The 139,924-nt window shown below is 50.3% G+C and overlaps 10 protein-coding genes and 1 long non-coding RNA gene across 46 annotated transcripts; 5 read left to right on the top strand and 6 right to left on the bottom strand.

The window, feature by feature from the left end:
• Window positions 1-1,785: 1,785 nt before the first annotated feature.
• Window positions 1,786-11,740, bottom strand: LOC122372604 (ceramide transfer protein-like; the record flags this gene model as incomplete). The annotated part of the gene is made up of 9 exons (XM_043350001.1): window positions 11,681-11,740; window positions 6,083-6,230; window positions 5,790-5,872; window positions 5,295-5,414; window positions 4,797-4,899; window positions 4,306-4,440; window positions 3,961-4,023; window positions 3,090-3,169; window positions 1,786-2,028 (listed from the first exon to the last, which is right to left on the bottom strand). Coding segments are annotated over exons 2-9 (969 nt in total), but the record flags the coding sequence as incomplete, so codon positions are not given.
• Window positions 11,741-12,040: 300 nt separating this feature from the next.
• LOC122372615 lies at window positions 12,041-25,901 on the top strand. Its single transcript, XM_043350051.1, has 2 exons — window positions 12,041-12,230; window positions 19,831-25,901. The coding sequence occupies exon 2, from the start codon at window positions 19,834-19,836 to the stop codon at window positions 24,841-24,843; it is 5,010 nt and encodes a 1,669-aa protein (XP_043205986.1). The 5' UTR covers window positions 12,041-12,230; window positions 19,831-19,833; the 3' UTR covers window positions 24,844-25,901.
• Window positions 25,902-27,582: 1,681 nt separating this feature from the next.
• On the top strand, window positions 27,583-33,037 carry LOC122372611 (leucine-rich repeat-containing protein 49-like; the record flags this gene model as incomplete). The annotated part of the gene is made up of 9 exons (XM_043350046.1): window positions 27,583-27,761; window positions 27,988-28,188; window positions 28,455-28,727; window positions 29,089-29,227; window positions 29,997-30,056; window positions 30,291-30,508; window positions 31,370-31,812; window positions 32,151-32,266; window positions 32,499-33,037. Coding segments are annotated over 9 exons (1,830 nt in total), but the record flags the coding sequence as incomplete, so codon positions are not given.
• Window positions 33,038-33,106: 69 nt separating this feature from the next.
• LOC122372605 (GPN-loop GTPase 2-like) lies at window positions 33,107-49,564 on the bottom strand. 23 transcript variants are annotated; one of them, XM_043350011.1, is made up of 10 exons: window positions 49,521-49,564; window positions 39,092-39,207; window positions 38,505-38,703; window positions 37,872-38,016; window positions 37,397-37,507; window positions 36,737-36,915; window positions 35,833-36,171; window positions 35,418-35,532; window positions 34,264-34,400; window positions 33,107-33,950 (listed from the first exon to the last, which is right to left on the bottom strand). In XM_043350011.1, exons 7-10 carry the CDS (start codon window positions 36,169-36,171, stop codon window positions 33,627-33,629), a joined length of 915 nt encoding a protein of 304 aa, XP_043205946.1. In that variant the 5' UTR covers window positions 36,737-36,915; window positions 37,397-37,507; window positions 37,872-38,016; window positions 38,505-38,703; window positions 39,092-39,207; window positions 49,521-49,564; the 3' UTR covers window positions 33,107-33,626. The 23 variants fall into 23 exon arrangements, with proteins under 23 accessions (XP_043205946.1, XP_043205938.1, XP_043205951.1 ...); XM_043350003.1 differs by lacking the exon at window positions 49,521-49,564 and adding an exon at window positions 49,120-49,237; XM_043350016.1 differs by lacking the exon at window positions 49,521-49,564 and adding an exon at window positions 44,665-44,685.
• LOC122372607 (methyltransferase-like 26) lies at window positions 42,399-51,879 on the top strand. 12 transcript variants are annotated; one of them, XM_043350029.1, is made up of 3 exons: window positions 47,841-47,881; window positions 48,131-48,215; window positions 50,587-51,879. In XM_043350029.1, the coding sequence occupies exon 3, from the start codon at window positions 50,602-50,604 to the stop codon at window positions 51,208-51,210; it is 609 nt and encodes a 202-aa protein (XP_043205964.1). In that variant the 5' UTR covers window positions 47,841-47,881; window positions 48,131-48,215; window positions 50,587-50,601; the 3' UTR covers window positions 51,211-51,879. The 12 variants fall into 12 exon arrangements, with proteins under 12 accessions (XP_043205974.1, XP_043205972.1, XP_043205962.1 ...); XM_043350028.1 differs by having other exon boundaries at window positions 47,850-47,879; window positions 48,132-48,211; XM_043350030.1 differs by lacking the exon at window positions 47,841-47,881 and adding an exon at window positions 48,912-49,106 and having other exon boundaries at window positions 48,156-48,215.
• A 1,368-nt stretch (window positions 51,880-53,247) lies between these two features.
• Window positions 53,248-60,277, top strand: LOC122372612 (8-oxo-dGDP phosphatase NUDT18-like). Its single transcript, XM_043350047.1, has 7 exons — window positions 53,248-53,386; window positions 53,711-53,848; window positions 56,289-56,418; window positions 56,780-56,961; window positions 57,636-57,867; window positions 58,074-58,173; window positions 58,539-60,277. The coding sequence occupies exons 2-7, from the start codon at window positions 53,752-53,754 to the stop codon at window positions 58,779-58,781; spliced, it is 984 nt and encodes a 327-aa protein (XP_043205982.1). The 5' UTR covers window positions 53,248-53,386; window positions 53,711-53,751; the 3' UTR covers window positions 58,782-60,277.
• A 78-nt stretch (window positions 60,278-60,355) lies between these two features.
• Window positions 60,356-69,436, bottom strand: LOC122372608 (proteasomal ATPase-associated factor 1-like). Of its 3 annotated transcripts, none has more exons than XM_043350040.1 (8): window positions 69,239-69,436; window positions 65,822-65,891; window positions 63,271-63,308; window positions 62,746-62,939; window positions 62,298-62,393; window positions 61,850-62,056; window positions 61,520-61,659; window positions 60,356-61,078 (listed from the first exon to the last, which is right to left on the bottom strand). In XM_043350040.1, exons 5-8 carry the CDS (start codon window positions 62,384-62,386, stop codon window positions 60,615-60,617), a joined length of 900 nt encoding a protein of 299 aa, XP_043205975.1. In that variant the 5' UTR covers window positions 62,387-62,393; window positions 62,746-62,939; window positions 63,271-63,308; window positions 65,822-65,891; window positions 69,239-69,436; the 3' UTR covers window positions 60,356-60,614. The 3 variants fall into 3 exon arrangements, with proteins under 3 accessions (XP_043205975.1, XP_043205976.1, XP_043205978.1); XM_043350041.1 differs by having other exon boundaries at window positions 69,354-69,370; XM_043350043.1 differs by lacking the exon at window positions 65,822-65,891 and having other exon boundaries at window positions 69,354-69,400.
• Window positions 69,437-69,740: 304 nt separating this feature from the next.
• Window positions 69,741-79,885, top strand: LOC122372609 (serine/arginine repetitive matrix protein 1-like). The gene is made up of 7 exons (XM_043350044.1): window positions 69,741-70,112; window positions 70,581-70,721; window positions 73,191-73,355; window positions 76,152-78,115; window positions 78,477-78,666; window positions 78,881-79,229; window positions 79,582-79,885. Exons 4-7 carry the CDS (start codon window positions 77,049-77,051, stop codon window positions 79,629-79,631), a joined length of 1,656 nt encoding a protein of 551 aa, XP_043205979.1. The 5' UTR covers window positions 69,741-70,112; window positions 70,581-70,721; window positions 73,191-73,355; window positions 76,152-77,048; the 3' UTR covers window positions 79,632-79,885.
• LOC122372610 (leucine-rich repeat-containing protein 74B-like) lies at window positions 73,398-75,358 on the bottom strand. The gene has a single exon (XM_043350045.1). It carries the CDS (start codon window positions 75,209-75,211, stop codon window positions 73,688-73,690), a length of 1,524 nt encoding a protein of 507 aa, XP_043205980.1. The 5' UTR covers window positions 75,212-75,358; the 3' UTR covers window positions 73,398-73,687.
• Window positions 79,886-92,251: 12,366 nt separating the features above from the next.
• On the bottom strand, window positions 92,252-105,207 carry LOC122372614 (nuclear receptor subfamily 2 group E member 1-like). The gene is made up of 7 exons (XM_043350049.1): window positions 105,128-105,207; window positions 96,523-96,623; window positions 95,275-95,410; window positions 94,125-94,393; window positions 93,799-93,936; window positions 93,240-93,483; window positions 92,252-93,047 (listed from the first exon to the last, which is right to left on the bottom strand). The coding sequence occupies exons 1-7, from the start codon at window positions 105,168-105,170 to the stop codon at window positions 92,779-92,781; spliced, it is 1,200 nt and encodes a 399-aa protein (XP_043205984.1). The 5' UTR covers window positions 105,171-105,207; the 3' UTR covers window positions 92,252-92,778.
• A 22,585-nt stretch (window positions 105,208-127,792) lies between these two features.
• On the bottom strand, window positions 127,793-135,651 carry LOC122372618. The gene is made up of 3 exons (XR_006254898.1): window positions 135,495-135,651; window positions 129,604-129,770; window positions 127,793-128,040 (listed from the first exon to the last, which is right to left on the bottom strand). It is a non-coding gene; the product is annotated as an uncharacterized LOC122372618 (long non-coding RNA).
• Window positions 135,652-139,924: the final 4,273 nt, after the last annotated feature.

Raw genomic sequence — 139,924 nt, forward strand, 5'->3', positions numbered from 1 at the left:
GAGCTCGATGCTGCTGGCAGCCTGGCACTGCCTGGGTACTGCGGGCAGAAGACCCGACCCGACCCGAAGAAGACCCGACAGTTTCACGTGCGCACCCTCTCTCGGCCCTCGAGACTCGAGAGAGCGGAATAGTCGCGGCCAGCCCCACACAATCGCTGCAGGTTTTTATAGGACCGCCAGCCAGCCAACGGTACTGCTAACAAATCGAACGGCGCAAGCAAACTCGCCACACCACTCGACAATGACGACACAAACAGCTTTTTGCTGCCGCCCCGAGTAACTTGAGGGACCGAAAGCGCCACGCCTGGCCAAACCAAGACACGAGCAAATACTAGACATGAAACGTAAAATAGATACGCGTTGCACCCGGAACAAGTTTTATCACGGGTATCTAATCGGAGAGATTTTGCTACTCAATTTGAACCAAAGCTGTTCTTCTGTGGACCGTGTCGAGAAATTAGGCCCCAGCTGACTGCTGCTAACTGAGCGACAGTTGGGAATTAGGCCCCAGCTGACTGCTGCTAACTGAGCGACAGTTGGGAATTAGGCCCCAGCTGACTGCTACTAACTGAGCGACAGTTGGGAATTAGGCCCCAGCTGACTGCTGCTAACTGAGCGACAGTTGGGAATCAGGCCCCAGCTGACTGCTGCTAACTGAGCGACAGTTGGGAATTAGGCCCCAGCTGACTGTTGCTAACTGAGCGACAGTTGGGAATTAGGCCCCAGCTGACTGCTGCTAACTGAGCGACAGTTGGGAATTAGGCCCCAGCTGACTGCTGCTAACTGAGCGACAGTTGGGAATTAGGCCCCAGCTGACTGTTGCTAACTGAGCGACAGTTGGGAATTAGGCCCCAGCTGACTGTTGCTAACTGAGCGACAGTTGGGAATTAGGCTCCGGCGACAGCTGACTAAGCGGACTGTGCGCGTAACTTTGGTCAGGTGACCGTGAGAGAGACACAGCTGATCGGCGCGCCGAGCGGGAACGAGACACAGCTGATCGGCGCGCCGAGCGGGAACGAGACACAGCTGATCGGCGCGCCGACCGCGACAGAGACACAGCTGATCGGCGCGCCGAGCGGGAGCGCACACTGAGCGCCGAACAAAGCCGTCCTCCGACACAGAGAGGATGACTGGGTCGTCCGGCCGCCCCTCAGCGTGCACCGCGGTGGACCGGGGTCACCTGCACCCGGCCGATGACTGGCCAAGGCACACCACGCACGTGCAGAGCGCATCCGCACAAGGAACAGGGCCGACTGAGTCAGAGGGAGGGGAGGGGTAGAGAGGGGAGCAGAGGGAGAACGGCGGTAGCAGATAGAGCGGAGCGCTGGAGCATCCCGTACAGACAGGATGTGTAGCTGGAGGACCAGTGTGCTGACTGGTGACTGGTGAGTCATAAAAACTGCTGACTACGCACAGTTCACAATGACCAGTTCGACCTACTGCCCCAAAATCACGGGCCAGTACAGAGTGAATAAAGAACACCAGTGTCCTTTATTCACTCTCGTCTTTTGGACACTTACTGACCCCAGAGTCCAGTGCCCAGCCCAGGCAAGTTCGACCCACTGTCCCAGGTGCAACATCGTCCAATGTCCCGCCCGGACCAATTCAACTAGCCGACCCCATATCCAGTCACCCAGTGTACTGCGCGACCCACTGATCACCAGGGTCCAGTTTCCAGACGTCCCGTGAAGTCCCACCCAGTGGCCCTGTACCTCAGTGTCCAGTCCGGTGCACTCATCCTGTCCCCAGTGTCCAGCACCGTCCAGTCCGCCCCGTCCCACTGACCTGGTAGTCGGGTCCGCCGAACATGATGTGCCGCTGCTTGGAGCCGGCGCTGGCCGGGCTGCTGGGCGGCGGCGTGCCGGCGCCGGCGGCCAGCGCGGCCGCCTCCTGCTGGCGCGCCAGCAGCTCCTCCAGCTGGCGGCGCCGCTCGAGCTCGCGCTCCATGCGCCGGCGCCAGGCGTCCTCACGCTGCGCCATCAGCTCGGCGCAGTGCTGCAGCGTGGACAGCACGCCCGACGTGGTCGCCTGTCGACAGACAGTCAGGACAATCAGACTCCGACCACTAGACAGGGAAGCCTGCCGACACAACGGGCGATCTGCCCTGTCCACTAGATCGGACAGCTAACCGATATATAGCAGTCATTCCGTCCACTAGACCGGACATCGGGGTACTCCCGACTCGGAAAGGCGACTAACTCCGGATAAGGAGAAAATATTAGGAGGGAACGATATCTTCTTTGAGAAACATTGGCCTGATGAAATATTCACTATTCAGAGTTCGATTCGATTAACTGGAATGAGTACATTTTCCCCTCTGAGGAATTTGAGCGGCGTAAATGCCTACATAAGAACAGCAGCCCACCGGCCACTATTATAACCATTTTCTTCGTCCAAATACCAACATTCAATGGTGACATGAAAAAAAAAACGATAGGAACGGAAATGTTTGATATTGCCTTTTAGGACAAAGTTCCATTTCGATTCAAGCCCTTGAGTAACCTATCACGAGTTTTGCACCGGCATTAGCGCAACTATGCCCTAACCTTGCCGGTGTTAACCGTATCCAAATAAGAGAACACCGACATGCTACCGGCTTTTTTACCCTTAGTCACGTAGCGTTCACGTCATGAGATTTGTCAAAATACCGACATGCACATAGCACAATCCCCATCCTTTACATATTGCGCAGGTGGTGGTAAAAATCAGGGTGTAAAAATCACCGGTAGTCGGCCGTACTTGGATGTCGGTGACGCGACAGAAACATCTTAACAGCAGCTAATTGATTGATAATGAGTGGAAAGCGGACGCATTTCTACACAGGCGTTATCAATGTATGTAGATTTTGCTATATCGACAATATGTACGTATCCGATGTAGCAATATGGACATCGACAAAATGAATTGATTATTACCGTGCAATAAAGATGAGATTCACTCGAGTCGCAGATCTCCTCAGCAAGCAAAAGGCACGCTAATTTCAAAACCTATGACGACATAGCTACTTCAGAGTACATCGAACGTCCGCTTCGAGTACCGATCGTAGTCTTGTTTCGACTTTCGTCGCTGTTCGAACACGTTCTATTCACCTTAAACGTGATGGCCTCTCCTTTGAAGTCGATCGGATCCAGCCCCTGCGCCTGGAACGCCTCTCGCGATGGAGTCGGTGCTGAAACCGGTCGCAAAACAGCGGCGTAAGCGGCACGCTACTTCCAAAGTTGGGGCGAAGAAAGAGCGCTTGGACACATAAATACACATAAATACCACGTTATGCTAAGCTGTCACACCATACGTTATCATGCAGCCAACCCTTTCGTTAGATAAGTAATCAAAATGAACATTACAGCTGGAAGCTGATTCGATGAAGTCAATGATAACATGGATTGTCGTTTTTATGACATTTTATGAACTAGTACGTCATCGTAGTCCGACATCAACAAATAGCTTCGAAGCATTTAGATCATTCATCATATTAAAGCATTACCTAGAAGAAAAAACTCACAGCGACATATGCGTGAGCCAAGCGTTTAAAACAAGCCAGCGCTGGGATTCAAGATTCCTTGCGATCTGGTTGTCATTGCCGTCTCGAACAGCTTATTATTTATGGTCACCACCTTGATAAACTGGCCTCAGAATCCGGCCACGAACATTTGATTGGGCACTATCGTCATTTCCTGCCACCAACCGGCACACGGGTAAATCTATGAATCATGCACATGTGCTATCGCCTCACGCCTGCCAACGGACGGATGTCGGTTCCACCCGACCCCACCGCAAACGCCGGCTACAGACAACCCCACCCTGGTGCCCCACATATTCCGAACCACGGATTCCGACCGTGCGGGTCCATGGTCGGACAGCAAACCTACACCCGTGCACCTGAGCCTCGACTTGCATCCCACATCGGCCGGGCTCACTGCCAAACAGCACACCCATCCCGGTGTCCCGAGCGCCACTTACGGGCTTTGGCGGCGTCACCTCGCGTCTCCGTCGGCAGGGCATCGTCGTCGCTATCACTCCAGGCTGCGACGCACAGCACAGTGCAGCGTGAGCGCGAGCAGCGCACCCAACGGGCATGGGCAGTAGTTCACCGAAACTTAAATGTCGTTCCACATTGAGCCAACCCAAACTAATGCGTACTCAAAATGAACGAATGCTGTCGTGCTTCCCCGTTCCCATATGAGTTGCACTACTAAACCACATGCATACCCTCGTGCTGAGTCAGTCACCGGTGTCCCCTCCCCTCCCGTCCAGCCGTTCGTCATTGTACGAGCGTCATACGCCCACACCCCAGAAACAGCTCACCTGGGTGTCCCACGCCGTGGCCGCGGCCGGCGTCCGTGACCGAGATGCAGGCGTCGAAGTAGTTCTGCATCGTGTCCACCTGGCGCGTCAGGATGTCGCGGAACGTCTCCAGTTCCTCGACCTTCTCCCGCAGACCTGGCGGAGCGAGAGCAGAGCCGCTGACACCCGACGCCGCGACGACAGCGGGGCGAGGGAGCGCAGAAATCGCATGTATTCAGAAAAGTTCCGTGATTTATCAGTTTTTGCTCATTCACGTAATTTTTACAAAACACTGTGACATACGCACTCGCACAGCGACACTGCGTACAAGCGCATGTGTAAACATTGCCTCGCACACTCCGCTTCTGTGGCTTAGTGTTTTAGCATATCACTTGACATCTGCGCTAAGCGTCCCAGACACCCTGGGTGCTCTGTGACAGCGGCGGATACAGACTAGTAGGTGGGGGTGGCGACCGGCACAGACGCCATCGTTTCGCCGCAGACGGCCGTACCTTTGCACCATTTGACGCCGGAGCCGGACAGCGTATTGGATGTGAGCGAGAGCGCCGAGCCGTGCCGCTTCAGACTGTTGGCGCTGCCATACGCCGAGTCCGCCTGTGACAGAGTAGCGATAAGTCAGCACAAATTCTCACATTTCCAGCGATTCAACGACCACTATCTGATAATTTACTAATAGTCCCGTCCATTTATCAGGGCTATATGATATCTCTGGTAATCGCAATGACAAGACGCGCGCATGTGTAGATTATCCCTATCTTTGCCTCTCACAGCATGCATAAACAAAAACTGTCACGGCAGGAGAGGGGTGGTCCAAACACGGTCATATTATCGTATCATAACGGAAAAGATGAGAATACCGCCAACTATGATCAAATAATACATACACATAACAGACAAATAGGTAGAACAATTGTCACATCTCATGACCAGACCACTGTTGGTGGACGACACAGGGGCGGTATCAGCAGTCGGGCGGGGTGGCCACTCACGCATTTGGCGCGCTCGATGGCCTCCATCCAGCGGTTGCGGTCGTCGAGCGCGTTGGAGCGCAGGTACCACACCGAGTCGCCCACGCAGACGTCGAACCGACACTCATCGAACTCGTGAGGCTGCCGGAGACAGCGCGGCGGTCAGGGGCGGCTTACACAGACGGAAAATGATCGGGACGGGCCGAGACAAATCTGGTCTACAGAACCACACACAGGAAAGCGACCTAAACCAACAAAGGTCGTTAAATTGTTGAGATTCACTGGATAAATCACATGATTCTGTTGATAGTTGGTGACCTCAGACCTGAAGTCAAAAAGTTTTTGCATCATGAACCAAACCAAGGCAAGGAAAGTTGCGCTGGGACACTAATTGTGGAGGAGGCTGCTAGGCTGTCATGACTGGCTGCCACGGGAGGCTGTAGGGCTGCCCCCAGTGCCCAGTCTCCGAAGCAAGCACCGCCGCCGAGCAGCGTTCCCGACCACCAGCATCCCCACCTTGATGACAGCTTTGAAGACGCTGATGGCACCGCGACAGCCGACGCCCTGCTCGTGCTCAGACTTGTAGTAAGAGAGTGTCCCTGTCAGGAGACACAAACAGGGCATCAGGGCACCCGAAAATTTACAAGCTATACAAATACATAAAGACTGCTTAGTTAACCTTAGATATATGTATATTACTGTCTAAGAAGCACACTGCACAACAACTTACGATTGAAGAAAAATATTGATGGGTAAGAAACTAGTTTTTTTTACAACACACACCACAAGAAATGACAAATGACACATACCATTTGATAGAACCATCCAGCGACTTTGCCAGCCATGAATGTAATTTGTCCATTTACTCAGAGACCCTTCATAGGCAAGAGGTGCATTCTGCTGTTCCATTTCTTCATCTTCATCACTCAAGTTAATAGTGGGGTCGTCCATGGTTGCCTAAAACAAAACAAGAGTTTGCCATATTAGCAAACTTTTGAGGCTGAAGCTGAAACATGGCCTTCTAAATGGTACATCACACTGCACAAAAAGGTAGTGCATTTAAATGAACTTTTGGATATGGGCAGTCACAGGTCCTTGCACTGTCATGTCAAGAATTGGTTTTCAAACAGCACATTCTAAAAAAATCACACTTCACTACAAAGTCAGAGCATGGGTCAAAGCTCATCTTGGCCTCAGCTATGGATGCACACCAGTCTAAAAAGTAACTACCTACTTATCTACCTAAGGCAATTTCAAGAGCATGTTAGTGTGAGTACTGATATTGCTGGGTACCTATGCCACTATAGACTTACTACAATATAGTGGAGAAATTCAACATGCATAAATTTGAAATTATGAGTGGAATGCTGCATTGCTGCTAAGCCTGCTGTAGTATTTCTACCACTCTTCCCTGGCCCAAAACAATAAAACATTGGGGATATGGTGGTCAGAACAGGAACCTTTGCATTTTTCATGAATGCAGATTTCTGAAAGCAGTGGTGCCAATTTTGGATTGATCTTCAGAATCCAGCCTAGTTGGTGTGAATTATTACAGACCATCATCTCTACCCCTGGCTCATGGCTGCAGGTTCATTATGATTGATTTTCCTTGCTGCCAAGTGCCAGTATTTGCTGTTTACTGCAAATAACAGCATGTTATGGTGCCGCCTATTAGACTTATAAGAGGCACCATGCCAGGTACCTATGTAAAAGAGGTCAGTAGATAATTTATGACTATAGCACACCAGCCCCTCACTGCTGATTAAATGCGCTTGCCTCACATGATAGTAAAAGGCATGCTAGCTTAATATCAGCATTGTGCAAAAAAATACTCAAAAGTTAGGAGGGTATCTAAACACATAAAAAATACAAAACACCTATCTACCTACTTAGGTAGGCATTAACTACATATATATATATATATATATATATATATATATATATATATATATATATATATATATATATATATATATATATATATTATATATTATATATATATATATATATATATATATATATATATATATATATATATATATATATATATATATATATATATATATATATATATATATATATATATATAGTTAATGCCTTCCTAAAACCACCTGCTGTTAACTACCGTTCTATTGTCCACGAGGAGCTGAAAGAAATGAAGGAGCGAGACAAACGCAAACAATCTGTGATTATCAAAGGGCTAAAGGCAACCTCTGGTAGTGACCTTGCTGTAAAGTTTGAACAACTGACAGAGCAGCAGATGGGCAGAAAGGTCAGTCTCTGACATTTCTGCCATCTCAGGTCACACCGGTATCTACCGAGCAAAAATCACTGATGATGAACTCCGCAGGACTGTGCTGGAGAAGGCAAAAACCTTACGGAACACAGAGTACAATGACGTTTATACTCCAGAGATCTCACATATGCCCAAAGGGCAGAACTTTTTGCCCGTCGGAAGGCCAGGCGGGAGGAGCTTGCACAGACCCAGGATCCAGCCGGGGATGGTCCCCAGAATAGAACTGGCCCCCGGCCCTCTGCTTCTGGGGGAGCTCCCCCACAAGATGCTCAGGGAAACTAGTGCCCATCCCAGACTGTACTGGCAACCTTCAAAATACTAGTGTTATGAAGTTTATGTTGACAAACATCAATGGGTTGCCATCAAAATTCAACTTGCTTAGGGAAAATACCACAAAGCATAGTTGGGACATTATTTGTGTTACAGAGACCCATCTGCTTCCTCATCTTCTCAGTTCCATTGTTGAACTTCCTGAGTACTCACTCATTCGTCATGATACAAGTGGGCATGTATATAAGCATGGGGTATGCTGCTATATTCATAATAAACATACCTTTGACACAGTGTCTCATCCCCTTGCAAATGTTCTTTCCTTTCGTATTACTTTACTGAATATCTATGTACTAATTGTGTACAGAGCCCCATCAAATTCGATGGAATCAAACCAAGTGCTAAATGAGTACATTCTTAACTTCTGTAGCGGCAAAGAGGTCATCTTGTTAGGCGATTTTAACTTACCTGCAGTTGATTGGTCCAGCCTGTCTCTCCACTGTCCCCCCCTCGAACAAATGTTCCTCAACACTTGTCTCTCCCTTGGCCTCCACCAGTGGGTTACCGAAGCAACCTATCCCAGGTCGGGCAATATCCTCGACTTAGTCCTCACCACTGAGCCTGATCGGATTGGATCCATCAGTGTGATGGCTCCTCTACCAGGCTGTGATCATTGCCCAGTGTCCTTTGACTACATATTTGACAGCGCTGCCTTAGCTGATACGATGCCACAAACTCAGTTGCCTAACCAGAGAGATTGGCACAAAGGAAAGTTTAGATTAGCCAACCAACTGTTGAGCGAAGTCAACTGGGACTTCGAACTGGCTTACTGTGATGTTGATGCATCCTACAATAAATTTTCCATGATCCTCAAGCAGGTGACAACTGAATGTGTCCCTCTTAAATCCCCAAGAACCTGTACGCCACCTTGGTCTACCAGACCTCCTACTAGCCTTATTAACCGGAGACATCTTGCTTGGTCTAAGTATAAGTCGGCTAGGAAGCAGCTTGGCCGCCACTCTGGACTGGCCCGTAGTAGCTATGCCACTTTTGCCAATCTTAACCAGCAGTGCAAAACATATGCAGTCAAAGCCCAAGCTCAGTATGAAGAAAGTCTTATCCTGAGATCCCAGGATCACCCGAAGCTCCTTCACTCCTACCTTCGAAAGAAAAAGACAGGCCGACCCACTGTGGGCCCACTCACCTTGCAATCGGGCCAACTCATTGACGACCCTAAATCCATGGCAGACCAATTTGCAGACTGTTTCTCCTCTGTGTATAGTAGGTCCGTCCCAAGGCATCCACATCCTCACCAGCAATCAGATGGATTGCTTGAAAACATCACCTTGACTCAGGACCAAGTTCTTCAAGGTCTTCTCCACCTTGATGGCAGTTCATCCATGGGGCCCGATGAAATCCACCCCCTTCTCCTGAAGAACTGTGCCACTCACCTAGCATACCCTCTGACTCTCATACTCAACCGATCCCTCCAGAATGGGTCCTTGCCATCTGCCTGGAAAACCTCTCTGGTTGTACCTATATTTAAGAAAGGGGCGAGATACAACCCTCTCAACTACCGCCCTATAAGCCTTACGTCTGTTCCATCCAAGCTAATGGAGAGGATAGTTTGTAAAGAATTAATGTCCTACCTCGAATCCCAAGAACTTCTGAACCCTCACCAGTTTGGCTTTAGATCAGGTAGATCTACTGTTGATCAGCTTCTCCTGGTTTATGACATGGTGTCAAGACAGACTGATTTAGGTGCAGTTAATGATGTGATTCTATTTGATTTTAGCAAAGCGTTTGATGTGGTGGTGCACGACCTTATTATCGATAAGCTGTTCAGCCTTGGGATTCGCAGTAGATTACTAGAGTGGATAACCTCCTTTCTTAAAGATCGAGTTATGAAAGTGTGTATCAAGGGCCAATCAAGTCAGCCTAAAGCAGTGCTGAGTGGTGTCCCACAGGGATCTGTTCTTGGACCCATCCTTTTTCTTATTTATATTAACAGCATTGCATCCCAGCTAAAGAGCAACTACAAACTGTTTGCCGACGATTTAAAAATCTATTCTTGTACAGACTCCAATGGTCGATCAGATGTAAATGTTCTTGCATGCCAAGACGTACAGGAAGACATTAACATTCTTCATGCAACAGCCTTGTCTTGGGGTCTTAACTTTAATGCAGATAAGTGTGTAGCACTCCGTTTTGCTAGATCTTCTCCAGGACTGGACCAACCCTCATACTTTCTAGACGGAAAACGGATACCAGTAGAAGTCAAGGCAAAGGACTTGGGTGTTCTTGTCGATGTCAAGCTTAAATTTCACGATCATATACAGGCTACCGTCCATAAGGCAGGGGGGATGGCTGAAAGTCTTTTAAAATCCACAGTTTGTCGATCCGCTAACTTTATGCTTTTTCTATTTTTGTCTCATATCCGACCGATTCTTGAATATGCGTCATGCTTGTGGAACACTGGGTATGTGCAAGATCTTCGTGCGCTTGAAGGAGTCCAACGAAGGTGGACAAAACATATTGACGGCATGGCGGGCCTTGACTATGGAACACGCCTAAAAAAGTTGGAACTATATTCAGTGTATGGTAGGCTTCTGCGGGCTGACCTGATCCTGTATTGGAAAATATTTAATGCTCAGTCCTGCATCCACCCCAATGACTTATTTCACACACCTCCATGCTCTAGAACCAGGGGCCATCGTCATAAGATACATATTCCCTCCACTGTCACTGATACCCGGAAGCGATTTTTCTCTGTCCGATGTATTCCGCTATGGAACTCTTTACCGCCGGATGCCGTTTGCGCACCCAATCTCAGAGCGTTCAAGCGTGCAATAAACACTCATTTGCAAAATGAACTATATAAGTTCATAGAATAGGTATGCACTGTATTATCCGTGTATTATCTCACAGCGCTCAAACGTGCAGTAGACTTTCACAGAATGAACTCTATGAGCATGGAAACAGGTGTACACTGTATTATCTTATATATACTTATCGGAAATTCTTATCGATTCTAGCAAAACTTGTTAGCACTGTGTAACCTGTTAGGCGCATGATTCCAGTCAAGTCTTGCACGACATTACCATATGACTGGCTTAATTTTTGGCTGGCGCGTCTTATATGTGTAGGGTTCTGTCTATCCTCTAGCCTATCCTTCCCTGCCTATTTACAGACTTGATGGAACCCAATGAGGTAAGAGCATGAGGTAAGAGCACACTCTTGACATTGGCAAATGGCAGGGCTGGCAAAGGGTCAAGTCACATGTGTTTTAGTGAAAGAGACAACTGTGAAAGAAGCTATGCATGCGAAAACATCTTGCTTTAAAAATAATTTATTTAGGTACTGACATAACAGGATGCCACTTCGAGGTTTTACAAGTGATCGAAAGTGATGTTAACATTTCATTTGTCAGATGAAGATAAAAGAATGTGTGGATGCAGGATGGGTGGTGTTTCACCAGTGATAGCAGCACTCTGCTATTCCATTTCGCGAGCTGACGACACACCTGTGGTAGTGACTAGTGTTGGAGCAATGGGCTTGTTGACATCTCCATGGAAACCCAATTTCACATGTGTAATAGCAGCGTGCTGCTTTCATCAATGAAACACCACCATGGAATGTGGATACGCAACACCGAAGATCTAAAAGGTAAAATACTTAAATCAAAGAGGGATCGAGACAGGTGTAGGACACCTCAAAGCAGGCAGCTTCTATTACTATTAGCAAGTTAGGTAACTCCTGGATGACAATCAAACAAAAATTATAGAGCCCCTCAAAAAGAATGCACACAAACACCCATGCACCAAATATCGCCCAGTCTTGCCTAAGAGCAAAGAACAACGCCCTAAACCCACGAAGGAAACCACACAAACAACACGCATTGGGTGATAAACCAAAGTCAAGGATCCAAATAAAGATGTGTAAAGTTTTTGAGGAGCTCAGGAATTTGGACCAAGCGTTTTACTGCAAATGACGTAATTATTTATAACCTTACTTTTATTGCATCGATTTCTTTGAGTTGTACCACAACACCCCAATAATTATAATAAATAATAAATTATAAATGAAAAACTATCCATATTTAGTATATAAAACAAACAAAATTAAATTGACACAATTTTTGAAAATGTCCAATCGTCTGAAACTATGCGGAGGCAATCGCGACTTATTTGGGTTATTGATCACTACAAACAAAATTCGAATTTCATTTCAATTTGATTTTGGTTTGGATTCCAATTCGGTTTGAATTTCGAGCGCGTGTTTCTCGTGGTAGTTTTGCAGTTTTGTGCATTTTCTTATGTGCAATTAGTGCCCTGATGTGCAAGATGGTGGATAAATGGAACAATGAAGTGAATGTAATTCAAATTGCTTAGGTGGGTATGTTGTATGCTTGCACTTTGCACCATTTCAATTTGTTAACTGCTGGCAAAGAAATAAAAACAACTCAAAATAAGCAAGAAATGGAGCGGACTCATAGCTAAATTGGACCCATCTTATTTATCCCTGTGAAATGCTAATATGTGTCAAGATTGTGTTTGATCATTAATCGTTAGTCTTAAAGCAGGTGTCACACTTCAACTTGTTTTTTGCAACCAAGGAGAGGTGCTATAGGTACACAGAGATGCTTTCTTATCAAACCAACCCAAACCTAACCAAGCCTGATGGTTTATCTAGCCTTGACTTGACCTAACCTTACCTACAACCTACAAAACCTGCCACCTAGGTATCACCTAAAACTTAAACCTACCAGCCAAAATCTAAAATCTACAATCCAACCTAAAGTGCCTCTCCTTGGTTGCAAAAGCAAGTGTGATGCCTGTTTAACTTATACCCATTAATCAATATAATTCAGTAGGTACATTCTTACTAATGACAATTACTGATGTCTGGCAATGTAGTGAGGTAGGTACCTACCTACCCAGGCAACTACCTATTTAAACTACCTAACTACCTACCTATTTTAATCTCTTGGAAGTTGAGCTTTTGGGCACAATCATTCAAGAGCAGCTGATTCTAAGAACTCACTTGCTGGCTCTTGTCTCTTGATGTTTACCTTGGTTAAATATTGCACAAATAACCTTTTTCATAATTTGATCAAGTATTAATTTGCCCTTCATCAATAAACTAATTTCTTGATTATTGCTGTTCTGTCCGAACAAAGTCCATATTAGAACGATGGCGCGAGACAAAAGGCGCATGAAAAATGAAATGTGTTACACTGATGAAAAATGTGAAGAAATGATAACTGGGGAAAAAGGAATTTGAAATTTGGCTCAAAACTTGGTTCATTGTGGTATTGTTATTGCTTTGGCTCGACGAATGAATGAAATGTTTGCTTGCGTTTCCGTTTTTTCTTGATTGGAAAGATCCGGCACTTTTGTTTAATGTTGCAGACACAACATTATGGTCCTCCGGGCCGGATCCAGAATTAACGTAACGCACTTAAGCATTTGAACTCAGAACTTGCATCAGTATTTAGATTTTGAAACATATGCGCATAACGCTGTAACGAACTATCGTAACCAATGCAGAACTATTATTTTAAGGTTTGAGGACTTTTAACGAGTTTCATATTTTCGTAACGTAAAAATGAGCGGAGATACGAGTACGTCGGAGGCCAGCCTGAAGACGAGGAGTGAGGCTGGAACCAGCACCTCAACAGCCAGTGCCAAGCGCAGGAAGGCTCAGGTGTCCCAGTTAAAGGCGCTGCAGGCCAGACGAGCGGCTGATGAAGCTGAACGAGCGCTGGAGTCACGAAGACGGGCGGCCACCGCTGCCGCCGCCGCTGCTGAGGCTGAGGCCCAACTCGTGATACAGGAGGCCCGGGCAGAGGCTCAGAGGGCTGCTGACGCCGCCGAAATCGATGCTTTAGAATTGCGGCTCATGGAAGACGACGATTTGAAGTCCCAGTCCCCGAACGATTTGGTATTTGAAGATAGAGACAGAGAGGGAAATGGAGCGCCGGCAGACCCTAGGCCGCCCTCCGGTGTCATATCAAGACACGGTCAGATGCAGCAGTTAACCGATGTGAATCAGATACGATCTCAGTCCGCTGCAGGGCCCCAGCGAGCTCACCTGCCTGAACAAAATGCAAATGCTGACGCCCGGGAACGCACGGAGCGCTGGCTGAGTGAGCTGCCGTGCGGTGACGGCCAGCGCCGGACCTCATCACTGCCCAAGATAACGCTGGACGAGTTTGATGGCTCTCCACTCGAATGGCCACGGTGGAGCGGACTTTTCCGGGCTCTGGTGCATGATAACGGCGCTCTCTCAGACACCGAACGTTTGACCTACCTGCAGTCTTGTCTGACAGGCGAAGCGAGAGAAGCAGTGCGTGGGCTCTTATGTGACGGCAACATGTATGAAGAGGCACTGAAAGAGCTGGATATGCAATTTGGGGACCCTCGCGCGGTTGTAACAGCTACCCTTGATGGTGTCCTCAAGCATCACTCCATAAAGGAAAATGATGTCGAGAGCCTGATGCGGTTCTCTCGCGCCCTCCACGCCGCCGTCAGTGTTCTGTCCGCCAGAGGTTTCGAAGCTGACCTCGCTGCAGTAACAAACCTGGACCAGGTCCTAGAAAAGCTGCCAAGGTCACTGGCTTGGCAGTGGGGCCAGGTGGAGCTGAAGATGGCACCACGTCGTCCCACGCTGGGAGACGTTGACCAGTGGCTGAGACCGCTGGTGCTGGCTGGTCGCCGCGCGCTCAGTGTCTCTAGACAGCGGGAGGTGATGATGCCCAGAACGCAGCGGGTGGCTCCGGCAGAGCCAGCCGGTCGACGGAGAGGCAGCAGCCAGCGCACCACTCTGGCTACAGCGACGGCAACAGAGCCCGCTCCATGTCCGGCCTGCGATGGAGAGGCGCACAATCTGGATTGCTGTCCAGTTTTCAAAGCCATGGCGCCAGTCGACCGCCTGCAGCTCGCGCGTGACAACAGACGCTGTTATCGCTGTCTCGGCGAGTCACACTGGGCCAGCCGGTGTCGAAAGAAGTTGATCTGTGGAGAGAACGGCTGTCGTGGGAAGCATCACCCACTGCTGCATGTGCCCGATCACTCGAGTCGGCGCTCAGAGGAGCAGGATGCTCCAGCACTAGCTGCTGACCAGCCGAGAAGTGTGATGGCGACAGCCTTGGATGCAACGAGCGGGCCACGTAAAGCACTGCTGCAAGTGGTTCCCGTGAGAGTACTCGGCCCAGCTGGGAAGTTCGTCGACACGCACGCGCTGCTCGACTCGGGAGCGGACACATCATTATGCATTGAGAGCGTGCTTCGGGATCTGTTGGTGACTGGGTCGACGGAGAAGCTCACGCTCGGTAACGTTGAGGGTACCGGCATGACCCGGGCTACAATGAAGGTGTCACTGCAGGTGGCTCCGCTGTCGGCAGACGGGCAATGTGAGCCTGTAAAGGTGCCCGAAGTCTTCTCCGTTCCCCAGCTCAATATCCGGCCGCAGAGAGTCGATTGGTCAAAAAGGGCTCAGTGGAAACACCTGGAAGGCATCTCGATTCCAGACACCAACGGACGGAAGATTGAATTACTCTTAGGTGCTAATGTGCTGGAGGCGATTCTCCAGCGGGAGGCCCGAGTAGGTGGGCCAGGCCAGCCGGCAGCCATCCGGACGTATTTTGGGTGGTGTCTGACGGGCAGCGTGGCACAGCTTCTACCGGTCGGCTCCCGAGAAGTGCTGCATGTGGCCCACCGCTGTGAAGGCGAAGAGAAGCTGCAAGCTCTAGTGAGAGACTTCTGGTCTACTGAGGCTTTTGGAACAAGGTACAATATGAAGCAGCCTCGCTCTCATGAAGATCGACTGGCGGAAGAGATGATGGAGTCCACCACCAAGTGGAGAGGTGACAGGTATGAAACCGGCCTTCTGTGGAAACCTGATTGCGCCCCCCTGCCCAATGACCGTAGCATGGCCCTGCGCCGCCTCGAATCTACGGAGAAGGCGCTCCGACGAGCACCAGAAAAGGCTGCAGCTTACCGCGGCACTATGAGAGAGTATCTGGATAAAGGCTACGCCCGTCTGCTGACCGAAGAGGAACTACAGAAGCATCATCAGAGGTGCTGGTATTTGCCGCACCACGCGGTAACCAGCGCGAGCAAACCTGGTAAATTCCGGGTGGTGTTTGACGCAGCGGCGAAGTTTGCAGGCACATCTCTCAACGAGAATTTGCTAACGGGCCCAGACCTGCTGAAACAAATCCCAGGAGTGCTGCTTCGCTTCCGCCAGCAGCCAGTGGCTCTTATCGCCGATATTGAGCAGATGTTCCTGCAGGTGGCGGTCCGAGAAGAGGATCAGCCGGCACTCCGGTTCCTGTGGCGGGATCTAGAGACAGACAGACCCCCGAGCACCTATCAAATGGACCGGGTCATCTTCGGAGCTCGCTCGTCACCCGCCTCAGCGAGTTTCGTATTGAAGAAGACCGCAGAAGAGAGGGCTGAAGACACTCCCTAGGGTCGTAAAGCAGCAGCCATCGTGGTAGAAGACTTCTACATGGACGACATGGTAACTTCAGTCAACAGCCCCGCCCAGGCGAAAACTATCGTAATCGAGGTGACAAAGCTGATTTCAAGAGGCGGGTTCCAGCTGCGAAAATGGCTCAGCAATGATAAGTCTGTCCTCGCCGGAATTCCTGTGCAGGAGCGGGCTCCCAGTACAGCTGACTTAGAGAAGACACTGCCAACTGAGAAGGTGTTGGGTGTCACCTGGGATGCCGAGCAGGATGAGCTTAGCAGCACGGCGCCCAGTGAGCTGGCTAATGTGCGGCAGCCGGCAACGAAGCGAGAAATACTGCGCGTCGTGGCGTCTATTTTTGACCCACTCAGATTCACCTCGCCGTTTGTGCTTCTAGCCAAACTGCAGCTGCAAGCACTCTGGTCTTGCCAGCAGGGCTGGGATGACCCACTCACCACAGAGGAATCTGATCGATGGGCGGCATGGATGGAGGAGCTGCCCCGGCTGAGTGACACCAAGCTGCCAAGATGGTATGGCGTTCAGGAAGAAGCCCCTCTGAGAAGAGATCTCCACGTCTTCTGTGACGGATCTGAAAAGGCTTTTGGAGCCGTGGCGTACCTGCGTCACGAGTACTCAGACGGAACCATTCACTGTGCGTTTGTCATGGGCAAGTGCAGAGTCGCACCGCTCAAGAAACTATCTATCGTACGCCTGGAAACTCAGGCAGCCGTGCTGGCTGTGCGTCTGGCAGCGTCGGTTGTCCAAGAGCTCACTGAAGAGGTGCACCGAGTGGATGATTTGGAGGCGATTACGCCGAACCATCTTCTGCTCGGCCGACGGGTGACTTGTCTGCCACCTGGCGTCTTCGACAACGGCGAGTCTGCGAGCAGGAGGATCTGGCGACAAACACAAGCTCTGACAGACCAGTTCTGGACCAGATGGCTGAAGGAATATGTTCCCAGCCTGACCTGTCGCCGCAAGTGGACAAGAGACATGCGGAACTTGGCGCCCGGCGACCTGGTTTTGATCGCAGAAGATAACGTGCCGCGGGGTCAGTGGCCCCTCGGCAGAGTGATCGAAGTGATGCCCGGCCCTGACGGCCGGGTGAGGTCAGCTCGTCTGCGCGCTCGTGGTGGTACAGTGCACCGACCGGCCACCAAGATATGCCTTCTCGAGGAGGCGAGATAACTGCTGACGGTGTCCAGTGATACCGGCGTCTCACGCGCGCATGCGCGTGGAGGGGGGAGGATGTTCTGTCCGAACAAAGTCCATATTAGAACGATGGCGCGAGACAAAAGGCGCATGAAAAATGAAATGTGTTACACTGATGAAAAATGTGAAGAAATGATAACTGGGGAAAAAGGAATTTGAAATTTGGCTCAAAACTTGGTTCATTGTGGTATTGTTATTGCTTTGGCTCGACGAATGAATGAAATGTTTGCTTGCGTTTCCGTTTTTTCTTGATTGGAAAGATCCGGCACTTTTGTTTAATGTTGCAGACACAACAATTGCATTTAAATTTTAAGTGATAATCCTTAACAATGGTAGACAAGAGAATTTACATTACAACATAGGTACTTTCTCATCCTGCATCTTATCTAAGAGGAATTAGTTCAATCTGGCTTCCCAATAAGGACAGTGAAGTCGGTAATTTTAGGCAGCAAACTCACTCTTTATTCACAATAGTATGGTGTAGGAAGCCCTCTGGTCTACTGAATATTTAGATTCTGAATTGAAATATTAAGTATTCTAGTTTATATATTGCATGATTAAATTTGAATTCCTTGAACTGTGTCCCCAGTAAACATGCCGACGTCGGCCCGACGTCGGCCGACGTCGGGGTGACGTCGGCATCTCGGCATCGGCATGCCGACGTCGGCCCAATGTCGGTCCAACCTCGGCACGACGTCGGCTGGATGTCGGGTATGCCCGCATGTTCCGACGTCCAGCCGAGGTCCAGCCGACGTCGGGCCGACGTCGGACCGAGATCAATTGCTGAGGTCCAGCCGACGTCGGGGCGACGTCGGACCGACATCGGCCGCTGTTTTGACCGTTAAAATAATATAAAATGCATGTTTCACGTTTCATAAAGAGCTTCTGTATCCAAAATATCCTCAAGAAACTCAAATCTTCCTCTACGCCGCAACCCCCTGATCCGGACTGGACGGGAAACTTCATGCCATTTGGGATTGCCCGTAAGCCGAGCTCGCCCGTAGCGGGGTGCGATGAGTGCTTGGGGGCTGCTCGGCCTATCCTTTGGTCAGGCTCAGCCCCGGCAACTCACCAGGGTCGGGCCCCCGGCCCAGTTCATATAGAAAGGCCAGTCGGCAAGTGTCACTTTGCCAAAGTGCCACTTATCAAAGGGACACTTTGGGAAACGTTGGTGCAGGTGTGTAAGGGTGGCTATATGAATCCATTTGTGGGGTCGCCCTTTCCAATAAGTGTCACGTAACAGCAATGGGACTCTATATGAACTGGACCCAGGGTGCTCGCCAAGAAGACCAATGTCTCTATCCGATCATCCTTCCGGCTCTGAAATGGTCTTGTCAGACCGAAAGGGCATAACCCAACAAAACAAACTAAGTCCACTATCTGGCTGTGGATGTAGTGGTTAGCGCACTAACCTCGCGTTCAAATGACACGGGGTTCGAATCCCATCGCCAGCTGATGATTTTGGCGCGTTGTCCCAGTAAACATGCCGACGTCGGCCCCGTCGGTCCAACGACAAACGATCTCGTCAACCTCGGCAGACGACCTCGGCCCGACGCCCCGACGTCGGCTCGACGTCGGCTGGACGTCGGTACATGCGGGCGTACCCGACGTCCAGCCGATGTCGGGCCGAGGTTGAACCGACTTCGGGCCGACATCGGCATGTTTACTGGGTCCTTTATCATGCATAATATAAATGAAATAACTGAAAAATGTCACATTTATTAAAGTCACTGTCAGTGCTTTCCATTGTTTTTTAACTGAAATTTTTTCATGAATCATGATGAGGTATCACTTGTCAGACATGTTTAAGTATTGAAAATGACCTTGGTAGCCCACTGCCAAGCCAAGTGGACCTTTTTTGTCTTATGCTTTTTATCTTTTTATGTAGAAGGGCCCAAGTAAAAGCATTAAAAGCAGTTCCTGCCATTTTGTGTTAGACATGGATTACTGCTAGGTATGGTGCCATTTGAGAAGGCAAAACTAAAAAGTGGACAGAATTAGATCAAGAACTGTCTTGAAATCGAAAATTGATTTCCCTCAACCAATATATACACTAAACAAATATATTTTCAACTCAGAAGTCTATTGTATTTAATTTTTACCTCTGTGGTGTGTGCCAAAAAATGTTTTATCAATGTATTGTTATCACCCCATACCATACTAACCAAATTACTGACCTGAAGTTCCCAAAAAGACATAGGAAAAGGCATTGGGGTTCTTTAGGTTGTGGGATGAACTGGCGGATGTTTTGAAAGGGAAATGGTTTAGTTACACTCTACTCCAATGTCCTGTTCATGTTGGCAGGTGATGGACGGCACGGACGGCGGGCCGCCTGCCGCTCCGTCTCCCGGAGACGGGCTGTCCAAGGCGGCCGAGCTGACCGCAGATGTCAACCAGAACGTGGTGGGCGAGCTGCGGCGGCTCCAGCTGGCGTTCTGCCGCCTGGCGCCGCGGCCCGGCGTGGAGGCCTTCTACCGGGACGGACTGGGCTGCGACTTCTGGGCAGCGGAGCCGGCTCCGCCAGTTCCCGCCGACTCGAGTCCGTCTGCTCCGCCAGTTCCCGCCGACTCGAGTCCGTCTGCTCCGCTAGTTCCCGCCGACTCGAGTCCGTCTGCTCCGCCAGTTCCCGCCGACTCGAGTCCGTCTGCTCCGCTAGTTCCCGCCGACTCGAGTCCGTCTGCTCCGCCAGTTCCCGCCGACTCGAGTCCGTCTGCTCCGCCAGTTCCCGCCGACTCGAGTCCGTCTGTTCCGTCAGCTGCAGACGTCTCGAGTCCGTCTGCCCTGCCAGTTGCAGACGTCTCGGGTCCGGCTGTCCCGCCAGCTGACTCCGCCGACCCGGGTGAGCCGGCGCCGCGACAGCTGCCAGGCCAGAGCCGTCCCCCGGGCAGCTCCAGTCCCGCCCGAGACACCGCCCGGCAGCCGGGCGATGGCTCGGGTGGGACGGCGGCGGCGCCGGACGCCGCTGACCTCACCGGGGACTGGCCGGCGGCACCGGCCGGTCCCAGTGAGGTGGTGGCCTCCGCCTCCGCGGGGCGTGCTGCGGCTGTCAGCAGCGGCGCCGCGGCGGCTGTGGCTGAAGCCGACACTCAGGGCGAGCCGTGCTGGGGACGACATTACCGTCTGATCGCCGTGGAGCGCTGCGACCGGACGACGGACGACGACGATGATGACATAGAGGTGCTGTACGTGCGCAGCCCGCGCGAGCCGCTGCGGACTCCGAAGCCGGAGCCGGGCCTGTGGCCGGCGGTGGGCGCCATGGCGCCGCCGGACGCCGAGGGACGACGGCCGGGCGAGCTGACGCCGGAGCCAGGTTCGAGGCGCGCCGTGGGCTGGGCCGGCGACAGCGACGGAGAGGTGCTCGACCTGAGTCCCGGCTCCTCGATCGACCGACTGAGCCTGCCGGAGCTCCGCACACCGGGCAGCCATCTACAGCTCAAAGGCGACCCAGAGACCAAAGAAGCCGCTGCGAGTGTGGCTGACTCAGGACAGGAAACACGATCTCAACCGGCCACTTCTACCGCAGGCGAGTGGCATGATGGCCAGATCTCACAATCGGAAGATGGAGTGGCCACCATTCATATCTGTGATCCGTTACCTCAGGAGGTCACCTTTAACCCCCTAAGCCTGAGGGTCGATGGCCAATTTCCTATTGAGGAGGGAGAAATCACTGACATCGCCTCCGATGGTGACTGCAGAACCACCGAGCCCACTTCCTCAGTCGGCAAGAAGCCCGCCGTGAAGACCATGGACGGAGACGACAGCAGTCAAGAGTCCATTCTGACAGGCGGGGCTTTGTCTTCTATCGACGAGCATGCCTTTGAGTATCTGCTCGGCAGTCAGGATTCGGACTCAAGCAGCCAAATGGCGTGCGCTAGCCAGTTGGATTTGTTGAAGGAGAGCTCCCAGTCAGGCAATGACTCGTCTGCGGGATCGGCGGTCTGTGGCGCCGCCGTATCCGACTCTGCCTCGTCCTACCGCAGGGGCAGGGGCCGCGGCCGCGGTCGGGGCCGCAACAAGGGTATGCGGGGCCGCGGCGGCGCTGGCCGCGGCGGCGCCAGTCGCGTTCCGCCCTCTCCTCTGGCCTCCTCCGACCAGTCGAGCCCCGGCTGCCGCAGAGGCCGACCCAGGAAGGCGGCCGCCACGGCCCCTGTCGAGAGGGTGATCAGTGGCGACCAGGAGGCGCCCGTGGTGCCGACCATCGCTGAGCGGCTGTTCCTGCGTAAGCGCACGCAGAAGGAGCGTCGCTCTCCGTCTCAGGGGCTGCCGGCGGGCCCGGCGGGGCGGTCGGCCAGTCCGGCGGGGCGGTCGGCCAGTCCGGGGGGGCGGCCGGCCAGTCCGGCACCGTCCGCGGCCGTGACGCCGTGCCGGGTGAAGGTCGAGATGCTCACACGAGACTCGGCCAAAAAGCTGTGTCGCCGACATGGTCTCAAGGTTGGTAAGTCCGTAAAAAGGTGCCTAAAGCTACGCAAGATGATAAGTCGTGCTAAAGACCGTGTAAAGTCGCTGATGACGTCGAAGTTGACCCACTCGGAGCCCGGTGTCGCGGCAGATGGAGGGGAGCCTCCTGGTGAGAAAGCAGGTACATCCGAGAGCAAGACAAAGGTACCGGAAAACAAGACAAATGATTCCGAGCCAACAGTCAAGACACCTGAAGGAAAAGCCAAGGCGTTGAAAGATGAACTATTGCTGAAAGGTGAAAAACTGTTGGCCGAAATTAAGGTGACACCTGACGACGAGACTGACGCGTTGGAAGGAAAGACAAAGACGACAAAAGAGAAAAAGATTATTAGAGATACGAGAAAAACGTCAGATGGAAAAATAATATCGACTAAGAAGTTCGAGACGGAACAGAACATCTCTGTCCACAATGGCGATGGCGACGCCAAAATGAAGCCGCCAGGAGTCACTTCAACCCAAAAAGGTGACAAGGGCAAGGGGCAGAGCTCTGCTGCTGCCAAAGTGGAGCGTTCTTCATCATCCACCGCACTGAAACCTTCGTTCGGTGAGCAGCTTGCAGCGGCTGATCAGAGCGCAGATTCACGATCGAACAAAGCCACTAGAAAACGGATCGAGGCTCCGTCCCCTGAGGCCTCTGCGGCCTCCAAGCGGACCAAAGCAACGTCGCCAAAACTCCTCTCGAAGTCATCAAAATCTTCCAAACTGACGGATCATCTGAAGATCAGACCGCTGGACAAGAAGGATGGTGTACGGAATCTGAGGATCTCAACGTCGCGGTCGGGCAGGGACGGTCGGCAGGTGAAGCTGGCGGGAGGACGCGGCGGCAGCTCCAGGGAGCTGTCCGAGCTCTGTGACGACGAGCTGAGCGACGCCTCCACCACCGGAACCCCCAGCGCCGACGAGGCCGACAAGTCCACCGACATGATGTCCATCCTCAAACGGCTGACGGCGCGCACACTGCGCGGCGACTTCAAAATCCCCAAACGCCGTCTGGCGGACAAGCCCGCGGAGCCGGAACGACCGGCGTTTGAAAACTTCACCATCACTGTACCGGACAGCGGCGGCGGCGCCAGCTCTGAGGATTCGGCGGCGGCCGATCAACGTCCGCGCCAGCCGAGTCCGGCTCCGGCGGCGACCTCTGACGGGCCGGAGACCGACAGTCAGCCTCTGCTGCCTCCGCCGCCGCCTCCCCCAGCCATACCGGAGCTGCCGCCGTCGTTACCGGAGCTGCCGGAGCTGCCGCCGCCTCCGCCTGAGCTGCCGGACTTGCCTCCTCCGCCGCCACCGGAAGAGCCAATTCCGCCGCCGCCTCCACCACCGGAAATGCCACTTCCGCCGCCGCCGCCGCCTCTGATGCTGCCGCTGCCGCCACCGGTATTGCTGCATGAGTTGCCGCTGCGGCGACCGGTCGGAGAGGGCTGCAGCGACACGACAGTGCCCGTTTGGGAGCCGTGGCAAGACCCGCCCCCAGACCCGTGGCCAGTGACCGGGGCCGAGGCGTGTGTGTCGAGCACACGGTATCCTTCATCGACAGCCACGTCAGTGGGGTACTCAGGGACGTCAGCGCCGTACCCCGCGGCGTCAGCCACGTCAGTGGGTTACTCTGGGTCGTCAGCCACGTCAGTAGGGTACTCAGGGACGTCAGCGCCGTACCCCGCGGCGTCAGCCACGTCAGTGGGTTACTCTGGGGCGTCAGCCACGTCAATGGGGTACTCTGCGACTTCAGTCACCTCTATGAGACCGCCGGCGGCCGCCGCTCCTGCCAGCGACCGTCCGAATGCGACCATGGCGAGCCGTCTGGGACACCCGGCTGGGCCACCCAGCGGTCGACTCGACCACGGGTCACGCGCCGGCACACCGGCAGTCTGGCTCCGAGAGCCGCAGGAGGCGGCGGCGGCCGCGTCCGGTCCCGAGAACGGCGCGCCGTCCACGAGCTCCCACGGCTCCGAGGAGCAGGACGAGCTCGTGGTGCTGGATGATGACGTGGAGGGCATTCCTGCAGAGCTGGAGGTGCTCAACTGCAGCGGCCTCGGCGAGGTGGTGCTCATCCCCGAGGACGTGGAGCCGCCCCCGCCGGCCGAGCGGCCCGCCTACGAGTTCCGCGAGTTTGTCAGCGACGACCCGGCCGAAAATGCCGACAACGGCGCCGCCGAGTGGGAGGTGATGCGCCGACTCTGCACGGACAGCGACCGGTACAAGTTCGTCCGGCAGCGCTGGCGCAACACCGAGATCCCCGACCCGCACCGGTGCCTGACGTACCACGGCTACCGGCGCCTGCTGGTGCGAGCCAACCTGCTGCGCATGGGTCTGGCGGGCGGCCGGTCCCGGGACCCGAGCCAGGCGCACCGTGGCCGCGGCCTGAAGCGCACCCTCTCCTCGACCAGCATGGACAGTCGGCCGGCCGGGAAGCGGCAGCGGCTGGCAGCCGGCTGCGCGTTCGTAGCCGACTGGCTGCTGGAGCAGGGCCGCACGCTGCGCACGGCCGGCCGCGTGGTGCCCTCCCTGCAGGTGGCGCGCCGGCGCATGGAGCAGGAGGCGCTCCGGTTCTGCCGACAGCTGGCCTTCAACATGCAGCTGACGCCGTCACAGCGCCAGTGGGAGATGGACATGCTGCACGAGCGGCAGCGGCGCGAGCTGCAGCTCGAGTTCGGGCCGCGCACGCGCCGCGCCGCCCACCGGCTCAACGCCGCCAAGGCCGAGACAGAGACGTTCTTCCGGTTCTACACGGGCCTGAACAACACGGACGCGGAGAACGCCTCGTGGCTGACGGAGCCGCAGCGCCGCGAGGTGCAGGAGTTCGAGGAGTTTCTCGTCGGCCAGGACCGCGTGTACGGCGAGTGTCTCGACGAGGACTTTTGATATCGAGTCCGCTACTTTGTGTTCATATACTCGGCAGCTCTAGTGCCTGTGCTAATGAGGACAACATTCGTACTAGTCTTGCGAAAATGACAGGGAAAGTGGCCTTAAAACAAAGGAATGCGAGCTTGGTAAAGAATTGCTCACTTCTGTTGCAGCATGAATTGCAGTACGTTCGGTATTTTTTTCTCAGGTTAAGTGTAATGTACCAAACTAGGAGTGTACGAGTATGTGTACTGTAAGACAATTGACAAGCCAGTTCATCTATCATATGTATTTGAAATGCAGTTGCATTGCAGAGTGATTGCGCTGCTCAGTTGGCATTTGCCTCTGTATCCACATCCAGCGGAGCCTCTCACCACTCTCCCCGTAAACATCCGCGGATTGCCAGGACGATACTCACGGTTTATGACTCGGCCGAAGTGCCTGTGTTTGGAGTGTTTACTGGCCTATGTGATTCATGTTTCTATGCGTAACTGACGTCGCCCGATGGTGGAGCGACTGGTGTATGCCATGTTGCGGCGGTGTGCAGCGCTAAAAATGCGGTCGGACGCCAGCCTGACATCGGGGACACAGTGGAACGTGCCTTCTGATCTGCCGCGGGCTGTGTATACTCGTATAGTGTACCTGTCTACTGAATCATCTAGTGTACCAGTCTACCGAGTCGTCTAGCGTACCTGTAACCAAGTGCAAAGAAGCCGGAACCGAGAACGGAGCCGGGCTATTCGAGAGCTTACCGCTGTGATGGGTTAACCACCCGGCTGTGACTGCCGCGCCCCGAGCGGCGGCTGTGTGCGGGACGAGAGGTGCCGCCAGGGAGGGGCGGCGGCGATAGGCCCGCCCTGCCGCGGGGAGTTATGTTACGCGCGGGCGCTCAGCGTCACCGGCTGTCCGACCGCGGAGCTGTGCGATGTGCACCGATCTGAAAAATGCCCGTCGTATTGAAACCGTGAGTTCCTACTGTACTTATGGCATTCCTAGTGTTGTGAAAAGCCGCAGTGGCCTGACGTCTGCGCGTTTGTGAGCCTTTATTATCCCAGCAATACATACATGTTTTCGAAGGCCGTTTTTCCGATAACTAGAGCGCGTTGGTTCGGTGTTCCGTAGAAACGAATCCAAAACAAAACTGCGGGTCATAAGATTATCGTTCCGTTGTCTGTATTTGTCACGGTGTCACGTATTACGCGATAAATAGCATTCAGTCCCACATGTCAGCATTTACAAACACCTTGCATCTAGTGTTGCGGTGGGACAAAGACGCCGATAGTCTGCCCGGCCCGGGTCAGTCGCCGGTCTGGTCTGACGCCGCTGGTGACACAGGACGCTGAGCTGCGGCCGGTAGGGTCGGCGGTTTTCTCGTTTGGTCTGGGACGGATGTGAAGGTTTGGCTGGTTGGAACCTGTGTGAAGATACGATTGTTCTGTCGTGTAGGGCAGGTGCAGTTGTCCGGCCTTGGGACATTTGACATGGGACTGATTACTGATGGCGTGGATCACTGATGGTAGGTATCACCCGGCCTACTCTGGGGCCAGTGAGGTTCCCATTCGTCTAGTTCGTCTAAGATTTGTACCGGCTGGTCTAGTTTTGGTCTGGTCTGGAAACGAAGGGATAGTCGGACAAAGTCTGGGACCAGCGGGGTAACGATCGCCTTATCTGGGACTAGCGGCCGGTGGGGGTACGACTAATGACCGTCAGATCTGGTGTGAGGCCTGTAGGATTAGACGTTTGAGTTGCCGGGGTCTGGGACTGGTGAGCTAACCCTGGTGCCGGCGGCGGGTTTCTTATAGTCTGGGATAGAAAGGGTTACGAGTCGGTTGGTCTGGGATGGGATCGGTAGGAGTGCGAGTCGTTTGGTCTGGGACTGGTGGGGTTACGACTCCGACTCGTTTGATCCGGAATCGGTAGGGCTACGAGTCCTCTGGTCTGGGATTCGTGGATTCTGGTTGGTCTTGGATCGGTGAGGTTACGAGTCGTCTGGTCTGTAATCGGTAGGGTTACGAGTCGTTTGATCTGCAATCGCGGCCTGACGGTGGAGGCCGGCGTTAATCGACCAAACTGTGGTCGGCCGACCTCCATGCGGGCTCCGACTGTACGAGAGCCGGCACGGCCGGCCGCCGGCGGGCCTGTTAAATCGATGTGCCGCGCTGTCCGGAAGTGGCTCAGCGCCGCCGGCCGGCCGACCGACCCAGTCAGACGGGCCATGGTGACGGCCGGGACAGGAATGCGGCGGACGGCACCCAGGTCAGTCAGTGGGACAGGAGCGAGTGTGGACGGGTCAGTCGGCGTGACAAGAGCGTGTGTTGACGGGTCAGTCAGCGTGTCAGGAGCGTGTGTGAACGGCACCCAGGTCAGTCATTGGGACAGGAGTGTGTGTGGACGGGTGACAAATCACAGTTCAGTGCAGTTCAGTGCATGACGGGTATGTCGTGACACAGGAGTGTCGGAAGGTCAGCCGTTGTGACAAGTGAGGACTGGTCAGCTGAGTCATGTAAGTGGGGCCAAAATTAACGGGCGACGAGCTATCTTCATCATACACATTTGTCTTACGACAGGTCAGCGCTGCCCAGAACTCTATTGAGTATCGGGTCCTCACATAGAAACGTTCTTGTAGAGTCACTAACGAACACATTGTACCATCACACAGAGTCACATATGTACCACGTGGCACAGGCACATGCGTGTATGGCATATGCATGAAAGTAGTGTTTGCTCCCGTATTAACCCGGACACTGGTGCACTGTGTGGTCGGGCAGGCGGGGCAGCGGCGCCCGCGGCCGGCCCATCGCTCTGGTGGGCGCCGTGGACTCCAGCGAGGCAGGCTCCTCGTCAGACGCCGCCGGTCAGCGGGGACCCGCTGACCAGCCCGACCCCGCCGCTGTCGCTGCCGAGAAACAGAAACGGATCAAAATCTCCTTCGATGGGTACGTCTTCAATAGCAGCTGAGGGAACCTGAGGGGAGGGATAGGGGAGAGAGGGAGGGAGGAGAGAGAGAGGGAGAGAGAGAGAGAGAGAGAGAGAGAGAGAGAGAGAGAGAGAGAGAGAGAGAGAGAGAGAGAGAGAGAGAGAGAGAGAGGGGGAGAGAGAAAGCACGCTCACTTATCACTCACTCCCGCTCCTCGGCCGTCCATTTCCCTCTGCGCCGCTCAGCCAGGGCCTGTTCGCCTGGCCGGAGTCGGTGGACAAGGCGGTCAACCTGCTCACGCTGCAGAGCAACTTCATCAGCCGGCTGCCGGACGGTCTCTACCTGCCGGCACTGGTGCTGCTCGACCTCTACGATAACCAGTTGGAGAGGCTCGGCGGCCTCCGGCACCTCGAGACACTCCGCGTTCTCGTCGTCGCCAGAAATAGGTGAGTTACGGGCGCACCAGGGAGAGGGGTAGAGGGAACAACAGCATGCAACATCGTGCGGTATCAGCATACTGCACCGGGCGACACCACACATAGCATTGGGCGAGCCTACAATCTGGTAATGCCTACAATATGGTAACTGAGAGCAAACAATGGCAATGAAACGACATTTTGCTTTGATTTTGGCCAATTTGTTTGCCAAATTTGAACTAGGATTATAATGACCGTAGTTTGCAACCCCTCAACGTCTGTTCTGTGGCCGGCAGGCTGCGCAAGATCGAGGGTCTGGAGCAGCTGGTGCACCTGGAGATCCTGGACCTGCATAGTAACTACATCACGCGCACCACCGGCCTGGAGACGCTCAGTCGTCTGCGCGTGCTGAACCTGGCCAATAACTGCGTGCGCACAGTGGGCGGCCTGGCCGGCCTGGGCAGCCTGCAGCAGCTGAACCTGCGCGGCAACTCGCTGCGCCGGCTGGTCGGCCTCGAGCAGCTGCCGCGACTCGTCAAACTCAACCTGGCGCACAACGACATACGCAGGTCGGTGAAAGGGCGGGCCGCCTCGGCACCGCGGGCTTGGGATAAACGTCTGACATGGGCACTGACGCTAACCCGCGATACAGTACACCGGACCAGGGATACAAACAAACACGGGAGTACGGGAGCGTAACGGGTTACTAGCGCAGGATACACACAGCGGAAACAGGAAGTAAGAGACACCGGACACTGAATGCAGACAAGGACCGGGTACAGACAGATATCCTACACGGGATACGCGACAATGGCAGACACTGGGCACATGACGGAGCAGACAGCGGCAATGGACGTAAATAGGTACGTAATGCTTATCAGCACCTGTCTATCACACTGCTTGCCACCCGTCTAATGCTCTATTGGTCAGGCCGGAGGACGTCGAGTGCCTGGTGAACTGCCACCAGCTGGAGGAGCTCTCGCTGAACGGCGCACCAGTAGCCGCCCACCCCGGCTACCACCCGCTCCTCTACCGACTGAAGCGGCTCAAACTGCTCGACGGGATGCACGTGAGTGGTGGGATACGGTATACGCCAAGTTGTGCCCCCCTGCTCTGATACCAGGCTGCCAACATTGGAGCTCCGCATGTCTGCTGACTTTCTATTCCCATACTGATCATTGCAATTTCAAGATGAGCGATACCAAAAACCTGTGGCTCTTCCTACCGCTGCCATTTAGCGGCCCGCTGCCGTGCGGTACAGTCTGGCCACCAGGCGCATACTACTCGTGCCATCTAGCGACCGTAACTGTAACTCGATGTCTTGCGGTACAGTCTAGAGCTTCAGGCGCCTATTACTAACGCCATCTAGCGACCGTGGCTGCAACTCGGTGTTTTGCGGTACAGTCTAACTTCAGGCGTCTATTACTAGTGCCACCTACATAGCTGCGATTTGGTGTTTTGCGGTACAGTCTAACCTCAGGCGCTTCATTAGTGCCATGTAGCGGCCGCAGCGGCAGCCCTGTGCCTTGCGTTGCAGCCTAATTTCCGGCGCCTTCTCTTGGAGTCATCTAGCGAAAGCAGTTGTAGCTGTGCTCAGCGGAACTCGGGCGCACAATAAATGCACAGACAGGTGTTGCGGTAAAGCTGCGTAAGTATGCAGCGCGGGATGCACTGTGCACTGCACTGACAGTACATACAGGTAATATTGCATCTGGAAACAATTGGTGAAGCGCCGAGCAGTGAGCACAACGGCATTAGCCATCAGGAGCAGGACTCGGCGAGGGAATGGCAGTTGTGAATGTTGCAATGACCGGGATGTCCCATCTCTAACCAAACAGGTGGAGCGGGGCCCTGAGGAGCCGGCAGTCGGGCCGGCCGGGGCATCCGAGCCGGCGCCGCCACTGGCCCGGACCGCCGCCGCTCCGGCCGGCCTGCAGCGGAGCAGCACGGAGGGCTCGCTGAGGGGCGGCCGGCGGCCGGCGCGGCCCCGCTCGCTGGACCGGCCGGCCGGCGGTGCGGCGCCGATTGTGGCGCGCGGCCGCTCCCTGTCCGCGGTCCGTCCGAGCACCGAGCGGCCGGCGGCGGTCCGGCGCCCGGCGCGCGCCCGCCGCCCCTCCAGCCGCGCCGCCCAGCCGGCCCGGCTGCCGGACCTGGTGCCGGCCTGTGAGAGGTCCGTGAGCGCCAGCGCCAGCTCCGTCAGCTCGCTGAGCGAGGAGGCGGCAGCCGCGGCACCGGGCTGCCGCTGCGGCCGGCCAGCGCCGCTCGACTCGGCCGACACGCTGCGCACCGGCGAGACAGAGCTGGAGATCAAAGACGGCTGTCTGATCGTCTCCGGAGACCGGGCACTCAGGTGAGAGAGATGCACGAAATATGCCAAATTGGGCATAATTGGCAACAAGAGTTGGGAGTTTCTCGGTCTCTAATTCACCTATGGTTGGTAACTATTGACGGGTTTCAGACCTCAGTTATGCCTAGAGTAGTGCCCACTGTCTAATCCCAAATAACACCAGTATATCGCCTTTTGGGGCGACTAACGGAGCGAGCGAGAGGGTGGGCCTTGCACGTCCGAACTTTCGAGGGGGTACCTCCAACTGACCTGTGCACGGCACCTTACTAACTGGTCTCTAGCGATGTGCCAAATTTGAGCACAATCGGCCCAGCCGTTCTCGAGAACTGGAAGCGGCACGCTGCACGTGCGCACGTGCAAAATGGGTCCCAACTGACTTGTGCACGGCACCCTACTAACTGGTCCCTAACCGTGTACCAAATTTGAGCGCCATCGGTCCAGCCGTTCTCGAGATCTGGAAACGACCCCTGCACGTGCGCACGTGCAGCAGCACCCCAACTCTGGCACATGGATATGCAGTGCCTAGTGGGTGCCTACCTACATGCCAACTTTCAGCGCAATCGGCCCAGTAGTTACCGAGATATTGCAACAATTACAAAACTGACACCTCTTCGTTTTGCACGTGGCACGTGCATAAGGGGTCACCCACATGCATCGGGAATAGTCCAATACTTGGTAGAAGGAATGAAGCTACCCTACAAAAATTACCGCGTGTAAATTGGTCAAGTGGTTGCTGAGATATAAGCCTCGCAAAAGCGTCCGCACGGCCGGCCGGCCGCTCATACTCAGAAATTTCCGTTAATCTAAGGAAAGACTACGCTCGCTTCGCTCGCTCCGTAACCAGCGGTTTGCCTCCCTTTTCAGGCTGCTGGCCACCTGGGAGCCGCGGGACGCCGGTCAGGTGCGCTGTCTGGCCTTCAGCCGGCTCGAGTTTGACCAGCTGGCGCCGCTGTTGGCCGCGCTGCGGGACCGGTTCCCGCAGGCGGCCGCGCTGCGTCTGGGCGCGGTGCGTCTCAGCACGCTGTCGCAGCTGAACGCCGTCAGCCGGCTGGGCGAGCTGCGTCAGCTGACGGTGGAGCCGGCCGGGAACCCGGTGACGCAGCAGCGCCTGTGGCGGCCGTACGCCGTCTACCGACTCCACCACCGCGGCCTGAGGCGGATCAACGACACGGCCGTCAGCGGCGAGGAGGCGGCCGCCGCCGCCGCTCAGTTCGGACCGCTCGGCCGACTCGCCTTCTGCTGCCTGCCAGAGAGCCGGCTGGTCGAGATCGCCGAGCGGCTCTGGTTCAGCGACGTCAGAACCAAAAGTGAGCAGGGGCAACCACCGGTCTAAACAGCACTGGCCACTGATAGCGTTGCTGATTCAGACCTCGTGTCCAAGTGCTTTTTCAAATAATGGTGCATACTGCATAGCCTCTTCAATTTGCTCCACACTTCCAGCCTAGCACTCAAATTTGGAGGAAACCCAACTGAGGACTGTTCTGCTCAACTTGCTCTGCGTAATCCAAGATGTGTCCCCACAGTTCACGCCGCACGCCCTCATAGCCGGAGTTCGTACAGCCTCCGCTGTGCATATCTCCACTGCTCACAATCCCCTACAGCCACCCGCGGCCCGCCGGTGACCATTGAACCGCTCTGTTGGCAGACGGTGACACCAGACCGACCGTGGAGCAGGTCCGCCGCCGGCTGGCCGACCCCCGACTCCAGGGTGTCATGGAGCGTGAAGCGCTGCTCTACAGTCCGCGGCGCACCGCCGGCCCGGTACGTTATGACGACCGGCCGGCGGTTCAGTCAGTTCTCGTGACAAGCTAGCCAGAAGAGCGCAATGAACAAGGTCCCGATATGTTGTCCCCGTGGAACTGATTCATTGGAGCGCCCATAAAGCGGCTTCCAAGTCCTGTGTGGCGGTGGGTCTCCGGTTTAACTCCTGGCCCACAATATGCTACACTGTATCACTATGACTTCCCGCCCCACCCTCCCTATTCGCCGGCAGTGTCCGTCGCTGGAGGCCCCTCTGCGGGAGGCGCAGCGCTCGGTGGCGGCGCTGCGCACCTTCCACGGCCTGCTGCCCAGCCTGCTGCGGGAGCTGAGCGGCTCCGCGCACCAGCGGCGAGCCGGCTCGGCCACGGCCGGCCACGAGACGCGCGCCCTGCTGGACCAGCTGGCCGCCTCCATCGACGGTCCCAGCTCGTGACGCTGAGCCGCGCGGCCCCGCCGTCCCAGCCCTGCCCTCAAACGGAGCGGGCGTTGCGTGCTCCAGCGATAACAGGCCAGCGCCCCGTCCCCTTAGGTGGCTCACGAGACCCGTCGCCGACCCACGCCGTGCTCCACGCCACACGCGCGGGGCTGAGGTGATTGGAAACCAACTGGGTCACCGCGACCGCCCCCTGATGTCATCGAGCGGGAGAGCTGCCGACTCCGCCCGCCGCCAGGCAGAGTTTGGGGTGAGGGGAGAGAGCGAGGGAGGGAAGGACGCCATAGACTGCCATCCAAACCAACTGTGATCATCCTCGCAAATCTATGTCAAGGAATACATGTATTTTACTTATAAATGAGTTGTGTTTGAAGCTGTTCGACACTCGTGACCAAAATTCCAGAAAATGGCGAAATGATCAATGTATTTTGAGCACACCTGAACATGGCATAACATGACTGAGGAGGACCGCGTAGTGAGATGGCATGCGTGTTATAACGCTGACCGGCGGAGATACGTACACAGTACAAGAGCAAAAGACGAAAAAATAACAATCTGCGTCGATCATTTTTTCACAAGGCGACTTTCGACATGTTTAAAGAGCAGACAAAACGGCGTCTAAGAAGCACATTATCACCAATCCTTCATCACCGTCATCACAACAGCCCGTAATCGCGTCGCTTTTGACAGAAAAGGCAACACCGTAGCCAAGGCACACAGCCTCCGTTCCGATATAGCCCCAGCTGACTGTTCGCCTGACCGATCTGACCTCAGTTATCACAACCGGACCGACCTGAGTCTCTGCTACGATCAGTCTGCCAGCGGCCGGAGGACGCGGTCTGCCAGCGTCTGCCGTTACGCTGCCTTCATGTATCTGTTCTCCGGCTGCCGTCACTCTGCCTCCATGTATCTGTTCCCCGGCTGCCGTCACTCTGCCTCCATGTCCCCACCGGCCGGCACGTACTGCTCGGCGGCCGCTCCCACCACGTCATCCTGAAACTCGGCGCCCACCGCGCACGCCAGCAGCGTCTGTATGGAGCGCTCCTCACCGGCACCGAACACGTAGCCGTTGGCCTTGTCGACAGAGCGCAGCACACGCGCCATGGTCGCCTTGTCGGACACGTTGAGCGGCACGAACGACACGAGCCCGTAGTCCTCGACCAGACCGGTCAGCTTGGCCGTCAGCCGGCGGTAGCGGCGTGTGAACGGGTCGTCGTCGAGCAGCTCGGCCAGCCGCTCCAGGTCCATCACCTGACGACCACGCCGACACGCGCCGCGTCAGGGACCGTCGGAGGAGCACAGGGACGCGTCGCTGAACATCTCTCAAGAGCAGCACGGGGGAAATAATAGCCTACTTGAGGTCGCCACGGGGAACATAGAGCCAAACGGTTCTAATGGGCCATCGATCAATAGGTCGAACGGACACTCTGGTAAAAAAAAAACTAGGAGGGAAGCTTGCACCGCTTTCAACCAACTACACCTACACAGCGAGAAAAATGTTTCAATTCATCACGCCTTTAGCATTAATTATAGCGGGAACAAGAAGTGCAGACGATTGGCTTACCTCGGTATAAAAATCCAAGCCAAAGTGCAGCTTTCCGAATTTCTCAGCCAGATCGATTTTCGACAGTACGTTGATGTGTGGCAGGGCCAGATGAAGCATCATGGCCAGGGTCGAAAGGAGCACCGAGACAAACTTTCCTGCACAGAGCCGCATACGCCGTCATCAGAGCACTGGCAGAGCTGCCAAACATACCGACTGGGCTGGACCGAGCCTGGCCCGCCAGGGCATAGTGATATAACACATTCGGCGTCGCCTGCCTGGCCTTCATTAGGCGGTAGATCGCCGCAGCCCGTCCGATGGGTTACCGATATGGATAGCCCCCTGGTCGTGTATCCCACTGCCCTGGGTCGCCGGTGTGTCCCGGGCTTGTGAGGCTGCGTCACATTGCAGCCGACGGTAGGTCACAGTCGGTCGGTCAGGATCGACTGATTACAGGCACTTCGAGCCGCCTGCCTCAGACGGTACGACGGTGAGACGGAGGGACGAGAGGCTATTATGCTACCGTCCCATGTCATGCGACAATTAAGGTTTGGCCATATCGTTATAGTTTTATGCGTTAAGTTTGTCATGTTCCCTTCACTCCATTTATCGATTTCTCGACGAACTTTAGCAATAAATTGATGGAATACACATAACAAAAAACAGCGTCAGATAGTATCAGTAGGTAAGCATTATCTAGCGACACACAGGCTGCCGTTAGAATACGCACTTACGTCTTATACGGCCTAAGTAACACTTTCACATAAGACAGCATAGATGTGTCTAGGAAAATAACATCAAAATGCTCTAAGACGGTGCATTATAATCAGATCCCTAGAATTTCGTAACTAATATACAGGCAGTTACCTCTAAATTCGAGTAAGTTATCTAAGTCAGCCCTCAAATTGTCTCTTTACCTATCTTACATGCCTGGCAGAGTTATTCTTCTCGCATTGACTGTCGAAATGTCGTTCGAAATGTTGGCGCCGCAATGTCGTTCATTGACTTCTGTAACCAAATATGCGCTCCCTTTGATATCACCACCGACCGACCTGGATCGCTGCAGTAGTGCGAGTACAACCCATGACCCCCGGGGCCAGCAGCCAGCCAACCGACCTGGGTCGCTGCAGTAGTGCGAGTCCACCCCCACCCTTCAACGATCCCCCTCGACCGACCTGGGTCGCTGCAGTAGTGCGAGTCCACCAGGTTGACGGCCGTCAGACGGAAGTTGGCCTTCTCCAGCCGGCGGAGGATGCGCGGCACGGCCGCGTTGTGGGTGTACAGCTCCACCTGGTGGGCCAGGGGGAAGCTCAATGCAGACGGCCGGTAGCCTAGCGTTGCCATAGACCGAAGCCTTCAAGCATGGTTCTGACTGATGCCCAACGTTCGCATCAGACGCCCAAGTATTGCAATACGCGTCCTGCCTTGACACTACAGTCGGCGCTACTGCCAGGATCACCGCTATTACGTAATGCTCATAACATAAACCTTCCCCTTACCGGCCCCCAGTACATGGACAGACTCCTGAAGAGCCAATTGGATTCTACAGACAACCCGCGACCCGCGCCCTGTAGCGCAGCTCCTACCCACCTGTCCGGGGAAGTCGAACAGGATGTACTTGTCTCCTAGGGCGGCGAGCCGCTGCAGCAACCAGTCCATGTTCTTCTCCAGGTACTCGAGGCAGTAGAGCAGGGCGCCGTTGGGGCCGAGGCGCAGCTCGCGCATCACATCCTCCACGGTAACCAGCTCGGCCAGGTCGAGGTCGGCCGTGAACGGCAGCGTCTCGTTGGCCGGGTCCAGGTTGACGAGCGCCACGGTCCGACCGGTGCCGCGCAGCAGCTCGGCCATGCCGGCGCAGTAGGTGGTTTTCCCGGAGCCGGGCGGGCCGACCACCACCTGACCGAACCGCACCGGCGACACGGCCGCCATCTGACGAGGACGCGCGGGTCAGGGAGGCTGACACCGAGGCTACATGACAGGTATTGGGCCTCACACGGCCGCATCTGCCGGGGACGCGGGGGTCAGGGCACTGAGGGGCTCAGCTGGCTGCTGAGGCACCTGATACACCGTAGATTGACACAGACATCAGGGAACCGACACACTGTCTGAGGGACCAACAGCTAGGAGTCTAAGGGATGCACAACAGGCTGCCAGAGGTGCTGACGGCTGAGGAGCATAGCATACACCGTTTGCCGCATAAGCCAGACACGTCATAGTCCGATATAATTTAAAGCAAAAATTACGATACATTATAATGTTTTGTTCTTGTGTTCTTTTACCATCTAGTTACCATTCCAGCATCCGTTACTTTTTGAAAAATTGACTGCAACGGTCACACCGAAGAAAGATTAGGTAAAATTATATGTTCTTTTTTAACTCCCCGGCGAAAAGGAGGCGTTAAAAGTAAACTATCAACCATAACCTAAATACGTTGAAGTTCCCTTCTTGGCTCTTCACTACACAAATGCGCGCTGGCGTCGTTCCCGGACCGTACCTTTCTACCGACCGGTCTCCTGACTGTTTTCCTTCACCACGGGAACAATCTTCTTCAGCAGCGCCGGCGTGAGCTGCCGCAGCGCCAGCGTCACGATCAGCTGTTTGCGCGTGGCCAGCTGTTCGGCGAGAAAGCGGGCGGCGGCTCGGACCGACTCCGAGTCCTCCCCGAGTAGCACCCTGGGGAGCGAGGGTGGGAGTCAGAGGACACCAGTCACGTCCTCCACAGCGTCGGCGTCAGGGGAGCAGACAGATTCAGCTACACGAGTCCACAGCGTCATCAGTCACTGGGACCGGTATTTGGGGTAGCTGCGGCCTCAGACAGTCGTAAATCAAGGAGCGTTAGTGCTGTCAGAGGCTTATGCCATACGACAAACCACACCAATCTAATACTGAGCGGTCACTCACCATTCACAGTGGTAATAGGCCGGAACAGAAATGCGAATCACACGGCACAAAACATTTGATAATAATCGCCAGCTGATAAAATGACGGTGGCCTCCAGTTGGTTTGTCAAACATCAGATCAAGAGGAAAGAAAAACAGTCTGAAACGTTTAAAAACACTCAAGTTTCACAGTTGTACAGCGCTGACATGCATACGACTTGGAGCAATGGTATGCTTTCAAATAAAAGAAGCACTTATTTTGCGTGAATAATTACCGTGTGTTGTAAATCTTGTTGGGGCCTTCCACGACCTTCGATGACTCGATCTCCACCTGAACGATAGTGCCCAGTTTCTGGTACTCGGTGATGCACAGAAAGTCCGTCTCGCTGGAAATTCGTTACAACCGTTGAAATAGACGACATTGACTGTACAACGCATACTACGTTACGTATGCGTTGCACTATACGTAACTAGCAGTGCACCTTATAAGCAAAACATGTCTAATTCAGGCTCTATCGAGGGCAAACACTACCGTAACGGGTGCTTTTTGCAATGAAGCCGAACTATTATTACGATAAACGCACAATCAAGACCATTTACCATACAAAGACTGTCTCAGACAGACATTCGCTGTTTCAAGCCTTCATGACAATCTCATTTTACCAAGGAGATTGTGCAATGTACATTGCACATATCGTTGTCAGCGGTGCTATCCCCCGTGCACCCGGCGGTGCCCCGCACCACACTCACCCAAACACAGCGGCGGCGAAGTCGATGTGCTGGCCGTCAACGAGCGCGGCGAACACCTTAGACGAGCACGGAGCGGATACGACAGGAGCGGATCGCACTGCGTCCCGATCCTCCAGCAGGGACATGGCGCGTTGGCACGCCGGACCTGGGGGCGGCGGCAGAGCACGTGACGTCAGTGTCACACGGGGCGGGCTCCAGGGCACTTCACAACACCCGCAGCGCTGTAAAACAGCGTTTTCTTTAGCGTTACCTTCCTAATCCACCTACCCCGGCGCTGTCAGACCTCAGTCAACATTAGCTGACTCGTCATACCGTCAGCTGGACTCTCTGAGACGAGACCTGGCCATCCCGTCTCACAGCCCAGGAACCTGGCTCAGAGCTGGCCACCCGCCTCACAGCCCACTGACCTATTAGTGCGTCTCGCAGCCCAGTGACCACTGACCTGACCTGATCGTCTAATACCCCATTGAAATATCCGTCCGTCCCACAGCCCACTGACCTATTAGTCCGTCCCACAGCCCACTGACCTATTAGTCCGTCTCACAGCCCACTGACCTGGCTCAGAGCTGACCGCTCATCTCACAGCCCACTGACCTGGCTCAGAGCTGACCGCTCATCTCACAGCCCACTGACCTGGCTCAGAGCTGACTGTCGCCGGCCGGCAGCCGGACTCGCATGCTGATCACGTCGCTGGTACGCAGCGTGGCGTGCTCGTGGTGTGCCAGCGGCGTGCGCAGCTCGGCCACGTGCAGGTGCAGTCCGTCTCGGTCGCAGGCCGCCAGACGACCATGCACCACGCCGCCCTCCTGCAGTCCGAACTCTGCCTCACGGCCTGCCCACAGCCACAGCAGCGCCGGGCGCCAGTGACGGTGGTGAGCCCGGACACACACAAAACACCCACAAAACCAACGAGGGCGATCAGCTTAGACACAAAACTGCCCATGAACTTTATTATAGCTGCTTTACCGCTGCTATAAGCTGCTACATGGTTACAATAAACACATTTCCTTAAACACTTACTGTAGCACTCCAACACTGACACGCTGTGAATTTAAATAAAAATGATAAAAATAAGCTATAAGATGAATCTGCTTTGTAATGACTGCAATATTGTATGACCTCAAACAGGTGAAGAGCTCATAGTCACAAAGGTATCGCTTCTTAAGATTTGAAAAATATTTGTCTTGCACAGAAACATCCTGATCCCACAAAATACTAACCTTTCAGAGAAGATATGACCTCTAGGAATGATAGGCGAAGCTTAGCCCTTGCTTCTTGAACCAATGATTCACAATATGTGCTGTCTTGAGTCTTGTTCATCAGAAAAACAACAGACCTGTGATAAATGAGAATGCTGTAAGTATTAAGTGACATCACATGTTCAGTCCAGGAATGCAAACAGTGGGTGATAACCTAACCCTCACTTTTATGAGGGGAAGCAGATGCCTGATACAGTGTTCACTGTTCTAACATTGGATTTTGGTGAAGTGTTAATGAAGAAATCTGAAAGATATGACAGATATGACAGGAAGATATGACAGGATCTGAAAGAACAGGCTGTGAATGCATCAAATATCAAGTAATACGAAGCCGAATAAGTTGTGTAACCTGGCTGTTTGAATGCATGTACCATCTTTTTGAAGAAGACGATTTACCTGGCTGCGTCGAGAGCACATACAAGCTCTTCGCTGATCATGCGTAACGAAGGTGTATGTCGGAGCCGGCACCGAGATTGGCCGCAGGAAGCTCCAGCAGCATTTGGACGCCCTGGCGGCCTGGTCTCGCAGGTGGAATCTTCCATTCAATCCATCCAAGTGTACAGTGCTTCACCTGAGCAGCCAAAACGTGCGGGCGGAGTACACAATCGAGGGCGCTGCATTGACGACTGTTGACATAGAAAGAGACCTGGGAGTCCAGATGGACAGACTACTTAAATTCAGGGAGCAGGCGGCGACCGCCGTTGGCAAGGCCAACAGAATCCTTGGCCTAATCAAGCACAGCTTCGTCCACATCGAATCCAGGACACTTCCCCTGCTGTACCAGACGATAATTCGCCCGCACCTCGAGTACTGCAACCAAGTCTCGGGCCCGTTCAACGCGGCCGACGTGAGGCTAGTGGAGCGGGTCCAACGATGGGCTACGCGCTTTGTCCCTGAACGTCGGCAGCTGCCCTACGAGAAACGGCTGAAGAGCCTGAAACTTCCCTCCCTCCAGCACCGCCGTCGACGTGGAGACATGATAACCATGTTCAACATCATGCACGGACGCTCCGGCCTGGACAAGGACGACTTTGTCTCGCCCGCCCCGAGTACACGCACCCGCGGCCACCGACTGAAGGTCGCCAAGAAGCCAGCGGTCAGCCGCGTCCGGCGCAACCATTTTGCCACCCGGGTTGTGTCGGACTGGAACGCCCTACCAGAAGAAATTGTCTGCTCGCCATCGACAAATGTTTTTAAGAACCGGCTGGACAAGCACTGGACAAACTATGCCTTCATCGCTCCACAATAGAGAAGACTGCTGATGCTACCCAAGCTCTCTATGACGGATCCACCAGGCAATCCTAGTGCCTTCAATGACCCCCAAATATCAGGCATCAGGCATGAAATAAGGCCACTTTTCTGATTTTAGGGATGAATTTTTTGTATCCATATACAAAAGGTCTGATCACCTAGATAACTGATTATAAAAAGCAAATCAGATGTTAGATTTTGACCTCCAGATTTCATATATGAAAGTAGTTCATGCCATGCTGCAATCAAGTATCCTGTAATTCCTGTATCAAAGCACCTGCACTCCATATGCCATTAGCCATAGGTATTGAATGGACAAACTCCAAAATTAAATGAAAACGCATTACAGATGTTATTCCATTGTGTTATGAATGTGAGGTCACAAGAATAAACAGGAAAACACATTATATACACATATATGATACACATAATAATACACATGATACAAATAATAAATGACAAATCACATCAGACATACTAATGCGAACTGTATGGCAATGTAATGCCCCATGGCCCATGCCTGAAAAAGTACATAGCAATAAGCATTGCAATATCCTAGGAGAGATTTCAGATTAACCCACGCCCTGATGGGGTCTGCCGAGCAACGCGGTCTGATGGGGGGGATTTTGCCCCCCCCCTAAGATCTCGAGAACCACGCAACATAGCGACAAGCGGCAAACGGCGTTGGATAGCCCCAACAGGGAACTACCTTGTGACCCAATTTCATTGACCTCGGTCTAACCGATGACGTCACAGGTCAGGTCAAAGGTCGAATTTTCACCGTTTATAGGCATTTCAAGAAATGCGTTGTAAAATCGAGTAAAATGCATTTCATTGAAAATCTTCGGTGGGAAAATGTTCGTCAAACACACATTTTGCTATTTGAGGTCACTGATACCAGGTCAGGTCACAACGGTCAGGTCAATGAGGGTCACAATATATAAAGATCATGTGATGCATGTTTTATGGTCCATTTTATCTGCCCAATGAGATTATGTGGGACAGGCAGCCTTTGGAGTTTGGGGTCAGTTGAGATTATGTTTTGGTGAAGGTCAGGTCAAGGTCAGGTCAAGGTTAGGTCAAATTAGGTCAAATTTCAAAGTTGATATTTTTGCATAAAATGGGTATCGATTCCATGCACCTCGTCACGGGGAGTTCAATGGTGGTCTTTGTTTTGCGCTACCGTAGTTTCGTGCAACTCTGACCACCAAGGGCAACTTTGGCCCACTCCTGGAAAACTAATTTGTTTTGCTGTAGCGTTTTACACTTAGGGAAAGTGGGGCAAGACGATCAGGGTGGGCATCCCTGACCGTTTAGCTCCAATTTCCCCTAAGCATAAAATGTTACAGCAAAATAAATTAGTTCTCCAGGCGTGGGCCAAAGTAGCCCTTGTTGGTCAAAGTTGCACGAAACTACGGTACGTGGTCTAGAATTGCTAAAAATTAAGTTAAAAAATTGCAGTCATCAATTTTGAAGCTTTTTTCACTATAGCTTGGCAAAAAAATATCTATCTAAAATTTGTTATGTATATCAAAGAGCGCAGGGACTACCACATGTATTCCTTTTTTTATTCGAAAAAATGGAAATTCTGTGAGTTTTTCTTTAAAAAATCGTTTTTTATTTTTGGGGGTGAAAGAGATAGCAGTTTTGTAGTGTTGTCTTTTCTCTACCAACGACAAAAAGAACTTTAAAATTGCTTGTTAATTGTAGATTTGGTGAGCGTTTCAAGATGTCATGTTTTTTGCTTATTTTTACTCAACATGACCTCAGTTTGATGTCAATAACTCCTGACCCAAGGTGACCTGTGGCTCAAAATTTTGTGTGAAGGTGTCAAATTGATGCCCGAGAAGGTATTGAAAATTTGAAAATGGTACTGAAAACGGCGGCACTGCACGCCACCGTTTTCTTGCTATTTAAGAAAATCCACAGGGAAGGCAAAATGGCCCCCCATCAGGGCACGGGTTAAGACCACTTAACCTAAAATATTTGATTGGCTGTTGCCTGCAATGTACTCCTTAAAGTGACTATTTTGTTATCCCCAGTAAGTAAACAGTGAACACCAGGTTAGCTTGGGTTAGATCAAGTTAGGTAATAGGTTAGGCTCTAACTTCTAGCTTTCTACTTCTTAAGTCAGTCCTATTCAGACTAGATGGTATGTCTAACCTGAACCATTCCTCTTGTTTTTTGCAAAAATTTAGGTAATGATTCATATTTCTTTTAAATGTCAAAATAATAAAATTCAGTGATTTTCACTTTTCAAATAGGCCTTAAGCCCAAACAGAACTTGCACAAGATTATTTTTTATCACTGGAAATGTCAGGAAGTGGGTATGTTTCCTCAATATGGCAATTGGCAGTGCTGCGAGTAATGTTTTTCTAGTGTCATATTCTGATTCACTCATCCATCACTGCAGAGTGCAGTGTGCTGTGACCAACCAAGCACCAAGGGATTATAGCTTGGTGTTTTCATTTTTTCAAACATTTCCGCCACATGTTAGTATCATAATTGGATTCAGGATGTCAAATAGTGTAAGAATATGCAAAATTTTTGTTTGAGAATGGATCACGCTCTTTATAAGCATTGCCGCTAAATCCTCACACTTGAAAGAATACCATAAAATTCATACATCAATCGAAAGAGGATTTCATTACAAACATCTGACAATTATCGGGGTTACATGAGCACAGTAAATACGTATTTAGCCGCTAATTCGAATTAGGAACGCATTACCGACTCATGTAGCCACCTGCTAGTACGAATCGGCGATCCGATCCGCGGTTACATGAGCAAAGCAAATACGTATCACGATCGGATTCACCGCTAATGCGAATCAGGAGCGTACTACCGACTCATGTATCCACCTGCTAATACGAATCGGCGGTCCGAACAAAATCCGCTGGGAAAGAGGCTTAGTAGCGAATAGGACCAAGATACGTATTACAGGAACTATTTCTTCGCAAAAAGAAACATTAAAATGCAAAATAATAGGTAATTTTTTTCATTTTCTTCTTTTGAAATAATATTTAAAAAATATGTCGGTATTTTGATAAGTTTTCAACAATAAATATAGTGAAAACCAAATAGTAAATATCCACATAGTTTCAGTTGAAACATTTTTCTGACAGCACTACAGACGAATCAAGAGAGGCAATTGCCCAATGAGTCAAAGCAAGACAACTTTTTGTTCAACTTTTTTTTGTTAAGTTAATTGAGAATGTTTTGAGCAGATTAAATGCAAAAAAGACATAAGATAATAAATTTTTAATTTAGTCACCTCTATTGCTACGGAAGTGCGCCACATTTGTATGCTATTCCGTTTGTAATGCGCATCGGGCCGAGAGCCAAACTAGATCCGTTTGACGTCACTGATACGAATTTGCTCATGTAGTCGGTGCACTGAATGCGTTCTTGGGGAGCTGATGCGAATTAGCGTAGTGCGTATTTGGAACGGATCGCTCATGTAACCGAAACGTCCGAGGCACACGATTCGGGCCGTATTTCACAAGAACTATTTTTTGCTGACTGGAAGCGTCAAAATGCAAAATACTAAGCATTTTTTTTTATTGGCTGCCTCGTAGAAAATAGCAAAAAAATGTTGGTATTTTGGTTTAGTCTTTGCATGTGAAATAAAATGAATGAAATATTTTGATAGATAATTTTTTCTGACCACCCTGCTGTCGCTGCATGGCGAATCAGTGCCAACTGACTTAAAACAAGAAAACTTTGTTTTCATTTTTTGATTTCATGTTAATTTTAAATGGTTTTGAGCCTATCAAATGATATAAGTATTTAAAATTTAGCTCAGTCGTCCCGGTAAATGCCGCAACTGCGCCATGACTGTACGCTAATCCTATTCCGTTTGTGATGCGAATTACCGGCCGTCGAGGAGTCAGCCCGGGTGAGCCAAACAAGATCCGTTTGACGTAGATAAAACGAATTAGTCTCATGTAACCGGTGCCGTAGATACGTTTGTGGGGAGCTGATGCGCATTAGCGTAGTGCGTATTTGGAACGGATCGCTCATGTAACCCCGGTAAATGGCACAAAAGCAAGTTAATTGAACAAAACTCGCCAAAAATCCTTAAGAGTAGGTACCGACACCGACACTCTTTTTTTTTTTTTTTTGCTCGGTCGGCCTAGTGCCATACCCGAGCAGGGGGCAGTTACTCCGGCAATTTTCGCCGGGCAGCAAGTCTTACGTTAAACCGGTTTATGTGAACCCGGTAGCAAAAACAACGTGGGATCCTATCTTAATGTGGAATCAAAGCTAAGGGAGGTACTTACGTGTATAGCCAAAGAGCCGAGATGTCTGGAGTCGCAAACACAACAGTGAGAATGACTTTTATTAACAATACATAATAGACATGAACACTTGTGAGCTGGTGTCAATGTAATGGAGCCGGGAAGCTTTCATCGCACTGACAGAAGGTATAAGACCTTCTAGGCTCCAGCCCCCCGGCGGGGCCTTGTTGTGGGGTGTAATGGTCGGGAGAAAAAGTCCTAAATAATAAAAAAACCCGACGCCTAACGCAAAGGGCAAAAACCTCGCACCTAAGCCAAAACGGCGCGAGGGAAAAAGCCCTGTAACCGCGATTAATTAATGTGTAAGTTTGGGGGTGAGCCGGGAGACGAGGGCTCTGATTAGCGTTTTAGGGGCGGCAGCCGCGGCCCTAACACGCTAAAGGCTCTTGATGATCCGAGCGTCGGCGAGAAAGACGAACAGAAGGTCGTGGATATCCGGATGAGTGTCGCCCAGGAGAGTCGGAAGGTCGAGAGAGAGTCCATGTGTGTTAATGTATTGTACTAGATGTCTGCGGTGTTGGTGTAGGTGTGGGCAGTGGAGGAGGAAGTGTGAGATGGTGTAGCGTGGGTGGTCGCGGCAGTGGTGACATATGGGTGGAGGTGCTCTGTCCAGGATGTAGTTGTGGGTGAGTTGTGTGTGGCCGAGCCGGAGCCTGGCTAGGACTCTCTCTTTGATCCTTGTGTTTTGATGGGAAGAGTAGAAATGGCAAAGTTTCGGTTTAATGGAGAAGAGATGTGGTGTATGATCATCTATCCAGCATTTTTGGCGGTATCTCTGGAAGGCACGGAAGAGCGAAGACAGAAAATCCGGAAGGGGGAGAGCGAGATGATTTCGAGATGGGAGATGAAGACCTTCTTTGGCTAGCTTGTCCGCTTTTTCATTCCCCTGTATTCCAACGTGGGACGGAATCCACAGGAGAATGACGTGTTTGTTTTCATCGGTAAAACCAATAATCATCTTTTTTATTTTATAAACGATTTCGTTTTTTTTTCCATTTTTCTGTGAGCTATTGCCTTTACCGATGAAGCTGAGTCTGTGCAGATCACAGCCTTTTCTATGTTTTTCGATGAGACATATTTGAGTGCTGAGTGAATGGCTATCAACTCAGCACTAAATATGCTATGGTCGTCGTGTAGCCTACTTGTTTTGTTATGATGGTCAGATGTGACAGCGGCTGCCGTCCTCCCGTCACAAACTGAACCATCTGTATATATGTATGCATAGTCTTTATGTTCTTCTTTATGCTCATAGAAAAGTTGAATGCTTTCTTCTTTTGTGACTTTTGAGTTTGCCTCTGCGTACAGGAATGCAATATTCTCTATGGCTGGCAGAAAGAAAGAAGAGATGGGTGGCCGATGAAAAATAGATGGAAAATCCAACTGGAAATCACTGAGTGTCCTTTCTATGCGATAGGCGATTATCGGGTATTTGAGTTGGGCCGTTGTGGGAGGGTCGTCCGTATATCGATTGGAGACAATGCGGTGCGAAGGCGAATAAGGGGACAAGAAAGTGCGCGCATAGAAGCGAAGGAGTTGGAGTTTACGGCGGTGAGAGAGAAGAGGAATATTACATTCTGCGTGGAGAGCCTTGATATTTGTGGTGCATTGGGCTCCTGTAACTATACGCAGGGCCTTATTTTGTATAACTTGAAGTGATTCGATCTGATTAGAAGCTATATCATCAAATAGAAAACTGTTGTAATCCAGGATAGGACGGATTAGGGAAGTGTATAGGTTAAGGAGGGTGCTGCGATCAGCACCCCAATCCTTTCCTGCTATACACTTAAGTATGTTGAGGCGCCTAGTGCAACGCATTTTAACGTCTTCAAAGTGATGTTTAAAGGAGAGTCTACTATCTAGTGTGATGCCGAGGTATTTGAACGTTTTAACGTATTTGATAGTTTGGTTCTTTACTTTAAGTTCGGTATCAAATTTAAAACGGGACTTATGAGAGAATATAAGTGCTACTGTTTTGCTGGGCGACAAGACTAGGCCCCATTTATCGCACCAGCTATGAATATCCTCCATTGCGTTTTGAACGGAGGCAAAAGCCGAGTCAATGTTTCTTCGCGTTACCCAAATGGCCACATCATCGGCAAAAATAGAATGCTTAAGGCTACTAGGTGGGTTTTGAAAAAGGTCGTTAATCATAATAAGGAAGAGGGTTGGGGAGAGGACACTGCCCTGAGGGAGGCCGTGATCCTGATTAAGATTGGGAGAAAATGTGTTACTGTATGCCTGGCCTATTCAAATACATTAGCCAGAGGGGTGTGGTAATAACTGGTGTAAGCAAATTGACCACGGTCAAAAATGCATTACCAGAATGCACTTAAGCGAACATTTTGGGATGGTCTCGTTCCTAAGTCGGCTTAGAGCTTCGGTCCAGAAAATAAATTTATCGTTGGCATACAGTAAAATACATACCAAACTCGGCCGGTGATAAATTTTCAAGACCTCAGTCCTTACTGATTTTTGAACTCGGCCTTCGGCCTCGTTCAAAAATCCAGTAAGGACCTCGGTCTTGAAAATTTATTTACACCGGCCTCGTTCAGTATTATATATTACCGCATCGTACGTTAAATGTTCTATCTTTGAGGAAATTAGAGATATAATGGGCCATGTGGCCGCGAATACCTGTCTTATGAAGTTTGATCAGAAGGGCTTGTTTATTTACTTTATCAAAGGCGTTTTGAAAATCAATGAAAACTGCAAATGTATACATGTCATTTTGGAAGCCCTTCTGGATGTCATCAATGAGGTGGACTATATTGTCTGCCGTGGAGCGGCCGGACCTAAATCCTGTTTGATGTGGAGAGAGGAGGTAGTTACCTTCTAGATATGCCCTAATCCGTCCATTGACCATATGTTCTGTCAATTTAGCAGCGCAACTGGTTAGGGATATAGGTCTATAACTAGAGGGGGAGGAGGGTGGTTTGTTAGTATTAGGCCAAGTGAGATAGGTTTGGCTAGAAAATCAGAACATTCGTTCGTCTTTTTGCGGTTCTTTAATAACGTCAGTTTGTGAGTATCAAAAATATATATTCTATACTAGGTTTCTTTTGCTCACTGTTTATTTTATTAGCAATCTACTGATTTTGCCATATATGGAAACTGAGTGCCCACATATATCGGCATCTCATTGGTGGCGAGCCTAGACTTCGGAAGTTCCACCAATGAGAAGCCGAAAAACTGCAGCATGCAGAGGGCTGTTCACGGACCCTGTGTGCGGTCGGACCGCACACAGCCTCCAAGCTCCGCCCACTGCGCCCCTACGTCAGCCTTGCGTCACCGCACACAGCGACCGCTGTGGCCGGTCGGGACTGGCCACAGCGGACCGTCCACCGCACGCAGCCGTGACGTCAGAACCGCCTACCCATCCCCTACCCCCACGCCTGCTGGACGTACCGCACACACCGCACGCAGCAGTGTGCGGTGCCCGTGAACACCCCTGATGAAAGAAAATTGCAAGCGAACAGCGTTCGGTGAATTATTTACAGCGCGGCATAATTCAATTTCAGTTTTTACAGAGTTAGGTGGGTGAAGTCCATCGGTATTTTATGAATAAACGATGGTTCTTGTGGTGTTTGAACTTCTGAATCAGTGTGCAATGTTTCTGCTGTAATTTGGTCGTATGAGCCCTTCTTGAAGCATCTTGAATCTTGGTATTAGGTACCCAAGATTCTTACCAGTTCTCTATATCAGTCGGGGAAACTATGGCAAAATCTGCTATTTTTAGCAGTCTGCTATTTTTGACAGAAATCTGCCAAAAATGGGTACGCATGTGACGTCATCGTACCCAAATAAAGCAGATTTGGGTACGGCCCCATACAAAAGCAGATCTACACCCTAATTGAAGCAAATGCGCATCAAATGCCTGGCAGATTCATGATGAGAATAGTGCTGAGAGTGATCTCTGCTACTTTTGCTCAGATCCGACTATTTTCAAATTCATTATTTGAAAATAGTCGGATCTGAACAAAAATATCAGAGGACATTCTCAGGCCTCAGCACTATTCTAATCATGAATCTGCCAGGCATTTGATGCGCATTTGCTTCAGTTAGGGTGCAGATCTGCTTTTGTATGGGGCTGTACCCAAATCTGCTATATTTGGGTACGATGATGTCACATGCGTACCCATTTTTAGCAGATTTCTGTTAAAAATAGCAGACTGCTAAAAATAGCAGATTTTACCATAGTTTCCCCGACTGATATACCGTGATTCTTACAGATATCAATATTACCTGGTTTTACCTGGGTATTACACCAGTGTACCTGGTACAAGATTAGCCATAGTTTTGAGCACGAGTTGTTGCATGTTTCAAATCCTATAAGGAGTCGTAATCATAATAACGCTTGTACGTCATGTCCGATCTGGGTTTTCAGGGTTCTGATTTCGATTTTTGGGGAGCGTTCTGGTCTAGGGGTAAGTTACTTACCTCAAGATTCATTGATTCAGGTTCAATTCCCGGGCAATGCATGTGGCATTGCTGCTGCTTGGCTGCTTGGAACAGTATGGGAGCTTCAGTTAGCACCTTGTCCACTGGTGCTTAACCCAAATCAACTAACCAACCATTTCATTTTTTATATCAATATTTGTTTTTATTAAAGATGATTTATTTATGCATTTGGGGCAGTGCAGGTCAGGTCAATCAGAAAGCATCCTGCCAGCTATCCTTTGTAGGTGTAAACAGTTACTGACATCTTCATATCATGTTTGCACCAAGACTCAAAATGTTCAAATATTTTACAAGCATGAAGCGTTAAAATGTCACCTGAGGGCTGAGGTCACCAAAGGTCAGTGACCTTGACCTCTTTTTCAAGTGACCTTGTCACCTACCATGGTGCAGGGAGCAAACATAATTTCCCATGTTAGCACATTTTTAATCACAGAAGTCTTGAAACATGCAGATATATTTTATATTATTACCTACAGCAAGGTAAGGCAAGGTTATTATGAGCACTGACATAAATGGCGATTCTGGCCTGCCATGGTCTTGGGAAGCAGGTCACAGGACAAAGGTCATTTGGGTGAGGTTATTGAAATTTTTAGGGCATGTGTAAAATTGATTAGGTCGAGTAATGGAAGCTTTGTCGCTATCCACAGCATTTCTTCTTGATTCATTCGCGAAAAAGCGCAGGGGCAGTCCATCCGCCACCGCCCCCGCCCCCGCCCCCGCCCCCTATAAGTGTGAGGGTTAATAATTCCGCCCGCTGTCGGGCCGATCCATGGCTAAAGGGAAGAGGGCTAATGTTCGCGTTCTCTGCCTAGTTCGACGTCTGACAGAACAAACATTCAGTAGACGCTGAACTGAAGCCGAGATGCCGACACGTTTCATGCCGGCGCGATATCGCCTATCAGCTAATGTTTCTTGGGGAGTGCATTCTTAGCTTCTTGGGGGTTGGTGGGGGGGGGGGGGTCTGCTCAAGGCAGTCGGCATTAGGGCGGTGGGAGCGGTCCACCGGTATTTTTCCTGGCGATAATTGATACGGGCGCCGGGCGTGGTTGGTAGGAGGTTTGAGGAATGAGGAGCTTACTTGGTCCTGGTGTGGTGGGTTGAACGGACGTTATTTATGACGAAGAAAGACTTGCGCAGATGTAGCTTATCTTATACAGAAATTTGCTTACGAAGATTCGGTGACGAACTTTGCGCAGGGGAAGATTTGACGATAGATATTTGACGATACAGTGGATGACGCAATTTGTGTCCTATTCGATCCTAGGGACAAATCAATTTTAAGGACCAAGAAATACTGAGGCTAAGGTGCGAGAATGTAAATAAAGGCGGACAAAGCTTTGCGCGAAGAAGACATGTGAGACGTGGATCGGTTACGAGATTGTGGATGTCTGTGTTGTTGTGTGGGAGAATGTTTGACAATAACATATGGATGATGGTTTTCTCCAGGCTCATCTTACCATCATGCTGAACTATCCAGCTGCACAAAGGAACACGGCACCGATCCTGGAGGCTCTGCTCCAGCATGTGTCCCGCACGGCCACCGGTGTGGCGCTTGAGGTGAGCTCTGGCTCTGGGCAGCACGTGGCGGCGCTGGCACGCCAGTACCCTTCTCTGCAGTGGCAGCCTACTGAGCTGGAATCCCGCCTGCTTGACAGCATTGGCCAGCACACAGCCGGACTGCCGAATGTGCGGCCGGCACGTCTGCTGGACGCTGCCGGCGACTGGGCCACCCAGCTGCCCGACATGGAGGCCCACTCTCTGTCGCTTGTTGTCAACATCAACATGGTGCACATCGCGCCGTGGCGGTGCGCGCTGGGTCTGATGGCGGGTGCCGGTCGGCTGCTGCGGTCCGGGGCATTGCTGATCACCTACGGACCGTACGCCAAGGACGGTTTGCTCACGCCTCAAAGCAACGTTGAATTTGACGCTCACCTTCGGGCCAAGAACGCCGAGTTCGGTGTTCGCGACATCCGGGAGCTAGAGAAGGCTGCGGCGCCGCACGGCCTTCGTCTGCACGCGGAGATCGATATGCCCGCCAACAATAAGACGCTTGTTTGGAAAAAGGACTAGTTGGCAGCTCACAGCCGCCGCATCGGTCTTCAGCTAGAGGAGCGTTTGTCAGTGGAAATGTTGACGCATGTAAAGCACGTCCAGTTTGGGAATGCTGTAGAACTGTTGTACCAGGGACCAGTGAGGGGAGCAACGGTTTTAACGCATATTTTTAGCCCAGCCTGTGGTTGTTTCGTGTTTGGAGTTAATTTTGATATCAGATATGCCTCGATTAGTGATTTTATTGTTAACTTTCAGGGAGTATTTTATATGTAGGTATGCTGTAATGAATGAAAACCTCTGAACTATGCGCGCTCGTAATTGTGTGCTAACCAGGTTGTGTCAAGTACCTACCAATGCCCACTAATGTCTGATCAGCTGTAACCGCACGCTCGCAACCTACCCCATGTAAGCTCAAATAACGAATGTCCGTTCCTTTTTTCTGTTTGGTCACTGAAACAGGTCTGTTGCATCGAAACGGTTGACCTTTTGCCAAACGGCATGCCCCACTCCATAGTCCAACATCCAACTTTTGCTTCTTCTGGATAATGGTCAAGCGGTGGGTGCGTGGTAGGAAATGGCTTCCGCCGCGGATGTCCGCCAAACTCACGTACCTATGCTGTTTCTTGTAGGTGGAGGAAGTGTGCCTTTGAACTCGCCCAATACAGTTTACTCACTTTACTGGTCACAGCTCGTCTTTGACGGGGTCGGCAGGGCGGAATCGCCGACGACGTACCACGACGCAGGGCGTGATGCAAGACCGTATAAGCCTGATTGAGGCATAGATGGATCCAGAAAGGTAGTATATTGGCGCTCCGATGCCAGTGTTTCCTTGACGCGGCTGGTTGAAAGGCCCTGTTTCACGACATGCCGCTGCATTGCGCGACCAGGTATTGGCACTCAGTTTCCATGAAAGCGTAAGCAGTATCGCCAATTTTTGCTTACATTTTCATAGGAACCGAGCGCCAATACCTGGTAGCATCAGGCATCGTCATACGCTGAAACGGCAATTAGGGCTCCATAGGTATGCGAAATTCGGCTGATAAAATACTTAACAACAGATATAATAGTTGCGTTTTAGTCTCGATTGGTCCGGTAGTTGCCAAGCTATATTAAAGCTGCAATAGACGAAAACGAAGTTGACCTCTTGATGTCAGTGGCGGAAGAAATCGCAGTAAGCGAATCCAATGGTGGCGATTCGTTTCGATCGGCCCCTTGGATGACGAGTTGGAAGAGGGAACGATTCATTGACCTCTCAATTTCACCGAGGGTACCTGAAATAACCATATTCGAAATGAACCATAAAATCGCGTATGGTGTGATTCAAGTCATCATTAGACGCGTTTACATAGGGTTTGTTCATTGTTGCAAGCTTGAAGCTTGTATCTCCGTCCGTGATGTTGCAAAAGATGCTAATGGTGCTTAACAATTTACAAAATGATCCCCTCCAAATATTTGAAGACCATCTGCATCGAAATTATCGCCAAACTAACGAGCTAGAGCCTCGTCAAACATGCTATGTAAACCGGGTTATTGTTTCCGTCGGAGTTATAGCCCCAACGCTATTAGGGATATTAGACGAGGGCTGTTCGGCTGCGCAGCCAAAATGAAATATGCTGCAGCACGCATGCGCAGTGAGGACTTCGTCGCCCGTTAGTCCCGCCCACACTCCGACGTCACCGCCTGTGTGACGTCACCTACTGAAGCATGCTTCGTTTTCCTGCAGCACGAAATTCGGTGCTGCAGGAGGCGAAAGTGGCGCGGATTAAAGTTTACCGTCCGATATTTCTTATTGTAAGCGGTTTGTATGTTGTTTTTTGGGTATCATTATCACTCTTTTCGGTAGCACTTTGCTATTAACCACATTTGAACGCAATTTAAACGTTATTTGAGCGACAATCACCAGTCCAACCGCGCAACGGTTCGCCGCGTTTGAAATAGGCTGCAGCGACGCTCGGCCGCGGCGTGCCGGCGGAGAGTGGGCGGAGCCAGGCGGTTGACGTCACCCGAGTATGACGCACGCAGCACAGATCTATGCTGCAGGGACCCGAACAGCCCTGCTCATGCCCCTGTGAGTCAGACAATAACACATACCTTGAAACTTTCTGAAACGTAATCGTACGTGGATACGTAAATGAATTTACGCAGGATTATATATTGACTTGTTGTAGCTCCACGTGTTAACGACCAATTCCTGGTAAGAGCGATTTGAATAAAATATTTGAAAAGTTTGTGGAAAGCGTGCTAATGACTTCTTTCTCTGCGTTTCAAATGCCACAACCGCGTCATACGGCTTGCCTACCGCGCCTAACCAAACTAAGTGATTTATTCAACTACCTAAAGCTTGTTAGTGATTGATATTTACTGTAGATTGTTTTGCAGGATGGATTAGTGATAACAAAGACAAATTAGACAATAGGGATGCTTCATCTTGAGTCTTATAACAAAATATGGTCGTTTGCGATTTGGTGTCGTATTGTCCCCATGTTTTCACGCTCTGGCCTCCACCCACCTTTTGCAGATATCAAGGCTGTATAAGAGGTTAACCACCGTCTGTCAGCTATGGCTGAAGAAATGGTGCAGAAACTGCTGGATGGGCAAGCACTAGATACAGAAGAGTTTTGTGATTTTTCCCTTGAAGACCAAAATGAAGCAACAGGTAGGTACTTTCAGGGTGTGTCTGTTTGCCAGGTTTATGCTCCTCAGTATACCTCACCTGTTCAACAGCTTCATCTTCCTTGACCTTATCTAATCCTGCTTTCTTTGTCCTGAAACATGATTAAAGGGACCCTCCCACCTTCAAAAAAGTCAATGAATTGGCATGATAGTGATGTCGCTCGGTTCAGAAAGAGCGAAAACCAATATCTACCAAATTTCATCGAAAAATATTCACCGGTTTTCAAGATATTAGACTTTTACTTTTGTTTACTTTTTGGGATCTCCGCTGTTTCTAGCGACTTTATTTTAGAAGTGCGGCGTTTGCGGCAGATGTTGTGCGCAAATAGCATATACCACCGCGTGCTACAAAACGTTTTAGTCAAACATTTAAAAATCGTTAGATATTTGAGCTGACGTCACACATTCAGAGGGGTATTCCTAAGCATTAGCCCCTCTGAATCAAAATGCTGCAATTTTGAAATTCAATATTTCCGATTTAAGGCATTTCTCGATGTTGTGAGTGCCGAAACCGGTAATTGTGAGCCAGGGACCCCATTTTGGCTATCTCAACTCAATCTAATGTTAAGGTGGGAGGGTCCCTTTAATCGAGTCTGTTGTTGATCTACAAATGTACCCTCCCTGAACATTCATGAATAAATTACATGACAGGGAGAGATTGCAACAGCATTTATAATACCCTGCAGTCAATCAATTTCACATCTTCTCTGGAAATGTCATGACCCTGACCCAAATGCCCTTTGACTAATGACCTTTTGCTTGAGTCTGTTAAATGTTGGCACACATTGCCTGTGTGCTTCCTGGCTTTTCTCATTTTTTGCCAACATCTCATTTTTTGACATATGAAATGTTCTTTGTCTTGTAGATTATAGTGGGTTTTATGGTACATAAAGCTCAGGTTTATTACAATGACCTAGGTCAAAGTCCTTTACCTTATATCACTTTGGTTGACTTCTTTTAAGCTTTATGAGTTATTGGTATTTTATTTTTAGTTGACTTCAAATTAAGCACCTATTTGAACATAGTTTGGTGCCTATGCAACATGTGAGACTCAGTGTCGATTTACACCCACTGATAATGGCTGGAAGGATGCCCATGGGCTGATCTTACGTCCTAACCTGACCCATCTTAATGACCCATTTGGGTCATTGACTTGACCTGGAAGGTAAATTAATGACCTAGAACCTTTATGTAGATACTAGATTGGCTATCACTACCTTCCTTTTGTCATGGGCAGCCCATGCGTCATTGTTGTGATGCTCTAGCCCAATCAGGGGCTAGGGGCAGGGCCAGCCTAGGCATCTCTCCCCCTGTGCGTTAGGTGCAGTGCTGGAAATGAGGCCGCTTTCTGGTCCAGGCGTTTTATTCTCCTGGTGGGTCAGCCCCATCTAGCGCTTAGCCTTTCGGGACCCTCTCAGAGCCGCGGTTGTTTTCGCCGCTCGGCCCATTCGAGATGCAAAGTTGATAGTCACACGAAGTTTATTTGGGGCATCTGAATATACGACTTCGAAATTAATCGATTCAGCAAAACCCTTTTCTTTCATCTATATGCATACATTTAACAGTTACTCCAGACTAGGTTGGTTTGGCTGACCCTAAATAAGCTTCGTTTGACTATCAACTTTGCATCTCGACTGGGCCGAGCGGCGAAAACAACCGCGACCTTGAGTGGGTCCCGAAAGGCTAAGCGCTGGACGGGATTAACCCGCCCGGAGAATAAAACGCCGGGACCAGAAAGCGGCCTCATTTCCAGCACTGGTTAGGTGTTGCTAAAAGGCCAATACAATACAGTCGACTATTGGGGGTAAAACATGCCATGAGATCAGATTCATTCATCAATAAATCCAGGCTAGATTGAGTTAGCAAGTCAAGGCAGGCTGGGAACAATGTCCTGACCTGAATATACATCTGTTTAACATTAGGTCAGGAGGTGATGTCAAGAGACCTCACGCAAATAAATATAAGTTTTTGAACTTTGCTCATTAATGCTAGGTGGGGTGGTGAGGAACTGAGGTATAGGGGACACAGCGCAGTTTGCCACTATGTGGTTGACAAGGGCCACTGCCTTGATTTTCCATAATAACCATTGACTTTGTTTTACTTGATTTATTGTTTCAGGCTACAGCTGATTATAGTAAATTTTCATTTGATTCTCTCCACAATGCTGATTTTTTGCTGCTGATTATTGTTAAAGCAAGTGATATTCTTAACAGAGAAGCAATTTTTAGGTCTCTGAGAATAGTTTGTGTTAAAAAAAAAAATAGAGAGAATCTTGTTTGTTCTTATTTTAACCATTCAGCACTCAGCAGGTCTAATAAATGTAAATGCCCGTCATTTTTATTTGTTTGCGAGACAAAATGTCATTTGTGCATTGGACATGCTGGAATATGTTCACAATTTAACTCATTGTTTCCTTCTTACAGCCGCAAAGGGCGTCGCTCCATCATCACCCTCTACATTTACCCCTGAATTAAAGAAGAACATCTGCTATGTCGTAGCTGCGGCCATTGTCAACGATAAAGGAGAGGTGCTGATGATTCAGGAAGCCAAAAGGTAAGCATACTTTTGCTCGAGCTTATTTTGCTAAAAGAAAATCAACTGGGCAATCTCATTTTTTCAGATCAGTGAAAGTGAGAATGCGTCCTGACTCCTGAATATAATCTGATACACCAGTATCGTGGCTAACGTCTCGAAGCGTAATGAAAGTGTGCCGTGTAACGAGCCACGTGGCTCTGTACCGTATACCACAGCTCGTGCGCCGGTCAGAGGTACCTGCCGTGTAGTAACTCTGTACCGTATACAGCTCGTGCGCCGGTCAGAGGTACCTGCCGCGTAGTAACTCTGTACCGCGTACCACAGCTCGTACTGTGGTACGCGTACCTGCCGTGTAGTAACTCTGTACCGTATACCACAGCTCGTGCGCCGGCCAGTGGTACCTGCCGGCCGGCCGGATGGAGGCCGGAGAGACGATCGCCGAGGCGGCGCGTCGCGAGGTGCTCGAGGAGACGGGTCTGGAGCTGGAGCCGACCACCCTGCTGATGGTGGAGACGGCCGGCGGCGCCTGGTACCGCTTCGTCGTCACCGGCACCGTCACAGGCGAGTCGTGGGCTAAACAGCACAGGCTAGACTCACGGGTTAAACGGTACAGGCGAGTTGTGGGTTCAACGGCACGGGCTAAGTCACGGGTTTAACGGTACAGGCTAGTCAGGGGTTTAACGGTACAGGCTAGTCACGGGTCAAACGGTACAGGCTAGTCACGGGTTTAACGGTACAGGCTAGTCACGGGTTTAACGGTGCGGTCTAGTCACGGGTTAAACGGTACAGGTTAGTCACGGCTTAAACGGTGCGGTCTAGTCACGGGTTAAACGGTACAGGCTAGTCATTAGTCATGGAGATTAAGCATCACGGTCTGTCACAGAGGCCAGTCACAGTTCGGGTCACTGGTCAAACGTCACGGGCCAGTCGCAGGCTAAATGTTACAGGTTACTGGTCAGGTCAGTTACAGGTCAGTGATCATGTGACCGATCAGCTGTTGTCACGGGTTGTTGTTGGTCCAGTGTTGTTTAGTGTTCTGTCTGAAGTGCTGTGTTCTATGTAACGGTCAGTTATCTCATATCTGATTCGGTGAGAGGTTCAGCCGTACCATTCAGTTATCTGATGCTTTATGGTCCAGTACCAATCTGTTATAATCTGTCTCGCTGCACGGTATGACTGTGCTGTGTGTCGCTGGCGGCAGTGCCGTAGTGTGACCGCCGCCTCCTTACCCACAGGCGGTCGGCTGAAGACGCCGGCCGACGCCGACCCGGAGTCGCTGCAGGCCCAGTGGGTGGCCGACCTGAGCGCCTACGAACTGCGCGCCAGGGACATCGAGCCGCTGGTGGAGCTGGCGCGCGCGTACCATGCGCGCGGCGCGGCCGCCTGGCACCCGGAGCGGCTGCCGGCGGCGCGAGCCCACCGCCGCCTCCTGCTCCGGCTGGTCGTCTGCGTCCGAAAACGCGCCAAGTGAGGACGGGGGCGGGAGCGAATCGGGTACTGCTTGTACAGCTTCTTACACAGCGTGATATTGCTGATTACCTGATTTTACATAGTTTGTTGTTCCATGAATTGGAATGGACGTTCTTTTTTATATAGCTTGAGTTTTCTGATTGACACAATTACCTTGGTGACGTCTGAATGGCTTTGTTCACCGAGCGTTCCGTCTGTTTCAGTAACCGGGTCAGTGTTCTGATGTCGGAGAAGACGTCTCTACACCTGCCCACATGCGAAATATCGCCGCCCCGCAGCATCCACTCAACGCTCAAAAGTATATGACGGTAAGTTGACGCCGCTTTACAGACCGTGGCCTGTGCCGTGTGTCGCGAGGTCTTCTGGCTTGTACCGCGTGCTATCAGAGCTGACATGTGTCCCTTGTGCTGCAGTTTGTTGATTTGTTACCAACCTCGACCGTGTCAAATAGGTGTGATGGCATGTGCAGTGTGCCGTGAGTTTTAATGTTGTAGCATTGCACTGTGAGGTCTTATCTTTATTATGTGCTGTGGCCGTGAGGTTTGACCTTTGCTGTGACTGTTGTGTGTCATAAGATATTCTGGCTGTCGTGTACTTTTCCGCACGACTTATTATTCAATTTCCTTACATCCCACCCTGAAGTCTGACACACGCCTCTCCCTCCGTAGGAGATGTTCGGAGCCGACCTGCCGCCGCACCGGCCGGCCGGCGTGCTCTCGGTCGAGTACAGCCACCAGCCCGACCAGCCGGCCGGCCTCTGCCTCACGCTGCTCGTGCCCGTCCGAAAACCGCTGGAGGAGGTGCACCTGATCGACAAGTACCAGTGGTGCGAGCTGAACCGCGAGCTGGGTCACGCGCTGCTCGACCGGCTCGGCAAAAATCAGCTGGTGTCGCTGAACGTCATCAGGTAAGGCGCGGCGGCCGGACGGCGGCGGTGGCGGCCGACCACCCGCACTGCCGGCCGGTGTCGGGCACCTGCACGGCCGAATGCACCGACTGGTGCGTGACAGCCGCCGCTTCAACGGAGACTGCCGGACGTCGGGGATTGAGAGATGCATGCTGCTGTGGTGGTTGTCTTCCAGCCTGGAGCACAGAGCACCGCTGCCGGCCCGGGGTCGGAGGTGGCGACGCCCCCGGCCCCGCGGCCAATCACCGGGCGCCCGCCGGTGGCTCAGGCCAGCCACCGATCGGCGGGCAGTGCAACAGACTGGTGGTAGCTCTGGCAAACACGGGCCGACGCAATGGTATTCCCAGGTGTACAACGACTTGCGAGCTTGCTTTGGCTTTATTTACGAAGGGACGAGGTTTGAGATACTGAAGTAGGGAATTTAAGGATATTCCGACCAGGCATACCTAGTTAAATTATTTGTTTTAGCAAATGAAATAGAACATTTTGAAGCTGTATATTTTAAAAATGTCAACGTTGCCAGTAACGTTAATCGTTTACGTGTATGTGAACCGTGACCAATTTGTGCGTTCCCTGCGGGCCAAATGGCATGACTGATGGAAACTGGCTTTAGGTGGTAGCTGCTACTCTTCTTTATCAGACATAAGAAAAGATATATTCGTGTGTTACAGTTACCACATACATATATCTATTTGGTGGATGATTATTTGCACTGCTGCTGGCATCAGCTCGCTTCGTCTTTGTATATTCGTTAGCCGACGGGTTTCAGTGGTAGCCGACCCCGTCTGTCTGCCTTACATGCCAGTAGGTTTTAGTGTCTGGATTGTCTGCCTGCTCAGTCGCTATGCACTCCGATGGGGGTTCATGCCCCCCCAAGTGGCGGCCTGCACAGTGCCCACTTGTGTTGTGTCCTGCCAGTAGAGTACTGTGTCGTCGGCAGACTGTCCCGTCCGTGTATATTTGTTTGTCTGGCGGTGATGTTAGTTTCCGAGTCTAGGCCGTCTGTTCGGTCCCTATTCGCACCATGTCTGCCGATGGGTTTCAGCGCCAGGGCCAGCGAGTCGATGGCGTGATGCTGGATCGGTCTCCAGCTCCGCGGTCGCCGTTCGTTCGTGGCCGGTATGGGATTCTGCCGCCGCTGCTCTCAGTGTACTCCCAGCACCGCTCACCAGTGGTGACGGCTGTACTGTCCACCCCCGCTGCCCGCGAGTGTCCTGCTACCCCCGCGCCGCTGCGGTTATGTTGTTACGTTTCCGTCCATCTGCTGTGCTGCGCCCTTCGGCCTTATGTATATGACTGTAAAGTGTGTATTTCTGTGTGTACGGACCCGTGCCTTCTGCAGCGTGCGCTGGACGCTGGCCCGTCGCGTGGCGCCCGCAGCGCCAGACGGTCCGTCGCCGCTCGCTCTTTGGTGGTAGGTGTCGCTACTAATTGGATGGCGAGCCGGTGGTCGGCCGACTTCGCCTCGCTCAAGTCGCTAATATATTTTTACTTTCTATATGGCTTTTCTTTTGATTGTGGAAATGGTGCATCCGCCCATGGTCCGGATGTTGGGTCACTGTCACTGAAAGACAAAAACAAAGTAAGTTAATTCATTTATCACAAATTAATGACGAGCACAATGCGAGCAGGGTTAAACCCCCGAATCGGTCGGGGATAGTGACCGGCTCAGACGACCTGGAGGATGGGCACTGAGCGCACAACTGTGGGAGGCGGCAGTGGCACATTACGGCAATGCAGCGGAGGCGTGACCCCCATGCCCTGCGGACTTGCCTCTCTTCCCCCGACCGGTCACACGCACAGTTGACGGAGACGTAGATTACGTTCCGTGGGCAGGTCACAGAGGCAGTTTGTAGCGGCGCACGCAGCAGTCCCGGCCGGCCGTGAACAGCTGCCGTCCGTTGTCGCTCAGACCGTACACGGGCTCACAGTCGGGTCCGCAGAGTACCACGGTGTGCGGAGGGTCCGCCCGGTCACCGTCCGGTGGCTCCTCCGTGTGCACGGTGCCGTCAGCGCGCGCCACCAGCAGCCGGCCGGAGACGGGCCGCAGCGCCAGCACGGGCGAGCACGAGCGACGGCCGGCACCCAGCTGTCGGCCGGAGCGCACCTCCAGCCAGCAGACGGAGCCGTCCCGGCAGCCGGCTGCCAGTCGGCCCGGCGTCGGGCAGCTGAGCGCCGTGACGGCGGCCGGCAGCTGCCAGCTGGTCAGCTGCCGCCGGCTGTGCGCGGCCACCAGCCGGACGCAGCCGTCCTCCGAGCCGACGGCCACCAGCCGGCCCTCCGTGCCCACCTCCCGCTCATCTGCCGAGGGACAGGGACAGTTGTCAGCTCACGGTGGGACACAGTCACCTCCAGGAGGGACGGTAGGACGCTGTTAGCTCACCGCGGAGGGACGGAAAAACAGCCAATGCACGGTAGGACGCAGTAAAAACCACGAACCGGCAGCAAGACACCGCCGACCTGGCCTGAGAGGGAACAGTAAAGTCACGGAGACACCGCCACATCACAAAGGGAGGGGAGGAACACCGTCGACTCTCATCGGAAGCCTGATCTGGAAGATCATATAAAGCAAAAAAAAAAAAAATGATTACGCCGAAGTGCTCCGTGATTGAGGCATCCGCACATCAACGTTAATTTTGTTACAGTTTGGCAGCTATCGACAAGTCCTACCTTGGCCTGGTTACCCCACTTCGGGCCCTCCCGTTCGGCGGCCCTCCACCTCCACACAGCCGAGGTACTCACTGGGCGGTTCGTCACGCGATCCGGGGTCCAGGCCGTCGGGCAGGTCCGTCAGCAGCACGCAGTTGATCACAGAGTCGATCTCACACAAATCGGCCAGACACCGCTGCTCGCCGACGTCCCAGAGCTTACAGTGGCCGTCCCTGTCGGACCAGACCGCATGTCATACGCCAGAGGACCAGGCTCGCTTCACACGCAGAGAGCAACACGGGGCGAGATCAGCACACACTTGAGGCTCGAATAAGAAGAGATACTGAGACCGCTGACTAGACTATCTCACACAGGTCGAGGCGAGGGACACCAAGGTTCATTGACCAGGGTTCACTGACTGACCTGCCTGCCGAGATGATGTTCCTGCCGCGATCGACGATGGCCGTGGCCAGCACCGCGCCCGTATGCCCGCGCAGAGTGGCCGCGCACTGGCCCGTCTCGGCCGACCAGATCTTGAGCTGCATGTCCGCGCCGCCGCTGAGTATCACGACTCCGGAGGGAAAGAACCGGCAGGTGTAGACCTCGCCCAGGTGTCCGGACAGCTCCCCGCTGCCGGCGGGTACGGGGGTCAGAGGTCAACGAAATCACCGACGGGAGGGGAGGAAACAGACCAGGAGATAACGGAAAGGTCAGGTGAGGTATCACGAGACACCGGGGATGCCAGAAGACAGACCATGAAATACCGGGAACAAGTCGAAGTAAGTTGCACAATTGCACAGCAGTCACGGATTGACCGTCAGTGATCAGTTTGTGATCAATGCAGTCCTCTAACGGTTACTGGTTCACGTACCCGAACCTCTCCAGTGGCCGACTCCCACACACGCAGGGTCTCGTCTGCGGAGCAGGAGACGCCCAGACCGCTGGCCGACACATCCACATCGGTCACCTGAGGGTGTCAAATCCACATCGGTCACCTGAGGATCCCACATCCACACCCGTCACTGAGGGTATCAAATCCACTCTCGTCGCCTAAGGGCATCATATACACCGGTCACCTGAGGTATCATCCAGTCCACACAGGTCACCTAATGGTTTCGCATATCAGGCGACACGGGACACTGTATGTTGGCTGTCAGAGGGAGAAGCCAAATCGGCCGCCAGAGGACACCCTACGTCAGTAGATAGAGGTCACGGCATGTCGACTGTACGTCGACTAACAGAGTCATAATACATCGGCAGCCGGTGATCTTTTGATGACATGAACATCACTGAACGGCCCTGACCCGTGCCCGACTCACGGCCTTGAAGTGCAGGGCGCGCAGCTCGGCGGCCGGCAGCAGGTGCCGGTAGACGGCCGGGCTCGACTGGTGGCCCACCTCGAGCGCGTCGGCGCCGCAGCGGCGCGCCCAGAACCCGTCCGAGCCGTGCACGGCCGGCTCCTGGTCGGGCCCCGGCGGCGCCGCCTGCAGCCGGCCGTGCACGCTGGACTCGCCTGCAAACGGCACACGCACTGTCAGCAGTTGACAGCTGCTATTCCACAGAATGCAATGGCAATGCAACAACTGCTGTGAACCCAATAGTGCAGCAAATTTTGCTGGTATTCCCTGAGTGGCATCCTGACTTAAAATGCTGGTTTCTTGTTTCACAATACCATTGCCAAAATAGCCTTAGTCTTGATATTGTTGGTAGGTAGCATTTTCTACCATCCAGGCTCCACAATACCTTCATAGCAGTTCATGGTAAAATTGAAACTCCTTAGAACAGAGGTAATAGATACTGAAAAAAGCAAATCATATCCTCCTTAACATTAACACATGACTTACCAGGCTGCTTCAGAGTAACCCAAGCTGTTTCACCATTTCTGAAAAACAAGTTGCTGGTCAGCTCAGCCTGCTGAGAAAAGGAGCAGGGTAATATGAGCATGTCAGGTTGGATTTACACAGCAAGCTCAGCTTTGCATGCTGAAGACTAAAACTGCGCACAAACAAAGCAACAACTAGTCTATTCACAAAAAATAAATAACAGGGAGCAGTATTGTAATTCAAGCTTTGACCTATCAGCAGCAGCTGTTCTTTGCAATTGAATGAAATGCAGGGAAGCTATTTCTACCAATTTGTGATGTTTTAACTTGTGTACATATTAATATAAAAAGCCTTCCACATACAGTGTGGTAATAGCAGCTTGCCAAATGACCTAAGCTGGTATCAAGTAGGAAAGCAGGCATCTTTGGCAACCAATGAGAGGCACTATACCCAGAGATGCTTCTGTAGGCAGTAGGTTTGTAGGTTATAGCCTGTAGGTGCTAGGTTATGGGCTATAGGTTAGGTTAGGTCAAGTTAGCATTAGCGTCGCCACGGGGGGCAAGCGGGGCAGCTTGCCCCCCCAACCTCGGACCGGGCACCCCTGAGATCGATACAGATCCGATGAGATTTTGGAGTCGGGAAAAAATGGGGGTACCTTTCTGAGAATGCCTGGGAGGTCAGACTCGGTTGGAGCGGGCAGTTCAAACCAGAGTCTGACTCGCAGTCGCCAAAATCTTCAAGACTCCAAGTCCAGACTCGGAAATGTCAATGATGTGATTCATTACATGTTCCTAGTTCGTTCTTTATTACATTTTACAGCTGATTTTCATAAGTTTTGGAGTGCTGACACAATTTTCGTTCAAAGCGTGAAACGAAATCTTCGGGGCCTTTCTCAACTCTCGTCAAATGTCTGCGACAGGCTCAAGTACCGTACAAGTGTCGCAGGGCTCATGAGCTTGCTTTAAACAAAGGCTCCTAAGGAGCTTCACTGAGCCCTAAAGAAGCTTTTAGAGGGCCCAAACCGGCCTCTGAAAGCCCCACTGGTGTCCATGTTCTTTGAGGGCCCATACAGGGATCTTTGAGCCTTCGAACATTTCTGAGAACCTTAACTGGCCTCTGATAGTTCAGCCAAATTTTTGAGGCGACAGACTTTGCCAACCCCAAGCCGGCAGCTGCGGGGTCACAGCTCACGTGTCCCTCTGAGGTCCGCAACACATGTTTATTATGTCCCTACGTAGGGTCCTTAGGGATTCGACATAGACCCCGAGGGTTCACACTGCTATCCGAGGGCTCCAGGCTCACCCTGGGCCTAGTCTTTAGCGCCCGCCGCCCACACTGGCTTCTGAGGACCCCACCTTGGGCTCGGAAAGCCCTAAAGCACCACGTACGCGTAAATATTTGAGGTGACCCACGTCGATCTCCGGGATCCTAAGCAGGCTTCTGAGAGTCAGCACTGACCCTGAGTGGCCTGAAATGGCTTGGAAGTCACAAACCTATCTCTAAGGGATCCCTTGCCGCTATGCCGTGCGTAACTTTTGGTTCTGTTTAACAGTTTTTTTCACGTTTGCAGCGCTTCCCTTCACACGAAAAACGAGAAACTTTTGTTCACACTCGAGTGAACAAAACACTCCTCTCACTGGAGCAAAGATGAATTACTTCCGATTCACACTTCACACATTCACTCTCCGCCGAATGCCCAACTTAGCTACGATCGGCGGCTGGGATAAGTCCTATGCATTTCACGTAAAACCTCTGCATGCATGCGTGAATGGAGGTTTTAGCAGGGTGATCCGATCAAATGGAGCGTTTTTCACCTCTAAATCGGTAGGTAATGATCATGAGCGTCGAGCGTCTGCACAGGGGCCCTCTGCAGTGCGTCTGCAATCGCAGCCACTATAATTCTATCAGTCGTTTTATGAAATTTCAAAATTTCGAATTTTTCTTTAAAAAATTACATGTCATAGCTAGAAGGAAACCTTTGTCACCATGGGATTCCTCGCACCATTGCGCGTCGAATGATATGTAAAACGAGTGATTTAAGACTGGGGAAAGGCAAGTTTTGACACAAAAGTTGATTTTGCCCCCCCAACCAAAAATCTCTGGCGACGCCTATGCAAGTTAGTTTGTTTTGGTTTTTGGTGGTAGGAGGAAGCACTTCAGGTATAGCACCTCTCCTTGATTGCAAAAACAAGTATGATTCCTGCTTTACTACTACCCCTAAAACTGAAACTTTGCCAGTAGCAAAGGACGAGTCACAAACTGCAAACACCCAACCATAAAACCACATGATCAACATGTTTAATAGCATGACGTGCTTGTGTGCTAGTCTTGAAGGTTACTGGCTGTTGAAAAATGTTGAGACAATCTCAATTTACTCTGAAATACATTTCAGAGTCCTTTATCTATACATGACAATGCCCACATATAAAAAGTCAATTAAGAATAAAAGGGACTATAAAACTTTGGCACTCAATAGTTACTGCCCAAATTTCACAATTTAATTTCATATTTATTGCATAGACCTGAGATCAAATTCACTGTCCCAGCATTGTCATCTTTCTTAGGCACTGACCTGAAAGCATCATTCCAATTCTCCTGGAGCAGTATCATTTCAACCCAATTCGTTTCAGATAAGCGCAATGCTTGTAATGAAAAACGGTACTCTCTTAGCAGACGTCACCCCAATTGCCGATCTAATGGCCAGTTGAAAAATCTAGAGACTTTTGAAAAGTCTCTAAATGGGTAGGAAAATCACCCCAGGGGTCAATTAGGGGGCGGGGAACACGAATATGACACTTATTTGGTCTAACTCCCCTCCTTCATCCCTTAATCCTCCCTTAACCCGCGCACCGACGGGGGTCTGCGCCAACTTAGTACCGACGGGGGGGGGGGCGGATGACCGCCCCCCCCGAGATCTCGAGAACGAAGCAAGATAGCGACAAGCGGTAAACGGCATCGGATACGCACGGACAAGGTCTACAATTTTTACTAAGGTCATTTTCAGGTCAGGTCAAAGATGACGTCACAGGGGTCGAAAAAGTCAAAATGGCGGCGCTAGATATGGAGAGGATTTTTCTCGAATAACTTTCGAAGTAGTCAAGATAGGAACAAACTAAGGGCATCATCGTGATCCTCTCGTCAATCCGCATCGAATGATATATATGTTGACCTCGAAAGGTCAAGGTCAAAGGTTGACCTCAGGTCACGTGACCTCGAGGTCATCATGTATACATTCGATGCGTCTTGACGAGCTGAACACAATGAGACCATCCGCGCGGCTGTATCTTGTTCCTGTAAGGAGTTATTGGCAAAAAACCTTTGGTGACCTTTGATGACGTCACATGACCTTACAGCTGCCCAACAGCAAAACAGACCTCAAGGTAGTGAAGGTTGATCGTATGTGAAGTCATGTATGGTATATGGGGCCATTCCGACCCGTTTTAGTGGTAAAAACAGGGAGTTGATTTTTCCCCCATTGACTTACAATGGGGAGGTCGCGAAATTGACCTGACCTTAGGTCACCGACATCAAAATTCCGAGATATACAAATTGTAGCTACTAATGACCTAATAACATCCTGCGACTTTCAAAGGCCTCCGACATCTACTGTAGCTCTGGCACGGTGACAAAGTTGCAAAAAAGTGACTTGAGGTTGGGTCATTCAAAGTGACCTGGTGACCTGACCTTAAAAGTTAGGAGGTTCAAACTTGCACACCATGTGTAAAATTGATGAGAGAATAGTCATACCAAATTTCGCGGCGCTACGCGCCGCGGTTTTCCCGCTATCCGCGAAAAACCTCAGGGGGGGGCGGATATCCGCCCCCCCCCCCGTCGGTGCGCGGGTTAAAGGACGGGGCGCGTCAAAAGTGCCTCAAGGATTCGTCTGATCGCCAAAATAAGGGTCGCAATCGATTCCTCGCGTCAATATGTGGCCGCAGCCTCACGTTGCAGATGTGTGCAGCGTATCCCTTATCCCTTAATCGTCCCTTAAAGGACGGGGCGCGTTAAAAGTGCCTCAAGGGTTCGTCTGATCGCCAAAATAAGGGTCGCAATCGATTCCTCAGGTCAATATCTAGCCGTGGCTTCGGCTTCCAGATGTGTGCTGCGTATCCCTTATCCCTTAATCGTCCCTTAAAGGACGGGGCGCGTTAAAAGTGCCTGAAGGGTTCGTCTGATCGCCAAAATAAGGATAGCAATCGATTCCTCAGGTCAATATCTAGCCGTGGCCTCACGTTCGAGATGTGTGCAGACTGCAGCGTATCCCTTATTCCTTAATCGTCCCTTAAAGGAAATAGTTCACTTTTTAACATGGGTTTTGAACTGGAATAGCAGTTCCGTAGCCTGGGCTAGACGAGCATAAATCAGGAGCTTTTACAGCCCAACGATCACCCTAGGCAAAGATATTCTATTTCTCGTCCCGAAAAAGGTGTCTTGCGTTGAGGATGTGTGCCTTGCATATATTCGCATCCAGTATGAAAAGAGCATGGGTACCGAAAATTCTTCAGAAACTAGAGAAATTATCTACGAGTACTCTAGAGAAATTCTCGTACTGATCAATACCTAAGGACATTCAGCAGCAGCAGATCGCCCAAATGCCGGTGGCCGCGATCATTTCTCTAGTTTCTGAAGAATTTTCGGGACCCATGCTCTTTTCATACTGGATCGCCTGTGCCTTACAGAAACTGAAAAGTTCTTCTTATTATCAAAATATAGAAATAATCTTTTGTTATAAATAGGTTTTATTTTCTTTGCTGATCATTTTGAACATAAAAAATCATAAATCCATTGCAAAAAAATAATTTCGTGAAAGTGAACTATTTCCTTTAAAGTACGGGGCGCGTTAAAAGTGCCTGAAGGGTTCGTCTGATCGCCCCCCTCCCTACGGGGCGCGATTTAAGGGGCATTTAAGGGGTAAGGGACCGGTGCCACACACCTGGATCCCGAGGCTGCGGCTAGATATCGACCCGAGGAATCGATTGCGACCATTATTTTGGCGATCAGACGACACCTTGAGGCACTTTTGACGCGCCCCTTCCTTTAAGGGGCGATTAAGGGGCCAGGGACCGGTGTCACACACACTGGATCCCGAGGCTGCGGCTAGATATTGACCCGAGGAATCGATTGCGATCATTATTTTGGCGATCAGACGAAGACTTGAGGCACTTTTGACGCGCCCCTTCCTTTTAGGGGCGATTAAGGGGTAAGGGACCGGTGCCACACATCTGGAACCCAACGCTGCGGCTAGATATCGACCCGAGGAATCGATCGCGACCATTATTTTGGCGATCAGACGAGGCCTTGAGGCACTTTGGCGATCAGACGAACCCTTCAGGCACTTTTAACGCGCCCCGTCCTTTAAGGGACGATTAAGGAATAAGGGATACGCTGCAGTCTGCACACATCTGGAAGCCGAAGCCACGGCTAGATATTGACCTGAGGAATCGATTGCGACCCTTATTTTGGCCGGATCAGACGAACCCTAGAAGCACTTTTAACGCGCCCCGTCCTTCAAGGGACGATTAAGGAATAAGGGATACGCTGCATTCTGCACACATCTCGAACGTGAGGCCACGGCTAGATATTGACCTGAGGAATCGATTGCTATCCATGTTTTGGAGATCAGACGAACCCTTCAGGCACTTTAAACGCGCCCCGTCCTTTAAGGGACGATTAAGGGATAAGGGATACGCTGCACACATCAGGAACGTGAGGCTGCGGCTAGATATCGACCCGAGGAATCGATTGCGACCCTTATTTTGGCGATCAGACGAGCCCTTGAGGCACTTTTGACGCGCCCCGTCCTTGAAGGGACGATTTAGGGATGAAGGAGGGGAGTTAGGCCAAAATAAGTGTCAAATTCGTGTTCCCCGCCCCCTAATTGACCCCTGGGGTGATTTTCCTGCCCATTTAGAGACTTTTCAAAAAGTCTCTAGATTTTTCAACTGGCCATTAGATCTGGCAATTGGGGTGACGTCTGCTAAGAGAGTACCTGAAAAACTAAAAGGGTGAACGAACTTGATGTATTGTCGATTTTAGCAGTATTTACTTGCTAAATAGCCAGGGGCTTGCAAGAGAATCGCTCGAACAATTTCATCACTCAGCACCTTGTTCTTGTTCTTGTTGGATTAGGGCGCGTATCTGCCAGGGGACTCAGCACCGTACTCTGCAAATTCATCGTGCGTGCGCCATGCTTGCCATATTTTGTAGCGGATGCGTCAGATATGTGTGTTTCTTACTGGCATTTTTTGGCAAATTGCTGCCATATTAAAACATTTTCGAGGAAAGAGGAACTGAGAGGAGATTAACTTTCTAATGATGCCTGTATTTATTTTTTTTCTTTACTTTGTCTATCTTTTTGCCTTATTTTTGTGGTATGAGTAAGGAACTCCATTTTATTTAGAAACAAAGAATGAAGGAAAACTTCATGTCTGCTTGTATCAAGGGATTTGGTAGCCTAAATCTACTACCCAGCATACTTGCTTGCTTATGTTGCCATGGAGACAGGCCTACAACCGTAAACAAATGTGAGTCGATTGAAGGAACGATTCAGATTTTGGTGCCGGTTCGGGTTGGAAAGCTGTGTGTAGTGCCCGTAAAATTAATTAACATGCCACGAGTTGACCGTAGCTGTTGGCGTTGAATACTCCGTGGCTGGTAAGGAGGCGTGCAGCTGCTGATCAATTGACCGGTTGACTTGTTCACGTAACCTGTAGAACCGTTTCCATGGATGCCACCGTGGACCCGGACCTTAGCCGGAATTTAATCGATTTATCCATCAACTAAAGCGACGCAGAATCAAGGAAATTGTCGTTCCATGCAAGCTTCTACAGGCGCTCTCTGCCTGTGCGTCTGGATACAATGAGGTAGGTTAATCGGCATCAAAACAGAGTAGTTTGTATCTATTTCGTAAGTAGTTTCAGTTGTTCCAGTAGTTCAGTAGTTTCGTAAGTATTACAGTTGGGGCGATTGGGGCTTGCTTGGTCAGGATATGAGTGGACAGTCGCACATTGTGATTCTTTGCGACTTGCAATGAATACCCGGTTTTCGCAATTCGTAACCTGAACTTCTTTTGATAATTATCGCACGATATTCAATATTTTATCACTAAAACCTCCATTTCGTAATGCTTAGGTTAGTGTGCGCTATTCATCTATCGGTTTCTTCCCCCAACATCATCCCCGCGACATTGCAGCGAATCGAGCGAACTGTTGCAAGAAGGACAACGTATACCGAAAGCCCATGCCGAAATTATGTCGATGTTTGCATTTCTTGGCGGCTGATTCGGTAGAAATGAACGTCTGTCGAACGCATTTTTTGCTCTGATCCGACAGGCTAGCCGGGCATGGCCAATGACGACGATTACGACTTCTCCGGCGTGTCACAGCCTGGCCCCTTCGACATCGAATCTGCCGTGCTCTCACAATGGAGGGCACAAAACGACGACGAAGAGGACGACGATTATTCCTATTTTTGAGCATTTTGTTACATCATATTGCTAAGCAGTTGCACCAAAATCCTCTGGTACCAATCCTTTGATTCTCTTACACCTCTCACACCCTTAAAGACTACCGTGACAGTTTCCCGATACATTCTACCGGGCTTCTGTAGGATTACGTTATGAACTGGTGCAAAAGAATTTACCAGCGTAGTTTAGTTAATTGTGATTTTAGTCGATTCTTCCTACTCAACCAGAGGCCTCGCGCACCAAAATACTAGGAAGTTCCTAGTATTTTGGTGCGCGAGGCCTCTGCTTGAGTTTCTCTTATGCCTACAGCTGCTTCCACCCCTGCTTTCACGTGCCTTTACACGGTCTTTGGAAATCGAATCGAGTAACGAAGACCATCTGCATTGATTTTCATACTACTTGTATGAACTCAAGGTAGCTTGTTGCTAATAAATCATTAAAATGAAGGACAGGAAAGAATGAAAATATTGACAGCGATGTGACATTTTTTATTACGGAGCGAGCGAAGCGAGCGAAGTCTTACGTAGAATAACGGAAATTTCTGAGTATGAGCGGCCGGCCGGCCGGCCGGCCGTGCGGACGCTTTTGCGAGGCTTATATCTCAGCAACACACTTGACCGATTTACAACGCGGTAATTTTGTAGGGAGCTTCATTCTCTTCTACCAAGTATTGGACTATTCCCGATGCATTGGGTGACCCTTATGCACGTGCCACGTGCAAAACGAAGAGGTGTCAGTTTTGTAATTGTTGCAATATCTCGGTAACTTGGCCGATTGCGCTGAAAGTTGGCATGTAGGTAGGCACCCCTAGGCACTGCATATCCATGTGCCAGAGTTGGGGTGCTGCTGCACGTGCGCACGTGCAGGGGTCGTTTCCAGATCTCGAGAACGGCTGGACCGATGGCCCTCAAATTTGGTACACGGTTAGGGACCATTAGTAGGGTGCCGTGCACAAGTCAGTTGGGACCCATTTTGCACGTGCGCACGTGCAGGGTGCCGCTCTCAGATCTCGAGAACGGCTGGGCCGATTGTGCTCAAATTTGGCACATCGCTAGAAACCGGTCAGTAGGGTGCCGTGCACAAGTCAGTTGGAGGTACCCCCTCAAAATTTCGCACGTGCAAGAGTAACCCCCCGCTCGCTCCGTTAGTCGCCCCAAAAGGCGCTATACTGGTTATAGGTGAATGGAAGTAAAGGAATGAAACGAAACTACGCTGTTTATGACGGATGTCATTTTTACACCAAAACATCGAGTTTTAGGGATAGGTTTTTATTGAAAACTGAATCGGAAAATTGCGCATTTGACCATTCAGAATACCTTTGAGGTCATGAATAGCTCACTACCAGTTCTTTTTAATGCGCTCTGAAGCTCCTTCAGCTGCCTAACTAGTAACATTAAATGATGAAATGCTACTGAAGGAGATGACATCATGTTATGCCGCTAGCACCTATACGGCTAGTGATACTCATTACTCAATAAAAGCCGGGGGGATCAGAATCGTGAGGCTCTTTACTGATCAGTGATCACTCTCCTGGTCTCTCCGTTCACCCTAGTCGACTCAAATAGTGCCTCGGTGCAGTTCAGGCAGTGGAGCGGGTCGACCAGCTGGATGGTCGTGGGATTTTCAAACCGAGACAGCAACGATTAGCAGTCTGGTCAACCACTTCATTGAACAAGGGCCTGAGTCTGCATGTCTGTCTAAGTCTTACTGGGTCAACCACTTTCGAATAAATACTCGCCAATATTCGTAGTGTATTCGGTAACATCGGTAGAAAGCATGCTTTGAATGCTGGTTTCATAATAGCCGTTTTTACTACGGGTTATCTGGCGAGTGGCAAATGCACCAAACTTGACCAAAATCGCACAAAACCTCTTTTTCAACTAACATCTTCATATTAGGAGTTTTTTCCAATGTGTTAACCGAAATAATGTCTGATAATTTGAAAAATCAGATTTCCCCCATCCGATCCCCGATCGAAAAATCTCGGTTTTCCCGACTTTTGGGTCATTGACCTAACCTCAGAGGTCACCATTTGACCTATGATCTTGAAACCGGGTACCGTTGGCTTCGCCTCGTGACTATCTACACGATGTTTTTTCCTCGAGGCTCTAGCTCAATTAGGGGCCAAACGCGAGGGGGGAGGGTCGCACCCCCACCCCCACCCCTTGTGCCGTCGAAGGACGCAAAATGGCCTGTGCCGGCGAGGGTTAAACTTACGCAGTTTCAATGGTAAACATGATTATTAGATATTTTAAATTCAAAACGCCGTTTTATTTGATTAATTCGTATTTTGAGAAGATGCACCATGTAAAAAGCTGTAACGGTGAGGTAACTGTGTGTGATAAATCTTAAAAAGTACGTCCGTACTCGAGAGACACTCTTAATTTTTTACATGAATTGACTGATTCTTCTTATGGTCAAGACTCAGACGTGGTCTGTTTCTGAATTACATAATTTGATCAATATGCTTCTTCAGGGCCGGACCAGCTCCCATATGACATCGAGGAAAAGCTGCGCGAAATCAACAAGGTTCACCAAGAAGACGAGACCCCCATAGAAAGCGACCGACCACGAAAGATAACGTTCAACTCACGTGTGCAGATGCGGGCGATTTCAATGCGACGCATCCCGCCGCCAGCCGGTGAGCCCAGTATTTAGTGCGCACAGTGCGCTATGCAGCCAGCCGTGGTGTTCGTAGGAACTAGGAAGTGCAGTTCAAAAAAGTGTTCAGGTCGTTTATATCGGGAAAAAAACCAACTTTTAATTTTTGATCTTTTTTATAAGTTGATAAGTTTTTTATAGTTAGAAAGATAAAGACATTGAACAAGTTATCTCACTTACTCGTACACGGGATAAAACGTGCCTGCATGCCTCGGTATTGAAAACAGCATTTTGTTCTAAATATCCATTGAACTGGCCTCTTATTTCATAACAGCTTTATCTCCCTTTCATACTTATTCATTGTTCCATTTACTATGAAACTGTGTAACTTCCATGTAAGTCAGCATCTTTCTCAGCCTCGCTTCTTTTTCGGCGTGGGTACAATGAGCACCATGTTTGTTTACCGTACCGTGTATCACAGTAATCGCCTCTGGGTTCAGCTTGTTTCAGTTTGACGAAGTCGCTGCTGACCTCGATCTCGGACAAGTCCACCAGGTTGACGCTGGCCTTGGGCAAGGCCCTGATCAGCGCCAGGGCGCCGACCGGCGTCACGGGGTTGTGTCCGATCCAGAGCTTCTCCAGTGTCTGGTTCTTGGTCAGGCCGAGGCCGATCGGCTTCATGTTATTGTCGCTCAGCCGGTTGTGCGACACGTCCAGCTCGATGATGGCCGAGTTCTTCTTGAGCAGGTCGCGCAGGGCGACGGCCGTGTCGGGTCCGAGACTGTTCCAGGCCAGCTCCAGGCGGCGCAGTCGGGTGTTTTTGCGCAGCCCGAGCAGCAGCTCCTTGGCCGACTTGGAGCGGAAGGTGTTCCATGAGAGGTCGAGCGCCTCCAGGCCCTCGCTGTCGGCCAGCACGCCGCCCAGCAGCTTGCCGCACTCGGAGAGCTCGTTGTGCGCCAGGCTGAGCGAGCGCAGGTTCAGGCTGATCTCGATAACGGCGGCCAGCGCCGGCGCGTCCGAGTCGAGCAGCCGGCAGTGCGACAGGTTCAGAGAGGTCAGCGTGTAGTTGTTGCTGAGCATCACCTGCAGGCTCTTCAGGCCCGGCCCGGTCAGGTTGTTGCGGCTGAGGTCGATGCTGCCGATGAAGCTGTTGTCGTTCATCATGGCCTGGATGTTGGGCAGCACGTTCTCCAGCAGTCGGTTCTGACTGAGGTTCAGGCTGGTTGCCGTCGTGTTGTACGCCAGGGAGTGACACAGAGGCAGCATGTCCAGTCGCGCCAGCCCGTAACTCTGCATCCGCAAATCTTCCGCGTTAGTTTCCAGCGACCGCAAATACTGACTGATGGGCACAACGCCCAGCTGTTTGCATGCCAGCTCGTACGTTACTTTGGGATTCGATATTGCTGGTCGAGGAAACAGCTTCTCTCTGTCGGATAGATCGCTGTAGTCTGGCTCCGGAATGGGTTCCAGCAATAGAGACCTGAGTGGCACCTGTCCTAAGGCGTCAGCGATTTCCTGCGACTCTATTTCGACAGTTGGGTCGTCGGTGTCCTGGAGAGCCTGCGTCGTATGGGTATCGATTGTCTCATTTTCACTGTGTTTTGTCTCAAGTTCAGTGTGAGTTGTTTCAATTTCAGTGTGTGAACCGACCTCCGACTCAGAAACTTCACTAAGCTCTGTGTCGGCCTGGGATCCGCCATCGTTCCTCCCGTCAAATGAGATTCTTCGGGCGGCTGGGTCGGTCTCCGCCATTTTACCAGAATCGCCATTTTCGTTCTTAATCGAAGCGTCTTGAACACTTTTAACTTTTGTGTTGCTCTGGGTAGGTTTTTGTTTGAGATCCGGGTTCGTCACTTGAATGTTTGGTAATTCCGATTCCTCGTGCACCGTTTCCATCGTTAGACTTTGCGGTCATGTGTTTATATTTATCTGTCACTGTTTTTTTTAACATTTATGACCTGCTACATGAAGCGTTTAGTATAAGTTTATTTGAATATTGACTTCAACTTTATCATTGTGGATCAGTTACGCCACATTTGTATTCATTGCATTGGTGCAATGCTCGCTCAGAAACCGAAAAAGCGCAGACACGTGTGCTGGGTCACTGAAGAACCTCTGTTTTCGTTAGATCGGATCTAGGGACCATCAATGCTCAGTCACTCATCATATTCGATTTTCTTCATAGGTTCTCGGAAAGGCTTGGATGGTTCTCACTCGGTAAAATAGGCGTTTTGGGTATTTCCCTTTGAGTATGATGAACACTGGGCCCAGTAGACAGGTTGCCTAACGGGCGTTAATTCGGGTGACCGGTATAAGCCATGAGAGACGCCGTGCGTAATACGTATTAAAACGAAAACGCCTTGATTAGATTTCATTAATGTCGTAGCTGGCATATGTATGTACATACTTGCTATATATAGACCTTATCAGCTTATAAACCAAACTGATCGGCATGTGTCGACTTAGGTCTGCCGCGTGCGAAAATTTAGACCGTGTATTATTTGTACATATTTCAAACGATAGATGGTGTTCTTAAAAAACGTACTCGAGTATTCAGTAATGAACTATGTTGGCTTTATCTGACGCTACCTGTCCTGATGAGCAAACTCGTTAATGCAGCAAATGTCCTTTTTGCTTTTTTCTTGCTCTGTTCCTGTCGGCATGCCAATGTAAAACTTTGATTTAAAACGACAAGTGATCGAGAGACGAGACGAGGGTGCATTTCCTTTTAAATGGTGCCAGCTTTTAAATACATCCCTGTCCGACTTAAATGTAACTGCTTTGTTTTTACATTTGCAAATACCTGTGTTTACCCCATGACGTGTGCCCTTTTCAGAAAACGCTAGTGACGAGCCGTTTGATTTGAGCAAGTACGATACCGACGAAAGTGTCGATGATGTGGAGACGTCGATCACGACGCCTCGCGAGTCGGCCAAGGCGGCCGTGACGGTGCCGCAGAGCCCGGCGCGACCGCTGCCGGTGCCGACGCCGTCCTCCTCGCGCGGCCCGGCCGCCGCCGCCGCCGCCGGACCGGCCGCCCAGCAGCGGCAGCGCTTCGCCAACAAGACGGCTGTGTCGCGAGTCGGCCAGGGTCCGCCCAAGTCGGCCGGCGGCCTGGCCACCAGCGGTTTCACTGCCAAGGGAGGGTCCGGGTCGGCCGGCCCGGCCAGGCGGGGTTTTTAGCGAGTCACAAAATTTCCAGTTGTCTGACGGCCTGGCCTCCGATAGGCTGTCCGTTCTGTCACTGACGGACGATGATGATGACTGCGTGGTCGGTGTGGTGAGCTCGGATACGGGATACAGTAGCGGTGGGACGCCAGCCGGGGACGCTCCGCCGCAGCGGCCAGAGTCCGCGGCAGGGCGGCAGCAGGCGCCGCCGGCCGCAACGAGCTGCGTAAAGGCAGCAACGAGCCTAGCACTGCCCAGCGTAACGGCCGGAGGTGCAGCAACCAAATCAGTGTCTGCATCAGCGCCCCAGCCAGTATCTCCACCGGCCGCAACGCCAACAACATGCACGGCGGCATCTGTGTCGGCACCGGTCTCCCGGCCAGCATCCCTCGCCGTCACTAGGCCGGCAGCGGCAGTGACCACAGCGTCCAAGTCGGCTACCACGTCCGTGTCTTCTTATAAGGTGGCGGCTTCTGTGTCACCTCCCAGCACGGCATCGGTGGCGACGACGACATCCCGGTCGGCGCCGTGTCTGGTGTCACCGTCTCAGCCTTCAGTGGCCACGATGACTGCCTCGGTGTCTAACCGTGTGCCGAACACGGAGCCAAATCCTGGGCCGGCGCCAGTCCGTGTATCGCCGGCGCCGGTCCGTGAATCGCCGCCGCCGGTCCACACGTCGCCGGCGCCGGTCCGTGTATCGCCGGCGCTGGCCCATGAATCGCCGGCTCCGGTCCGTGTAACGCTGCCGCCGTCCCGCTCTGCGACTCAGAGCCGCGAGCCCTCTGCTGAACAGCCCTCGCGACCGGCTGAGGAACCCGCGGATGACGACCTGCCCGAGACCATCAGGAAGATCTGGCCTCAGGTGGCCACCCCAACGGAAGCGTATCGGCCGTCTTGGAACGAACCCGCAAAGAAATCGCAAGCCAACGGCAAAACTCCTACTATGCATACCTCCAGCAGTCAAACCTCTAACCTAAACGAAAGTCCTAGCAGGAAATCGAGTGATGCTGCTAAAGTAAATGGCTGTGAGGATGATGAATCGAAGAAAACAACGAAAGCATGTGTGTGCAAGGCTCGGAATGATATGCTATGTCACTGTAAGGGCGATCCGTCTGCTCCCAGCTGTGGGACCTGTGGTGGTGTGAGGACGGCGCTGTCGAATGGCGGTAGATCCGAGGACAGCGCCGTGGACTCGATGACTGAGCCGACCAGCTCTAGCACGGACGGCTCGGTGGGCGGCGCCGCCGAGCCGGCCCGGCCGGCACCGGAGCAGTCGTACGCCGCCATACACCTGCCGGCGCAGGTGGACAGGCGCGCCGCCCAGCCGCCACAGCCACCTCAGCCGCCGCCGCTGCGCAGGCACGACTTCACCATAACCAGGAGCCCCCAGTCTGCAGTGGGACGGTCGCGCCTGTCGCGCTCGTCGAGTGCTGGCCGCCCGGCCAGCAGTGCCGGCTGCCCGCCGCGGCCGCGCGCCTCCGTCAGCGCTGACCGTCCGGCGACCAGCGGCGCTCACCAGCGGCCGGCCGGCGGCTCACCGGACCGGGCCGCCGCTGCCCGACCCTGCTCCGCCCCAGTCCGAGGCACCGTGTCGGCACCGACCCTGCCGCGGCGCCAACCGGCGGCACAGAGGTCAGTGCATTCCGTTAGCCCTTTCATAGCGTTTTTATGTTGAATTACGAGATGCGAGGAAAGGTGCAGTTTTTTTGGCTTTCCATGGTATGATGATGCACATCCGCATATAAACCACTATTCGTAAATGTCTAATAATGATTGACAATCTTAAACATATTTTCGGAACGTTTTCCGATAGGAACATTGGACGTTCCATATCTCCTCTGTGTATTTCGAATGGAATAATCTTCCAAGCATTCTAGGAAAATGCTGGCGTTTTTCTGTATCACCGAAGACAGATCCGTGTGACCAGTGGGCTGGGGTGGCGCCGCATGCCCTCTGGAGCGGGCGTGACCGGCGGACCGCTGCGTGTCCACAGGACGGGCCGACAGACGGCAGTACCGCCGGCCGGCACCAGCCCTCCGCCGCGCCGCCGCCGAGCCCGCTCCCAGGATCCGACGCTCACCTTCCAAGAGTGGCTGCAGCAGCACGAGCGAGAGCGGGCCAAGGCCATCCAGGACAGGAAGAACAACGCCAGAAAACGCAAACAGGAGGCCAACATCAAACAGGTGCTTGTCTCCGTCAACTCATTCTACGTAGGCCCTCGGCCCTCGTGCTTGGCACTCGGACCTCCGTCAGTTTTGAAAAAAGCGCATTAGAATATTTTCTTCGCCAGTAATAAACGCCTTTATAGTATGCCATTCATGCGTATTTCCATATACGCGAACTTTATTTGCCAGTGTCTGCTATAATTGTGATGCCTTGCTGGGTTTGTGTGTACAGGAGAAGGCGCCTCAGGCGTTCCGGGTATGGCTGCGTAAGAAGCGCCAGCAGCAGCTGATGGAGCAGCGCGTGCAGCAGCTGCGCCAGCACGAGATGCTGGCGGCGGCCGCCGCGGCGCCTCCCGGCCGCCACCAGCAGGACGCGTTCCGACAGTGGCTGGCTCGCAAACAGCGCGAGCGGCTGGCGGCGGGTCTGGGCCCGTCGCAGGCCACTCTACGCTCCCTGTCGGCTCTGTACCGGGTGGGCCGTCCGCGTCCGCCCAGCGGCGCCCGGCCACCGACCGCCCCCGCTGCCGCCGCCGGCGACCGAGCCACGCTGCACACTCACCTACAGCACATCTACGGGCCGAGTGAGTGAGCCGGCGGCTACCTGCGGCCTGTCGGCGGCGTTGTAATTGCACCACGGCGCGCCACCCATCCCCAAACGTAAAAGAACGTCCCGAACTCTCAGACGAATCTCATTAGATGGTGCCCTATCCCGTTGTCACCTTTTCCAACACTCACTAGCTCGATTCACTTATGTCGCGTATGTCTTGAACGTGCGTTTATTTGAAAACGGTCGTAACTGACGTCCTCTGAGCGGAGTGTGACTAGGCTTTTCCCAATGGCAGGTTGTTGAGTTGGGTGGTGGTGGTGCGTCTTGAGTGGTGGAGGCCGATGTCGGTGCCGTTCTCTGACCGCACTGGGTCCGATTTTCGGCAGACGTCGGGCGCGGCCACCGGTGCCGGCCGGCCTGTCTGCCCGGTACCTGAGGGCCGGCTGTGCTGCCGGCTGTGATCCTACTACCACGCGGCACCGCGCCTCTCTGGCTGCCTGTGCTGCCCCCGACCGTGACCCATCTCTCGAACCCGGAGCACCCGCCGTCCAACGGTAAACCTCTCCGGCCGCGGCGGGACGAACCTGGCCGTGCCCACTGCCCACCGCCGACCGGTGCGCTGGGGAACAGACACAGCGGCTCTGTGTGACCACACGAATCGTGCAATCAAATACACCGGAGTGAACAATGCCCGAGAAAGCTTTACAGAAACCGACTGAAATGCAGAATTAATGGATTGCTTTTGCTAATGAACAATAATCTACACTTTTTAGGCGCAATTTCAAAAAGTTCAAGACCAAATTCAAAACGTTCACGTGCATTTCGAACGAAAAATTTTTGAATTTGGCCTTTAACTTTCTGAACTTTCGCCTAAAAAGGTGCAGATTGGGTCTATTTTATCAATTATGCCGTTTTGAATGGACGGATTGACGAAGCGCACACTAAATAGAGACAACTACGGGGAATTTGGCCTCAACGTCCGATATGGAAATTCAATAGAATCCAAAGTCAAGATTGTTTACCTAAGCCGGACACGCTCAGCTGACCCACTGCGGCTTTTCTAGAAACCGCAAACCCGAATTCGCACCAATTTATCTGGGGGTTTGATGATTTGCCAACTGAACAACGAAATGGACTCATGAAATATATGCGTCATTTTCACATGCTTATTATCTAAGTACTTAAGTGCTAGTGTTAAACGGGAAACATGAGAGCAAAATTGACCGGCATGATCCGTGTATTATGCGTTTCCAAGACGTTGCGGCTTAGCTGAAAAACAATGTCTTATTTATTTATTTATTTATTTATTCAAGTGATCACCAACAGGGCGGACCCCCACTGACAGACGAAGTCAAACTAACACTATACATGATAAACAATGACATACGGGCAAATAATGCAGAGTAAACAGTGGGTAAATATTACGATAAATATAGCTAAAAATATAATGCACAAGAAATATGTGAGTTAAGATGAATCTAAAGAAGAAGAAAAAAAAAACGGTGCTTGTAAAAAAGGCTCTATGACTTTAAAAAGACGATATATGCTTCAAAACATGATATTTAAAAGTCCCAGTGGCATCGGTAAAAAATCTGCCCCTGGAACACTGCATAAAAACGAATTGACTATGTAGACATGGTACCCTGTTGAATAAACCCCGCTTCACGGTGTTGACGCGTGCACGGGCTCATAAAACGGTTTCTGTGTGCGGGTCGACCGAGTGGGTATGTGCAGTGCAAAGCTGTTTAACCCGCGACCTGGTGGGGGGGCTATTTTTTGCCCCCCCCCCCTTCCAGACTTTTCGATATATCTCCAGAACCGCTGCGCCGATCGTCACCAAACTTTCAGTACCCTCCCGGACATCAATTTCACACATTGTGACCAAAAATTTTTCTAAAGGCTATGATAGGTTGGCCGGAAATGACGTCACAGTGACGTCATGTTCTGCTGTTTTCGACCCAAAAAAGGGTTTCGCGGGAAGAGCTGTCAGGCCTATAGCTTTGCAAATACAGAAAAATGATAAAGACATAAAAGGTGTAGAATCAACAGGGCTACAAAACTGCTATCTCGGATTTTTGAAATTTTTGGATTTTGACCCCCAAAAATCAAAAAATATTTTTTTTTGGATATGATAATCGAAAAATCCAAAAAGTTTTTTGAATTTCGCAAAAACCGGAATATATGTGATAGTCCTTACCGCCTCCCATCCACATACCAAATTTGAGATTGATACCTCTTTTTTGGCGAAGTTATAGCGAAAAAAAGAACTGTTCAAAATTGATGACGTCAAATTTTCAAACTCAATTTTTAGCAATTCTAGACCCCGTAGCGCAAAACAAAGACCACCATTAGACTCCCCGTGACGAGCTGCATCGAATCAATACCCATTTTATGCAAAACTATCAACTTTTAAAATTTGACCTTTTTTGGCCTGACCTTGACCTGAAATTCACCAGAAGGTGACCTAAGCCGTACCTGATAGTCTTATAACCAACACCATTGAGTTGGAAATGAAAAATTGGCCATAAAACATGCATCAAACAACCTTAGTAAAGTTGGGCTCATGTGACCTGACCTGTGACCCTTGGTGACCTGACCTGTGACCTGACCTGGTATTGTCAGTGACCTCTAATAGCAACATATCTACTAGGCAACTGACGCCCTATCGCTGATTCTCGACAAAATGCGTTTTCCTCGGTGTTATAGCGCATTCCCTAGAAGACCCGTGAACCAGGGATGCGGAGCCGTGGAAATTTCAGACGGCTCCGGCTCCGGCTCCGGCTCCGGAGAAAAAAATCGGCTCCGGCTCCGGCTCCGGCTCCGGGTGAAATGTTATGGCGGCTCCGGCTCCGGCTCCGGCTCCGAGTAAAATGGTCCGGCTCCGGCGGCTCCGGCTCCGGCGGCTCCGGCTCCGACTCAGTACATCCCCTACGCAATCAATTAAATACGGGTGGAAGAAAAATTGGATTGGTTATACGCGTTACTCTTTGCCATGACCGGCTCACCGCGTCCCCGCGCAAACGCACCTCGGAGAGAACTGGCAGAACAAAGGGCTAGGAAGCGATGGCATTGGAAACGCAGTCGCCGCGAATCGGAGTTCAGTGAACCATCGTAAGCTGACACCCGTCTCGGCTGCATTGGGGGGTGAGGGGTGGGGGGGGGTGTGGGATGAGACGGTGCTGGGAGTCGCAGTCCACTGCACTGGTTTGAAAACAATGGCCGTCACCTGATGACTGGTCCTCATGTTCTGGGGATGCAGTAGACGTGGGGGGGGGGGGGGGGAGAGCAAACAGGAAGTTGTTTGCGTACTGTGGGATACTGGGGATATTCGGATTTTTTCATTCACTTGATGGCCCATGACGTAAGTACCATATGTTTTACTGCCTTGTAGTTGTCAAACCGAACTAGGTCAATTATTTTTTTTTCCTCTTCAAAAAATAAAAAGGAGCCGGAGTCGCCCCTTTTTTTGGCGGCTCCGGCTCCGGCTCCGGCTCCGGGCTATATTGTTTCACGGCTCCGGCTCCGGCTCCGGCTCCGGGCAAAATATGCCGGCTCCGGCGGCTCCGGCTCCGACTCCGGCTCCGGCTCCGCATCCCTGCCGTGAACGGTGAAACATTTCATCTTTGACCTGACCTGTGACGTCATCGGTGACCCCGAGGTCAATGAAATTTGGTTTCCGTCGACAAATTTGACAGGCCTTTCGAACGCCGTTTGAATTTTGCGGATCCGTCCAGTAGTTTCGGAGATACGAGGGGGGCAAAAAATAGCCCCCCCCACCAGGTCGCGTTATAAGCAGACCCCATCAGGGCGCGGGTTAATATGTGGCAGCAGTCGTGTCTCCCATGAAACACGTTTCTGATGAAAATCAGATCATGCTGAATTCGACGTGAAGCCAATGAATGTATCCGGAAGTGATTAAGTAAAGCACTGTAATCCAGAGAAATGGAATGTCCGGAGTGCGTGTTTGATAAAAGCCATATTAGAAATTTGTGTTGCACTCGGTCGACCCGCACTGTGTGGGTGTCAGCCGCACCCGCCCATATCACACTGCCATATTCTAAAATCGAGCGTACACTGGAGAAGAAAGCACACAAAAGTGCCTTGCGATGAAATTTGCTTCCCTTCTCACCTGTTTGAAAGGATCGAAACAGCAGGCCCAGGCTTCGGTTTGCTCTGCTAACAATGCTGTTCACATGAGCAGCAAATGTAAGCTTGGTGTCGAAAATGATACCCAGGTCACGTATCTCTCCAACATGCTCGAGTTTAGTGGCGTTGATAAAATGCTCTGTCCGGACGGGTGCGCGCCTGAGGGTGATCGTGAACGATTTGCATTTGTTGGGGTTTAGGGTGAGTCCCCATCTGACGGACCAGGCCGCCAGACGACCAAGGTCCTGCTGGAGCAGTCATGTCATGTCATGTCATGTCGCCATCTGTCATGAACTAGATGGCGACAATCATATTTTTAGGGAACCTAAAGCGGTGTGGACAATGTGTGTTGACAGTGGCCGTCGTTCGGCCTGTCGTTGGCTGAACAAGGGTCCGGGTAAATAGCTGAGACCCCCGCTGACAGAGCTGCTGCTGAGCGGCTCCCGTTCAGACCGCACTGGTACGGCCTCGGTGTCCCGCTGAGATCCACTGATACACCTGCATACGTCTCACAATGGATACTGGCCCACCAGACGACTCCCACTCCCCACCCGCGGATCGGGGCCCGCCCGGCTCAGTTCATTGGGATGGGAGGGAGCATCCTCTTACAGTGGAAAGACTCGAACAAAAGCAAAACGCTGAATGTTCAGAGACAATGGCCTAAATGAAACCAATTGACCTAGTAAATCATATCCCTGTAGTTTTTACTACCCTATGTCCATCCCGTAACACACGGTGGAGGACGTGGGCTAGGAGTTACGCCCGTATCTCTGTTGAGCCGGGCTCACTTCGGCTTTCCGGCCCGGAAAAAAATCCGTCTCCCGGGCCGGTTTCAAAATGTTAAAATTGTCGCTAGAAGTTGAAAAAGTCGCTAAAAGCGACTGTTATGCCAAGTATCGACGAGCGAATAAGTGGCATTCAGACTTGTGATCAGCTCAGTTGAGCCGGCTCAAAAATCAGCTCAGCTCATGAGCCGGCTCAACATTTTGCCAAATTGTTGAGCTGTGAGCTGAGCCGGCTCTGTAATGCATTGAGCTGAGCTGCTGTCTGAGCTGAGCTGAATGAGCTTGAGCTGAGCTGAGCTGAATGAGCTTGAGCTGAGCTGAGCTGAGCTGAGCTGAGCGAGCTGAGCTGAGCTGATTGAGCTGAGCGAGCTGAGCTGAGCTGAGCTGAGCTGAGCTGAGCTGATTGAGCTGAGCTGAGCTGATTGAGCTGAGCTGAGCTGATTGAGCTGAGCTGAGCTGAGCTGAGCTGAGCTGAGCTGAGCTGAGCTGAGCTGATTGAGCTGAGCTGATTTAGCTGAGCTGAGCTGATCCAGTTCTAATTCTTTTCAGTTCATGCTTGGAAATTAACTCAGGATTTGATGCTTCAGCTATGAGCTAGCTATGGAGTGAGCAATTACACTGCCTTCGTGATCGCACTTAAAAATATCAAAACTCTAAAGAAATCAATATTAATCACTAATCAAGCTTAATTTATTTCATCCATGTTGCATGGAAATTGGAAGACCAGGGTCTTGGCCAATTTACAGGCTAATACAGCCAGTCTCAAGTTTCAAGTCTGACTGCAAGATGAATACCTACTGTCAGGCTTTGATGCTTCGCCTTGACACTCTGCTCCGCAATGTACAATTCAGCATTCTTCACTTTGTTATTTAAGCAGTTATTTAAATTGATTTTATCGATAAGGGTTCTTACCTCTGCATAAAATATTTACAATTAGGAATTAGCAAATGTTCCTCTTCGTTGGTTGAATGTGGGCTAAGCAACCATATCCTATTGAAAGTGGGGTGGGGCAGAGGCGCTAACTGGAACTCTCACCTTCTGATGTCCATAATATGGGAAAAGCTCCCTTATTCACACGCCGACTATGAATTCTAATTGTGTTGACATTGCCTTGGTTGAGATCAGGGTGGTGTTTGGTTTCACTCAAGGTTTCACTGATAACAGCACGCTGCTATCACACGTGTCAAATGGGGTTTCCATGGAGATATAAACAAACTCTTATCTCCCAGTTCCAACACTACCCCAAAATGTAACGTCAGCTCCTGGCAGGGTGCCAAGAGCGGATGGCGGCGTGGGCGTGCTGCTCTCGGCCGTGAAACACCGCCTAGTTGAGATGATTCCATGGCGTTTTTTTCGTCTAGCAGATTTTCGTCCGACTTTTCTTCGTCTGGCATTTTTTCGTCTGTACATTTTTTCGTCTGTAAACTTTTTCGTCCAGACTTTTTTCGTTCGTATATTTTGAACTTATATGTTATGTTAACATCGCGGGTGCACACTCTGATAACATGTGATAACACTGCCAAGAACAGTCCATTTCATGTAACTATAGTCTGAGTCCAAGTAGACGCACGACTCGCAAAGTCTCAAGGTCTTAATGAGCTTATCTCTTTTGCCCATTGTGTAAGTTGCCTCGCTCCTTGTTAGAGGAGACTTACTTATGCGCCAAGAGTTGGTCTGTTTTTTAACCCTCGCCCGTATTGGTGTTTTTCCAGCCGCGAACGTATAAGGGGGCGGGGGTCCGTTGGACCCCCCCTTGCCGTTTCGTCCCTGATCGAGCTAGAGCTTCGCGGAAAAAACGAGCGTGCTGCCCGCGACGAGAGGAAGCCGATGATACCCAATTTTAAGGTCCTAGGTTATCGGTTGACCTTCCAGGTCAGGTCAATGACCCAAAAGTCGGGAAAATCGGGACCTGTTAGAACGTCGTAAAACGTGGCTGCTATGGGGTTTTTCGGGGTGCTGATCACGAATATCATGTTAGTTATGATCACTGATGATGTCTTTATGCATTGAGGCCAGGTCGGGTCAGGTCAGGTCAACCAGTAAGGATTTTGCCGGGTATTCGTAGTAGCCTCTGACAGCTTCGTAACATGTTACGAAGGCACCAAAACTGCTTCGTAAATGTTCAAATGGTTGCTAAATTCGAATTCAGCTCCAAAAACTAGCCTAGAAACATGTAAAACTCGAAAAAGTGAACCGAGGTCATCAAAGGTCAATGACCTGACCTGACCTTTCGGTGACCTTGACACCCACCCTAATGCATGGGAGCAACATCATATGCCATGTTTGAACACTTGAAACCACAAAAAGACTGCTAACGCGCGGCTAATGCGAGCCGACATACGCCGAATCGCGATTCCGGCCAAACATTCCGGAAACGATTCCGGAAAAGTAGGTCACAGGTCAAAGGTCATTAGGGTCAGGGTCATGAAATTTTCAGGATAGGTGTAAAATTGATTATCGCGAGGGTACTGAAAGTTTCGTCGCGATCGGCCGCTTTTTACGCGAGTTATTCGCGAAAAACAGAGGGGGGTCCGTTCGACCCCCCCCCTATACGGGCGAGGGTTAAGCATGTCCGATTTAAAAAGAACGACTGAGCGATCTAAGCGTGAATTTAACTGAGCGGAAACTGAGCTAAGCTGAATTGAGCGGAAACTGAGCTGAGCGGAAACTGAGCTGAGCTGAGCTGAGCGGAAACTGAGCTGAGCTGAGCTGAGCGGAAGCTGAGCTGAGCTGAGCTGAGCGGAAACTGAGCTGAGCTGAGCTGAGCGGAAACTGAGCTGAGCTGAGCTGAGCGGAAACTGAGCTGAGCTGAGCTGAGCGTGAGCGGAGCACAGCCGGTTTGAGCGGAGCGTGAGCTGAGCTGAGCCGTGTTAAACTGAGCGGGAGCTGAGCGGGAGCGGATAAAACGGAGTTGAGCTGAGCGAGCTCACTTTTTTCTTGAGCTGTCACAAGTCTGGTGGCATTCGACATATCTTTAAGATGCTGGCAACAGTTCTTCTGTCTTGGGCATTCCACGTTCCTTGATATTTAAATATTTCATTCAAGAATGAAATATTTTAGATATAAATAGACGCTTTCTTTCTAAGAATGGGTCGGAAGAAATGTCACTGGTTTTCCTTTAGTCAGACCGTTTAAAGTTAAGAAAGTATATTGTTCCTAGTTCTACCAACTTTGCTTATCATAGCATCATAACATTTAGAAAGCAGAGAGGAGCCGTCCTTTCCTTTTTATTGTTGCGTACTAATACTGTTCTTGCGTGGGTGTTAGACATGTGTTTGGTTTGTGCGAACTTAAAATGGATATATACATTCTTAACCATGCTTGTTTGACTACATACACGTCCAAGCCCGCGACGCACGGTCAAATGAAACCGGATGCAGTCAAAAGTACTTGCTCAAAACATCATTCGCACAAAACCATTGCAACCTGGCCTTGGCTATCCCTGGTCTCGAGAAACTGCAGTTTTGAAACGATAGTGCCATCGTATTTTGCTATTGTAATGGACTCAGCGCTTGCTCTTTCTTCCTAACCTTTCGAGTCAGCTAGAACCTTACCTACCCCTCCCGCTCTGGTGCTTCTATTTTGTACTGTTTGTATAAGCATATGTTCCGCTGAGTGTGGCTGGCCGGACTCGCCCCTGCGCGCCGCGCCGCGCTCTGCCGGAGGGGCCGCCGGCCGACCGGACGCAGTGAGCGGCACATCCGTCTGCCGCGGCTGACCGGGCCGCCGGCTCTATGCTGTCGACAATGGGCCGCACCGCCCGGCTATCTGCGCCGCTTTGGTGGTGAACTCAGGCCGGCATAATGTGCGCCCGGCCATGAATGGAGCCAGCCGTCCGTCCGTCCGTCATACAGCGCTTCCTCGCGACAAATCAGCGGCAAACAAACAAAGATGTTGCGAGCCCAATTAGCCGTGAAATGGTGCGTGATGGCTCGGCGCGGCCGACGGGACGGGCCGGACGGCTCGGCCGAGCGGCGGCGGCCAGCCAGCCTGGCTCCCCGCTCCTCCACCGGCCGGCCCGTGGGAACGACATGGCTAATTTGTCACAGGCATGTCACGGCCGGCTGACCCGGAATAACCTTAAACCCACGAGACCGGCCGGAGAAACACGCCGATAACATCAGCCGACAGCGCTTTAGCGTACCGCGGCTTCACTAGCTAAAGATCAGTATGCTAAAAAAGATACCAATTTTGCTTACCACTATTAGATGTTGAAAACCATATCCATATACATTATCGATGATGACCCTGAAAGTGCAAACTAGAGGTGGCAAAAGATGAAAATTTTGGGAACCAGACTCGAACCAGACCCGGCTGGACATTTCTGGAACCAGTCGGACCCGGTCTTGGTTGGAATCGGAACCAGTTGGACCCGTTCCTCAAAAGTCAATTAATGCAAACTACTTGTAGGTATCATTAGTTGCATAATGTAAAACAGCCTATTTCCCACTAGTAATACTCATGAGCTACTGTGTGTAAAGAAACATTCGCTCCATTCACTTCATATTTTGCAATAATGTGTAGTGTGCAAGATGTATAGTTTATGGTAGGACCCGGTTGGACCCATCAGATAATTTCCAGGAACCGGTCTAGACCCAGATGGGTCCAGACTGGGTCTTTTGACCGGGTCCTCGGGTCCACATTTTGCCACCTCTAGTGCAAACCCTTGGTTTTATTTTTATGTTTTCAGCACGGCCGATAAATGTGAAAACAATTTCAACTTAATGTCATTTGTTATGTTCCGAAGGAACTAATATTGTCCATTATGTTACCTATTTAGAGCCCCATTCGCACTTTTATTTTTTCTTTGTTTAGTAAATGAGCATGAGGTAGATACCCAGATTGCTTTCTTTCTATCCTTTTCTTTTGTGCTTCTTGTAATTTCATGTGGGATCCAAGTCGTAGGTAAGCCATATCAACTCTTGCCCTGGCTAATGTCATATGCATTTTTTTAACATCAATATTTTGTAAAACATTGTTACGATTTGCTGACAATTTGTTCACTGATGCGCACTGTGAATAACGCTACCAAATTTGCTGTCGAGTCGCGGCCGGGCGGTTGGACGAGGCGGCATAAGCCGCGCTCGGCGGCGGCGGCGTCAGCGTCACAGCACCAATGGTGCCGCCATCATCAGCCGCCGCCTTGCCGCTATTTGCCACCTTACCCCGCCAAACACACAGCTTTATTCCGGCCGGCTATTAGCAGCCTGAATGGGCCTCATTTCATGGGTATCGGACGCGCCGAGCCGCTCAGCGTAATCCGCCGGCGGCCCGCCTGCGATTCCCTATCGCCGCAAACGCGCTCTCGGCCGCCGCCTATTTGTCGGCCTGATCCCGGTAAGAATGTCCGACTTTTGTCGCCGCTAATCCCCATTGTCGGGAAGTCCATTGGGCCTTTGTGGCCGGTTCATATTCGGCCGGTTTCAATGGGTGGCGCGGTGTCGGCGCTCCCCGCGGCGGGCGGACGGCGCCGAGAGGGGAGGGGAGGCGGCCCGCGACCCGCCGACTCGTCTGTCACCGGCCGGCGGCCAAATGGCTGCCTGCAGCTGGGCCCGTCTGCTGCCGGTGACGGCGCCGCAGCTGCTCACCGAGCCATCCAGCCGCCGCGCACGGCCCCCAACGTCAGCCGGCAATGACAGACAACGCGCCGAGCAGCGAGCGCAGCCCATAGATCCGGCTAAAAACGTACACTCACTTGGTGGAGACAAATTGATGAAAATCGTCTTCCGATCAGCGTAATGTTGTAACACCCTACGCTCACCCCATGTGTTCATTTGCTAAATGATAGATCAAATATTTTGCTTTTGTAACTGATCTTTGAGAAATAACTCGGTCAAACCGAGTTGCATGCTACATCAATTCAAGACTTAGAAATCATAGTACGTTCACCAAATATTTCCGAGACATTCAGTCACTTCCAAAATAGGTATCGAATTGATACTAAATTTGAAAGTGAATTATGAAGTCCGACTGCACAGCGCCCCCCCCCCCCCCCCCCCAGTTCGATGGCATTTACGCCCAGAGGCATGTGTCTACTTTCTGAATTGACATTTACATGCGTACCAGTACCTGTTAAATTTTTGTTGATTTACTGATTCTAGTTTTATTTATTGACTTGTTAACCTACTTTTGACTTGACCCTCGCCAGGATGGTCAGTGAGTGCCGAGTGGCCTGATATAAAAGGTAGGTACATCGAGTAGGGGGGAGTAGGAGCGATATTTGTGCTCCCTTTAATTCACCTCCTGGGGCATGCGTAGCGATTCCTTAGTGATAAACGACGTTCGAAAGGGCATACAAATTATGAAATTGATAGGTGCTTTGACCATTTCTATGGTCAGGTCGAAGTTCAGGTCACCAAAGGCTAGGTCATCGAATGTCGTTAGTTTCTCGATTTTGACGTCCTTCGACAAAATGACTCAACTCGTGAACGTAATTGCCAGTGGCGCGGGAACTTCTTCCAGACTGGGGGGGGGGGGGGGGGTGAACCATAATAGAGATCAACCTAGGGTAGATACCCCCAAATCTAGTTTTCTCACCGGTTTTAGGCCACTTCTTTTTCAGACCTTGGCCTTTTCAACGAAAAAAAAAAAACGAAAATATTTGCAAATAAAGTGAGGTATCCCGTCTCAGTTGAGTGAAGAAACTACCGATTTGGCAACCTGGAATACCTTAAGGTTTTAATCTGTCAAATGAGTTGCCGAGGCAGTGAAAGAGGTGGATTTTTCACTTACATGCTTTCTTCCGTTATATTGTGACCCACGACCCCTAATTTGGGGAGGACAAGCTGCCCAACGGTTCCTGGCCTCATAAAAAGGTTGTGGGGCACCGCCCCCACGGCCGTAGAGTTGTCGGGGCAAACTTCCCCCACTTCCCCATCCCCCGGTTCCCGCGCCTATGTATATGAATCTATGAAATTATGTTGGTAGATACTAGATTTCCGATTTCGATTCCTCCAGCTGGGGGGCTCAAATACATTACGAGCCCCCCAGCCGAAAAGCTGGAGGGGCTCAGCCCCCGCTAGCCCCCCCCCCGGCTCCCGCGCCACTGGCAATTGCATTCAAAATCATTAAAAGCATCCTATAGCTTTTTGAAGTCCTTTCACCATCCTGTCATTAGATATTGCCTAACTATGCTTGTACCTTATATGTAGTCAACGTTTGTCTCTCAGAGGAGAAAAACGGTAAAAGTTGACGCATTTGATGAAATTGTTTTTCTCTAATAATTTTTGACAATACCACTCGTCATTAATTTCATCAATTTTATTTTACCAGTAATTTAATTCTACCAGCGTCATCAATTTTAACAAGATCCTGTTTCTCTCGTCTATTTATATTGAAGTTTTATATTGAAAGGTCAACTTGACAGTAAACTCAAACCTTAGGTCACCGATATAGAAAATTGGAGATGTGTTTCATACAACTTGTCATCCTTATCAACGTGTCGATCCTTTGGCGTTGCAAAGGCAATCGTTCAGTCCGTGTAGTTGAGGAGGCATTGAGATGCGGTCACTTGAGGTGACCGGATGGCGAATCCAGAAAGGCGGTCTTGGACGCTGCCGTGGGTGCATACTCCCAAAACAGTTTCTTTAAATTCCAAAACTCGTCAGATTTTGATTTCTTGCGCACTTCTGTGCAGTTTATAACAAACTTTCCCTGATAAAGGTTGTGAAGTTTTCGTTTTATTCTAGAAAAAAATCGATTTCGGGCGCTGTGGGGGAGGGTTTTGCCCCAAATGCAATGAAGCAATGCCCCCTGGATCCTCTTACAGGCATAGTAAACGTCTATGCAATGTGCAGATGTGCTTCTGTGAAGTTTACGTTTATATATGACCTGCTAACACAATACGCATTCACTGTTATATTTGTTTAAAAATTGGTACGTTGAAATGCATGATGCATATAGTACCGTATGCATTCATATTGTTATTATTACGTTCATGTTTTGACCGATATTGTGCTTTGATATTCATTCATTCCAAGCATTGGAACCTCCTGTTCGTACGAAATCAATCGGCTATACAAAAGTATGACTTATAGGTCGTACCATTTATGTGGCGACCGATAGGCAACTTTTTAGACGGACACATTTCGCACTGTGTGGTCTCTGATTACACGGAAACTCAAAGTACTTTTAAAGCATGTATTTTCTGCCGATTCTGCGCCCCAGTATGTTTGTGAAAGAGGTAAGTAGGTATTTACTCGTACATGGTAACAGGTTTCAGTGCACACAAAGACAAACTGTTCAGAGACGCTCTGCACTATGAGTAGGTACATACATACTGACGCCGGTTTAGCTGACCTCCGCTGGGCCAAAACAGAAAGTGCGTAAACGCAAATACAACAGTTACAGTGGGGCACTACAACCCGAGTGGTGTCCTTTGCCAAGGATGCCCACGACTGTTCGAACTACAAATTAAACACGTTGCAAACACGCTACATATGCAAGCCGTCCTTAACAATTGTCCAGGTGATTATTAAAAATCAGCCGAGAACACGCACACGCATACGGCACACCACATACGCAATACAAAAACATAACGCACACCGACGCACATGCACATATATATCCGGACAAGAATACCAATAAAATAGTCTACAATATATTCCAAACAACCACCTATTTTTACCATCAGTCCTTTCACCGTTTCTAATTTCAGAGTTCATTCTTTTTGAACATGTCGGTGATGAGCCTCTCGATGGGGATGTCTCGGATGGTTTTCTTGAAGAAGAGCTGCTCGATGAGCGCGGCGGGCACATCCCGTAGTGTGGCGGTGACGAGCAGCAGCTTGGCCAGCCGGGTGGGCTGCGTGGGGTAGGCGGCCCCGCTGTAGCGGGTCAGCGTGAGCTGCGCCTGGTCCTGCAGCACGCTGACCGCCGCCGCCTGCTGCAGCTCCCGCAGCGGAGAGCCGCCGCGCGGGAACTCTGCAGAAACGCACAGAGACATCGTCAGAGAACTGCGTCTGGGGGCCTGCCGACTGCCTCAGCTGGTATGAGCAACCGTCGTCAGAATCCAGAGTTATCTTGATTCAATCGGTCACCGCATTCTCAAGATGGAAAGCAAAACACCAGGATGTAAGTAGCAGACTGCAAGGTATTCCGCTGGTGGTCACTGACCTGTTTTGAAGAGGACGATCCACTTGAGGCACATGTACTCGGTGGGGTCGACACGGAGGGCGCGCAGGCGGGCCACCACCTCTCTGAGCTGGCCGACCTCCTTGAGCAGGGGCAGCACGTGCTCGGCGGACTGGTGGACGGCGGCTCCGGCGAGCGCCAGCAGCGGCTCCACCTCCACGGGCAGCACGGTCTGCGCCAGGCTGAGCACAAACAGCTCCCGCCAGCTCTCCTGCAGCAGCACCACCTGCAGATACAGGGGACATGGGTCACCAGCTGCAGATAGGAGACACGGGTCACCAGCTGCACACAGGGTGACAAGGATCAGCACCTGCAGACGGGGGGGGGGGGGGGGGACAAGGGGCACTAACTATACAGACAGGGGACACGGGCCACTTGCTGTACCGGCCGACGGGGGACACAGGTCACTGTCTGTAGGCACACTTTCATTCAACGACAAGCCAGCCATCACCCTTACGGATCGGGTCACAGGCTGTATGAGCAGCGCACACAGGACGACCTATCATCCTCTAGGAGCGAGATCCGAGACTAGCCAACTAACCTGGTCCCGGTAGGGCAGCGCGGTGAAGGCCGGCAGGTGTTTGGACCAGTCCACGTTTCCGAACAGGATACGCGCGGCTGACTCGCAGAGCGTCTCCGGCGAGCTGACCAGCGGCAGCAGGAACTCGCTGCGACCGTACTGCAACAATAAAGGACACCACCGTGGTCAGACAGATAGGCGGATATCAAGTCGGTCAGAGCGCTGGATGGACGCGCTGAGAAAACACGACGTGATTGGACTCAATTGAAATGTGCCTATTGAAGCATTCATAACAAGCTCAACATTTGCTTCACCATTGTGTACCCTGAGCGGTGTGCCCTGCTCACCTTTGGTATGGGCAGGTAGGGGAGCGCGGCGCTGGTGGGCGGCGCCGGCAGCGGCAGCGGCGGCTCGCCGGCCGGCTGGGGGCTGCTGGAGTCGGCCCGGCCGGCCAGCTCCCCGGCCCGCTCCGCCGCTGGACGGCTCAGCTCAGCCGCCGCTGACGAGGGCGGGGGCGGGGGCGGCGAGCAGTCCGGCGAGCGGCCGCCATCGCCGTACAGCAGCGACATCTGGCGGCGCAGTGTCGAGTTGCGCGGGCCCCGCTCGTGCTGAACCGCTGTGAAGGTACAGGGGATCGGCAAGGTCAGGAACACTCTCCTGTCATGCTCTTCCACTTCGATAACCCACCGCCTAACAAACTGGAACACAGTGCGTGCTTCCCTATGAATAAGCAGTTTCTAGTTTTCTAGACGGATTTCGAGATTTTAGACGGCGACAATTTCAAATCACGACTTTCTCCGACTGTCTCGCAATGAAGCGCTGTGCGGCCCGGGGCGATGAAGTCCCGTTTCATGGCCCATTTGCACCGGTGGCCGCGCGATCGGACCGTGCCCCGGTGCGGCGCGGGCCGCGGATCACTCACGGTGACCGGCCCCGCTGTGCGCCCGTGCTGTCACATCCGCTTATCGCAATCGTCCATCTGGGGCGGCCGGCACAGGCTCGCTCGCCAGGTGAAAACACAGTGCGCTATTACAGGCGGCTAATCGGACGGCCCAGTCGCAGCACATCCGGCCGACCGAGCCGCTGACGGCGCTCCGTGCTCCGTCCTAGTCAGAGGTGACCTGTCGTCGACCGAGCCGGCAACAAAAACCTCGCCACAGAGGAGCGCGGAGGCAGCCGGCCTCGAAACTGGAGCCGCGTGCCTGCCGCCTGACTGGGCGCCGAGCTCCGAGCGACGGACGGAGCGCCGTCTGTGCCGGCACGACCGAGACCCCGAGCCGTGTCAGCGGCCCGTGCAGTGATTACTCAACGCGGCCGGAGACACGGGCCGCACCAAACACGTATGTCGTGTAAACCAACGGCGGAGAGGAGAAAGAGAGAGAGAGAGAGAGAGAGAGAGAGAGAGAGAGAGAGAGAGAGAGAGAGAGAGAGAGAGAGAGAGAGAGAGAGAGAGAGGCGCGGCGCTCGGCCCGTCCCAAACACCCACTCGGCACTCACCGTCTCGGTTCATGCCGGCCTGGATGCAGCGGCTGAGTCGGCAGGCGCGGCACTGGTTCCGGTGCGTCTTGTCCACCAGGCAGCCACCGGCATCCTTGGCCTTGCACACGTACTGCCGGTTCCGGCGGATCGAGCGCTGAAAATGGCCACAGCTCGTCAGCATACAGATTAAAAACTCTTTCGTGGTCTTTCCCAAAATACGCGCATCAATGAGCGGTCCGGTTTAGCTCATTTTTTTTTGCATCGAAAGCCATATAAAAAGTAGTAAAATTATGGCCGGTGCAAGCTACGCGAAGGCCCGCGTGATACCTAAGTCACCAGCTGCCATAACATGGGGACGCCACTGCGATGTGCCGAGGACACATGTTCTGGGCACCCCTGTCTTGCCCTCTCTGGTAATTTGTACCGCCACCCTGCGCTCTCCAGTGCGATGTTTCGCCGCCCTGCCCTCTCCGGACGCACCCCTGCCCTCTCTGCCGGTGCAGTGTACCGGAGTCGGAATTAGCTCACGTTCCTGGACGCTCGTCGGAGCGATGTCCGGGCCATTAGCATGATAAAAGGCGCCGCGCCGGCCGTCGTATCAGGCACCAGCCGCATGGGGCAGCCTCCCGTCGCACCGGCAACGGGCCGACCCGACGCCATCACCACTAAATCCCACGGAGTCTAACTATAAACGTTCAGTTTATGAAATGCTGTGAGATGATGTGACAGAAACCACGTTGAAATATAAATTGAAAACAAGGCACCGATTCTACCTAAAGCGGCAACTATTTTAGGTATATCTTTCAGCTAGATGAGGAGGTTTGTGAAGAAGATATTATATTCCCAAAGCATGGAATAGGAATGAATAATAAAACGTCGACTTTTTAACCTTAACCTTTAGGTAGTAGGTACTTCATCAACCAGCAACAAGAGAGGAAAAGGCTGAGGCAGCCTCTGATTTCATTTGGGTCCAGGGGCTTCTCCGAATTCGTTTCCCCTGGCTGTTCACTCATGCAGTCATTTTCATCAACAAACGCAACTCCACGCTGTGAATTTCCAACGCATGACAGCATCCTGCATCATGTGATCCGCGCCACTCGAGTCGGTTCAGTCAGTGGTCGTAATTTGATAGTGCGGCGCCGGCCGCCGTCGGCCGGCGGCCGGTGACTTCAGCTCGGCAGAGGACGGGAACACCAGCCGGGATCACTGACCCAGCCAGCGCCGCGCGAGCTCGCTGGGACGCACTGCAGCGTCACTGCTTCTTACCTTGAAGAAGCCGGCGCAGCCGTCGCAGGCGAAGATGCCGTAGTGCTTGCCGGACGAGTGGTCCTGGCACACCTTACACGGGATGTCGTATAGTATGCGACCTGAAAAGGATCAGAGAAAGCCGTCAGTGAATTGCAGTGAATCCGTCAAGATGTATTTATGGATACTTTATATTTACCCTGATTTCGTCAGCGTGGATCTTTTGTTCGTTTCTAGTTTGCATGGCGCCATGGCGCATGTCATGTATGACACTCCAGTCTGCTGCATGAGACATTCAGATTGTGTCCTCCATTTTGTGACTGCCTGAGCCAGTTTCGACTGTCTCTCGGCCTACGCGCCTCCTCTCCAGGTCCAGGCCCGGCACCACCCGTTCAGTCCCGGCGCCGTGACCTGCGTGGGTGGCCGGCCCGATCGGCGGCCCGGTCGACGGCGGCGACGCTGCCTCGGGCGCCGCTAACGCGCTCAGAAGGGTGGAAAATGGCCGCCGCGCCGCCGACACGTATGCAGATGCGGCCCGTCGGCGGGGCGGGCGATTTTCCGGTCGGCCGATGTTTGAATCAGCGATCGATTGGCAGCCAGCCGCTCAGCCGCTCGGCCGGCGAGCAGGGCCCACCAACAAAAACGCCCGCGCGCCGCCGCTTGGAGCGGCTCCAGTGACGCCGCTGCGGTCGGCGGCCCGAGCCCGAGCTGCGCTGCGGTCACACGCCGCGGTCACACGGCTGGGACGGCACTGACTGCGGGGACCGACCGCGGCTGGGACGACACTGACTGCGGGCGACTGGGACGGCACTGACTGCAGGCGGCTGGGACGGCACTGACTGCCGACGGCTGGGACGGCACTGACTGCCGACGGCTGGGACGGCACTGACTGCGGGGACCGACCGCGGCTGGGACGACACTGACTGCGGGCGACAGGGACGGCACTGACTGCAGGCGGCTGGGACGGCACTGACTGCGGGCGGCTGGGGTACAGTGACTGCAGGCGGCTGGGACGGCACTGACTGCGGGGACCGACCGCGGCTGGGACGGCACTGACTGCGGGGGCAGCCACGGCACTCAGTAGTTGCCGTATCGAGTCCTGCACATTCAGCTACGCTACGTAGATTCACTGACGGCATGTAATATCCGCGAATTAACACCTATGCTGCAAACTGTCATGTCATATTGTCAGGAAATGCATGTCATATTAGCCGTTTTCACGACGGCCATCTGGTACACATTTGGTTCACATCTGGTGCAGAGTAGGTGCAGATTTGGTCAAATTTGGTTCAGTGTGTCTCTTAGTAGCTATCAGCTAGGGTTGCACTATTTGCTTATATGCCTGCTTTGTCATATTATCAGAGAGTATCATCGATTAAAACACCGAAATAAATTCATAAAATGAAGATATTTGCTGTAAAAGAGATTAGGTGTAGATTTGGTCAAATTAGGTGCATTCGCCGGATAGCCGTCGTGAAAACGGCTATTGTCATGCATTTCCAACAATTAGTGTTTCGATTTACACCAACCTCAACAACCGAACTTTTTCCTCATGAATGTTTTCAAACATTTATGACACACAGATAACGTATTGGTGTTTTGAGACATTTCATCAATGCCTCTACCTACCTACCTATACCTAAACCCAGAAATATCACGCACAGATCGGGACCGCTAAACATTTCAAACCACCGCCATTGTGTACGAGGCATCCGTTATCCGCGTGATGAGCGTGTTAACACCGGCTCCCCTGTTTGTTGCCAAATAGGGTGACAGCGCCCACCAGGCCCCGCGCCGGGCCGGCCGATCGATATTCACAAATAATGGAGTGCCCGGTTTCCATTAGCTCCGCTTAGCTCAATCATCTAATAGCAGTAATCAGCGCGGCTGGCATTCATCCAGTCCGTATAACGACTTCCTGATGTCGACGAGATGTGATTTGACGAGCTGCGGCGCACCTGCGGCCTGTGCGCTGGTGGGGCGGCCGGGACAGGCTCGGCTCTCCGGCGTTCTGTCGGGGCGGCCGGGCTCGGCTCCAGCCCCGGCAGTGTCGCCGGCCCGGCCGACAGCCCCGCGGCGCGGCGTCCGTCCGGCCGTCAGCCGGGGACAATGTGTGTCGGATGCTCCCCTCCCGGTCCCCCGGCGCGGCCGGCGGCTCCCGCCTCAGCCATCGGACGTTCATCGTGTCACCTCCGGCCGACACCCGAGGCGGAGGGGAGGGGAGGGCGACTGCTACTCGGGAGGGAGGGCAAGCCAATGGAGAGTTGTGCATGACATACCTATACCATAAACAAACCTGAACATGGGAGGCAGAAAGATTCGGACAGGGGAGTACAGTGCTGTAGCTGCTTGTAGTTTGAAATAGAATATCAAATTTTTGTAACTCTAGATGAATAATTAAGAGGATTTTAGGTGTGATAATTTAAGAGTTCTCTTCAAGCCGTCAACAGTTTCCGGCTTCAACTTTTTTCTTTTAAAGATAATAAAACCAAATGTAAAGCGTTCGCGTGTTCAGCACCTAAATGCTTATCTAATGATATTCTTCATTCCTTGGCTTACTGCTTTATTTCGCCGGCTGCCATTAGGCCCCCAGCTGGGAAATTTGAGCCGGGGCAGGCTCTCCACCCATGACCTTGTCTCTTGAGGTAGATGTAAGTTAAAATGGATAGTAAAACGCAAAAACGTTTAAATAGACCGGATACCTCCAATTCTTTCAGAAACCGTATTTGGAAAAATTCCCATCTGGTTTAGCATTGCGCGATAATTGATACCTATAGCATTAGCAAACCTTTACGTAGACGACCTAAAGTCAATGGCATTGAAATAATGGAATAGATTGGTAGGTATTGATGATATATCCCATAAACCACTTAATTTCGCCGGCTGCCATTTGGCCCCCAGCTGGGAAATTTGACGTAGCACGCCAGTACGCGGTATTGTGTGTTGGTGCTTCAGTAAGTCCATTTAAACGAAGTAACCAATTAAATGTTCGGCATATGTGTGTAATGGCTGCAACATTTCAAGCATAGCGTGCAGCATCTTCAGCAGAAAAAAAACATTACCTACAATAAAATTTAAACATTCTTATGTATTCTGGGCCTATGTATTTTTTTCTACGCTAACGCATCCCAACCTTCAAAAGGGCCTCAAAAAGTCAAAAGTTACAAAACGCCTCATAATAATTCTACAAAAAGTTGTTAGGTAAATGGCCTCATACGCCACGGGTGTTGTAAAACAATCCCCGCAGCATCAAGCAAATCGTTTTACTTCAAGTTTATCGTAGAATACAAAGCTTTCGATGCATACAGTATCTTGATCACGGTCAATGAGATGAATAATTATTCATCTCACTGACAGTGATCAAGATGCCGTATGTATCGAAAGGTTTGTCTTTTACAATTAATTTGAGTTATTACCTATCGTCCGTCATTCTATATCTGTCATGGATTCGTTACAAACTCCTTTTAAGCCAGATTAAGACGACATGCCGGTCCCGTAGCTCAGTCGGTAGAGCGTTGGACTCCGCGTGGTGAGAGCACGCGTTCCCGGTTACAACAGCCCGGGTTCGAATTGCGACGGGCACTTGACGTTTATGGGCCTCCTGACAGGTATGGTTGCGGTTGGTGGCAGGCCGTAGCCAGGCGAAGTCAGTGAGGGGACCGGCCGTGCGCGGCTTTGTGCGCACGTTAAACTTTGGACTCTAAATTCTGCCATAAAACCGGAATTGCGCGATCGGAGGGTAGAGAGCAGGGTCAACGCAACAAGCTTTGCTTACCAGGGACTCTGTCCTTGTGAATCCTTCCAATCAAAAGGTTTGGACTAAATTTAAAAAAAAAAATGCCAACACAACCACAAGGCCTTGTTTTTCCAAAAGCGAAGTTAGATAACAGCCGTTTTCACGACGGCCATCTGGTTCACATTTGGTACACATCTGGTGCAGATCAGGTGCAGATTTGGTCAAATCAGGTTCAGTGTGTCTCTTAGTAGCTATCAGCTAGGGTTGCACTAATTGCTTATATGGCTGCTTTGCTTTGTCATATTATCAGACAGTATCATCGATTAAAACACTGAAATAAATTCATAAAATGAAGATATTTGCTGTAAAAGAGATTAGGTGCAGATTTGATCAAATCAGGTGCACTCGCCGGATAGCCTGTCGTGAAAACGGCTTATGTTTCTTTAGCGGTCAGCACTACCGGCTGGCCGGTGCATTAATTCGTGCTGGCCGCATTGCCCGGCTTCATGCATAACGGCTGGCGGCTGCTGCCAGCTGTTCTTTGAGTGAACTGAACTCGTCAAGTTAATAGGGTGAATAGGTCAAAAACGCCCCCATTAAGCGCGAAACCTTCTGACGCTCAACCCAACACAGATTACTCAAACCTTTGGGCACCATCATGTAGCTCATTCTTTTTACTACGCTTTGAGACCAAGAAAAGACACCTGCGTGTGGTATTTAACCCCCCAAAAAGGTTTTCGCATACCCTTACAAAAGGGCGTTTTGCCCCATACCCTGGGTAATACGCCCACACCCATGTGCAAAGCGCCCCCACCCCATTCATCAACAGAAAATGATAAACATGGCAGAACTTGACGTCATTCTGACGTCATTTGTGGTCAACCTATCATAGCCTTTGGAATAAAATTTTGTTGCAATGTGTAAAATGGATGCCCGGAGGAGTCCTGAAAGTTTGGTGACGATATCTGCAGTCGTTTAGGATATATCAGCAAAAAAGGACAGGGAGAGGCCTTTTCGGCACCCACCTACAGGGCGCTACCCTGCACTCTCACCACCGTGCAAAACGCCCCCCTTTCAGAAAACTGGGGGCGTCTTGCCCCATGCATCGAGTAGGCGTCTTTCCCCATCCACTCCATTTCCGGTCAACAAAATATTGACAAAAAACGCGCCACTAACGCCGCAGCATAATAAATTCAACAGAATGGCAATAAAACGCAGTTTTTAGTGATGTGCACAATAGCAAGTTTTGTGATATAAAGAGGGCATCAAAATCTTAGGAATCTTCTGTAAAAACAACAAAAACAACACCCAAAACCAACATCAGCACCTACCCACGCTGCTCCTCAAGACGCAGAACCGGAAATAGAGACCTACGTAAACAAGCAGCTGACTGTTCTGAAAGACAGGATAAAACACCTATCCGTCGATAAGAAATACGATTTTTTTAGGGGAGGCGTTTAACCCAGGGGTGCGTTTTCCCCACAGTTACCCTACACGTATTTGCACTTATTTAATGTATAACATTTTAAGAGTCTGAATAAAAAACAACAATTCCGATGCATCTAACAAGTCGGCTTCAATAGTAATGTGTAAGACGGTTCAACGCATAGCCTGGGTACCGCAGAAAAGGTCCCCCAGGGAGTAATTCTGACGACCAGGAGGCCGGGGCCAATTAAAATTATGTCAAGTTTCAAGGTCGCAACATGCCGTATTTATAGCGCAAAACACAACGGCGTTTTATTTCGGCCGAAGAGGAACTTTATACCAAGGACTGGAGTAGGTATAGATAAAATAGGGTAAGGTGCCTAATTAGCGACCCCCTTAATTTGAACCGTCATTGCTCACGCTCTGTGGGTGCCACTGTGTTAGTGGCTTGATTTTCGGAGAGATCGTTCATTTTTCTATTAAAATATAGTCATTTTCTGCCCCAATATTCACTAACTTAATTGTAGTGAGCATTTTGGCAAACCATTGCAAAAAACGCTAATAGGGAACTCTTCCCGATTAGCGACCGGGGAGGGTCGCTAATAAGTCTATGGGTTTCCCCATATTAAAAAATGGCAAAAATGCGACGCCGGAAAAGATGAAATATGATCTCAAAAAGATAACCTATACGCAAAGCACTCAATCACTCGAACAGGAACGTTTATCCAACACATTTTTTACGTGAGTAAAAACTGATCACGTGATGCACCGAAGGCGAAAAGAAGGCGGAAACCCAAATTTTGCGGGCTATCTTGTATGATATTCGAGGTCCGCCCTGAGTTCGGCACCCCTGCAGTCGGTGACGACATTTGGCATCCCCTGCCACACATTGCAAGCTTCAGCAACACCTCATTTTTATTTATCTCTTTTCCCCCTTCTTTCCCTTCTTGAGCTATTTGCGACCATGTCAGGCGCAAATAGGAAATATGAGTTGCGACACATTTTGAACCGCCATTCTGTGCACAGTTGAGCGATTCACTATGGGAAAACGGCAATCAATTAAAAAAGGAATGTCGATTCAGAATAAAAAAGGTGCATCATCCTAATGTGCATCGCTTTTCATCAGAGACTAGAGAGGGCCCAAACACACACGTTTTGGATAAGAAACTCGTCATTTTCATTTAAACTCACCTGAAACGTCCCACCAGAAACATCGACGACCGGAAAATAATTTAATTTGATAACTAAAGTATGGCTGACCTTTTGACGATGTTTTTACCCCGTTTTCCTCCTGCCAGTTTTTCTGTAGGGAGGTAGGTCGCAAATCGGAAAGGGTCGCTAATTAGGCACCTTACCCTAATTGGTGACGCCTCCCACCATTTTCTCTTAAATTGTTGGGTGATATAAGTAGAAGCTACTTCAACAAAAATGCCCAAAATAAAAATTGAAAATAAAACTTTGAAATGAGCCTATTGCTAAAATTTTCGTCAGCTGGCTCTTCAACAGTTTACAGTTGTTCTGCCATTGAGCAACCTTTACACCAAAAATCAAATAGTTTAAGGCGGCAAAACATGCGTTGAGGCCTCTTACCGACCCCGGGCGTCGTAAATGAATTTTTTTTTCAAACCTATCAAGCAGATTGTATGGTACCCATGATCTGCATAATTACAAATTGGTAGCTAACTCATAAACGCAGACTGACAACCAATGAAGTGTCGTGGGCTGACGCCCTCCTGACCGAAGCTTACCGTACTTGAGTACAGTCAAAATTAAAAATGTCCATGCCCCAATAATGTCCTATATAATCATTTGTCATCTTTCGGGAGCCATTTAGATGCGTCTCATGCTGTTTTGTTACGCAATAGTTACATTGTATTTCTACTCAATTTAACTATTAGAAAGTTTAAAACGTCCTCTTACGTAGGGGAGAGTGGTGCAGGAGGCCCCCCCTTAAGCTCAGTTACTATTTTTAGACAACTGATAATATTTAAGCGCTAACGTGTGCATGCGCTGTGAGCATGCATCATTTTCCCATGCATATTTGCATTCAAAATGAATCTAGGGGGTACACAAACCGCAAACTTTAACATTTTGGAAAAAGTTGCAAAAGGGCCTCTTACACTATGGGTATGGTAAGACGCCCCCCCCCCTCGGGCGTTTTAAAAGTCAAGTCGACTTGTAAAAGACGCTTTGCGAACACAGCTGCAAGGCCGTTTATTTCGAAAAGCTAAGCAAATACGGTGTTATCGAAACCAATAACACTTCCAAAGCGCTCGAACAATGCGAAAACTAGCACAACCAAACGCTGATGACCAACGAAAATTGTACCTATAACCTCTAAGAAAAGAAACAGAAAAAAAGAAACAAAAACAAACTCCTTGAAAAAAGAATGCCACGCCTGCCGCAGGTGCAGGCGTTTTAGCATCGGGGGCGTTTTTTATCGGGGGGCGTTTTATCATCCTCGAAGGGAGGGCCTCTTAAAAAAATACAGTGTTTTAACGTCCACAATATTTATGGTTTATGAGACATTTGCAGCGCACCAGAACATGGTCTATTCTGAAGCTAACATGTGACAATTTCGATGAGAAAAGATTGCATTTGATAGCCATTGTTTTTTTCAGATATATAAGGGTGATAAAGATGCATATATCTAGCAAGTAAAGGGGCAAAAACAGAAACAGGCTTACCAAAAGTCGCTGCGACGCACCTGATACCTCAGGTTTCGTGAGTTGTTGTTTCAAGAGGGCTTCTGCTTTACAAGAACATTAAAAAATAAATAACATTATTGGTTTGGTAAAAAAAGCGATGGGGCCTCTTACCGACCCTGGGCGTCTTACACGGATCTCCCCTATAATTTGCATAATGTCACCCTGTCCGAGTGAGTTCATGGCAACGTCATCGTGTAAACAACATTTTATTTTCACACCTAAATAGGTAGGTGAACATTTCACCCTAGGTGTGTGCTCATTAACGTAGTAATAAGAATAATTTCTTTTGTTGTCGTGGGCTCAAATAAAAGGAAAAAACATTGCAGGAAGGATCTTATAATAATGTTGTCGACTGTCGTGTCTAAGTTCAGTAGGGATAGAATGCCAGAAAATCCGAAGTGTCGCAGGTTGGCTACTTTACTCTGATAAACGTCGAACTTGAACCGAGTTCCAGCGGTTCCAGCAACTAGCAAGGAGAGAACTATATTTTGACTGTCCTAGTATGCCTACCTATCTATTGGATAACACCATGTTCTTTTAATTTAACATTTAAAAAGGCTTTGGCCTTGAAGCACGGAGCACTTTACCAACTTAGGTCTTTCAACATTATTCTCTTATGAACAGGTCACGCTGACAATAAAAATCAATATACCTACCTACCTACTTATTGCATGTCACAGTCCATGCACACAAAGTTCGCTCTGCACATCCAGCAACAAATGCCAAACGGCCGTCAGTCGGCGCCATTCTGACTTACTTGAGGGGCTGGTGGTCATCTTGCCGGCGACGCTGAGGTCCATGTCGTCGGTAGTCACCGGCCGCCTTTCTCACGTCAAATGACTCTCCAGCCGCCACCATCAATCACTGACTTCTGGCCGCCGGCCCGGGCTCTGATTGGTCGCCGCCGCGCAGGCCCCGCCCCCCGACTCGGAGGCGCCTCCCCGGCAGCCACGGCACAAAGCCGGTTTTCAGGTCAGCGAGAAGAAAAGAAAATGGCGTGGCCGCCGCCGCTCTCGTGTTACGAAAGAAGCCAGCGACGGGAGCGGCGGTGACGGCTGAAAGGCGACCTTTGCCCCTCCCCCTCCCCGGAGATTCAGTCCCGACCGTTTGGTCCGTCCCTGCGCCGTAGCGAGCGTCTCCGCAGTCCGCGGCGACGGGCGAACTATGGACTCGGGGGAAACCATGGGCGTCTTGGAGCCCAGATGAGGGGGCGGGGGCCGTTGGCTCGAGCGGCAGCCGTTCAAAAAGAGACCATGGGGAGTTTGAGGTGACTGGCCACTGGCGGCAGGAGAGGAGAGGAGATGAGAGAAGAGAAGAGAGATTGAGGGAGAGAGAATAAGAAAGAAAGAAAGAAAGAAAGAAAGAAAGAAAGAAAGAAAGAAAGAAAGAAAGCAAGAAAGAAAGAGGAAAGTAGGGATGGAGGGAAAGAGAGAGAGAGAGAGAGAGAGAGAGAGAGAGAGAGAGAGAGAGAGAGAGAGAGAGAGAGAGAGAGAGAGAGAGAGAGAGAGAGAGAGAGAGAGAGAGAGAGAGAGAGAGAGAGAGAGAGAGAGGGAGAGTCATAGAATAGGGTGAGAGTTTGCGTTCTGATTTAATAGCTGACGAACTCGGAACTGAATAATGGATGTACAGGTCTCGCGGGTTTTAGCGGTAGGTTTTGCACCTAGAAATTTAGTGTACTTCAGGCTATATCTTCGTCGTCTTAAGCTTTTAAGTGTTGAAGACGCGATCGACTTGTTGGGTAACAAGCTGGCCATGATCGTGTAAAATGGCTTCATCGTAGATCGATTAGTTTCTAAGATATAACCGGAAATGTAAAAATGCAAAACCTACCGCTTAATCTCGCGAGACCTGTACCTACTGAAGATCCGACAGAGACTGGGAATGGTTCGACATTGTTCATATAGAGTTATAACAGAATATAATTCCAAATTCCAAAAACTCGAAAACTTTTCCTCATAAAAATTGTTACGTTTTCATTTTATTCTCGATAAACCGCAAATTTTCGTCCATTCGGGCGCTGAGGGGGCATTTCCCCCTAAGAAGTAGGCCAACAAAACTAATTCATTTCATTTCCGATTCTAATTCCAACTCATTTCCCCACATACCCCCTCCCCCCCCCCCCCGCCTCCTGCCCGTCAGTGCTCTGTGCTGCCTATTATGAGTAGATACGTCTCTTGTCGAGTATCTACCCACAAAGTGCATCTCCCTCACACACTGATTTGACGTCACCATTATTTTTTTGTCCCGCACTAATGTATTTTGCTCATCTGCAAAAGCATCTTGCATTTAAGTTGCACATGGATTTCGTGCTTACTCCAAGCTCACTACGAATATCAAGTTTCTGGCTTCTGCTCATTGTCTTGGGCAATGGGCAGCGTCAACCAGATGTGATTTCACGATTAGGGGAGAGCGGGGAGAGCTGGGTCGTGGGAGAAGTGGGACAGCTGCCAATTCCGGCCGACCGAGCAGAGAAACCTAGGTAGGTATAGGGAGAGTGGGGATAACTGGGACGCAGGAGAGTGGGACACTCGCAATAGGTATCTGGGTGAGTAATTAATTTAGAAACAAACTTCGATTTTTTTGTGTGGTGTATAGCTTCATCCCTTCCGCCAAGCATTGAACTATTCCCGCCAAGCCTTAGCCATGCATGGTTTTTCGTAAACACTGATATGGCAACAGCTTTCGAATCTCTATGGTGAGTTTGTAGCTATCGGAAGCTCAATCCTACCTGTTGAGAGAGGGGCTGGCGCCCCCCTCCATAAGGTTTATTTTTCCGATTGCCCGAAACGCTATGGAAACAGGCACTTAGCAAGGATTTTGCGACGGGTAGGGGCCACCGCACAGTGGGCGTTTCAAGGGTTCTAGCCTCTCACAACCTTTCAACCCTCATAGCCTTGGATCTAGGAGACCTACGCCTACGAATTACATACCAAACTGTAGCAAATTAATTAAAGAACGTGAATGCATGACGGTTTCCCATGTTATAAGCTTTCGCAATGTGCAGGAACTGCATGAAATGTTGCATAAACGTGGCTAAACGGAGCACTTCCATTCCCCCTTGCAGTTTGGCCCCTGATCGAGCTAGAGCTTCGCGGAAAAAAAACGAGCTTGCTGCCCGTGATGAGAGGAAGCCGTTGACACCCAACTTTAAGGTCCTAGGTCATTGGTTGACCTTCCAGGACAGGTCAATTACCCAAAAGTCGGGAAAATCGGAACCTGTTAAAACATCGTAAAGTGAGGTGCTTTGAGGCTTTTCGGGGTGCTGATCACGAATTTCATGCTAGTTTTGATCACAGATGATTTCGTCATGCATTTAGGCCAGGTCGGGTCAGGTCAGGTCAGGTCAACCAGTATGCGTCCTGCCGGGTATTCATAGTAGGTGTCAACCGCTACTGACAGCCTCGTAACATCATACGAAGGCACCAAAACTACTTCGTAAATGCTCAAATGATTGCAAAATTCGAAATCAGCTCCAAAAACTAGCCTAGAAACATTTAAAACTCGAAAAAGTAAACCGAGGTCACCAAAGGTCAACGACCTGACCTGACCTTCAGGTGACCTTGACACCCAGCATAATGCATGGAACCAATATCATTTCACATGGTTGAACGTTTGAAACCACAAAAAAAAATGCAAACGCGCGGATAATGTGAGCCGACATACGCTGAATCGCGATTCCGGCCAAACATGGTCTCGAGAAATAGGTCACAGGTCAAAGGTCATTTGGGTCAGGGTCCTGAAATTTTCAATGTAGGGGCGACATTGATGAACTCTAATGTACTGAAAGTTTCGTCTTGATCGGCCACTTTTTACGCGAGTTATTCGCGAAAAAACGAGGGCGGTCTGTTCGACCCCCTATAAGTCCGAGGGTTAAGGTTTTGAGTCGTTGACCTCGAGTCAAAGTCTGGTCAGAGTCCCTCAGGTCACGAACTTGGTCAAAGGAGGTCGACTGTCTAACTTGCTTTGTTCCGGAGTTACTGACGGAAACTAATATGGCCCTAGTGACCATAGGCGCGGGAGCCGGGGGGGGGGGGGGGGCAGTGGGGGCAGCTTGCCCCCCCCAACTCTGGGGCCGTGGGGGCGGTGCCCCCACAGCTTTGAGACGGAATACCACACTTTTTTTGCAAATGTTTTCTTTTTTTTTGTTGAAAAAAAAACCGAGGGGTGAAAACTGAAAAATAAGTGGCCTAAAACCGGTGAGAAAACTAGATTTGGGGGTACCCTAGGTTAATCTCTATTATGGTGTGCCCCCCCAGTCGGAAAGTAGTTCCCGCGCTCCTGCTAGTGACGTCATAAATGACGTCATGCAAGGTTAGCAATGCAAAGGTGTAGCACCGTACCTTGCAGGGAGCGCATGAAACCATGATACCATGTGATTGAGATAGTTTTAGATCATTCCTGGCGCTAAAATAACAGTTTCCATATTTTCCTCATTGACTTATAACGGTGAGATCACGCGACCGACCTGACCGCATGTGAACTTTAGCAAAAAATCCGAGATATAAATATGCAAGTTGTGAGACCTCAGGGTATGCTACGTCCTGAAAGCTTCATCTCCCTGTGAACGTCTCTCTGGCACTGAGGGCGTTGCGAAGTTGCGACATCTGAGGACCGTGCAGAGTTTCACTTATGACGTCATAGATAGCGACCTGACCTGACCTGACCTGAAAATGCGGTTGATTTAACAAGATCCGGCTTGAATCAAAGGTCAAATGTGCCAAGTTTCAGCTCTTTATCGCCGGCGTGTTGTGAGCTATCGCGTTAAAACCTATAAGGGGGCGGCACCCCCCCCCGGCCTCGGGGGGGGGGGGGGGGCGTGACTTATGCAGAATTTCCAATTAACTCATGTGCAATACTTCTCAATTTTTTTAGGACACAAAATGTGTTTGAGGTTTCGCGAGACCAGACCGGCCGGATCGCCCACTGTGCATCGCCTGAGGCATTTCCGGTCACGTGACAGCTCATCCTCCGGTCAATTAGAATGTTTCTGACCCACGAGATAACACTGGCTGGTGTTACTGTCATCACTTGAAATAACATAAGCTAAAATGCAGGCTGATTTGTTCGCTCCTGTCACTATGGAGCTAATAAAGGCTAGACGGCGTATTGCAAAATGTTGCATAGCAGCAAATGGCGCAAGTTTGCGCACTTTTTTATTGCTTGGCCTGTTCAATAACATCACAATGCACATTGTGACACTCGATTTAGAGCGGGACCTGGGGGAACTCAATTCGGCTTAACATAGTGAGTGATATTAATTTTAAGCATACAAAATAACTCGGTGATATGTTTATCTCTCATGCTGCTAAATTATTTTCGCAACCTCATTTTTCGTTGCGCGGAATTGATCGCAACATGTCACAGAACAACTCATAAAATCATTGGCGTGTAAAACTCACGCACATAGGATCCCCATGGCATCTACTTTGACTCTTCAAACACCCGAAAACTATGACTTGTCTACGGCCTAAGAAATCTTTGTGTTTGAAGCCCCTTTCACCCTATGCTAAGTTGTTGCATGACCAGATAATGGTCATTTATATAATGTATGGACATTTTGTAGTCGATTGGTATGCTTTTTGTTTTCATAAAAGCAAAATAATATTTTTGCTCCGTAAGAGGCTAGACCGGCCCGAACGCCTACAGTGCACCGGTCGCGGCCTAGGGTCGTACTCCTCCAAAAAAGGAAAACCTTTCGGATCTGCCCCACTTTTTTTGGTGGTGTGGTGCAGCTATTTTTATTAATTTTTAACTTAATTTTGTTTTATTTTTCACCTTCAGGGGGGGGGGGGGGTATGGCCCCGTGCCCCTCTTGGGGGGATTGCGTCCCGTTTGGAAAAAGACCTGAAATTTCGCTAAATTTGACCTCAAAAGTCAAAGTTTTTGGTCTAAGTCTAATTTTCCTTTGCCCTGACCCGTGTAATTTGAGTTGACCGTTGTCAAAAAGGTATGTATTTTACCTAAGGTACGGCCCTCCAGCAAAAGAGTGGTTGGTTAGCCTATGTGCTTTTGGTGTAATAACTTTGAATGACAGATACACTCCTGTAAAATGACTCAATAGAAATGAGAAGAGGGTTCGTGCACACACTTTCGGCAATGGTTTTAAACAGCCATTAGACGAATTCATCAATGCAGATCGCTTATTGTGATGCTGGCAACCAACCACTAAATACCTGGAGGGCCGTACATACCTATCAATTGACATTGCTGGGCCTGTCAAATAAGATGGTTCCAAAAGAACCGCTCTGCGAAAACTATTTCGAAGCTATTTACGAAATACTGGATCCCATCTTTTGCTTCGCTGGCCTGACCGCAGATGTCACCGGTTTTACGTTTACCTGGGAAGTCTAGGGCTTGGCAAAATGTTACCTCCCATTCTCGACCGGATCGTATGAAAACAAAAGTAAAACGAAAGGCAAGGTTACGTGTTAGCTTTCGAGCGTCATGTAGCGGAATCGCAATAGGTAACCAGGTACAAAATTTATTGAAAATTCGAAAAAAGGAGGAAAGGATGAAAGAAAAGGAGCGCTCCCGGCTCCTGCGAGCATTAATGTTTGAATACAGTCATGATGATTAGCATCAGAAACTTATAAGGATGAACATTTTACAAGAGACCAGATATGGAGCCTTCTCAGCTCGTGGACACCATGGCAAGAATCTCACGGGAAGTGGCCATCAGATGGAATCCGCTCTCCGCTCACGGCTTTAGAATCCTTGAGAACGAGGACAGGCATGTGAAGGGGCTGAGAGCCGACGACATCCAGCAAGGTAGCACAAATATTGTTCTCGAAATGCGGTGTTCGCTCCCGCTGCGACCTTGCTGTGATTTCTTTTATGAATGCTCCTCCTTTTTTGTAAGTTGGCTCCCCCGCGGTTGTGTGGGACGGGCCCCCAGTGCTGGTTGACGCTCAATGGCCGCTCGGTGCCGGCCGCTGACAGCCCCCGATCGTATCGGGTCTTCTCGGTGCATCCTTCACTGCCGCCGAGCAGCTCGCCGAGAGGCCGCTGAATGTCCGCGCCGCTCGGGCCCAGCGGGCGGGCCGGCCAGGCGCCGCCCGGCCCCTGAAACTGGAGAGCTCTCTCGGCCCGGCCGTCTCCGTGCCGGCTTCCTGTCCTTTGGGCGCCCAGTAAGTCATCAGAGGGCGAGAGGCCGACCCCCGCCGGGCGCCGCGTCACGCCGCCGCCGGGCCACAATGGCCGACCGGCCGCCATTCACTGCGGCCAGTTCATTACATCCTGGCCGAGACGGCCGCGGCCGCGCCGCTCAATGCCGCCGAGGCCGGACACAAAGTGAGTGCCGCCCGGCTGTCACAGCGCCGCCCGGCCGGCTAATCGCCCCCAAATCTCCGACAAATTGGCATTCCAACTTATCGGTCTGCTTTCTGTGCGCCGCCGCTGGGATGACAATCAACAGCGGCGGCGGCCGGGCACCTGGCCGGCCGGCCGGACCCCCACCGCACCGCGCTGACAAGCCGCCTGTACTTGGCACCCGAAAACACGAGTTTAATGGCGGCGCTTTGTCGGCGCGCCGCTGACTGGGCGACCGGGCCCGGTTCCGGCGGCCAAGCATGCTCCGGTGCACCTGAAAAGAATATTTTCGACTGGCATTTCGCCTGAGAGGAGCGCCTGAAAGCGTTAAGTCGGGACTGAGAGGAGCCGCTCGTCCCGGGCAGAGCGGCGGCCTCCAAGGCTGGAGATATCAGTTGGCGGGTCGGTGCGGCGGCTGACCCGGGGCCTAGTTGAGACACGACTAACTTAGCAGTTTATAGTTCGGTGGCTTCTACAGACCTGGGTTAGGTCCCAGGTCTGTACTCCAAACAGATCTGGGTTAGGTCCCGTCAAACGGCGACTGAACCGAGAAGGTGTGGCAGGCGGTCACCCATGGCTCGGATCCAGATGGCATTCGATGGCACTGTTCAGTGTGATTATTCTCATCTATGACTGGATAGGTAAGTAAAACTTTTTTAAATATAAAGGTACTGTATTAGGTATAGAAAGTATTTGCAAACGTATTTCGAATGTATCTTCGTCAGTGCTAGCTTCCTATAATACAAAATCAAAATGGTAGGTACGAAGATATAATCGAAACGCGTTTGCAAATGCTTTCTATAATACAGTACCTTTATATTTCAAAAAGTTTCACTTATCCAGTCATACATGTCACAATGAACCACGGGTGGAGAATTGTGCTGGACTGGGGGTGCTCGAGCTCTCCCAATCAGGGGCGGATCCAGGAATTTTCGGGAGGGGGGCGGCAAGTCGAAATAGGGGCGACCTGGCAATCCGGGGGCGCTTCATACGAAGGGGCGCCAAACCGTCAAAATCGAGAGTTTAAAACTCGCTCCGTGCTGGGGGCGTTATCACGCTCCCCGCTCCGGTTTTTCGCAAATGTGTGAAAAACGGCTGCGCGCAGCGCCGCCATTTTCAGCATACCTTATCATGCACCTTTTCTGCACATGTTGTAAAAATGTCAGACCCGGGTGATGCAAGGTCAGGTCACCAGGTCATGCCAAGTGACCTAACCTCAGACAAAAGTTCAATTCAAATGCTCACCATTGCTACACCGACTGAACGATCACTTTAAAACTTTCAGCGATTGATGAAAGCAGCAATATTCATGAAATGTACCTATATCTTGTAACTTTGATATCTGTGACCTAGGGTCAGGTCAGCTTTGCGACCTCTCCATTAGGTAGGTAGGTATATTAAGTCTATGGGAGAAAACCGAAAGGCATCTCTTTTGGACGAGCGCCATTCTGTACAATCTCGAGCAAGCGTTTCACTTATGCTGGTAGGTATGCCTCACTTCTCCCGGGGGCGCCCAACCTCTGCTTGGATCGCCCAATCCCTCATGGGAGGCCCACTTTGCTTAAGTCGCCTCATTTCTTCATTCTATAAGAACGACCAATGCGCTGTAGGCGGCCCACTTATCTGGGACGCCCATCTTCTGCTAGAAGTGCCCCTCTTCTTCCTGATACGTCCCACTTTTACTAGCGGTGCACCTTTTCTGTTAGGGCACCCCTTTGCTGCTGGGGAGTCCCTTTTTCTACTGTGAATGGGGCGGCCCTCTCCTGTTGGGCGACCCCAAATTCTGCTGGAGGCGCCCCACTTCTGCCCAACTTTTGATGAGGTGCCCCTCTCCTGCAGGGGGCACTTCTCTTTTGCTGGAGACGCCACTCTTCTGGGGGGCGCTCTTCCACCGCCTTCCACTACGGGGGACGTCTTTCTTCTGCCAGAGGCACCCCTTTTCTTCTTATGGGGCTCCTTTTTTGTTGTTGTTGTTGGGGCGACCCTCTTCTCGTAGCGGGAACCCCTCTCCTTTTACTGGGGCACCGCCCCTCTGCTGGGGTTGTCCTTCCGCTGTCAGGGGCGCCCCTCTTGTGTAGAATATACTCATTTTCTTCTTGTAATGGGGCACCCCTCTTCTACTGGGGGCACCCGACGACTGGTGTCTGCTGGGGCGCCCATCTGCTGCCGGGGCAACTATCTTCTGCCGAATATTGTCATTGGGGCGCCCCTATCCTGCTTGGCGAGCCCAACCTCTGCTGGGAGCTCCCTATTTCTGATTAACATTGGCTGTGGTGCCTCTCTTCTGCTGGGCGCCCCTCTTCTGCTGGGGCGCCCCTATTCTGCTGGGAGCGCCCCTCTCCTGCTGGAGGCCCCTCTGGGGCGCCCCTCGACTTTGCTGGGGGCGCCCCTCTCCCGCTGGAGGCCCTTTTTTCTGCTGGACCCCTTCTGCTGCCGGGGGCGCCCCTCTTCTGCCAGTGGCACCCATTTTCTTCTTATGGAGCTCCTCTTTTTTGCTGGGGCGCCCATCTGCTGTCAGGCCGCCCCTCTTCTTCTCGGAATGGGGTGCCTCTCTCCTTTTGCTGGGGCGACGCTCCTCTTCAGAGGGACACCTCTCCTGCTAGGGGTGCCCTTCCGCTGCCAGGGGCGCCCCTCTGGCACAGAAGGTATTTTTATTCTTGTAATGAGACGCCCCTCTTGCTGAAGGCGCCCATCTGCTGCTGGGACGACTCTCATCTGCTGGGAATGGGCAGTTGGGCGTCGCTCTCCTGCTTGGTGAGCCCAACTTCTGCTGGAGGCGCCCTATTTCTGCTGAATCTTTGCTGTGCCGCCCGTCTTCTGCTCGGGGCGCCCTCTCTGCCGCGGGATATGGGCGCCTTTTTCGGATGGGGGGGGGGGGGCGGCCGCCCCCGTCGCCCCCCTGGATCCGCGCCTGCTCCCAATTCCACGCCGGCCACGCCGGCTTGGCTTTGGAGCCGCGGCCGGGCGGCGCGGGTCAAGGTCACCGCTAGGCGGCGGCGGATTTGCTGCGCCCGAGCACCCCCAGCTGGTCACAATTCTCCACCTATGCAATGAACTTTCAACATTCTCATCTATGAAGCAATTTCTGGCAGAAAAATGAGTGAGGTAACATTGATCCACTGCTTAGTTTATCAACCAGACAAGTTGATCGGTATCGGTATGTCAGAAAAATGACTACGACTTCAAATAATAGGATCTTCGCCTTACGGCACAAATCTACCTGCGTTCAATTTCCCATAAAGTTACTACGACACTTAATAGCAAAATCTAGAATGAAACTACGAGGGGATATCGAAAAGTTCTGATCATCACCATGAATTAGATGAGACATAAATTTGATTTATTGTCTTTGCTGATCATTTTGAGCATAAAAAATCATAAATCCATTGCAAACATAGGCGTAGGAACAGGGGGGGGGGGGGGGCCAGGTGGGCAAGTGCCCACCCACTTTTCGAGGTGGCAGGGTGGCCCACCCACTTTTCATGACGTTCCTACGCCCGTGATTGCAAAAATACTAATTTCGTGAAAGTGAACGATTCCCTTTAAATCACCAGCCATGCTGTGGATTCTTCATCTTCCGTAACAATCCAAAGTCAAACCCGGTCAAACCCGGTCAGATGACTTTGTTAGATGCGGTAGGATTTAATGACCACATCATGTTGTTTCTTCAATCGCAGCTCAATACGACAGTATGAATTGGTGGGGGTGTTGTCGGTGAAGATAAAACACAAACACCTTTCTTGGGCTTTTTTTTGCGGCGATTCTGTTCGAGGGCATATCGCAACTTCTTCGAAGTATGCCGTAGTGCGTGCTAATTAATAATTAGGTACTATCCGACCATCATTAAGACAGTCGGTAATGACTATCCTACGCCAGATCCAGAACACCGATAGCATTGACCTTCCATATCGGCTTGTGCATCTTCGCCTTCGGCTTCGTTCCTTCTTAAAAAGAGGGAACAGCTGTGCTGTGCTTCAGCCTTCAACTTCTTGATCATCATTGTGTCCCTGGATCATACACATTAGGTAACCCAGCATTCGTTAAATGTCACGAAACGATCGAAGAACTTTTCAATGTCCTAAAAAGGCCTAGTGTTCGTTTCGAAAGGACAAGGCATACTTTTCTCTTGAACAAAGTAGACACACGAATTCTAAGCGGGCTGACTCCTTTATCGTCTGTATAGTTCTTCGCTGATAATATTTTCAGGTAGGTACTGTCAGCATTGAGACCTTTCTGTTGCATAATCATCTAAAAGGTCACACGACGATCTGTGAGGATGAGGTCCTCCACTTCCGTCACAGTCAAGGGCGCACACAAGGGGGGGGGGGCACACGGGCCTGTGCCCCCCCCCCATTCGAGTTAGGGGGCCCAACTCGAAGGATTAGAGGCCCATTTAAGAAGGCCGAAGGCCGCCTCAAATAAGCCCCTTATCCTTAGACCGCCGAAGACCGTGTAAAAATGAGCTGAAATAATGACTGAAAGGACCGGGATGGCCCATCTCGTTCTCCAGCAGGCCCATATGAGTCCATAAAATGCCCAGTAGCGCAGCCAGGGTGATTGTGGTGAAATTTCAATGGCCCTCAAAAGGCCTCAAAGGGCCCACGGATGGCGTCACAGGATCCTCAGATGGTCTCGTAGGGCCCTCAGTTATCGTCAAATGACCGTCATCTGGTGTCAAAGGGCCGGAAAGAAGTCAGATCAGTCCCACGCACAAGGGGGAAAAGCTCAAAAAATTGAGCGCTCAAAAAATTGAGCGGGCCCCATTATGAAGGAATAGGCGAAACGATGGTAATTTGAAATGCCTTTAGCGTCACACTACGGCAAATATCGTATCCAAATAAGGTATCAATGGCAAGAGAGAGCAACAAGGTTTCTTCTCGACACTCGCCGTGATAATTTATATCGGTGTTTTTGGAAAGAAAATGCCCTAAAGACGCTCAACTTTTTGAGCGCCACTTGTCGTTCGGGACCGCGATACTCAATAAATTGAGCGCCATGACAGACGACAGTCAGCTGGCGCTCAAAAAATTGAGTGCCGGCCAGCATCTACACTCAATTTTTTGAGCGTTCTCCGTGACAGGTGAAGCCGGTACTGGCTGCCATTTTTGATGTTATGTCCGTTGAAATACGTTAACTGAGTTGAAACAGAAATGCAGGAAGTTGAATGCTACGTGGTACCTGAACTTCTCACAAACCCATGGCATCATGTCACATTTTCCGCTAGTAGTTTTATCGGTCGCCTTTCGGATTCGGCACACCTCAAATAATTATACAGGGCTTGAATAATCCGTATGAATACTGTATTGATATTCTATGACTGTACTGGGAGAAGGGAATACGTGAATACAGAAAGATATCCACCCACGCTTGAATATTGGAGAATTATAGCAGGAAAAACTGTATTGCCACGGTTACAACTTACAAGGCCATCGGCCGCAAACAAACAAAAATACTATACAATGTGGGTTAGATTCACAAACATCATCAAGTGTGGAACACAGAGACGAGCAGAACAACATCACATTATCGCATGCCAGCCCGACCACATTGGAACCGGGTGACCTGCGACCGGAACATGCGTCTTGCCAGCATACATCACAAAATCAGGAGGCAGTGTCGTACTGCTTTGATCCAAAATATGCCATATAACAAATGATATAAACGACCTAAGCTCGGACTAAGCTAATCATTATCAAATCCTTAACATGTAAAGGACGAATGGAAACATCGAGTCTCAGACCAGCAGTAGCAACCATCACAGTAGCAACATCACAAAGAACACGCGGCATTATCAGACAGCCGTTTTGTTATCGGGCTACAGGCGGCGACGGCGTGGTTGCAGACCAGCTGCGAGGTAGCGGCGTGCGGGCAAAAGGCGCGGGCACACCTCCATGTGGCCGTGCGGACAGTGCGCGGTCGGCGTCGCATAGTGGGCGGCATCGGGCTGTCCCGGGGCCGTCGAAGCCGCACAGGTTGTCGGCGCATGTGGGCGCGCGCGGTCACCACGGCCAGCTGCTCACCGCCAGCACAGACTGCGCAGCGTCGCCGCTCCGCCGGCCAGAACACGCAGACAACCCTTCTTGCAGTCGCACAACACGTCGCCAAACTCATTCACCTGCTCCACCATGTTGTTGATGTCACCGAGTCGTTCAAGTTGTGGCTCTTGCCGTCGAGCATGACCTGCCCGATCGGACACGGGTCAGCGGCTTCTGCTCCAGCGAAGTCTTCATCTTGGTGACGTCTTGCTGATCTCCACAAAGGCTGAGCAGATGACCTTACCCACAGGGACGGCCGACGTCCTCGCCAGCGACCGCTTGGTTGTGCAGACCTGCCAGAAAAAGAAAAGCTGTTTGGTGATCTCAAACGATTTTTTCTTTATGCAGTGGAACAAAATGGAAAATATGTCATACAACAGGAACTAAAAAAAGATGCAGCCTAGGTCGTCTAAGAAATGGGTGCAACATTGATAAAATTCTTCATTGAATGAATTCTGCGAATGCTTTTGATAAAATGTGTGGTGATTATAAGGAGACCACTTTACTATAAAATTGCTCAGGATTCCTTATCTGGACCTGTCAAAAAATCCTGACTGCACACCAACAATTAGCATTAAATCTGAAACCCCTACCAGGTACCTAGGGATAATTAAATTCTGATTCAGGAAAATATTTCACATCATACAAATAAAAACCTTTACTATATTGAAACTGAAAATGTGATGCCGATCCAGTGACCTAAGGGTCTCAAAGTATAATAATAAATTAATCTATTATAAATTTGGTGGTGACTGTCGACTGGCGTCTGGCGGCCTAGACCTTGAGGCTTGAAATGGCCTCCCTTTTCCGTTGACTCCGATCCTCCAGATGGAAATGATATAAACGATCATTTTTATCTTATTTCATATGAGCCAGTCAGCAAAGTGGCTATCCTGTTTCAGCATTCACACACACAATAGTTGACTGTCAGTCTCTCATGCTGTCAGTGTTGTGAAGTAACGACTAACGAAGGAGTTGAGCTTTGTTGATTATAAATTGTGATGTTATGTAAAGGACTGGAAAATGAATGTGAAAACTATGGAAACATATTGGCAGAGTATTGTCACTTACTATCAGGACATATGGATAGAGAATACATTCAAATTAATAAGAAATGCCAAATATCAAGGTACTCAATCACTGATAGGAGTGGACTATCATATGTTTTAATGTCAATTATATGAAAGTTAAGACTGAAACTACCTTTTACCTCATCATACCTAATGAAAAATTGTGTGAAGAAAACATTCACAGCCTCTTTTAAGCACTTAGACCACTAAAAAACAAAAATTTTCACGTAAATATGTTGCGTCTCCTTCCTTCAAAACATCATATCGGATGGCGCCACTTTCGTCGACAGTTACTTATCTGCACGCAAATCGAGGAAAACGTGAATTGATTGACGTTTACGTGTTTCCAAATTTAAAATCACAGCATATTCAAACTTTTCAGTGTACCTTTTAACATCTAAATATAACTAAAACGATAAAAACTTACCTTCAACACGAGGACGACGAGAACCACGCGACCGGAGACGTCGCGACGAAATAAACAAACGGCGCCGCCAAATGAAAAATATTCTCCGATATCAGTAATGTGAAATTGAGTCGCAATCATTTTGGGTAGTATGAAAAATGCTCTTTCCAACAGAACCCTAGTAAAAAACGTGAATGTACAAAAAATAACTTTTATTTCGACATAAATATTGGCCTGTTTTTAAGTCATCCTGGTATGCCGTAAGATTTCGACCTATAAATTGGTGTTCCCCCAATCATTGAAGCTTGGGCAGTGAAAAATATGAAAGCCTAATCTGTTTTGCATCATTAGTGATTCTCCTAGGGTGTTGCCATTTCTCCCTAGGTGTTGCGAGTTGCTTTTGCAAAACGTGTTCCTGAAACGGCTCAATTTTTTGAGCCCTCAGCATTACGCCTATGGGAGCCTCTGACGTCACACGCTCAATATTTTGAGCGCTCAATAATTTGAGCTTTTCCCCCTTGTGCGTGGGACTGAGATGGCCTCAAAGGGCCATCAGATGGCCTCAAAGGGCCATCAGATGGCCTCAAAGGGCCCTCAGATGACCTCAAAGGACCCTCAGATGGCCTCAAAGGGACCTCACATGGCCTCAAAGGGCCCTCAGCTAACGTCAAACGGACTTCAGAAGGCCTTAACCTGCGCATGACTGGGGTATTTTCCATAGCGCAAGTGACTGAGCTGGGGGGCTCTCCAGAGCCCCCCCCCCTCCTATCTCCGAAACTACTGGGCCGATCGTCAAACTCCAACGGTGTCTGAGTGATAGCCCTGGAAAAACTGTCGAACGAAACTTATTTTCATTGACCTCGAGGTCACCGATGACGTCACAGGTCAGGTCAAAGTAAAAACTATCGGCATTTTTGCTTGTTTACAATTTAGGCTCTGGCCGCCGGCTGACAAGTCCGAGCAGGCTCATTTTTGGTTTACGCACTCATTGATACCTATATGCCTTAGATACCCTGAGGGTACCGAACTTTTACTTCGAATTTTTCAGGTCAAGGTCAGGTCATCCTAGGTCACGAAAATCTTATATCATGTATCGGTCACGTGACGCATGTTTTATGGTTCATTTTATTCGTAGATTTCGAAAATAATGTCGTCTGTGTCATTTGAGGTCATTCCGGAGGTCAGGTTAATTTGAGGTCAGAAAAGGTCAAATTTTGCAAATGAAATATTTCAATTAAAAAAGGTGCCTATCAGATGCAGTTTGAGCTTAGGAACACGATGGTGTCCTTTTTATTGCTGTATGATGTCAAAAACGTACTAAAAATGGTTTTGAAAAATATATAATTGTAAAATTTTGACAATAATGCAAACAACTTGGCATTTTTGAAGATATTGGGCTAAAACGTGCTAGAGTAGTTATCAGTGTGTGTTCTACCTATCACATAGGTACCTATATTCTGGTTTTTGTGAAAAATCAAAAAACTTTTTGAAAAAAAAAACAAAAAATATAGGTATTTTTTGTAATTGTAGGTAAAGCATATTTTTAGAAATTTTCAGAATTTCGAAAATTCGAGATAGCAGTTTGATAGCTACGTGTAGGTATGTGTAATCCACTGATGCAAAGAAATTGGATCTAGCTGTAAAACTAGATTACGGCGCTAAATTACGGCAAACCCTCTTGAGAGCGTTTGCCGTAATTCAACATTTTGCATCAAAATCGGCCGACATGACGTCATTCTGACGTCATTTCCGGCCAAACTGTGGTAGCTAGAAAGTTTAAATTTTAACGCAAGGTGTCAAATTGATGCCGCTGTGGGTACTGCAAGTTTCGTGTTAAACGGTTTAGAAGATATCGCCGAAAAACGGGAGGGGGCTCTGTAGACCCCCCCCCCAGTCATGCGCGTGTTAAAGGGCGTCAACGGGCCCTGTGCTGCGTCAGAGGGCCCCCCAGCTGATGTCAGAGGGCCCAGAGCTCGCGTCAAACGGCCCTCCGAAGGCCTTAAAGGGTCCTTAGCTGGTGTCAGAGGGCCCCCAGCTGGTGTCAGAGGGCCCTCAGGCCTCAGCTGGCGTCAAACGGACCTCAGATGGCCTTAAAGGGCCCTGAGCTAGCGTCAGAGGGCCCCCAGCTGATGTCAGAGGGTCCTGAGCTGGCATCAAACTTAAAGGGCCCTTAGCTAATTTCAGAGGGCCCCAGTTGGTGTCAGAGGGCCCTCAGTTGGCGTCTAATGGCCATCAGAAGGCCCCAAACGGTCCTCAGCTGGCGTCCAGCGGTCCTCAGGTGACGTCAAGAGGCTCTCAAAAAGCCTCAAAGGCCCCTCGGCTGCTCAAAGGGCCCTTAGAAGGCCTCAAAGGGAACTCAAGAGACGTTTGACGACCCTCAAGATCGTCTATTTTGACGGTTCTTCTCCTGTGGGTTCCAAACCATTAACCTAAGGTCAAATTTGACGACAATTGAGCCCTGAGACTTATGTTCGCGATCTTGTGAGGTATTAGATTGCGAGGTAAGAGAAAATGGTATAAAACGTCTAACAGGGAAAACTGAACCGTTTTTTACCTTGATGACCTGACACTTGATCTTACCTAAAAATGGCACTGCCTTCTAACCCCGCTCCCAGACGTGGATCTCAGCCAACTTTTTCATGGAAGGTGCCGGAGGTCTTTATGGTCACATCCGATTATAAAAGCTAAGCAGATGGCAAGGCGCAAAAACTAGCAATCCATTGCTCTCAAATCTCAATAGTTTCCTCTAACGTACCCAGGTCATATTTTGTCCATGTCAACACTCAGGTCACCGAGTGTCAGCAAAGTACAGCTTTACCGTCCATTTTTTTTTTCGATTTGAGCATTTTTAACAAACCAGCATATTACCGACTTGTGAACCAAAAGAGCTAAAGCGTCGCAAAAAAAAAACTGGAGTGTGGCCAAAAACACGGCACCCCCGCATCAGGGCGAAGGTTATTGATGCTTAGAGATGTTTTCTTTAGAGCGTCACTTCAAATAGGAATATAAAAAGCATTCTATGCGCCTTGATGTGTGACAATCGGATCACCACCATTACCTGGGATTTTTTTTTTTAATAGTGTGATCTTGAGCTTTATGTATTCAAAACAAAGACAAACATCAAATGATAAACCTTCTGAGTAGGCACTACCATTTTCATTGTTTGTAAGTAAAAGCTAATTAGCTGGAATATACCTACCCAGGCTTGCGGCGTGTTTTTCAAAAGATCACAGAATATGAGGGATTACTAGGGTCCTCGGAAGCAGTGAGGTCAGCTTCACACCTTGCGGCCGCGCCGCTCAAAGGGGGACAATTTGTCCTCCTTTGTTAGTCCTGAACAAACACGTGTCCAAATACGGCGCGGCGGGAACATCGGGCGGCTAATCGCCGTCAAAGGGCGCGCGGCTTCCCAGCCGCGGCGCTGGGCGGCTGCTGTTTTTGGCGGGGTCGCGCGGGGATCCGGCAGCGATGGCGCGCCGATAGTCGGTATTGGTGTCAACTGGCCGCGCCGGGACACCGGGCGACCACACCGGGACGGGATCCGGGTCCGCGGAGCACAGACCGCGGCCGATAACGACCCGGGTCGGGACCGCGGACTCAGGTATTTAGCAGACAGCATGGCCGGGACTGAGGATCAGGAAACGGGAAATAGTTGTGAACGTGGCCAGGTCCTGGGCTGAGCCGCGACGAAGACCTCGAAACGGGACTGAGATTCAGGAACGGAGTCAGGACCAAAGATATGGGATGATGATGCAAAGCAGATGACTCAGACATGTGTCGGAGCCCGGAGGCAGAAATCGGGTAACGGAAGTCGGAATGCAGATACCTAGGAGGAGAAATAAGCCGGCAGAGGCTTAGTTTCTGGGGCGGAGAGCCAGGTGCAGAGTTGGAGCCGATTGGAATGCATCAAAATGTATAAACTGAGGATCGTTTTTTTATTGGATAGGTTCCTGTTACCAAACAAATAACTTAAACATCATTTAATTCTATTCGTTTGTTTCCATAAGGTTCGAAGGGCTGCTCTAATTAGGCAATAACGAAAAGAAAATGTGCTCGAGTTTCCGAGAAACTAATAGGAACACCTAACACCCCCCACCCCCACCCCCGCCAAATGCGTGGCATCGCATCAGTAGTTGCATGCCTAAAACAGCTGTAGCACGAGCAACTGCATACACTCCAGTCGCTCCCTGCGAGGAGGCTGGACGCGGTGACGACTGGCGACATGTCACTCTGTCATTGGCGGCACCGGCACGTCAGCCGTTCCCACGCGGCCTCTCGAGCCGTTCAATGGCGACGGTCGCTCCCCATCGACGCCGACAATGACGGCGCCGGGAGCGGCGGCGCCTCCCGCCGACCCAGCTGTCAAAACAGGCGCCGCGGCGCCGCCCGCGGCACACCCGGCCAGCGGGACACCGGCCGGGTGGCGGCGGCACTGCTCTGGGCACGGTTCGTCGGAAGGTCATCTCAGGCTCAAAAGAAACGATATATACCATTCGAAAGCTGACGGTGAGCTGAATCCAAAAATGTATTTTTTATCAAAATCGATCGATGGCCTTTTTTGAAAATTGCGTTTTTGTAAAAACTTAATAATCTTTTATTCAACGGGCTGTCCCGGACATTCTTGAAAACATAAACATATATTTTTTTAGTTCCAGTGAAAGCTGAACGCCAAAAGAACAATATTTAGCGAAGCAATATTTCCAAACATTAATATGCGTCTCCCACAGCCGACAATAAGGCGCAATCACACATCTCAGTGTCACGATGGACCAAAGTCAGCCACACAGAATCGTGAAATGACCCTTATCGACTCGCAGACCCGGCGCTCTCGGCCCGCCTGACCGGCCACGGAAAGAACGTTCGGCTCTCGTTCTACTAAACAAATGTAATATTTGCCACTTTAACTGTCCACATCGCTATTAAAGTTATTCAGGATACCTGGGAAGAAAATTCATTGTTCTGCTTGATTTACAACATGCTTTAATTTACATTTTTCTTATACATGTTTTGTTCCATCCAGCTGCGATCAGTGCCCGCGCAGGGGAAGTGAGCGGGGTTTCACTGTCAGAGGCTGTACTGGTGACAGCTGCTCGGCCTTGCGTCCGGTCAAAGGTTACCCTGCCCCGCCGGGCGCTACCCCCACTCCACCCGAGCTGAGGCCGGTGCAGCCTCTGACATTTCAGCGCGGCCAATTTTCCTTATATGGGCATGATACCAAGCTCAATTGAGCAAAGTAGACATGAACAGATGCAAATTAATACATGATGTGAATATGACAGAACAATTAATTTTCTTCACAGGTATCCTGAATAGCTTTAATAGCGACGTGGACAGTTAAACTGACAACTTTGACATTTGTTTAGTAGAACGAGAGCCGAACGTTCTTTCCGTGGCCGGTCAGGCGGGCCGAGAGCGCCGGGTCTGCGAGTCGATAAGGGTCATTTCACGATTCTGTGTGGCTAACTTTGGTCCATCATGACACTGAGCTGTGTGATTGCGCCTTATTTTCGGCTGTGGGAGACGCATATTAATGTTTGGAAATATTGCTTCGCTAAATATTGTTCTTTTGGCGTTCAGCTTTCACTGGAACTCAAAAATACATGCTTATGTTTTCAAGAATGTCCGGGACAGCCCGTTGAATAAAAGATTATTAAGTTTTTAGAAAAACGCAATTTTCAAAAAAGGCCATCGATCGATTTTGATAAAAAATACATTTTTGGATTCAGCTCACCGTAAGCTTTCGAATGGTATATATCGTTTCTTTTGAGCCTGAGATGACCTTCCGACGAACCGTGTGGGAAGAACCTGAGCCGCGGTCCGCGGCGCAGGGTCCGCACTCACCGTCCTGCTCGCAGCGGAATGGCGTACTGTATTGGCGGCTGCCTACCGTGGCAGCAGTCGCTCCACAAAATTTGCGGTCGCTTAACTTCGGTATGTTAATTTTTGCCCACGGATTTCCGTGCATTAACGTTTACCGATTTGCCGTGCCTCTGTACTTAAATAATGCCAATTTCCAAATTTAAACAGATGATACCACTGAACAGCACTATCTGACCAGGAAAAAAAAAAACAGATTCAAATTTCAAACACGTTCCACGAAACAGTCGACGGATCACACCCTTCTTTTTTTCTTCACACCCTTCTTCATCCTTCTTCGGTGCGCGAATGTAACATTGTATATCATAGGACAAATGACAAGATTCAATGACTTTGCTAAAACGTGAGAGGCACAGAAGGGTGCAGGTGTGGGGGTGTGATAGAGTGAGGTGATCTATAGAAAAGTAATCTTGCTATAGAGGTATCGCCTGAATTAGAAACAAAAAATCGCAAAAGGAACTAGCACGGGCAAAGATGACAAAGTCGAAGAAAGTCCCACACCCCGCGCCCCGTAGGCGGGGGGGGGGGCCGAAACGGCCCCCCTGTCCTTTTCCGGCGATATCTCCTAAACGGCTGGATATATCGCCACCAAACTTTCAAGACCCCTCCGGGCATCAATTTTACACATATTGACCAAAATTTTTTTTCCAGAGGCTATGATAAGTTGGCCACAAATGACGTCAGAATGACGTCATGTTCTGCCATATTCGACCGAAAAAGACCTTCGCGAGAAGAGCTGTCAGGCCTACAGCTTTGAAGATACAGAAAAACGATCAAGAAATAAAAGATGTAGAATTGACAGGGCTACAGAACTGCTATCTCGGATTTTTAAAATTCTTGAGTTTTGACCCCCAAAAATAAAAAATGCGATTTTTTGGATATATTAGCCAAAAAATCCAAAAAGTTTGAGTTTCGAAAAAACCGGAACATATGTGATAGTACCTACCGTCTTCTATCTACATACCCAATTTCAGATCGATATCTTCTTTTTTCGCCAAGTTATAGCGAAAAAACTGTTCAAAAATGATGACGTCAAAATTTCAAACTCATTTTTTTTGGCAATTCTAGACCACGTAGGGCCAAACAAAGACCACCATTGGACTCCCCGTGACGAGCTGCATCGAATCGATACCCATTTTATGCAAAAATATTAACTTTAAAATTTGACCTATTATGACCTGACCTTGACCTGACGTTCACCAAAACGTGACCTAAGCTGGCCCCAAAGGCTGCCTGACCCACATAATGGCATTTGTCATGTAAAATGGACCATAAAACATGTATCACACGACACCTTCATATTGTGACCCCCCTCGTGACCTGACCTCTGTGACCTGACCTGGCATCAGTGACCTCAGATAGCGAAGTATGTGTTTGACGAACAATATACAATCGACGGTTTTCAATAACTTACCAATTTACTCGATTTCACAATACATTTCTTGAAATGCCTGTGAACGGTGAAAATCCGACCTTTGACCTGACCTGTGACGTCATCGGTTTGACCTAGGTCAATGAAATTTGGTCACAAGGTAGTTCCCGGGTGGGGCTATCGAACGCCGTTTGAATTTTGAAAATCGGCCGGTAAATTTCCGAGATCTCAGGCCCCCCCCCCCCCTACGGGTGGTAGGGTCCGCCGGTAGCCCTACGGGGCGCGGTTTAACCCTCGCACATGTGTAGGGGGGTCGGATGGACCCCCCCCCATGGTTTTTCGCACATAACTCGCGTAAAAAGCGGTCGATCGCGACGAAACTTTCAGTACCCTCGCATTGATCAATTTGACACCTACCCTGAAAATTTCATGACCCTGACCCAAATGACCTTTGACCTGAGACCTCTTTTCCGAGACCATGTTTGGCCGGAATCGCGATTCGGCGTACGTCGGCTCGCATTAGCCGCGCGTTTGCAAGCTTTTCGTGGTTTCAAACGTTCAAACATGTGATTTGATGTTGCTCTCATGCATTAGGGTGGGTGTCAAGGTCACCTGAAGGTCAGGTCAGGTCATTGACCTTTGGTGACCTCGGGTGACCTCGGTTCACCTTTTCGAGTTTTACATGTTTCTAGGCTAGTTTTTGGAGCTGAATTCGAATTTAGCAACCATTTGAACATTTACGAAGTAGTTTTGGTGCCTTCGTAACATGTTACGAAGCTGTCAGAGGCGGTTGACACGTACTACGAATACCCGTCACGACGCCTACTGATTGACCTGACCTGACCTGACCCGACCTGGTCTAAATGCTTAAAGACATCATCTGTGATCAAAACTAACACGATATTCGTGATCAGCACCCCGAAAAATCCCTTAGCAGCCACACTTTACGACTTTCTAATAGGTCCCGATTTTCCCGACTTTGGGTCATTGACCTGACCTGGAAGGTCAACCAATGACCTAGGACCTTAAAATTGGGTATCATTGGCTTCCTCTCGTCACGGGCAACACGCTCGTTTTTTCCGCGAAGCTCTAGCTCGATCAGGGGCCAAACGGCAAGGGGGGGGGGGTCCAACCGACCCCCCCCTACACATTAGAAGCTGGAAAACGCCGCACACATGCGAGGGTTAAGACTTTCCCACATTTCAACGGAATAATTAAGCCTTGCCGGTAAAAAAAATGTACGTCATAAATAACTTTTGTGTCACGGTACCTGTGTGCGGCATTCTTGTCATTTTTTTCTTTGTGTGTTTGCAAGACCATCCACATCAGAGCATTGTTAAAGCAAACAATCCGATTTCACCACGCATTTTATTTGTTAAAAATGCGCAGCCAATCACACTCGCACACATGGTGAGACGATGGTAGCACAATATTGCGGAAAACCGTCAATCGAATAGATACCCGGCCAGGCCATCGGAGCCTGTTGTGTCATTCACTGCTGACGGATGTTTGACCTACTGTTGGCCGTCGCCGGACGGCCTCGGGTGGCTGCAGCTCGTAGGGCCAAGACGCCGACGTGTGATGCGGTATCCGACACGGTTTCTGTGAACAAACAGTGATCGTTATCAGTGGGAAATTCACATTCGCTAATAGACAAAGTCTCTTCATCTCGATCTAAAGCAAAGTAAATGTGACTACATTATACCATAAATATACGCTATAAACGGGAAACTTAGCCCGTGTTCGATGTCTCTCGGACGGCGAAGATTCTACGCCGTCCGGCCAATCACGTTCCATAACCGCAGCCGAGCCCCCGCTGACCTTGGACGGGATTGGCCGGTCGACGTAGAATCTTCGTCGTCCGAGAGACATCGAACGCGGAGCCAGTCTGACTAAAAGAATGCGCATTGTGCAAAGTGATTGCAGATCATTAGGGCCTCACTGCCAAGCGTGGGCATTATAGGCCCACGCACTATATGCGTTTTGATGCAATACGAAACGTTTTGATTGTCAAGTTGCGGAGTGAATCTGCGAAAAGCCCAAGTCACTTTTCCAAGGTCAGAGACAAAATGGATGAGCCATTATCCCGTGAGGAAATATCGAATAGAGGCCACCTGGCGGTTGGCCCTACAACTGGAGTTTCGTGTACAGGGCAGTGGAGGCGCTGAATAGTGCGATTGATTTCTAAATAGTCGGCAGCAGGATGGTAAGATGTTTTAGATGTCTTATTTCTCTTTGTATTTAGTGTTTCGCTATTGCGTTGATTTTAGCCTTTTTATGGATACATACTGCGTAATGATTCACATGTTGTTTGTCGGTGTATTTTAATACTTTTATGTACACGACGAGAGGGCTGGTGGATACATCAATACACTGGATTCGGATTTGGATTTGGAGGGTGAGCTCAGCGGACCTGCCCCGAGGCGACGCTGCACCCCACACCGCGTATGATACATGAATTATACGGTAAAATTTAACTACAGTAGTACCACAAAATGTAAACAAACTTTCTTACCTACCAGTGGTAAGAAATATACCGATACAATTAAGGAACTTACTACAATTCATCTCAGAGGCGGATCCAGCTCAGTTTTTTTTTTTGGGGGGGGGGAGGGGCAAACCATAACAATTTATCGATTCTTTACATGCCTCGTCCATAGGCGTGATGTTAAAATTATGCCGTTGGGGGGGGGGGGGGGCAAATGCCCATTTTGCCCCAGTGTCCCAAAATTGTATTTTCGCTTAGGTGTCGGAGGGGGAATTCTTCACCCAAAAGGGGGATAAGAGTGGAAAACTGTCAGTTATATAAGGCCCAAAAAGGGTGGAAAAGGATGTTCAATGGCGCACGTTTATAGGTATACAAGTGTGACAGATTGTAGGATGTAAAACAACCATCCACACAAATGCTTGCTTTCAGTAAAACTGGGAGTGGAAAACAGCTCTTGAAAAATTGGGATGAGAGTGCAAAATAATTTTCTTTGGATGTCAGTTCCCACCCAAATCAACAAATTTTCGGACACTGTTTTGCCCCCCCCTGGATCCGCCACTGATTCATCTAAAAGCGACATCGCAGCGATATTGTCATCGGCCGTCTTTTCCAAATTAAAGCGAATAACTAACTACACAGAACAGTGAAACTATCAATCTAAAACAAGAATTACTTACCATACAAGTTTTCCCTGTCACACAAAGACAATTGATTAAATCATTCGTTGGAGTCCTCTTTGAATTTTTGGTTGTAGAAGGGGATGTACCCGCAGACCACCTGCCAGTCGGTGATGTAGCATCCGGTCAGCGCTGCGAAGCCGCCGAAGGTGGCCAGCGTGGGGATCCTGTGAGCGACGCATCCGGTCACGGGTCACATCAAAACTCAATCGAGATTAACGGTAACAGGCACTCTACTCTGAGACCAAACAATCGTCAGAGTTAGAGTTTATCAGTGCTAATAAGCTGAGGTGATGTGCATGTCATCAAGAAAAGCATCCCTAAAAAGGGATCGTGAGTAAGCTAGCAAGAAACTTCGTTCCGAAAAAGCACAAGGGGTCAGCTCAGCTAGAAGATTGGGGATAAAATCGTTTATTTCACATTACCACAGGGTACATTTCGATGACACACTAGACACTACCACTCATATACCGTTAGTGCTTTGGTTTTGCACCAAATATTTCGCCCCATGGAACCTCGAAATCGCTTGGGGCTAGGGATAAAATGTATCCAAAATTATCTGGCACAGAAACTCATTGAACTATTTCAGCATTATTTGCATAAATTAAACAGTAATTTGGATATATAGGTACTGACTATTAATTGCCAATACCACAAACAAGTATCCATTTTGCTCTGAACTTTTAAGTACATTGGTTCACAAGAAAAGACAAGAAAATAACTTGTTGTTCTCAGTACCTATTGACAAGTACTGTATCTAATCTGTAATCCATAAACAAAGCCTGCCACATCCCATTACCAAATTAGAAAACCAAATCTAATCTGGACATAGGCCCAATGCTATAAATAGTAAGCTTCCTCAATAGCCAATAAACTATCAAAGGGCTCCTAAGGCTCCTAGCAGTGGCACAACCTTCGCTTGAGGCATTTCACACCAAAAGCTTCAATCTCAAGAAATAGTCAGTAGTGGTTGGGGGCCTTTTCACTGATTGAAATGATAGAAATTTACTTAAAATTCAGCACATTCTATCACGAATGGTCTATCACGAAACACTGATTTGGCATAAAATTTCATTGTTGGTTGGCTTTCAGTATGATAAGTACCTTGATATTACTAGAGGATCAGGATGACCATTTTCTCTAGATTTAATTATCCCAACTTAACCCACTATCTGGAAGAAAACCTTCGATGAGGAAAGTAAGTGTTTAGTGTGGTGTTATAGCATGCTTTTCTCAAGTTTGACGCTCACTGTAAATATCTCTTTGAACATGACATGATATTTTCTAAATTGTTTTAAAACTGGTTAGCACTCATTGCTTTTTACAGATGATAAACTTAATCAAAATTATTAGTACATGGCTCCCATTTCTCTGACTCACAGCTCAAAGTTGCCATTTTACAGTTCCACATCATTGCTCGACTTATTAGGGAGTAACAATATAATCATCAATCAGTCACATAGTATTTAACATCAGTGACATCATAGTAGGTACTTCATAGGGGTTCAAAAACACATTTTGAAAAAACTGTTTACCTCTTAAATGCAAAGTATGCTGAACAAATTTCCTAGTAAATCAGATAGCAAATCTAGTGCTGTATTAAAAAATATTTACAGAAAGGGTCAAACAGAAAACTATGCACAATGTGAAGTCAAATGATTCCCAGTCTTTCACTTATTTCCCACTTTCCCAAAGTTGCTTGCATTTTTCTTTCTTGTGCATTGAACAATGATTCTACAGTGCTTGTTGCTGTTGAATAAATTAAAACACTGGCAGATCAAGTGCGGTAGTTGTAGATGTTGTGGAAGCATGTTCCGAAAGAATTTCTTCAAAATCCTTAGTCCTCAGATTTTGATTCCTTATGCACTGCCATGCATTTAAAGGGACTATCCCACCTTCTAAAATGTTGTTAAAACCAGTTAAATTGTGCCCGACTTTATAGATTGGATGACCAGGAACACGGTTCTGGCATTTATTTTTCATTAAACATCTTAGGCTTCCCATATTCCAAACACAAACTTTCAAATATGTGACGTCACAGCCAAAAATTACCTCCTTCCCCAGGCCACATTACTGTCATAAAGCTGATTCTTTTTACTCTGTAGGCACCACAACAAAGTTCAGACCAAGTTTTAAGCGATTTTTCAACGAACAAACCCATTTAAATCAGAATGACTAAACGAGGTGACGTCACACTAACGGTCGCTCCATGTTGAAGATAGGGCCGTGTACAAGGCCCATTTTCAAATGAAGGGAACGAATTTCTTCAACACCAAGAGGCCGCGGGCAGGCGCGGATCCAGGGGGGGCGACGGGGGCGGCCGCCCCCCCCCCCCCCGGCAAAGTGGCGCCCTTTCAGCTGTCCGGTGCCCGGCGCCGTCAGGCGCCGGGCACCGGACAACGCCATATACATATAAGGCGCGCTTTAGCACTATCAATACCCACGACCCATGCAATGGCGCCCCACACAAAGCTCCGACGCAACAGTAGATGGTAGTGGATTGCATACGCAGTCGCTACCAAGGCAAGGCGCCCCTTTTATCGCATGGAGGCGCCCCTATAAACTTCATAGGCGCCCCTCTTTCACATAAAGGCGCCCCTCTTACTCACCCCATTCCCTTAGGCAATGGCGCCGCCCTTGGGCGATGGCGCCCCCTTGAGGGATGGCGCCCCCTATAAGTTTGTCCGCACCACTTTTAGCGTGGTTACGCCCCTGATCTGCAAAGCATAACAGGCGCCCCGCCCCATTGAAGATCACAGGCGACTGGGCGCCCCATTGAAAAAAAAAACATGGCGCCCCTCAGGCGCGGATCCAGCGGGGGGCGGCGGGGGCGGCCCCCCCCCCTCCATCCGAAAAGGCGCCCATAGCCCGCGGCAGAGAGGGGGCCCCGAGCAGAAGAGCGGCGACACAGCAAAGGTTGAGGAGAAAAAGGGCGCCTCCACTCAGAAGTTGGGCTCACCAAGCACGAGAGCGACGCCCAATTGCCCGTTCCCAGCAGATGAGAGTCGCCCCAGCAGAAGAGCGGCGTCTTATTAAAAGAATAAAAAGATACCTTCTGTTCAAGAGAGGCGCCCCTGGCAGCGGAAGGGCACCCCCAGCAGGAGAAAGCACCCCTGAAGAGGAGCGACGCCCCAGCAAACGGAGAGAGGCGCCCCCATTCCGAGAAGAAGAGAGGCGCCCTGACAGCAGATGGGCGCCCCAGCAAAAAAGGAGCCCCATAAGAAGAAAATGGATGCCACTAAGAGAAGAGGGGTGCCCCCGGCAGCGGAGGGGGCCCAGAAGAGAAGGGTTTCCAACAGGAGAGGGGCGCCCCCACCAGAAGAGGGGCGTCCCAGCAGAAGAGAGGCGCCACAGCAAAAGTTGACCAGAAATAGGGAGTCTCCGGCAGAGTTTTGGCTCGCCAAACAGGATAGGGGCGCCCCATTGACAATATCCGGCAGAAGATAGTTACCCCGGCAGCAGATGGGCTTCCCAGCAGGCAGCAGTCGTCGGGTGCCCCCAGTAGAAGAGGGGCGCCTCATTACAAGAAGAGGAGCATATTCTGCACAAGAGGGGCGCCCCTGACAGCGGAAGGGCAGCCCCAGCAGAGGGGCGGTGCCCCAGAAAAAGGAGAAGGGTGCCCCACTCCGAACAAAAGAGGGACGCCCCAGTAAAAAAAAAAAAACATAAGAAAAAAGGGGTGCCGCTGGCAGAAGAGATAAGTCCCCGCAGTGGAAGGGCGCCCCCAGAAGAGGTGTCTCTAGCAAAAGAGAAGTGTCCCCTGCAGAACAGGGGCACCCCAGCAAAAGTTGGACAGAAATGGGGCGCCTCCAGCAGAATTTGGGGTCGCCCAAGAGGAGAGGGTCGCCCCATTCACAGTAGAAAAGGGGACTCCCCAGCAGCAAAGGGGCGCCCTAACAGAACAGGTGCACTCCAAGTAGAAGTGTGACGCATCAGGAAGAAGAGGGGCGCTTCTAGCAGAAGATGGCCGTCCCAGATAAGTGGGTCGCCTACAGCCAATAGGTCGTTCTTAGAAGAAATGATGCGACTCAAGCAAAGTGGGCCTCCCCATGAGGCATTGGGCGATCCCAGCAGAGGTTGGGCGCCCTCAGGAGAAGTGAGGCAAGCCAGCATAAGTGAGACGCTTCCAGAAAAAAAGGAGAAGAAGGATGCACCAGCAAATGGAGGCCACCTTTTTGCTAATATTTTTTGCTAACGTAGCGGCGCCCATCTACGACTTTTAACCCGCGCCGTGCTGGTGGTCCGAGTTTTCCGTGTCGTGCTAGGGGGGGGGGGAGGTCACGTCCCCTCGTCTAACTCGGCTCCTAGGTCGCGTAGAACTAGAGACACGCGGTAAGCGGTTTTCTAGGTTAGGTCAAATAAGGTCAGGTCACCAAAGGTCATCAAAGGTAAAATGTTGCCTATTTCAACAATTTTCGAAACGCCGGCACATAGATCGGAAACCAATAGAGCTATAGTGCCGCGGTAAAGCGCATTCAATAGCCCTTTCAAAGGTGCTTATGGAACTGCCCTCAGAATTGACCTCTGGTCAACGGTCTAGCCTCCAGAGGGCAAAAACTCTAAAAATAGCAGTTTTACGAACAATGTTTTCCTGCAATAGCTTTTGACTCAAGAGAGGCTCGACATTACGTTTGCCAGCATCGCGTTTCTGTCGTCGAGTAATTTTGTAATTTTTTGGTCATGACAAAGGTAATTTTGATAATTTGACCTCAGGTCAAGGTCATGACCTCACCGGGGAATGTCATGTTGCATATCAGTCGATCTGTATCGTCGAGCTGAACACAACGGAGGTGTTTTTATCGTTCTAGCATATGTATCTATCAAAAGTTATTTTCAAAAAACTGTTCAGGACCTTTCATGACCTGGGATGACCTGTGGGACACAATGAATGGTCACAGGTGCAATTTTCTTATTCAGTGTGTTGATTTTACATGTATCCTAATGCTTGCGATTGTCTAGAATGGCGCTCGTCCAAAAGCCTTTCAGGTGTCTCACATAAACTTAGGTAGTATACCTACCCGGTATAGGTACCTAATGGAGATTGGAGAGGTCGCAAAACTGACCTGACCTTAGCCCACAAATATCAAAATTCCGAGATATACATTTCACGAATATTGTTGCTTTCATCAATCGTTGACAGTTTCAAAGCGACCGTTCTGTCGGTATAGCAATGGTGAGCATTTTAACATTCCATGGGGTTAGGTCACTTGTCATGACCTGGTGACCGTTGCATGACCCGGGCCTGACACTTTCACAACATGTGCAAAAAAGATGCATGATAATGTGTGCTTAAAACGGCGGCGCTGCGCACAGCTGTTTTTTCAGATATTTGCGAAAAACCTGAGGGGGAGCATGGCAACGTCCCACACCACGGCGCGGGCGCGGGTTCGACGACTCTCGATTTTGACGACGGTTTGGCGCCCCTTCGTATGAAGCGCCCCCAGATTGCCAGGTCGCCCCTATTTTGACTTGCCGCCCCCCCTCCCGAAAAATCCTGGATCCGCCCCTGGCCGCGGGGGTTGCAACCTAGATAGATAGTGGTTTCTGAACCTCGCCGCAAACTTGGCTATCTCAACTCAAACCCCATGTTAAAGGTGGGATATTAAGGTGGGATATTATTAAGGTGGGATAGTCCCTTTAAGGCAAACCCTGTAACAAAAACCCTGTTTCTCTCTTTTCAAGAACAATGTTTTAGTAACGTCGGGCACTGCAGGGGGTGAGAGATCTGCCCCAAATGCCTCTGAATCTGCTAGTAAATAAAAAACAATTTTATTACTTTCTACCATTGAGCATTGAGTGGGTAGGTACGGGAGCAACATTAATGCCTAAAATTGAACGATATACAATATACCAGCATGCCCCCAGTATTACATATCACTTAACCGCCTTACCAGTTCTTCAACTGAGCCATTTGCCTTGCTCCAAACGCAACTCCCGACATTTTTGCAACAAATTAGGATATATTATCTTGTCTTGCTCTCCGCCCGAATTACACAATACCTGCAACCGCTGCAACAAAATGAGCGTCGTAACCGTATTTACTGCGCCGTTATTGAAAGGAGAAAATAGAGGTGAAAAGCGTTAATAGCTTGCTTCTCTAAGCACTAGTTTGTAGTTTTATCGGTAGATGGCATTAGTGGTATGCGCCTGAAGTGATGCTGTGCCGGCTAGCATGAGCTCAAATTGTGCCATATAGCCAAGGCGCCTAGCGTTCCGATTCGGCAGTCGCCAGTTCGGTCGCCAGTTATGGCCGTTATGGCCATTGGCCAGTGGCCAGTGGATTGTTGCAAGCTTATAACTCCGCCCGTTATGTTGCAAAAGATGCAACAATTTACAAAATGACCCCTTCTACTTTAACCCGCGCCGTCCTGGCCTATACGGCCTTGGTCCTGGCGACCTGAACTTTCCGCCGAGTGCTGGGGGGGGGGGGGGGGGTTCACATCCAACTCGGCTCCTGGGCAACGTAGCGACACGCGGTAAGCGGCAATCGAAAGAGCGTCAAAAATAAGGAAGCGGGTTAAATATTCAACGATCACTGGATCGAAATTATCGCAAAATAAATGAGCTAGAGCCTCGTCAAAAATGCTTTGTAAAAGCGACTATTTGTCAGCAGTTGACGATGCACTGCCGATCTTGGATTATATACAGCCATGTGCGATGGCGGACGGCCTTTAGAGTGCTTGAGCCTTTGTCTTTGGAAACATCCATGATCAAAGGGAATGCGGTTACCACTTAGGTATATAGCTCGGTGTCAGCCGGCATGGGCTCCGCCATCGGGAGAGAGCGGGGGGGGGGGGGAGGTCGCAGAGGTCCACCCCCAAGAGTTTCGCTGCGAGTTTGTTTTTTGCGTATGACAATAACACCTATGTGTATGGGTATTGTGTGTATACCCACCCTCTCGGACCACCCAGCCTCGTACCTAATCCGTGTTTTAGTTAGGACAAACGGGTCCACGTCAAAACAGCTAGTGACTATTGAGCTAGTGACTTTTGAGCTAGTACAAATGAGCTAGTGCTTCAAAACAGCTAGTGACAAAACAGCTAGCGCCAAAATAGCCAGTAATGCAAAATAGCTAGTGCATCAAATCAGCTAGTGACAAAACAGCTAGCGCCAATATAGCTAGTAGAGCAAAATAGCTAGTGCTTCATTATAGCTAGTGACAAAATCGCTAGCGTCGAAATAAGTAATGAAGCAAAGTAGCGGATTTGTACTAAGTACGAGCAGCTATTATAGATTCTTTCCCGATGAGTCCTTAGATTCTTTCCCGACGACGAGTCCCGACCGGTAGAAGGAACAGAAGAGCACCGTTGTTTGACACAATTATTTGGAATGTTACACACAGAAAAATATTAACACCGTTAGCGGTGTAATTGCACAGTACATATCTGAGCACTTGAGGAAAGTTAATTTAGTCCCTTCCCCGCTTAACCCTCGCCCGCACATGGGGGGTGGTTGCCACCCCCCCCCCAGGTAGTCTTTCTGCTCTGCACTCAACATTTTTAAAGCTAGAAGGCTGATTTTTGGTATAGCTGCTCCTCTATCCTTTATTGATGTCCACTGAAAATTTCAAGTTTCTGTAATTTTTGGTTTCGGAGATATGACCTTGTTTGTCAGGTCAGGTCATGACCAAAATGGCCAATTCTCAACATCTTGCGTTTGCCATGGGCCTTGTGAGCTTTTGACACCTTGATTTCGGCCTTTTTCGCCAGTCTTACCTCTCACCTATCATGGAACATGTCGTTCGACGATGTACAGGGGTCAAGGTCAGGGTCAAGGTCAACCTAGGTCATCTAAGATAATTGCGTTTTAGGCAAGCTGAATTCGCTTTTTGTGAAGTTTTTTTGACTGCATTTTTGGTAAAAGCTTCTCAGATCATAATTTCATGTAATATGGACACAAAAACAATCGGTGCACACATCAGTATACACACAGACACACACAGACATACAAACACATATAACTGACCTTGACCTAACTTGACCTGAAATGACCTCAGCAGCAAAAATCTGGTCGGGTAGTGTGACAAAGAGGTTCTAGCTGGCTTGGCACCAGAAAACGGCATCGTCATCGGTATATGATAAGCAGCGCACTTGATATCCAGCGGTGACCCAAAACAGCAACATTTTTTAGTTTGACCTGACCTGGAAGGTCAATGACTGACCTGAGAAGGTAAAATCGGGTATCATTGGATTCGTCTCTTCCCAAAGAATCTTTTTGGTCTTACCGCTAAGCTCTATCTCCAACAGGAACGAAACGGCGCGGGGGGGGGGTGGCAACCACCCCCCCCATGTGCGTTCTAGGATGGGAAAATGGCATGTGCGGGCGAGGGTTAAATTACTCGCGCTTCCAAATGAACACCAGGAAGAAGGTAATAGAACACTGTTGGGAGGGTTGGGTGTTTTGCTACATGTAGTAAAACACCCAACCCTCCTAACAGTGTTCTATTACCTTCTTCCTGGTGCTCATTTGGAAGCGCGAGTAATTTAAGCGGGGAAGGGACTAAATTAACTTTCCTCAAGTGCTCAGATATGTACTGTGCAATTACACCGCTAACGGTGTCAATATTTTTCTGTGTGTAGAAGGACAGCACAACAAATTAGAAGCGTGGCACCGGGGAATTCAAGGCATGTTTGACTCATCACAACTATTTCACCGTCATCCAAAAAGAACAAAATCTTCAAGGTTCTGATCTTATGAAATTCAAAAGTGGCCAGGATTTTCCATACAGAGACATTAATGCCAGATTAGTTACTCTTCTTACACGCTATAGGGGAAGTTGGGGGAACGCCGAATACTTTTTTTCTGACGCCCGTAGCACGCAAGGTAGACAACATAAGCTATTCTTGTTGGCGTCATTCGAGAGGCCAGTCTTTTGCCTTTCAAACATACCAGGCGCATTTGATGAATTCGCATACCGTTAAGCGCACAAACTAAAAATATCAAAGAAGTGACTTTTTCGGCGTTGCCCCGGACTGCGCGGGGAAAGCCGAAAATGGGAGAAATGATCTACGGGGAATGCCAACATTGATGTTTTGCCACTTTATCTCAAACTTTATCCAGAATTTATCAAAGCTGACACGCGTTTTAAAGGGACCCTCCCACCTTCAAAAAAGTTAATGAATTGGCATGAAAGTGATGTCGCTCGGTTCAGAAAGAGCAAAAACAAATATCTACCAAATTTCATCGAAAAATATTCACCGGTTTTCAAGATATTAGACTTTTACTTTTGTTTACTTTTTGGGATCTCCGCTGTTCCCAGCGACTTTATTTGAAAGTGCGGCATTTGTTGCGCGCAAAGCAGCATATACCACCGCGTGCTACAAAACGTTTTAGTCAGACATTTAAAAATCATTAGATATCTGCGCTGACGTCACACATTCAGAGGGGTATTCCTATGCATTAGCCCCTCTGAATCAAAATGCTGCAATTTTGAAATTCAATATTTCCGATTTAAGGCATTTCTCGATTTGTGAGTGCCGAAACCGGTAATTGTGAGCCAGGGACCCCATTTTGGCTATCTCAACTCAAATCTAATGTTAAGGTGGGAGGGTCCCTTTAAGAGCTTGAGGACGCTTGGTGCACACTGGAAGCTATAATTGTGTGATATAATAAGAAAATGCCAGGTAAATAATTCCTTATAGGCAACAGGCCGTTCTGTCGGTTGAAAGTGTAGTTTGTGTGACTAAAAATTCGCGTTGCTATTCTACAGCAGTAAAGTCCACGTAGCGTACTTTAACGTGCGTAATTGCACGTTTTCGGCATTACCCCAGCCAGCCATACTTTCATTTGCAGGCCCATAACTTTTCAACGTGCCGTATAAATTTCAAATAGGCAGCACACTTATGCAAAGACACGCTGAAGATTACTTGACCGAATTGGCCAGACAAACGGTAGCATAATGAGTAAGAAATGCAGCTTCAAAGGCGCATGTAGTACAAGGAACGCGTACCTTGAAAACGCTCTTGGCGCCCTCACAACCGAAGTATTCCGAATGACGACTCGTAACAAACATGCGATAATTGTAGTCACTTAACCCTATTCCTGGCGGGGGGGGGGCCTCAGGAGCCCCCCCCTGAGGTTTTTTGGTTATTTCTCCCAAACGCGTTGAGCTAGGAAGCTCAAATTTTCTGACTTTTCCTAAAAGGCTTCTACGCAACATGTCTGAAAATTTTGAGTTGATCTGACCTCAGGTCAGGTCACCAGAGGCGGTTTGGTGACCCTACCTCAGAAAAGTTTGCAATCACGCCAGAGCTAGAGTTTTTGACCGATCAATTTCTTCTCTTCAGGCTTTAGTTAGGGTACCAGTATGTGCAATTTGTAT

The sequence above is a fragment of the Amphibalanus amphitrite genome, unplaced genomic scaffold (assembly GCF_019059575.1).
Source record: "Amphibalanus amphitrite isolate SeventyFive unplaced genomic scaffold, NRLGWU_Aamphi_draft 001378F_arrow, whole genome shotgun sequence".
NCBI lineage: Eukaryota > Metazoa > Arthropoda > Thecostraca > Balanomorpha > Balanidae > Amphibalanus > Amphibalanus amphitrite.

Coding starts and splice junctions, on each gene's coding strand:
- LOC122372615 (XM_043350051.1), top strand. CDS start 19,834: ATGGACGGCACGGACGGCGGGCCGCCTGCCGCTCCGTCTCCCGGAGAC.
- LOC122372605 (XM_043350011.1), bottom strand. CDS start 36,171: ATGGCGGCCGTGTCGCCGGTGCGGTTCGGTCAGGTGGTGGTCGGCCCG. Junction 34,401..35,417: donor GCACTACTGCAGCGACCCAG/GTCGGTCGAGGG, acceptor GGCTCTGTGCAG/GAAAGTTTGTCTCGGTGCTC. Junction 33,951..34,263: donor GCTTGGATTTTTATACCGAG/GTAAGCCAATCG, acceptor CGTGGTCGTCAG/GTGATGGACCTGGAGCGGCT.
- LOC122372607 (XM_043350027.1), top strand. CDS start 46,039: ATGAAAAATAGATGGAAAATCCAACTGGAAATCACTGAGTGTCCTTTC. Junction 46,231..50,586: donor AGGAGTTGGAGTTTACGGCG/GTGAGAGAGAAG, acceptor GGTTTTCTCCAG/GCTCATCTTACCATCATGCT.
- LOC122372612 (XM_043350047.1), top strand. CDS start 53,752: ATGGCTGAAGAAATGGTGCAGAAACTGCTGGATGGGCAAGCACTAGAT. Junction 56,419..56,779: donor ATGATTCAGGAAGCCAAAAG/GTAAGCATACTT, acceptor CGTATACCACAG/CTCGTGCGCCGGCCAGTGGT. Junction 58,174..58,538: donor ACTCAACGCTCAAAAGTATA/TGACGGTAAGTT, acceptor CTCCCTCCGTAG/GAGATGTTCGGAGCCGACCT.
- LOC122372608 (XM_043350040.1), bottom strand. CDS start 62,386: ATGTGGATGTGTCGGCCAGCGGTCTGGGCGTCTCCTGCTCCGCAGACG. Junction 61,660..61,849: donor AACATCATCTCGGCAGGCAG/GTCAGTCAGTGA, acceptor CTGGTCCGACAG/GGACGGCCACTGTAAGCTCT. Junction 61,079..61,519: donor ATCGCGTGACGAACCGCCCA/GTGAGTACCTCG, acceptor GTCCCTCGGCAG/ATGAGCGGGAGGTGGGCACG.
- LOC122372610 (XM_043350045.1), bottom strand. CDS start 75,211: ATGGAAACGGTGCACGAGGAATCGGAATTACCAAACATTCAAGTGACG.
- LOC122372609 (XM_043350044.1), top strand. CDS start 77,049: ATGACTGCCTCGGTGTCTAACCGTGTGCCGAACACGGAGCCAAATCCT. Junction 78,116..78,476: donor CGCCAACCGGCGGCACAGAG/GTCAGTGCATTC, acceptor GCGTGTCCACAG/GACGGGCCGACAGACGGCAG. Junction 79,230..79,581: donor ACAGCACATCTACGGGCCGA/GTGAGTGAGCCG, acceptor GATTTTCGGCAG/ACGTCGGGCGCGGCCACCGG.
- LOC122372614 (XM_043350049.1), bottom strand. CDS start 105,170: ATGGACCTCAGCGTCGCCGGCAAGATGACCACCAGCCCCTCAA. Junction 96,624..105,127: donor GATGACCACCAGCCCCTCAA/GTAAGTCAGAAT, acceptor GATCCTTTTCAG/GTCGCATACTATACGACATC. Junction 93,484..93,798: donor CGCTGCCCTACCGGGACCAG/GTTAGTTGGCTA, acceptor CTGTATCTGCAG/GTGGTGCTGCTGCAGGAGAG.